Genomic DNA, 132,824 nt, shown 5'->3' on the forward strand with positions numbered 1-132,824 from the left:
CTATCAAAAAGCAGAGTCCCTTTTTGCTGAAACAATACTGCCACCAACTGGATTGTTTTGGTAACTTCACTTCAATCCAACGTCTGTTCCACGTTGGTTCATTTTCATTTTATTGAAGTGACATGGAAACAACTTTGATTTAACCTGTGCGTGCCCAGTGGGATATTCCGTATTGATGAAAATATTGTAATATGGAGTTGGGTTAAGGTGGATTATGTTAATCGTTTATGGTGGATTATGTTATTTTGTCTTTATCATTCATCTAGATATTATTACTCTGAACATACATTTACATAAGTATTCACACCCCTGAGTCAATTCTTTGTAGAATCACTTTTAGCAATTACAGCTTTATGGGTAAGTCTCTAAGAGCTTTCTGCACCTGGATTGTGCAACATTTGCCAATTATTCTTTTCAAAATTCTTCAAGCTCTATCAAATTGGTTCTGATCATTGCTAGACAACCATTTTCAGGTTTTGCCATAGATTGTCAAGTAGATTAAGGTCAATAATCTAAAACACAAGGCCACTCAGGAACATTCATTGTCTTCATGGTAAGCAACTCCAGTGTAGATTTGGCCTTGTGTTTTAGGTTGTTGTCCTGCTGAAAGGTGAATTCATCTCCTAGTGTCTGGTGGAAAGCAGATTGAACCAGGTTTCCCTCTAGGATTTTGCCTGTTCTAAGCTCTATTCTGTTTCTGTTATCCTCCCAAAATTGCTGATGACAAGCATACCCTTAACGCGATGCAGGCACCACCATGCTTGAAGATATGAAGAGTGGTACTTAGTGATGTTTTGTGTTGGACTTGCCCCAAATATAACGTTTTGTATTCAGGACATAAAGTTAATTTCTTTGCCACATTTTTTGTAATTTTACTTTATTGCGTTATTGCAAACAGGATGCGTGTTTTGGAATATTTTTATTCTGGACAGGCTTCCTTCTTTTCACTCTGTCAATAAGGTTAGTATTGTGGAGATACTACAATGTTGTTGATCCATCCTCAGTTTTCTCCAATCACAGACATTAAACTCTGTAACTGTTTTAAAGTCACCATTGGCCTCATGGTGAAATCCCTGAGCGGTTTCCTTCCTCTTCGGCAACTGAGTTAGGAAGGACGCCTGTATCTTTGTACTGACTGGGTGTATTGATCAAATCAAATCAAATTGTATTGGTCACATACACATGTTTAGCAGATGTTAATGCGAGTGTAGCGAAATTGTTGTGCTTCTAGATCCGACAGTGCAGTAATATCTAACAAGTAATCTAACAATTCCACAACAACTACCTAGTACACACAAATCTAAAGGCATGGAATAAGAATATGTACATATAAATATATGGATGAGCGATGACCGAGTAGCATAAGCAAGATGCAATAGATGGTATAAATTACAGTATATACATATGAGATGAGTAATGTAAGATATGTAAACATTATGAAAGTGGCATTATTTAAAGTGACTAGTTATCCATTTATTAAAGTGGCCATTGATTTGAGTCTGTATGTAGGCAGTCTGATGGCCTTGAGATAGAAGCTATTTTTCAGTCTCTCAGTCCCAGCTTTGATGCACCTGTACTGACCTCGCCTTCTGGATGGTAGTGAGGTGAACAGGCAGTAGCTTGGGTGGTTGATGTCTGTGATGATCTTTTGGCCTTCCTGTGATATTGGGTGCTGTAAGTGTCCTGGAGGGCAGGTAGTTTGACCCTGGTGATGCGTTGTGCAGACCACACCACCCTCTGGAGAGCCTTGTGGTTGAGGTAGATGCCTACTGGACAACTTTTATATTTATTGCTTTTAAATCTTTTTAATTCATTTTTATCTTATTAACACTTTGTTCTAGCTAGCTATTTGTGTAGGTAGCTATAAAGTAAACACAATGATAGCCCACCCATTTGGGAGCCAGGCGGACCCACTGAGGAGCCAGGCCAGGCCCAGCCCATCATAAAGAGGTTTTCTCCACAAAAGCACTTTATTACAGACAGAAACACTCCTCAGCACCCAAAACCCCCCACCACCACCCCCCCACCCCTACGTGGTCTGCGGTTGTGAGGCAGGACAGGACGTACTGCCAAATTCTCTAAAATGACGTTGGAGGCGGCTTGTGGTAGAGAAATTAACATTAAATTCTGTGGACATTCCTGCAGTCAGCATGCCAATTGCATGCTCCCTCAAAACTTGAGTCATCTGTGGCATTGTGTTGATTGACAAAACTGCACATTTTAGAGTGGCCTTTTACTTTCCCCAGCTCAAGGTGCACCTGTGTAATGATCATGCTGTTTAATCAGCTTCTTGATATGCCACACCTGTCAGGTGGATGGATTATGTTGACAAAGGACGAAATGCTCACTAACAGGGATGTAAAAAAAAATCTGCACAAAATTTGAGATAAATAACATTTGTATCCGTATGGAATATTTCTTTGATTTCAGCTCATGAAAAAAGGGACTAGCACTTTACATGTTGTGTTTATATTTTTGTTCAGTGTAGTTTTGCTTGCTGAAATTGAAGTAATTATTTATTTTAGTCAAATGAAAAAGATAGGGTTTAATGAACAACACTGAAATGGGATACAAGGTTGTCGACTACACCTGTTGTTTACGAAGCATTTGACAAATACAATTTGATTTCATTTGAGATGGTTAGGGAAGACATACTTTGTTTGTGAGATATTCCATAACGTTCAGAAGAGCAGTATGAACACCATATCTGTTTTGTTTCTTGATTTAACAAACACAGGTGTGACAATGTTTATATGTTTCACAAGACCATTGATGTAGTCATAATGTTCTCACACAGTACGTGCGCACAATGTCAAGGCTTTGGCCAATATGGTAATATGATCTACATAATTTTGTTTGAAGTTATTTTTATCAACAGGAGAAGGCAGTATCACCTCCAATAGCAACCCCTAAAAAAAATTCCATTAATTATAATCCACATAACAATGAATATTTCCTGTTTCTGCAGGATTATTTCCCTGCTGTAGCAGACTGGCTAACATTTTGATCCTATACCTGTACTGTAGAGTAATGGCAGGAAATGCTGGATGTTTTCTGGGAGATATGGTAGTGTCTGAAAAAGCCACAAGAGGGGGAAAAGCTCCTTCTGTTTGAGTTCACTGCCTGTGTCTGTTGTATCTGAAATGTATCTCAAACAGTGGAGGCTGCTGAGGGGAGGATGGCTCATAATAATGGCCAGAATGGAGTGGATGGAATGTTATCAAACACGTCATGTGTTTGATACCATTCCATTCCAGCCATTACACGCCATTCCAGACATTATTATGAGTTGTCCTCCCCTTAGCAGCCTCCACTGATCTCAAGCCAACATGTCGGCAGCCAGCCTAGCGGTTAAGAGCATTGGGCCAGTAACCGAAAGGTCACTGGTTAGAATCCCAGAGTTGACTAGGTGAAAAATCTGCTGATGTACCCTTGAGTAAGGCACTTAACCCTAATTGCTCATGTAAATTGCTCTGGATTAGAGTGTCTGCTAAATGACAAAAATATATTGGCATAATTTATTCAATAAGAATGATTCATCTAACACTGTTGTGGTCTTCTTATACACATAATAGTACAAGGCCACACATCACCACAATACATGTCTACTTGGAAATAATAGACTGTTCCTCCTTACACTAAATGAGTCATGTAATTAGTCATGTAATTACGCAGTCAGGAAGGCAGGCAGTGTAGCACGCTGTGCACATTGTGCCCTTTTTGTACAATACTCCCAAAATAGACATTTAGTTTAAATTTTACACCCCAAATGACTACGCATCAGACTTTCTGTGCCCTTTGCTACTGCCTATGTTTAACACAATGCAGCTTTTTATATTGTGGTAGTACTTGTGTTTTCAACATATCTAGCATTGCATTCAATAATAGCTAGGTCATTAACAATGTACATTATGTCATGTAAAAGATGCTCAGACTACATTCTGTGAGAATTTGTACTGTAGCAGGCTCCTTGGTTTCTCAACAGGCCTAACTGGGGTGGTAATATAGTATCAATAAACATCAAAACATGCTATGTTTGTGTGTTAATTACTACATGGTTACAGCTGGATTAGTTAGGGAAAAAATGATTTTCTAGGAAAGTACAATCCTTTACTAGGACCTGTAGTAACTGCGGGTGGTGCTGGATTGAAACCGCAGAGTGGAGCAAGGGAAGTGAGCTTCTTTCTCTTAAAGCAATCAGTCCCTAACCTGCGATAACTTGGAAAGTGCCAGAAAGGAACTGAAAGTGAAAGAGGGTAATCTAAGCAGTTAGCAGTTAGAATTATAACATTATAAGCTCTATACAGTATCTCTATGCAGGCAGCTGTGTGGGTACACAGATGGCTGCCTCTAACTAAGATCATTTCAGAGTGATTTGGCTGATGTGCTCAATTAATTGTCTCTAGCTGACTGGGACTATTTCAACACAGCAGAACACCATCCCAAAGTTTTCCTCCCCTGAAATGATCTTCCCTCAGCTGTTGATCGTATCCCCTCATGGATTGGAGAACCTGGTTGATCCTGGTCTAATTTGAGAGCAGATATTTATGTCCGGATCAAGTTGTCCCACTACATTCCTGTTTTATTGTCATTGTTTTCGAGTCATATCCTCATCTTGAGTTATGACCAACATAGAGTGAAGCTTCTGGGATAAAGTAGGACAAGTATTTTCACCCAACTCACAACTTCAATATCTCTTTGTGAAGTAGATTACAGTTGTGTCAGAGAGTCACTGTTAGACAACTTATCTGAGTTCAATCTGTTTTGAAGGGCCTGCCATTGTGAAGTGTTCAGTCTGCTGGCATAGCGTTACAGTAAATGAGTCTTCTTGACCTGTCCATCAGGCACCGACATGAACAGACATCTATTCCTGGCTTTACCCCCACCAACCTGCGGGGGAGGCAGGGAAAACGGCTCCAACATCTTCCTTGCTCAAGTTTCCAAGTGTTATGAGCTCTCTTGAATGCAAAATCGTGGCCCTGTGAGACGGCGATGCCATGTCACAGGGCCACAAAGTGTGTGTGGGTGTCATCATCAAACACACAAAGGGTAGATTTGTACGCTAGGTCTTATTAACATGACTCAGGATAAGACACAGATGCAGACACAGGAGGCAGACAGTTTGAATCTCAGATGTTTATTACAAAACAGGGGGCATGCAAATGGCCGGTCTAGGGCAGGCAGAGGTCGGTATTCCAAGACAGCGCCAATAAGGGATAAAACGGCAGGTAGACTCAGGGTCAGGGCAGGCAGAATGGTCAGAACCCGGAGGACTAGAAAACAGAAAATAGAGATGCTGCTGAAAATGGGAGAACGCTGGTAAGACTTGATAAGATAAGACGAACTAGCAGCAGATCAACAGAAAACGCAGATATAGTAAGTACACAGGGGAAAATGAGGGGAAATGGGAGACACCCGGTGTGGGGGTGGAGAAAGCCTTATGTTTTTTAATTGCTTATAAAAGGTTTATTTAGTTTTGCTGTCTTTACAGTTATAGTAATGACTCATCCTCATGGGTCAAGTTACAAAATAGTTCTGAATATCTGCATCTATGCTGCTGCCACATATCATACTTTGTTCCATGATCATGGTTTATAAGTTCCGACAGTAAAACTCAACCTTTAAAAGGTACAGTGTGACTTAAAGTTATACAACAACCTGACTGTGCCACGTCAGTGGCTCACTGTGTTTATCATTGCTTAAAGAGCCTCGAATACAAAGTTGTTTCCGCTGTCACTGTCAAAAATACGTACAGGACTGCCTTACAATTTCCTCCCACATGAGCTGACCCAATTGTCAAACAGTAACTCAGCTCAGTTAATGTCATACTTTAGGTCATTTGTTTCTGGAAGACCAACAGGACAAGGAGGATATTGTCACCATGTTGTAACTTGTAATAATGCTGTTCACACAATAATGATTATATACAGTACATTCAATGACCTTTTGTTGAAACACTGGTGGAAATTTAACATGGACTTTGACATTGAGAATTGAGAAGATGCAGCTTTTTCAGTAATGCGGTTCAGTTGTAACACCATTAGGGATGGGAGTGTTGGGGTTTATTTTCAGTGTGTATAATTTACACAATGTCCTAAATTAGGCATCAAGCTGGTCAGGGGCAATAAAGGGCATTAAGCTGGTCAGGGGCAGTAAAGGGCATCAAGCTGATCAGGGGCAATACAGGGCATCAAGCTGGTCAGGGGCAATAAAGGGCATTAAGCTGGTCAGGGGCAATACAGGGCATTAAGCTGGTCAGGGGCAATAAAGGGCATTAAGCTGGTCAGGGGCAGTAAAGGGCATCAAGCTGATCAGGGGCAATACAGGGCATCAAGCTGGTCAGGGGCAATAAAGGGCATTAAGCTGGTCAGGGGCAATACAGGGCATTAAGCTGGTCAGGGGCAATAAAGGGCATCAAGCTGATCAGGGGCAATACAGGGCATCAAGCTGGTCAGGGGCAATAAAGGGCCAAGGACTTGGAAACTCTTTGAAGCCTTTGAGGCCTCTTCTCATGTCAACCCTGGCTTTAATGTCTGGCTTTAATGTCTGGCTTTAATGAAGGTTGCAGAGCTCCCTGGGGCGTCAGGTAGCCTGGTGGTTAGAGCGTTAGACTTGTAAACGAAAGGTTGCGAAATCGAATCCCTGAGCTGACAAGGTAAAAATCTGTAGTTGTGCCCCTGAACAAGGCAGTTAACCCACTGTTCCTAGGCCCTCATTGAAAATAAGAATTTGTTCTTAACTGACTTGCCAAGTTGAATAAAGGTAAAATAAAAAATACATAAAAATGGTTCTTCAGCTATTACATTACCAGGTGTTGGTTCCTGGGAGACAAGACAGGTTGTGAGTGGAATACATAAGTGGCAGTACTTGCAGTCGTTATCTTGTCAAGTATGACTCATTCCTTTTAGAACAATGTCCAATTTCAACACTGTGCTTAAAAAAAAGAAGATTTTTCACACAGTGGAGATTGGATCCCTCAAACCCACTTGTTCAACGACTTCAACCATCAAGCATGCTCACATAACTTTCCCATTTTTTCTCTGATAATCGTGATGGGTATTGACACATGGAGTCTGGGGTGCAGAGATCATCTAAAAATGTAGGTGAATAGCAGCAATGGAATTAGTCTGGCTTTAATGAAGGTTGCAGAGCTCCCTCCCACCCTCCCCCTTTCTCTCTCCTTCCCTCTATATTTCTCTCTTCCCGTGGCCTCAGGCTGCAGCTAAAAGCCCCAGTGGACAGGAAGGTTCCAGACTGGCTCAATCAGGCCCTACTAATGGAGGTAATGGTTGTTGTGTCATCCCCCTGTGCTCCCTGGGCTGCTTCATGGTCAGGTCCACTGCAGAGAGGCAGGCAGCGAGGAACACTGATGAATGTCAGAGAGCTAGCTCCCTGCACAAGAGAGAGAGAGAGAGAGAGCCATCTCCCTGAGAGAGAGAGAGAGAGAGAGAGAGAGAGAGAGAGCCATCTCCCTGCACGAGAAAAGAGAGAGAGAGAGAGAGAGAGAGCCATCTCCCTGCACGAGAGAGAGAGAGAGAGAGAGAGAGAGAGAGAGAGAGAGAGACATCTCCCTGCACGAGAGAGAGAGAGAGAGAGAGAGACGAGGAAAAGAAAGGATCTGCTTACAAGGGTGATCGCTTTCTCCTCTTCCAGTCATGGAACATGCTCGTGAGTGCCCTTTACTCTGTCTCTGTGTGTGTGTCTATGTTATTGTGTCTATTTGAGTGTGTCTGTGGGTGTGAGAGAGTTTCTTGTCTTTGTGCTTGTTGTCAAAGTTACTGTGTGTGTGTACTGTACAGTAGTTGATAGTAGGAGCTCTCTAATGTTCTCTGTTGGCAAAATTGCCCCTGGACTGTGCATGAAGAGGGTCACCTAGAGCCAGCTGTGATTGCTAAGTACCCTACTTTGCAAGCCTATTGAAAAGGACCTTATGAGTTTCCCTCTGTGTATTCAGATCAGCTGTTCAGGGAACACCGCCAGGCAAATAGACCCTTGCTTGTAATGTGATGGTTGTTGGTTTACAGTTGTTTAAATTACTTCGTTTTTGCCTAAATTGTTTCAAAACCTGGTTTGTGTTGTAGTTATTTGATTAAATAACGACAAAACACATAGCCTTATCACTTTGAGAGATTACATTTAATAATATTACATGCATCATCATCACATAACTTATCGTATAGTCATATCTAGTGACAGGGTATGATGACTTATTCTTTGGTAGTGCATTACGGTCAGTCTATATTTAGTTGATGTCATTTTATATGTTTAATTACGTTTGCCACACTGTGAATGTCATAACATTTAGCCGAGTCTATTAACTCATGCCATAACTCCTGTTCAAATGCAACTTGTATTGGAGAAAGTGGACTGACAAGGAGAACTAAGTACATAGATTGCCCACACAGAAATATATCAACTGCCACTATGATAATACTACAGTAGTAACAAACAATGATGTAATGTATACAAAGATGCCATACAAAGCCATTCTGCATGACTTTGTGTGTGTCTGTTATAGCTTTGTATATTTCTTTACCCATGATTTCATATGGTCCAGGTTGTACTCTTCAATATTTGTTTTACAATGCAAAACATAATTTGTATTCTGTATCATACGAGGCAGGTTGTCCACATTTGCATCGCCTCAGACCACAGTGAATCAGCAGTGTCATATTGATGTAGAAAACCCCAATGCTTGACAAGGATAAAGTCATTTAAAGTGATTGATAGGATCTGCTTACTCCTTTGTTTATTTCACAAAACTCAACAAAGAGTGAAAACTAACTTCTCAACTTCCCTGTGGCATTACTAATGCTGAACGTTTGTTTATTCTGTTTATTCAACCATACCGCAAAATAGATGTACTCCATGGTGGGAAATGTTGTACTATTCCCATTGGTTAATGATTGAATGCATTCTGACAAATGTTTGATTATTTTGTCTAGTTTTATGTTGTACTTTCAATCGAACTTTTAATTGAAAGAACTTTAGTACAGTACGACAGCGTATACCCTTGAAGCAGCAGACCAGTCTTGGTACAAACAACAGGACTCATTGTGGCAGTGTAATGGTTCAGTCTTGGAAAGGGACCAAAGTAGCTGTAATAATGGTAAAAATCAATGACACTAAGCATCAATAACCTTAGCTGCATGAAACGTCTGAACAAAGACAATTGGATTCTAATTGAGGAAGATCAGATTTCTCATTTGCTGCAGGTAGTGGTGGTGATTTTTCAAGAAACAAACAGTCCTACATTGTTTATGTTTTTGTGAATGAGTAATGGGTGTGTAGACCTCTGTCTCTGGCTGAGTCTGTTGTTGTCTCCTCTCTCTCATAGTGAACCTGTACTTGATCATTAAGCCCCAATTTCTCTGCACTGTGAAATATAATGCTCTCAATTCTCTCTGCAATGGGCTATTATTAAGCAGCCTAGATTTCAAAATAAGAGCCATCCAGACCAGGGAAAATAATCTACTTACTGACAGGATGCCATGTATTGATTTGTATATCTACAACATTTAGGTGTAGGAAGTGAAGTGGTCCCGTAATGATAGATTCACACCATCCAAACAAAGTAACAAAGTAACTGGTATCAGTTTCAATAATAGTTTGCTTGTGGAGAAGATCAAATCTAATCATGCTGTGTATAAAGTAGATCATTCTGATATGTCAATGTTATTTTTTTTCTTAATATACCATACAGGTATATATAGTATTTGTATGTAATCCACTAATGATTTGTGTATGTGATGAAAGGTTGAGGTTGCAGCTTACAGAATCAAACTCTGGTGCAAATTGCACATGCAAAACATAGTTACCATCCTGTCTCTACCATTGGAAGTATGAGTACGTGCTTGTACCTCTCTAGCTCACATTATGCCATTTTGTCTTTTAACTGTTGCTAGCTATGGAATGGAATGCCGAAATGGTATAACTTAATTCCTTTCTTAAAAACCTCTATAACAGCCAATATTAGCTGGGTCCATCACATAAATTCACTTCAATGTGTATTGTACTGCCGCCTGTAATCTGAATGCACTCACTGACACTTAGCTCTGTGTGATTAGACTATAAGCAACTTGACAAACTCAACGACCATCCAATTATTTCCCAGTGCTTGATAGCGAAACTAGGCCTTTGCTTTTTGGATCTAATAGCAATTACCTGTATGGGCAAACGGTCCTGTCTGCTCCACTCAATCCTTCATGCAGAACAGGTCATATAAAATGGGACATAAGTCGATTCAGAGCACTGAATGTATCAAATTTGTTATGACACAGTTAGAAATGTTCATCATGGTTTTGCTGTCATTTTAGACAGATAGAAACTAGGTTATATAAAAGATTGTTTACCAACACTTTGGAACACATTCCCTTTGGTTCCACATTTGAGGTTAATAAATAAATAATCTAAAGGAGGAAGAACTAAAAAGCACCACTTAAACAATAATTACCGTGTATTTCTTTCTGAAATTGCTGCTTAATAATGTATGACTCTTTCTCTTTCTCTTTTTCCTCCACATGTCGATGAGCTGTGTGCCCATCCAGCTATTTTCTCAGACATCCTGTTACAGTGCAGTTCCTTTTTCATCCTTGGCCATTAGTCAATGAGTGAGGTATACTGTAACAATACAAAGACACACAGTCAGTATCCATTACGCTATTTCACTTCCTACTACTGGGCCTTCTTCATAATTAATAATTAGGATAATGCTGAGCGGAAATTGTACTAGAATAGCAAAGTAATTAGGCCATACATAATTACTTGTCAAGTATTGAAACAATATAAATGTTGTACTATTTTTAACTTAGTATTTACCCAGTGATTTGTAAAAGTAGGCTGTCCCAACATACCCATCAATACATTCAGGAACTGAATAAGTTGTAGGGCTAGCTGGGGAATAAGTGTATTAGCACTGATAGATTCATGGGGCTGTATTTGGGTTCTTGTGGAGAGGTTGATAAGTAAAGAATATACTCTTGGCCAATCAAAAATCAATTCCCTTCCATATCCACTTAGACTGCACATTGGTTATAGTCCTCATGGATTTCCTTCCTATGCCACTGCAGGCTTTCATCTCTAGAGCAATGTTTTGTAACACTTTACTTAAAGCTGACTAGTAATGCTTTAGTACAAATGTTGGATCTTAATTTGACCAGTATTGTCACAGCAAAATAATTCTGCAGCAACAGGATTTGAACGTTTAGTCCATAACGTTACTTGATCGGTGGTTTGGCTATTAGCTGGACAAAATTAGGCTACATGAAAAGTGCAATACTGTTAATATAACCGGGTGTTAGTATTTGTGCGAGTTTTCAGAGAATGTATGTAAATCACAAAGCTCATCTGAATTTCCTGCGGTGTAGAAATATTCTCAGCAACAAGAGTGATCAAATGAAGATCCTACACCTGTAATTATTATAAGCATATATATATTTATTTTATTTATTTAACCTTTATTTAACTAGGCAAGCCAGTTAAGAACAAATTCTTATTTTTCAATGACTGCCAAACCCTCCCCTAACCCAGACGACGCTGGGCCAATTGAGCGTCCCCTATGGGTTCTTAACAGTAAATTGTCTTCATTCTGTGTTTTACAATGCAAAACATAATTTGTATGCTGTATCATCCGAGGCAGGTTGTCCACATTTGCATAGCGTCAGACCACAGTGAATCAGCAGTGTTATAGTGATGTAGAAATATATGAGCCGTGATTGTGTTCAATATTATAAGGCTAATGTTATGTTTCTCCATGTACTGTGGAACATTTTGGTAACACTTTTCTTAGGTCTGATTTTGATTTATGGTATAGTTTCAATAAATCCTTGTATACAGAACATTGTTTATTAAACAGTAGATGGCAGCCCTGCACCTAAACCAAACAGTCTCTGCAAAGGCCAATTAATTTGTACAGCCTCTTTTCATTAGGCTACTCTGTATATCAACTCACCATAGACCCTATTATGTATATACATTCTGGCCATTAATCATGATTCAAATTTTCCTACATGTCAACACTACCTGGTCCTTTAATTGAGCTTCTATATATAGTAGTTTGCACATTTCACTTTATCTACACTCACAGTTTCCCTATTTGTACAATGCCAATGCTCTTACTTAAGGTATAAGTTGTAGTCAGTGTGTGTGTCAGTGCTGGACTGTTTAGTATAACCATGTTTTGGTATGTGAAGGTATTTTATCTCCTGCTAACACACGTCATGCAGCCAAGGTGTCAGCTGAGCCCCCGCAGAGCACTCTATGACATAAGAATCGCATTGCCCACGGGCTGTCGAAAGCTGGAGTTCACTCCAACACACGGGTTGAGCCTCTTGCCTCGAAAAGAAATAGAGTCAGCCATCTTTGGTGTATTTTTCAATGGTGTGAGTGTGCTCAGGGCTGGTGATCTCATAGCATTTAGGGCCAAAGTAACAGCATATGCTTATTGTACAGCGCTGGCTTTGCCAATTCCAAATGATCGTGCTGTAACATTAGGAGATACACTATGGAATAGGAGGGAGGTGGGAGAACGTGGAGATAGATTATGGTGATAAATTCACCATGTAGCTGCCTATGAGCCAATGCTCAGAGAAGGTCTGGAGGCAGGAGAGGGCTGGTTTCCGTCAGCTCTTGGCAGGAATTGGAGAGCCTTCCTGAGTGGTCCCCACCCACTGGCAATACAGCTCACTCAGGGCTTTTTTCTCCTTCTCAGCAAACCATAGCCTACAGCTAAAGAGGAACTGTTTGGATGGCTGTTACACTCTAAGAAAGTTGTGGGAAAAAAGAAAAGACAAAATAATATATATAATAAAGTTGTGCAGGTAGTAGCATAGGCAGCCGACAGTGGCCGCTAGATCTCTAAGATTGATGTTCATTCCCGGTAATACACTCTTGTCCCCTGTGGACCGGCTAGTACATAAAGCATCCTCCATTCAGGCTGAAAAGGCATAATTTTCCTCCTCAACTAGCTAATGGTGGACCGTCTGAAAAAAAACTGGGAAAATATGTGTACTGTCTTAATAAAACATAATTTTCCACCACAATTTTCAGATTTTCCGACAATTTGAGATGATTTATGCAGATCTAAGCTTTCCATTGGCCAAATATATTATTAAACAAACTTTCTATTCCGTTTTCAAAGACCTATTTTAAAATTTGTGCTGAGTTCATATTTATTTTAAACTAGCTAACTAAAAAAAACACTAAAAAACAATACCATGATTATAGTGATTTGAAAGATTTAAAAAAATAAAAGTTATATTGTCACATACGACAAATACAACAGGTGTAGACTTTACTGAGGAATGCTTACTTACCTAAGAAAAGATTAGCATAAAAAGGAAATCTTAACACAATAAAATAACAATAACGAGGCTACAGTATATACAAGGAGTAACGGTACCGAGTCAATGTGCAGGGGTACGAAGTAGTTGAGGTAATTGATGTAATGTGTACATGTAGGTAGGGGTAAAAGTCACTAGGCAATGAGGATAGGTAATAAACAGAGTAGCAGTGTATGTGAAGAGTGTGAAAGTGTGTGAATGGTGTCGATATAAATGTGTATGTGTGTGTATTGTGTGTGTGAGTGTATGTAGTTTGTGAGTGTGTGTGTGTGTGTGTGTGTGTGTGTGTGTGTGTGTGTGTGTGTGTGTGTGTGTGTGTGTGTGTGTGTGTGTGTGTGTGTGTGTGTGTGTGTGTGTGTGTGTGTGTGTGTGTGTGTGTGTGTTGAAGTGTCAGTGTAGTATATGTGAGTGTGCATAGAGCCAGTGCAAGAATATCAGTGCAAAACAAATCAAATATGAAAGGGGTCAATGCAAATAGTCCGGGTAGCCATTTGATTAAATGTTTAGCAGTCTTATGGCTTGGTGGTAGAAGCTGTTTAGGAGCCTTTTGGTCCCAGATGTGGTGCTCCGTTACCACTTGCCGTCTGGTAGCAGAGAGAACAGTCTATGACGGGTGGCTGGAGTCATTGAAATTATTTTTAGGGCATTCCTCTGACACCGCCTGGTATAGAGGTCCTGGATGGCATGGAGCTCAGCCCCAGTGATGTACTTGGCCATATGCATTACCCTCTGTAGCGCCTTGCGGGCGGATGCCAAGCAGTTGCCATACCAAGCGATGATGTCGCCAGTCAAGATGCTCTCAATGTTGCAGCTGTATAACTTTTTGAGGATCTGAGGGCCTATGCCAAACCTTTTCAGCCTCCAGGGAGGGAAGAGGCATTGTCGTCCTCTCTTCACGACTGTATTGGTGTGTTTGGAACATGATAGGTCTGTAGTAATGTGGACACTGAGGAACTTGACCCGCTCTCGACCCGCTCTACTACAGCGCTCCACTACCACCCTGTCGATGTGAATGGGGGTGTGCTCGACCCTCTGTTCCCTGTAGTCCACAATCAGATCCTTTGTCTTTCTGACGTTGAAGGAGAGGCTGTTGTCCTGACACCACACTGCCAGGTCTCTGACCTCCTCCCTGTAGACTGTCTCATCGTCGTCAGTATTTTTGGTTGAAGTTGAATTGAACAGTATAAAACAATCAGAATGGAGAAAGACCCATTGAAATCACTTAGAATGCATGTGTTGCCACCCTAGGGCCACACACTACCCAAAGAAAATGTAGAATGTGTATTATTCAAAAACATCAAATAACATCAAATACCACCATACCTTAAAAAGAAAATGTAATACTGTGATTTTATATTTTGGCCATATCTCCAGTCTGTGCTAGCTAAACAGTCCTGTATCTTAGATTGTTTGCTTGTTATGCAATCCTCAAACTGCCATCAGTTTGAAGATCTGAACACTGGAATTATATTATGGTGTCACTGTGTGGTTGAAAAATATCTATACTGTGTTGATTAAATGACATCCAAATATTTACATCTGTTATAGGCACCGAGGTGGTTGTAGGCTATTGGGGCGGTATACCAGAGATTGTGGCTATAATGACGAGATGCTCGTGTCTCCACCCTAACAACGGGAGTCGTTGTTCACAAAGGCGGAAGACAGGCAGGAGGACGCCAGATCAGGTGGGAACATTATAGCCAATGAGAGGACAGACACAACTCTGATATCAAATATGTGTTCAAAGTTGCTGGAATGACACGTGCGTCCACTTATATCAGTACACTTGTAACAACCTAAGCATTACGAAAGTTATATTCGATCAAATAAATCTCACGTAGCAAATTTGCAATATATATATTTTTTAACCAAATTCGACACTCTCATTGGCCCTCCATACACAAATTCCTCACTTCGTGGACAGATTTTGGGCGGAGTAAACCCTCTCGCTTCGCCTCTTCCTCTCTGGTAGTAGAGAATTCCTCCCCTCGACCTCTGACGGGTAGTATCCTAATCTGCATAAAGAAATGACAGGCATTCTTGAGCTGAATCGGAGGGAGGTTAAACAGAGGTTCTCAGACCAAGCGAAGTTTCTTTCTCAATAGTTTTAACCCAACAATTGGCCTGAAGTAGGTCAAATTAACTTTAGGATTTGGCGATGACTTTATTGTGAAAGTTCATCGGGGACCGCGTGATTGTTGGTTTGGCGGTCCATTGAAGACAGAATGGGCCAGACTTCTGTCTCCTCCTTGTCTCAAAATGCGAGTGGTGAGTCTGCTTTCCTCATTCACGCGCATATAGATATATCTTATTGTTCAGGAAGTCGATAATGTCTGACAATTTTAACTCGTCTTACTTTTCTAACTTTACTCTTTTGAAATGCACATATTCAACAAGTTTGAGTTGGTTTGCTTGAAAATATCGGTCTTATTTTCCTTTTACTCCAATGTGATCGTACATATGCATCTACATCATTGCAACTGATTTTGAATGCATAAAGAAAGCTTTTAGAATAATTGTCTTGCATTAGGAGATGGTAACATTCACTTTGACAAGAATCGGATACTTTGTACCACTAACGGTTACGTTATGCTCATCAGTCATGGAACTAATGAGTCAACAATGACTCATCTTCGAAACCAGTTTTCAATACCCAAACTAAATCGCAATGCAAACTGGAAGACATGCAAAACAGATCATTTGTGCAATAGTGAACGGTTATTCCATAATAAAGAATCCAGTACCAAACTGCTCTGACTCTCCTTTTGACCGGTTTGAGTACTATGAGCTACATACTCAATGGGAGAGAGATACTGATCAGCACATCTGTTGTCTTTTCAAAAGAGAGCAGGGGCATGTAGGTTTGGTGAATTATCATACACACAATGAGTAACGAAACCTCGACAATGACCAGTGGTGTAAAGTACTTAAGTAAAAATACTTTAAAGTAAGTTGTTTTCTGTAGTTTACTATTTCTTTGCCTGCTTTTACTTCACTACATTCCTAAGGAAAATAATGTACTTTTTTAGTCCATACATTTTCCCTGGCACCCTAAAGTACTTGTTACATTTTGACAAAAAAAATTGTCAAATTCACACACTTATCAAAAAGTCATCCCTACTGCCTCTGATCTGGCAGACTCACTAAACACAAATGCTTTGTTTGTAAATTATGTCTGAGTGTTGTGACCCTGGCTATCCATCAATAAAAAAATAACAAATATTGTGCCATCTGGTTTGCTTAATATAAGGAATTTGAAATGGTTTATACTTTTACTTTTGATACTTTAAATACATTTTAGCAATTCTATTTACTTTTGATACTTAAGTATATTTAAAAAAATATATACTTTTAGACTTTTATTCAAGTAGTATTTTACTGGGTGACTTTCACTTGTATTTGAGTCATTTTCTATTAAGGTATCTTTACTTTTAATCAAGAATGACATTTTAGTACTTTTTCCACAACTGACTGAGACCAGTGGGATAACACAGTAGTCTTGCAGACGACATGTGTTCAATACCCGGTTGGTCACACATGCTCGAGCAAATTGACATTACGGTATTGATGTCAAAGTTACAGTAATATGTGGGTGGTTTAGAAATTTGCATGGTCGCTGTCGGCATGCCACCTTTGGCGAAGCAAAAAAATTGCGGTCCTCCTTTTATCCCTCAGCAGAATAGTAGCCTAGGCTATGCAGTGTCAACCGAAAATGCACTTTAATTAATGCCTATCCATGTGGTCGCCTCTGTTTATAAAACAGGCAGTTGGAATGGCTTTATAGTCCTGATACCTGACAAAGATTTAAGACAGCATTTTGGTTATTCAAGCTCTAAATATCAGCTACCGTAGGTGGCGGTTCCTAAAGTAAATCGGAAAACATTTTCCAAATTTATATACAGTGGATTCGCAAAGTATTCAGGCCCCTTTTCTTTTTCCTCATTTGTTTTACGTTACAGCCTTATTCTAAAATTGATTAAATACATATTTTTCCTCCTCAATCTACACACAATATCCCATAATGACAAAGCAAAAACAGGTTTTTAGATTTTTTAACGAAATGTATTAAACATAAACAGATACCTTATTTACACAAGTATTCAGACCCTTTTTTTTGAGACTTTCGAAATTGAGCTCAGGTGCATCCTGTTTCCATTGATCATCCTTGAGATGTTTTTTCAACTTGATTGGAGTCCACCTGTGGTAAATTCAATTGATTGGACATGATTTGGAAAGGCACACACCTGTCTATATAAGGTCCCACAATTGACAGTGCATGTCAGAGCAAAAACCAAGCCATGAGGTCAACGGAATTGTCCGTAGAGTTCTGAGAAAGTATTGTGTCAAGGCACAGATCTGGGGAAGGGCACCAAAAAATGTCTGCTGCATTGAAGGTCCCAAAGAACACAGTAGCCTCCCTCCTTCTTAAATGGAAGAAGTTTGGAACAACCAAGACTCTTCCTAGAGCTGGCCGCCCGACCAAACTGAGCAATCGGGGGAGAAGGGCCTTGGTCAGGGAGGTGACCAAGAACCTGATGGTCACTCTGAAGGAGCTCCAGAGTTCCTCTGTGGAAATGGGAGAATCTTCCAGAAGGACAACCATCTCTGCAGTACTCCACCAATCAGGCCTTTATGGTAGAGTGGCCAGACGGAAGCCACTCCTCAGTAAAAGGCACATGACTGCCTGCTTGGAGTTTGCCAAAAGGCACCTAAAGGACGCTCAGATCCTGAGAAACAAGATTCTCTGGTCTGATGAAACCAAGATTGAACTCTTTGGCCTGAATGCCAAGTTTCACGTCTGGAGGAAACCTGTTGTGGGGATGTTTTTCAGCGGCAGGGACTGGGAGACTAGTCAGAATCGAGGGAAAGATGAACGGAACAAAGTACAGAGAGCTCCTTGGATGAAAACCTGCTCCAGAGCGCTCAAGACCTCAGACCTGGGCCAAGGTTCACCTTCCAACAGGACAACCCAGGAGTGGCTTCAGGGCAAGTCTCTGAATGTCCTTGGGTGGCCCAGCCAGAGCCCGGAACTGAACCCAATAGAACCTCTCTGGAGAGACCTGAAAATAGCTGTGCAACGCTCCCCATCCAACCTGACGGAGCTTGAGAGGATGTGCAGAGAAGAATAGGTGAAACTCCCCAAATACAGGTGTGCCAAGCTCGTAGCATCATATCCAGGAGGACTTGCGGCTGTAATCACTGCCAAAGGTGCTTCAACAAAGTACTGAGTAAAGGGTCTGAATACTTATGTAAATGTGATATTTCAGCTTTTTATTATTAATACATTTGCAAAGATGATTAAAAACCTGTTTTTGTTTTGTCATTATGGGGTATTATGTGTAGATTGAGGAACACAAATTAATGTAATCCTTTTTAAAATAAGGCTGTAATGTAACAAAATGTGGAAAACGTGACAGGGTCTGAATACTTTCCAAATGCCTCAGAGGATCATTAACTTCTCAATTGTTTTGCTGTGGATTGTTTCAAATCACAGGCGAGTAGGCTTTGCATTGTTGGGTTGTCCTCAGTTTTGGCAGCACTCATGGCAATAGACTTAGCTGATTATTGAGTTGTGCCTGTCAGTGGAAAGCATCAAAAATATGTGTGAAGATGATGTGTCTTGAGTATAATTTGAAATGTTAAGACAAAAGAAGGGGAGGTTTTGGTGGCGAAGATATAGGCTCATCGCTCTCCAGAATGCACTCAGCTCTCCAGAATGTGCTCAGCTGTCTCCTGCCAATTCATGCACATTAATTGTTTCATTGTGTGAATTGTTTGCCCTTTGTTTATTTGTATCAATTCCTCATTACATATATCACCGGTAGTAGGCTGTATCACATCTGGCCATGATTGGGAGTCCCATAGGGCGGCGCACAATTGTCCCACCGTCGTCCAGGTTTGGCCGGGGTAGGCCATCATTGAATAATAAAGGTAAAATAAAATGTCAAAAAATAAAATAATAATAAATATATAAAAAACTGTAAATGTACTATTTATATATAATCTCTGTCATTTGGTTACATTAATATCTCTTAATGCATGGATTAATTACAGTCATTATCTGAATGGAAACATTGTTTGCAGAGTTCAAAAGTTTTGGTTTATTTCATACCATGATTTATGAGGTTTGTCAATCATTTTATTGTCTTGTTTGGAGCGGTCCATATGAGCATGTGTCTGGTTGTTTCTCTATCCTGTTAATGTTGATGGAGTGCGCGAGCCTGATCAGCATAAAGTAGGCTACCTGGCCTGCAGCGTGCACATGTAGGAAAGTACATTTGGGGATCAGACATTTGGGGATGTCTGATTTCTGACCACCACTAATAATACACTAAGGTTCTGTCATTTTTATAACCATGTGACAATGATTTTGAGAAATTAAATGTGAGTATGAAAATCATAACTGGCTCGTAGAAATGGTAGGATACATTCTTAGCTTACCCAAAAGTGAAACTCACGTGCTGCCTGTCAGCTACCCAAGTTTATCATGCGTTGCGTTATCTTGAAAAATGCAGTTTGTATTTTCTTCTTTGCCATGATCATATCAGAAATTGAAGAACAGGCCTACAAATTTGAAATCGCTAATTATCATGACAATTTAGCCCACTTTGTGAAACTCCCGGACAGCAGTAGTGAGTAGCCTAATTTCATTCCATAGGCTATTGTCCATTTGACCTGTCCTGTTTTTAAAATATGGTGTGTTTGCTAACATGATAACAACATATTCACATTGAAGCAAATGTTTTATTTGATAGGACGCCATTTAGGCTATTTGATTGGAAGCATACATGATATAAAAAGTGTCTCTCATGACATTTTAATACATTTGGTTGCCCTGCAGGCTACAGAAAAGGCCACAGAGGCTATATACTCTATCTACCCTATAGGCTACATGATTTGATGGAGTATTGGTGAAGCACCACAGCACTGCGTCTCCAACAGCACCATGGAGAGGCGTGCTGTGCATGGACAAGATACATATTTTGCACCCCTGCCTTTGGCAAAGTGCACTGCTTATCATGGGGAGGCATCGGCGTTCAATTTAATAGCCCAAATGCCACTGGGTGAGAGAAGTTTTCATTGTTTTGAGGCTGAGTTATGTGAGGTGTTATGTGTTGGAGGTGCGTCTTGATCAGTTTAGCTCGGAAAATGCCGCCCTCGTCAATCTGCAGCTCTAGGCGTCCGCCTAATCCTGTCTGAAGGGCGGGCCTGCCCCGCTGTCGGCACAGGGTGGAGCAGGGGTGCATCTTCTGTAGCATACTAACCACAATGCTTACTTAACAATAACATTACTCACAAGTAAATGCATGCCTGACATTTCAACTCTTCAAGGCCTAAATAACCTAGTGCAGCAACATAACCCAAGGTGTTATGGTTGAGTTTACCTTTCAAGGTATGTATACACTTTAACAACATTGTTCTCTCCATGTTCTTTTTTCTCCTATAAGTAATCATAGCCCATCATTTTCCCTGTTCATAATAAAACATATCAGCTTTTTACATGTTTGGTTGGTTACACTAAATTTGAAAAAAATATTGAATGTCAAATAGCTTGGGATCTTAAAATACCATGATGTTTAAGTGCATAAACCCTCCCCGGTGGCTTCAGCTAAAGAAACCTCTCCCTATTTCCCCTTGACCAAATATTTTTCTGGTTTGCCGGTGGCATATAAAGCAAGACAATGGGAAAAACATCTGGTGAGCAAACAGCATGTCTGATTGAATTTAAAGTACACAGATGGATGTGAAGCATTTAAATGCTTTTTGATTTGGTGTGTAGTTCCATCGTATGTCATTTGGCTACTCAAAGTTCTATTTGAGGCACAAACGGTATTGATGTTTTTGGTTATGACATGCCTTTCCAATGATGTCATCATCCGTTCAGTACGAGTCACACAGCTTCAAATAAAACTTCAGGCTAATTGATAAATTGCCAAATCCGTCAGGTTATTAAATGTCTGCATAGGTTACAGTTTCTCCGAACTGAAGACCATCAGGCCAATATTAGGCTATCCCTAGACATTTGAAATATTCACGGCTAGAAGAGCCTCCAGGTTTCCGTCATAGCTGGAAAAAAATATAATTACAGGGGCAGTTTGGTGAAACTAATCCCGTCCGGACATGACGTTCTATAGTAATACTAGTCCTGTGTGAATATGGCTTATATACACATTTCTGACTGGGACTGTACAGAAGTGGCATTTTCTGTGTCCTTCATTTTGTTATGGCTCCAAGTCATTCTCCTTGACTCTGAAGGGAGGCATTGTTAGAGCTGAGGACTAACTTTGTGTCCCTAAACCATTTTCTCCCTTGTCAAGCAGCTGTTTGAATTATTATTGTCATGCAGTACTTTGTTTGATACTGTCTGTGAGTTATACCTCCACCCAAACATGAAAGCTGCTGCCTGGACTATACCAGAGATCAACACTAATCTAATTTTAGGCTTTGTATACTGTATGTGTTAGGAGATCCACATTGACAACAAATCCTGAATGTTTTTTTCCCCTAGCAGATTGGCATTCTTCTGTATGTGGCTTAGATGTTTCTGCTGTCAGTGCAATCTCAATCATTGTCTGTTTGTTTGGTTTGACAGTCAATTAATTCACAAGATAATCAAACACATTTGAGAAGGACTACTGTTCCCTCTGTCAATGAAATTTGCTTGTCTAAGAACAGACTAAAGTTGTCAGTAGCCCCATTTTAAAAGTTGGTACTGTAAATTTCAATGTCTCTCAATTGATTTGAAATATAGAGCTATGTCCCAAATTAGTTCTCCCAAATAGTCAACCTCTCTAACTCTCTCCACTGAGCAGTAACAAGTGAAGCCATTGTCCATTCGCTCCCAGGCAGTTCTAGTCTTTTTATTGAAGTCTAATGGTGATAATTGTGAGCTTTACAGATTTTTCTGTCATTAACCACACAAAGAACCTACTGTAACAGTCCCATTGTTCCTATTTGATATCAATCTGGGAATGAAACCATGGGATTGGACGTTTGGAATGCAGCTGGCCCCACCTCTTTCATATTTGTTTGTAAGCTTAGCTTGATTAATTGAGACTAAATGTGATTATTGTAGAAAATAAATATAATGTGTCCTTCAATAGGCTTACCCCAAAATGCCCCAAACAGTTTGTGGTTGTTTGTGTTCTTTTTTTTGTAGTTATCTATATCCCAAACAGCTATCTATAAATCCCCCTACTGGGGAGCCAGGCCCAGCCAATCAGAATGAGCTTTTCCCCCAAAAAGAGCTTTATTACAGACAGAAGTTCACTTCTGGTGTGGTTGCACGTGGTCTGTGGTTATGAGGCCGGTTGAACGTACTGCCAAATTCTCTAAACGATGTTGGAAGCAGTTTATGGTAGAGATTAACATGAAATTATCTGGCAACAACTCTGGCAACAATTCCTGCAGTCCACATGCCAATTGCACGTTCCCTCAACTTGAGACATCTGTGGCATTGTGTTGTGTGACAAAACTGCACATTTTAAGTGGCTTTTTATTGTCCCCAGCAGAAGGTATCTTGATATGCCACACCTGTCAGGTGGATGGATTATCTTGGCAAAGGAGAAATGCTCACTAAAAGGGATATAAACAGATTTGTGCACAACATTTGAGAGAAATAAACTTTCTATGCACAAGAAACATTTCTGTGAATATGACATTCACTGTAAATTCCTTGTCAGAATTGAGGAGCAAAGTCTGAAGGGAAGGTATTTACTGATCTGCTGTAGTTGTGTATGACATGTTCTTGCAGTATTCAATGCTGGTCACCTCAGGCCTTTTCAAAATTCAATGTCAGGCCTCAGGTAAGACATTATCCCTGACGGTCTGGTCATTCATGTTAATAATCACGAGTCATCATGGTTGTAAAAAAATATAATAATTGCACCAATGTTTGGTAACTGCCATTTGCAATGTGAGAGAGTTATCAGTTTTTATATGGCTAATCAGTTTTATATGGGTAGAATGTTTGAACTTGGAACTGGCACTCTGCTGAAAGGATGAATGGTCAATACATATTGGAAATGATATGTCGACCGTGTAAACACAATTCGGGCTATAAACCTGCCTGATGGCTTGAAAAAGTACTTTTTCATTGCAATTGCATAAGATATGAATCGCCTTAGAATGATGGACAATTGCCATTCTCTAATCAAAACCCAACCCTCGAACAGTGTCACATAAGCTAGCTAGACAAAAACAAGATTAGCTGAAATGGAGGTGTTCGCTCAAGTTGCTAGAAATCACACTTGCCTCATACTGTGCTTCTCTTCACACTGGAGCACTTGCAATATACACTGAATGTACAAAACATTAGGAACAGACTCAATTCGTTGGGGCATGGATTCTACAAGGTGTCAAGCATTCCACAGGGATGCTGGCCCATGTGGACTCCAATGCTTCCCACAGTTGTGTCAAGTTGGCTGGATGTAGTGGACCATTCTTGATACACACGGGAAAGTTGAACGTGAGAAACCCAGCCGTGTTGCATTTCTTGACATACTCAAACCGGTACGCCTGGCACCTAATACCATACCCTGTTCGAAGGCTCTTAAATCTTTTGTCTTTCCCATTCACCCTCTGAATGACAAATACACAATCAATGTCTAAAGGCTTAAAATCCTCCTTTAACCTGTCTCCTCCCCTTAATTTACACTGAAGTGGATTTAACAGGTGACATCAATAAGGGATCATGGCTTTGACCTCTTCACCTGATCAGTCTGTCATGGAAAGAGCAGGTATTCCTAATGTTTTCTACACTCCGTGTATAAACACTGGCTGTGACACATTTGATTATTCTCTAGGACCGGTGCCTGGGGTAAAACTCTCACAGTTAAAGCGCCGCATTAGCTTATTACCTGTTATTCGTTTACTCAAAATGTTGTGCAGACATGATACCTTTCAGACCAATCAAATACATCAGACCAATCAAATACATTCAGACCAATCAAATACATCTGTCTTTGATTCTACTGGGTTCTACTCTATAGATGTGTGTAAATATAGGTTGTGTGTGACAGTCAATAGTGATTTGACGTAGGCTAGGTAACTTTCTTCGAATCAGAATTCAGTTGAGTGACAGAGAGAACAAGGATGGTGTGATTAACTCAAATTCCATTATCTTTTTGCTTTTCCTTGTGACAGTTCCCTACCTCCTTTCCTTTTTTCAATTTAGGTCAAGCTAAAGTCAGAAAGAATACACAAGGTCACATTTTACAGCCTAGGAATCCAAAAACAACCAAGGACTCAAGATCACTGGATCTTGGGGGAGTGTCCTTGGCAGGGAATGTGGGTGTGCTCCTTTGACTGGTGTGTAGGAGTGCATACTGCGTGGTCTCCATGTCTGACTCCTCATATAACAGAATTGCTAATGAAATCCATCATTTTTTTTATTTTTTTTAATTTTTTTTATTTAACCAGGCAAGTCAGTTAAGAACACATTCTTATTTTCAATGACAGCCTGGGAACAGTGGGTTAACTGCCTGTTCAGGGGCAGAACGACAGATTTGTACCATGTCAGCTCGGGGGTTTTGAACTCGCAACCTTCCGGTTACTAGTCCAACACTCTAACCACTAGGCTACTCTGCCGCCCCATAAGGTGTAGGACACACGGTTCCTGGTTGTTAGTGATACGATACCTCTTGTCTGTCGTAATCTTATGGTCTTTGTAGAGCCACACCTCCTAAGGTAGGTAATGTTAACCTATATGGCCTTTTTGACGCTTCCAGCAATTAACCTTTGAACTACCTTCCAGCTTCTGCTTTTGAATCCTTGAGAAAAATATACATATAGGCTCATCCTTGTGCACTGCAGTGAACAGCAAATCTAAAAAGGAAGTGTTGAGTATACTGGAGATGTTGGTGTGCTTTTGTACTACGTGCTATTACTCAAAGGGAACATCTGTAGTTGCTACATATACTACCGTTCAAATGTTTGGGGTCACTCAGAAATGTCCTTGTTTTCCATGAAAACATACATGAAATGAGTTGCAAAATGAATAGGAAATATAGTCAAGATGTTGAGAAGGTTATAAATAATGATTTTTAATTGAAATAATAATTGTGTTCTTCAAACTTTGCTTTCGTCAAAGAATCCTAAATTTGCAGCAATTACAGCCTTGCAGACCTTTGACATTCTAGTTGTCAATTTGTTGAGGTAATCTGAAGAGATTTCACTCCATGCTTTCTGAAGCACCTCCCACAAGTTGGATTGGCTTGATGGGCACTTGTTACGTACCATATGGTCAAGCTGCTCCCACAACAGCTCAATAGGGTTGAGATCTGGTGACTGAGCTGGCCACTCCATTATAGACAGGATACCAGCTGACTGCTTCTTCCCTAAATAGTTATTGCATAGTTTGGAGCTGTGCTTTGGGTCATTGTCCTGTTGTAGGAGGAAATTGGCTCCAATTAAGTGCCGTCCACAGGGTATGGCATGGCGTTGCAAAATGGAGTGATAGCCTTCCTTCTTCAAGATCCCTTTTACCCTGTACAAATCTCCCACTCCTCCAGCATCTTTACATTTTTCTGCATCTCACGAATGTTCTTCTTTGTGATCCGAACACCTCAAACTTAGATTTGTCTGTCCATAACACTTTTTTCCTCTGTCCAGTGTCTGTGTTCTTTTTCCCCATCTGAATCTTTTCTTTTTATTGGCCAGTCTGAGAGATGGCTTTTTCTTTGCAACTCTGTCTAGAAGGCCAGCATCCCGGAGTTGCCTCTTCACTATTGACGTTGAGGCTGGTGTTTTGCAGGTACTATTTAATGAGGCTGCCAGTTGAGGACTTGTGCGGGATCTGTTTCTCACACTAGACACTCTAATGTACTTGTCCACTTGCTCAGTTGTGCACCGGGAACTCCCACTCCTCTTTCTATTCTTGTTAGAGACAGTTTGTGCTGTTCTGTGAAGGGAGTAGTACACCACGTTGTACGAGATCTTCAGTTTCATGGAAATCTCAGAACAAGAATAGATTGACGAGTTTCAGAAGAAAGATCTTTGTTTCTGGCCATTTTGAGCCTGTTATTGGGCCCACAAATGCTGGTGCTCCAGATACTCAGCTAGTCTAAAGAAGGCCAGTTGTATCGCTGCTTTAATCAGCACAACAGTTTTCAGCTGTGCTAACATAATTGCAAAATTATTTTCTAATGATCAATTAAGCCTTTTAACATGATAAACTTGGATTAGCTAACACAATATGCCATTGGTTTGCTTGCTGATAATGGGCCTCTGTACGCCTATGTAGATATTCCATTAAAAAGCAGCCATTTCCAGCTACAATAGTCATTTATAACATTAACAATGTCTACACTGTATTTCTGATCAATTTTGTTATTTTAACGGAGAGAAAATGTGCTTTTATTTTAAAAACAAGGACATTTCTAAGTGACCCCAAACTTTTGAATGGTAATGTACATTTTTGGAGTTCTAAGTTAATGATATGTACCCATTTGATTCTAGAAGAATATAACTTATAAATGTCTCATGAGCTTAGTTCAACTGTCATACCCCATCAGAACCCAACATATAACCTTGTTTTAATCCCATGTTTGTAAGCAAAGTACACTGAACAAAAATATAAACGCAACATGTCAAGTGTTAGTGAGCTGAAATTTTAAAAAATCCCAGAAATGTTCCATATGCACAAAAACCTTATTTAGATATGCCAACCCTGTCAGGTGGATGGATTATTAAGAATCCGATTAAACAACATGATCATTACCAGTAGTGTAAGTACTTAAGTAAAAATACATTTTCCCTGACACAAAAAGTACTCATAACATTTTGAATGCAATTCACGCACTTATCAAGAGAACATCCCTCTACTGCCTCTGATCTGACGGACTCACTAAACACACATGCTTCGTATGTAAATTATATCTGAGTGTTGGAGTGTGCCCTAGCTATCAGTAAATGAAAACTAAATTGTGCTGTCTGGTTTGCTTAATGTGAAGATTTTTATACTTTTACTTTTTGATACTTAAGTATATTTATAATCAAATACTTTGACTTACTCAAGTAGTATTTTACTGGATGACTTCCACTTTTACTTAAGTCCGTTTCTATAATTTTACTCAGGTATGTCAATTGGGTACTTTTTTCACTACTGTTCATTACACAGGTGCACCTTGTGCAGGGGGACTATAAAAAGCTACTTTAAAATATGCTATTTTGTCACACAACACAATGCCACAGATGTCCCAAGTTTTGAGGGAGCGTGCAATTGGCATGCTGACTGCAGGAATGTCCACCGGAGCTATTGCTAGAAAATTGAATGTTAATTTCTCTACCATAAGCTGCCTCCAACATCGTTTTAGAGAATTTGGCAGTATGTCCAACCGGGCTCACAACTGCAGACCATGTGTAACCACGCCACCCCAGGACCGCCACATTAGGCTTCTTCACCTGTGGAATCATCTGAGGGGGGGTGCTGAGAAGTATTTCTGTCTGTAATGAAGCCCTTTTGTGGGAAATACACATTCTGATTGGTTGGGCCTGGCTCCTCAGTCGGTGGGCCTGGCTGCCAAGTGGGTGGGTCTATGCCCTCCCATGGCTGCACCACAGCCCAGTCTTGTGAAATCCATAGATTAGGGTCTAATTTATTTATTTAAATTGACTGATTTCCTTTTATGAACCGTAACTCAGTAATATCTTTGAAATGGTTGCATTTATAGTTTTGTACAGTATGAATGTAAACAAACACTATATAGCCTCAAAACATGGATAAAACTATAGTTTTGATATCATGGATGGTCAGTCCTTGCATCCATAGCTGTATTAATTTTAGTGGTTACATTTCGCCAGCCCCATCTTTTAGCCTTTTACTGAAATGGGCGGGGAGTTGGAGTTGTTATTGCTTCAACTAAGGATCGCTGCTTTTAAGAGGGTCTTCACATTTACTAGACTTTTTGCAAAAATACCCTCGGCTACACATATATATGTGTGTATATATACACATATATATACATATACACACATATATATACATATACACATATATATACATATACACACATATATATACATATACACACATATATATACATATACACATATATATATACACATACATATATATATATATACACATATATATATATATACACATATATATACATATACACATATATATATATATATATATATATATATATACATATACATATATATATATATATATACACATATATATATATATGTGTATATGTATATATATGTGTATATGTATATATATGTGTATATATATGTGTATATGTATATATATGTGTATATATATGTGTATATGTATATATATGTGTATATATGTGTATATATGTGTGTATATGTATATATGTGTGTGTATATGTATATATATGTGTATATGTATATATATGTGTATATGTGTATATATATATATATATATGTATGTATGTATATATGTATGTATGTATATATGTATATGTATATATATGTATATGTATGTGTGTATATATATATATATGTATATGTGTATGTGTATATATATATGTATATGTATATATATATGTATATGTATGTGTGTATATATATGTATATGTATATATATATGTATATGTATGTGTGTATATATATATATATATATGTGTATATGTGTGTGTGTGTGTGTGTGTGTGTGTGTGTGTGTGTGTGTGTGTGTGTGTGTGTGTGTGTATATATAGGTCCAGTCAAAAGTTTGGACACACCTACTCATTCCAGGGTTTTACTTTATTTTTTACTATTTTCTACATTGTAGAATAATAGTGAAGACATCAAAACTATGAAATAACACATATGGAATCATGTAGTAACCAAAAAAGTGTTTAAACAAATATAGGGCCTCCCGAGTGGCGCAGTGGTCTAAGGCACTGCATCGCAGTGCTAGCTGTGCCACTAGAGATTCTGGGTTCGAGTCCAGGCTCTGTCACAGCCGGCTGCGACAGGGAGACCCATGGGGCAGCGGCGCACAATTTGCCCAGCATTGTCCAGGTTAGGGGAGGGTTTTACCCGGCATGGATGTCCTTGTCCCATTGCACAGTGGGTGCAGTGCACGCTGACACGATCGCCAGGTGTACAGTGTTTCCTCCGTCACATTGGTGCGGCTGGCTTCCGGGTTAAGTGGGCATTGTCAAGAAGCAGTGCGGCTTGGCTTGGTTGGGTTGTGTTTCGGAGGACGCACGGCTCTCGACCTTCGCCTCTTCCAAGTCCGTACGAGAGTTGCAGCGATGAGACTAGACTGCCACTACCAATTTGGATACCATGAAAAAGAAAAAAATACAAATGTAAATGTTATATTTGAGATTCTTCAAAATAGCCATTGGCATTCACTCAAACAGCCTCATGAGGTAGTTACCTGGAATGCATTTCAATTAACAGGTGTGCTTCTTCTTAAAAGTTCATTTGTGAAATTTCTTTCCTTCTTAATGCGTTTGAGCCAATGTTGTGACAAGGTAACGGTGGTATACAGAAGATAGCCCTATTTGGTAAATATTATAGCAAGAACAGTTCAAATGAGCAAAGAGAAATGACAATAAAGGTCAGTCGATCTGGAAAATGTCAACAACTTTTAGTTTCTTCAAGTGCAGTCGCAAAAACCGTCAAGTGCTACTGGCTGTCATGAGGACCGCCACAGGAATAGATAGTCTTTTACCAAATAAGGCTAAGTCCATATTGTGGCAAGAACAGCCTTGCCAGCCCAATTTTGAATAAAAACCAAATTTGATCACATTCACATTTTCTCCTGACACACAAATGGACTATAAATACATAACGTTACCAATTAGTTACCCTGACCAAATGGACAGCGCACATCGGCTGTATGCAGCTGCTCTTATTAGTAGCCTACAGTTGATCAGACTGAAAGATTTTCCCGTTTTTATCCCATACAGAATGTCAGATCTCTAATGTTTAGGTGTAGCCTAGGCTGCTGTAACATTTATGTAATGAGGTTTTGCTTGTCTGTCCGGAGTGATTATGTGTTCTCATCTTTGCTAAATAAATGCCGGAGGAAAGTGGAAAGCCCCCAAAAATGCGCTGTGTCAACCTCTCTTTAATCTAACTTTTAATGGATGATGCGATGGAAGCTATCAAATCGTTCTGAATTGATTTTGACATCCCAGAAAAGACAGTAGAAAGCATCATAATGTGCAATTACCGCTGCAAGCTCCGTGTAGTTGCACTTCTTAGCGGAACTATCCCTCTTGTCGTGTTCTCTAAAAGCCCATTCTTGCATGCCCAAAAACGCAGTGGTGTTGATAAGCCACTTGAGAACATCATCCCTGTTTATTCTTACTTTCTCATTGTGTTGCGCAGTTTGAATACGCAGACCTTTGTCATGATCGATGCAGTTTTTTCCCTGAAGCTTGAATCTGATGTTGGCATTTATATGCTCCCTGCTTTTGTTTTGCCGTTTAGCTGAACGATCAATGTTCTTCGGGTCACTATACCTCCCCCTTTCGCCCAAGACTCACTTTCCAAAAAGCAGACAAGGCCAGCAATACAGGCGGCTTGATGAAAGGCTCCTTGTTAACCAGCTATACTTTTGATGCCAATTTATATTGAATGCCCTCACCTTTTCATCCTTCTTCATGAAACTGATCTCAGGCAGAGGTCGACCCTCAGTTTTAATTTGCACCTTTTCCGTGTACCCCAGAGAATGAAAGGGGTTCTTAAACAAAAAGTAAACAAAATTTGCAGTGAACTGCACACTCAAGCTGGTAGCTAGCAAGCTACTGAAGTTTGATATAAATTGCAGTAACTAGACACAAAAATAAAGTTCTAAAATCAAGAAAACTATTTATAATCTACCTCCGTCTCCTGTAATTTGAAGAAATTTGAATTGAATAATATTTTAAAAAATGCTCAACTATCACTTTTCAATCTCTATCTAATAATGTCACCAACTCACCAAGCCTCTCAACACATGGAACACCCCCCATAATGGTCTGCGGCACAACCCCAATACAACACACTAGGTTAATTGTCTGATCCTAACCCTATGATTGGATGGACAACATGGACAACATCTCAGTTCCTACTGCAAAAGTTTTGATTGGTTGGAGGCCGTCCTCCAGAGGTGGTCAAAATTACCATGTTGGACTATGGAAGGGAGTGAGGACAACGAGCCTCCTAGGTTTTGTATTGAAGTCAATGTACCTAGAAGAGGGCAGAAGCTAGCTGTCCTCTGGCTACACCAGAGTGCTGTTGAAGTTACTATGTACCTTCATTGCAAAACAGTGTGTTTTAATACATTATTTGGTGACGTATGAATATATTTAGTATAGTTTTATCTAAAAAGGAGAACTTTAGTGTTTCACTATTTTTATGAAATTTCACTGAGGAGGATGGTCCACCCCTTACTCCTCTGAGGAGCCTCCACTCCAAATATTTTCCATATTTTCCTGTTTTATAGTTTTTTTTACATGAAATTGTAGTAACAGCCTGTTTTATTCTGAATTTGTCGCCCTAGATTTACATATCAGTAGTGTTTTTTGCTTGTTTTTTGGGCCTCCACCGAGAGAAGCAGCTCCCAAGGGAATGATCAATGTTTTCAGTCGTGATTTTGCTTGTACCTCATATTATGACTTCCATGATATTTATAAAATTAAGCCTGGCGTGTTCTAAGGTAACTTTAATACGGGAGCTTTTAGGCTTACACGAGCTACTATCTAGCTATGGTTCAGCTAAACGTCAGCATTCATCTATAGCCAGCATGTTTATGTGAGGATGCAGAAATTATTTTGTTGAGATAGCTAGCGTTACATAGCTGTGTAGCCTATACTATAATATGAATGACATTGTATGATAACGGTACGGTACTTTTATATTCGTATGGGAGGGGTATACGTTCATTATTATATGCTAACATTACTTGATTATGACGAATGTTGTTAATGTTAGTTAGCTAGAGGGCAGGAATTGTTTTTTTTGTCAGCTAATTTAAAGTTGCAATAACTTTTTGGGCGACCCAACCAAATTCACATTGAAATGTGAGTTATAGATCTGTCATTCTCATTAAAAGCATGTCTAAGAAGTGGTCGATTTTGTTCTACAGTTGGAAGTCTGATGTTTACATACACTTAGGTTGGAGTCATTAAAACTTGTTTTCCAACCACTCCACAAATTTCTTGTTAACAAACTATAGTTTTGGCAAGTCGGTTAGGACATCTACTTTGTGCATGACACAAGTAATTGTGCCTTTAAACAGCTTGGAAAATTCCAGAAAATGACATCATGGCTTTAGAAGCCTTCTGGATAGGCTAATTGACATCATTTGAGTCAATTGGAGGTGTACCTGTGGATGTATTTCAATCCCTACCTTCAAACTCAGTGCCTCTTTGCTTGACATCATGGGAAAATTAAAATAAATCAGCCAAGATCTCAGAAGAAAATTGTAGACCACCACAAGTCTGGTTCATCCTTGGGAGCAATTTCCAAATGCCTGAAGGTACCACGTTCATCTGTACAAACAATAGCACGCAAATATTAACACCGAGATGAACATACTTTGGTGTGAAAAGTGCAAATCAATCCCAGAACTACAGCAAAGGACCTTGTGAAGATGCTGGAGGTAACGGGTACAAAAGTATCTATATCCACAGTGAAACGAGTCCTATATCGACATAACCTGAAAGGCCGCTCAGCGTGGAAGAAGCCACTTCTCCAAAACTGCCATAAAAAAGCCAGACCTTTTGCAACTGCACATAAAGACAAATATCGTACTTTTTGGAGAAATGTCCTCTGTTCTGCAGAAACAAAAATAGAACTGTTTGGCCATAATGACCATCGTTATGTTTGGAGGAAAATGGGGGAGGCTTGCAAGCCGAAGAATCCCATCCCAACCGTGAAGCACAGGGGTGGCAGCATCATGTTGTGGGGGTGCTTTGCTGCAGGAGGGACTGGTGCACTTCACAAAGTAGATGGCATCATGAGGACGGAAAATTATGTGGATATATTGAAGCAACATCTCAAGACATCAGTCAGGAAGTTAGGGCTTGGTCGCAAATGGGTCTTCCAAATGGACGTCGACCCCAAGCATACATCCAAAGTTGTGGGGGAAAATGGCTTAAGGACAACAAAGTCAAGGTATTGGAGTGGCCATCACAAAGCCCTGACCTCAGTCCTATAGAAAATTTGTGGGCAGAACTGAAAAGGCGTGTACGAGCAAGGAGGCCTATGAACCTCACTCAGTTACACCAGCTCTGTCAGGAGGAATGGGCCAAAATTCACCCAACTTATTGTGGGAAGCTTGTGGAAGGCTACCCGAAGGCTACCCAAAACGTTTGACCCAAGTTAAACAATTTAAAGGCATTGCTACCAAATACTAATTGAGTGTATGTGAACATCTGACCCACTGGGAATGTGATGAAAGAAATTAAAGCTGAAATAAATCATTCTCTCTACTATTATTATGACATTTCACATTCTTAAAATAGCTGGTGATCCCAACTGACCTAAAACAGGGAATTTGTACTCGGATTAAATGTCAGGAATTGTGAAACTGAGTTTAAATGTATTTGTCTAAGGTGTATGTAAACTTCCGACTTCAACTGTATGTGCGTTATTTCTATGCTTCCCGTTAAGTTTTGCTTTTGTGTCTTTTAATTTCAGAGTTGTACACCAGCTGAAAATATGGAAAAGATTTTTCACACCGGTTTAGATGGTACAATGATTCTCTATACTATATTTGCTTGCTTTGTCACAAACTGAAATTAGGTGAACTATTAGAATATTAGCAACCAGGAAATGGTGTAGCGGATGTTAAAATAAACCCTTTAATTGTCTGCACATGCTTGTGGATTGTCGCTTTATTCAAGAGTGTAATATGGTTTGGTTTAACATATTATCATATGTTTTAGAAGAAAAGTTACTTGGATTGTTAAATAGTTTGCTTACTAGCTAGTGGCCACTGTGATATGTACGGTGAAGTTGAGCTGCGGACCAAGAATGTCATGTTGCAAGCCACAACGAAAGGTAAGGCAATTATGTAATGTGAATTGAAAAGTGGAAATCTATTTGGCCTCTGCTCCTTAGACTCTCCTCCATCTCTCGTAGTTGGAATAGGTCCTAAATCTTTGACACTTCCTATGTTTCTCAAGCACATTATTTTTACACTGTCTTGGGAACCTCCCATGTGTTGCTCTTGTGTTCCCCTTTTGTTTGGACAGGCCTCACTTCACTTCCCCTCCATCAGACAGAGACCCATGATTTCATATACAGTTGTGCTGCTTATTTACAGCTACCTGGACATTAAATGAAACAGAGCTTCAGTTGTTCTTGAGATGGTTAGGGTTTCTGTCCCACCATTTTTTTTAAACACCTTTCTTTAATTAAATTTTAATAAATCATCCTTGGGTATTAAGTGTTTTTTTTCCTGAACAAGGATGTGCTCCTTCAGCAATCAAAACAAACATCAAACATACTATAATAATTGCATTTGTAGAGTGCTTTTCAGACATAAATCACAAAGCTCCTTAAATTGAGAGCTACCATTAAATGGAGAAAAAATTGAAGTAAAGAGCTAAAAAAACTTAAAGCAAGAAATTAAAAGATCGCAAGCAGCCTCGTATTATACAAGATACATACATTTAATAAAGGAGGCGACATGGACAAAATAATAACTTGAAACTAATGTATAAGGCTGACAACAGATACCACAACAATTACATTAAGCGAAATCCAGTTTGAAGAAGTGTTTCTTTAGCTCAGACTTCAAGGCAGTGGTGGTCTGGGGCATGCGGAGGTGGGGGGGGCTCGTTCCAGAGCCGGGGGTCGAGACAGCAGAATGCTCAGTGACCCATTGTTTTTAGGTGCGTCTTTTTAACTGCAAGGAGTCATTGAAAATTTGACCGGCGTGAACGTGAAGACTGTTTGGGGCTGAAGAGTTCACTGAGGTATTGGGGACCAGAGGAATTGGGAGTTATGAAGAAGAGGGAGTCTGGGGTTGTGTTTATGTTCTTGTGGAATTGGATGTTGCGTTTCCTGATTAGGAAAGGAATGGGGCCTAAGACGGAGCTTTGGGGGACGCCACAGTTAATCGTTGAGGCGATGATTCCACTTCTTAATCTTTTCAAATAAGTAGGTGGATAATCTTCCACTGTCCTCTGTGGTAGCAATGTTTTATGTATGTATGGATGGATGGAAGGATGGATGGATGGTGCGGAGAAAACAACATTCAGCAGCCATGAGCCATGGAACCTCCCTATTCCTGAGAAGTGAGGCATGAGGAAACGCCACACCTCTTTTTTCCCCCCTCCAGCCTTAGCATTCCAGCCTGTTCCCATTCCCCTGGTTTCTTACTTTCAAACAGGAATGGAAAGGATTAGGGAAGGACATGAATCTGGTTGCTAAGGCCAAGTACAGCAACAAATGAATCACTGTGAAACAGGGCTGCACGTCGGTTATCAAAAGGTTTTATCTGCTCTTTTGCTTTGCTATGGAGATTATGATTTGTTTAGCAAAGAAGATATATTATTAAATGCAACAAGGTTGGGTTAATTGTTGACAAAATGATTGACCTAGAAAATCTAATTTAAAGTCATGTGAAAGTACATGTTTATTTCTGACGCATACTGAAGTGAATTCACCATTGTGCAACATCCACTTTCTCATGTTGTGTTTAGTAATTCTTAAAGCATAGTGTTGCAAATGGAGGGTCGATTACTGGTAACTTTCAAAGTTTACCAGTAAACCACAGGAAATTCGAAAACATACAGGATTTTATGGAATTTTCATAACATATCAAGTATATTTATTTATTTTACTATGTCAATATGTTTTTGTAAATGTTTTGATGCCAAACTGGTGGCAGTTGTGAAAAAAAGTGTGTTGTGAAAAGTGTATTAGTTGGAAGAGTTGCAGAGTTAATAGAAAATTATGCCATTGTTGATTTAAATGTTTTTTCATTTATTAGGCTCTTTTCCTTTGAACCTTTGGTCTATTTACTAGAAACCCATGGACAATATGTACACAGATATAAGGATGAATAAATATGTATTTGTAATTCAAATATATTACCAAAGTTACCATAGATTACCTGTTAATTACCACAATTATAGAAAGTTCAGATAACTTGGTAAATTACCGGTAGTTTTGCAACCCTATGTTCCACGTAGGAATGAACAGGGCTAAGTAAGTATGTTTTCTGATCAGGTGTGTCCTTGTGTGATTTCCCCACAGTTGATGGACTGGAAAAAGCATCTCTGTCCAACTGTGATGTTGTGGTGGGCAGCACCCAGACTCCTCCACTGAAGCAGAAGGGGAAGCTCTCCACTATAGGGAAGATCTTCAAACCCTGGAAATGGCGCAAGAAGAAACCCAGTGACAAGTTTCAGGACCTATCCAAAGGTACGTCTGAAGTAGCCTGGTCACATACTGTTTTATTATGCTGTAGCCAACTATTCCTTTGTTGCCATGCCATATGTTTTCATGCTAACATGAAACTTGTTCTATTCACTATCCCCTGAAATTACCCCCCCCACACACACACACACACACACAAAGCCATTTGTTTGTATCTTGCATGACGCTGAAATGCCTGGCAAGCTACATAGTGTGAATACCTTAACTAATGTAAATCTTGTGATATTGACAATTTACATTTATGTAAAGATCTCAAGCGATAGAATATAGGCTGGCTATGGGCAGGTTTGAAATGAATTCGGTGCTGCCAAAGAATAGAAGTGTGATCATGGGTTTAATTTCTCAAGCATCCTCCACTGTCTGTACTATGTAACAGAACTAAATGAAGTGATATTTGATCATCATATGCAGTCATGTTGAGCTCTTCATGTCATTCTAGACCTGGCTTCAAATCATTTTTGTTTTCTTTCAAATACTTTCACCATTTGATGGAGCCTGTCTGGGTGGGGTTTACATCGTTGGTTCTAACCCATTTGTTCCATTGTGCCAGGCAAGCTCAATCAAGTGCAGCTGTTTGAAAGAAAAGCAATACTATTTAAACCCAGGTCTGTTGGCTGGTAGTGGAAAGGACTTCTCAGGTTTAACTCTTGGTGTGATAATTGTTTTTAGAACACAAATGCTCTCCATTAGCTGTGTTACAGTGGAAGTGATTGTCTGGCAGCATCTCATTTGAACAAAATTAGCTTTTTGTGCTCTTGCATGGCTAAAGTGTTGGATGGCTGTATCTGGGCCGCCAATAGTCAGCAGTGTATCCCCAGTCTATGCCAGCCTATCGAAATATCTGTCACATGCAAGGTGGTATAAAATCCAACCTTCTCGTGTAACTAGTATGAGTGAAACTTTATGCTTAAAGTCAGTTACTATTTCTATGGAAAACTAGAAGAACTAGGACTAAATTAAAGTTGTAAGCAGATTACATTATCTAAAGGCTTCAGAAGGCTTGAGAATACTCCTCTGGTGTGGACTGAAGAATGGTCATACCTAGGACTGTTGCGGTGACCGTATTACCGCCACACCGGCAGTCATGAGTCATGACCGCAGTAAAATTCCACTTGACCGTTGAGTCACTGTAATCTCCTTTTATGCACTCTGGACATGCTTTGGTAGTACCCAACTCACGAATGACCGTCAGGTCGCTAATGGCCTGGTACTCAGCACTCTATTGTCCCTCAAACCACTCTGACATCAATGCAAATGCCATTAAAAATCACATCAAACACTTATCATCAAAACATTATCATGCTTTTAAAACTCACTTCACTGTGATCGATCAATTTGAAGAAAGAAGTTCAACAACAGGTTGAAACTGAGTGGAAAACACGGTCGTTGTGAATCTCATTTCAAAGCCTTATACAACTAAATGGACAGCACTTTCTAAGGGGATGATTAATTCAAAACACCCAAAATAGCCTAGTAATAGGGCATTTTAAAAAATATTTTCATAATTAATAGACTGACATTACCCCTAGCTACAGAATATCTCACCACTGTGCGTTTCCCTCTCTCTCCTTTCTCGAGCGTGCAGAGGGGGGCTGTCAATAGTTTAATGAAATGTTTTCTTGCAAAAAAAAGTTACTATCAATATTCCCTAACTGATTTGACTTTGTTTCCCAAATGAAGCTGCAGGAACAGGGTTGGACATCCCATGGCATACAGAGTTTGGGCGGAAAAAACCTGTCGCACAGCGAGAGGCTGCATGCTCCTCAAACAGTGGAGTGAAATAGGTGTTCCTATGAGCCCAGTGTGAAAGCAGAGTTTTGATGGTTGCCACTAAAAAGAGGAGGATCCCATCTGCTACTATATTTAGTTTTGAGCTGCTCATATTAAGCACATGCTCCACTATAATACCAGAGTAGCCTACCCTGCATGATTGAAAAACAAGCTACGGGAAAGCGGCCTCCATTCTCCATTCGAGTGCATGTGGATGACATCTCTTTTTCCCTCTACACCTGTTCTTGCCCATTTTATAATGGGCCATTCTAAATCGAAACAACTTTGACATGTTAGTGAAGACAAGATTACATTTAGAATAGTCTGATGGGTGAAATATGGTCACTAGTGGTTAGAGCGTTGGACTAGTAACCGGAAGGTTGCAAGTTCAAACCCCCAAGCTGATAAGATACAAATCTGTCGTTCTGTCCCTGAACAGGCTAACCCACTGTTCCTAGGCCGTCATTGAAAATAAGAATTTGTTCTTAACTGACTTGCCTAGTTAAATAAAGGTGAAAAAAAGAAGAGTGAGTGCAGCCTGAGGCAAGGAACAGAGAGCCACAAAAAAAGCTTGCATTCTCAAGTCTTCAATAGCCTATAGACGCACCAAGCAGTCCCATATACATTCTAAGGTTTGTATAATTCACAACTAAAGTGGCCAAATAACTCTAAATCTAGCATAAGGACCTGTTTCAAATGATCACTTTTACGCTCAACATAGCCACTCCATATGCTCACTCACTCCAGAATGGGAAAATATATATTTTCTATTTTATCCAGCTAAGGTCAATTATATTCTTCTTACTATAAAATCAGATAATATAAAATAATGGCACAGGATTTGTAAGCAATATCTTGTCTGCTAAATGAACAAGCCTACAGCCTATGGTATGGCACATATCCAGATAACATACAGTAGGACAACTCATATTCTTTTCTTCTGAAATACATTTTATTCCTATCATAATGTTTCTTTAGACCTGCCTAAAATAATGGATTTATTGTGATGTATAGTAAATGGATTCATTCTACTCTTTAAAATGTAAATGTTCCAAAGACGCGCATCAGTGGCTTGTAGGCCTATGTGTGGAGGCCTGGAGATACTAAACGTGTTTTTATGTTAATTAAAAGGTCAATTACTGTGAGACTGGGAGTCATTTGCATGACAATAACCGCCTGATAAAATGTCAAGACCTCCACAGCCCTAGTCATACCAGGTATTGTATTAGTCCTATGCAGTTTACTCCTTTTATCTCACCTTGGACAGCCTCTAGTTAGTACTAATCCATTCTCTTGAACACAAACACAATCTCACCTAAAGGCTCATGTAACACTTCACTGTGAGATTGTCATGCAAGTACTATTAATGATGTTAGGTGCTGTCGTGCTGTTAGGTGACCTTAACTTAAACTGGGACGTGCTTAACACCCTGGCCATCCTACAATCTAAGCTTGATGCCCTCAATCTCACACAAATTATCAATGAACCTACCAGGTACAACCCCAAATCCGTAAAAACGGGCACCCTCATAGATATCATCCTAACCAACCTGCCCTCCAAATACACCTCTGCTGTCTTCAACCAGGATCTCAGCGATCACTGCCTCATTGCCTGTGTCTGTAATGGGTCTACGGTCAAACAACCACCCCTCACCCAGCTGCCCACTGCACTGAGGCTAGGAAACACTGTCACCACCGATAAATCCATGATAATTGAGAATTTCAATAACCATTTTTTTTTTACGGCTGGCCATGCTTTCCACCTGGCTACCCCTACCCTGGTCAACAGCCCTGCACCCCCCACAGCAACTTGACAAAGCCTGCCCCATTTTTCTTTCACTCAAATCAGATTTGATTTTCTGATTTTCTGAAAGATCTGCAAAATCTGGACCCCTACAAATCAGCTGGGCTAGACAATCTGGACCTTCTCTTTCTAAAATGTATCTGCAGAAATTGTTGCAACCCCTATTACTAGCCTTTTCAACCTCTTTCATATCGTCCGAGATCCCCAAAGATTGGAAAGCTGCCGTGGTCATCCCCCTCTTCAAAGGGGGAGACACTCTAGACCAAAACTGCTACAGACCTATATCTATCCTACCCTGCCTTTTCTAAGGTCTTCGAAAGCCAAGTTAACAAACAGATCACTGACCATTTCGAATCCCACCTTACCTTCTCCGCTATGCAATCTGGTTTCCCGAGCTGGTCATGGGTGTACCTCAGCCATGCTCAAGGTCCTAAACGATATCACAACCGCCATCGATAAAAGCCAATACTGTGCAGCTGTATTCATCGACCTGGCCAAGGCTTTCGACTCTGTCAATCACCACATTCATATCGGCAGACTCAACAGCCTTGGTTTCTCAAATGACGCCTCGCCTGGTTCACCAACGACTTCTCAGACAGAGTTCAGTGTGTCAAATCGGAGGGCCTGTTGTCCGGACCTCTGGCAGTCTCTATGGGGGTGCCACAGGGTTCAATTCTCGGGCTGACTTTGTTCTCTGTATACATCAATGATGTCGCTCTTGCTGCTGGTGATTCTCTGATCCACGTCTACGCAGAAGACACAATACTTCTGGCCCTTCTTTGGACACTGTGTTAACTTCATTGGGATAGAGGGCAGCATTTTCATTTTGGATGAAAAGCGTGCCCAGAGTAAATTGCCTGCTACTCTGTCCCAGATGCTAATATATGCATATTATTAGTAGTACACTCTGAAGTTTCTAAAACGGTTTGAATGATGTCTGTGAGTATAACAGAACTCATATGCCAGGCAAAAACCTGAGAAAAAAATCAAGCCAGGAAGTGGGAATTCTGAGGTTTGATGTTTTTCAACTCAGCCCCTATTGAAGATACAGTGGGATATTGGTCATCTTGCACTTCCTAAAGCTTCCACTAGATGTCAACCAATTGTTTCAGGCTTCTACTGTGAAGGGGGGCTGAATGAGAGGGGAATGAGTTAGATGTCTGGCAGAGAGCCACGGGCTCGTGACGCGCGGTCATGTGAGAGTTAGCTCGCGTTCCATTGCTTTTCTACAGACAAAGGAATTCTCCGGTTGGGACATCATTAAAGATTTATGTTAAAAACATCCTAAAGATTGATTCTATGCATCGTTTGACATGTTTCTATGGACTGTAATGGAACTTTTTGGATGTTTTGTCCGACCTTTCCGCTGGACTTGCACGTGCGTTTGGATTTGTTTACCAAACGCCCTAACAAAAGGAGGTATAGGGACATAAATTATTAACTTTATCGAACAAATCAAACATTTATTGTGGAACTGGGATTACTGGGAGTGCATTCTGATGAAGATCATCAAAGGTAAGTGAATATTTAGAATGCTATTTCTGACTTCTGTTGACTCCACAACATGGCGGATATTTCTTTGGCTGGTTTGGGCTCTGAGCACCGTACTCAGATTATTGCATGGTATGCTTTTTCCGTAAAGTTTAAAAAAAATCTGACACAGCGGTTGCATCAAGGATAAGTTTATCTAAAGTTCCATGTATAATAGGTGTATCTATTATCAATGTTTATTATGAGTATTTCTGTAAATTGATGTGGCTCTCTGCAAAATCACTGCATGTTTTGGAACTACTGAACATAACACGCCAATGTAAAATGAGATTTTTGGATGTAAATATGTACTTTATCAAACAAAACATACATGTATTGTGTAATATGAAGTCCTATGAGTGTCATCTGATGAAGATCATCAAAGATTAGTGATGAATTTTTATCTATATTTTTGTAACTCCTCTCTTTGGCTGGAAAAATGTGTTTTTCTGTGACTTGGTGGTGACCTAACATAATCGTTTGTGGAGCTTTCGCTGTAAACACCTTTCTGAAATCCGACACTGTGGCTGGATTAACGAGAATTTTATCTTTAAAATGGTGTCTAATACTTGTATATTTGAGAAATGTGATTTATGAGATTTCTGTTGTTTGAATTTGGCTCCCTGCAATTTCACTGGCTGTTGGCGAGGGGTTCCATGGAACCCCGTTCCCAGACAGGTTAACTAACCTCCATACGAGCTTCAATGCCATACAACTCTCCTTCCGTGGCCTACAACTGCTCTTAAATGCAGGTAAAACTAAATGCATGCTCTTCAACCGATCGCTGCCCACACCTGCCCGCCCACCCAGCATCACTACTCTGGACGGTTCTGACTTAGAATATGTGAACAACTACAAATACCTAGGTGTTTGGTTAGACTGTAAACTCTCCTTCCAGACTCAAATTAAGCATCTCCAATCCAAAATTAAATCTAGAATCGGCTTCCTATTTCTCAACAAAGCATCCTTCACTCATGCTGCCAAATACACCCTCGTAAAACTGACTATCCTACCGATCCTTGACTTAAGACTTTGTAAATGACATCGCCGATCTCAGTGCCATCCGTTTTGTCACCAAAGCACCAAATACTACCAACCACTGCAAACTTTATGCTCTCGTTGGCTGGCCCTCGCTTCATATTCGTCGCCAAATCCACTGGATCCAGGTCATCTATAAGTCTTTGCTAGGTAAAGCCCCGCCTTATCTCAGCTCACTGGTCACCATAGCAGCACCCACCCGTAGCACGCGCTCCAGCAGGTATATCTCACTGTTCACCCCCAAAGCCAATTCCTTCTTTGGCTGCCTTTCCTTCCAGTTCTCTGCTGCCAATGACTAGAACGAACTGCAAATATCACTGAAGCTGGAGACTCATATCTCCCTCACTAGCTTTAAGCACCAGCTGTCAGAGCAGCTCACAGATCACTGCACCTGTATATCCCATCTGTAAATAGCCCATCCAACTACCTCATCCCCCATACTGTTATTTATTTTGCTCTTTTGCACCCCAGTATCTCTACTTGCACACACACCTTCTGCACATCTATCACTCCAGTGTTTAATTGCTATATTGTAATTATATTGCCACCGTGGCCTATTTATTGCTTTACCTCCCTTATCCTACGTCATTTGCACACACTGTATATAGACTTTTTATATTGTATATTTGACTGCGTGTTTGTTTATTCCATGTGTAACTCTGTGTTGTTGCTTGTGTCGCACTGCTTTGATTTATCTTGGCTAGGTCGCAGTTGTAAATGAGAACTTGTTCTCAACTATCCTACCTGGTTAAATAAATAAATAAATAAAACATGATAGAGAATCGGAGTTCCATAAAGCCTTCGAGGGATCATAATTTACATATTTAATGGGCTTACTTTCCCGACTGCATCATGGAACCATTTCCCTAAGCTGTTCATCTTTCACATGGCCTGTTGTAATTGATTCCTCTGTGTAATTGTTCCTGTACTTTTATTTAGTGTGTGTGTGGGGGGTGGGGGGGGGGGGGGTAATATGGAGTATGCAGTGGGTAATATCCTCCCCTGTCATTGCAAAAGGCATAGAATTAATGACTGCATCTGGTCAATGATTAACAACTCTGCCATGCTCATCTCCATAGTTCTGGAGAGGAAAATCTCCACGAGGCAAAGTCGAGAGGAGCTGATAAGAAGAGGCGTTCTCATTCCCGATCAAGGTGAGTTATGGCGGGAAAATTTATGAAATCTAACGGTGTGCTAAGTGTTCCATTTGTTTATTTTATTAATGAGTAGAAGTCCCGCCCCAAACCCCCGTTTTCCTCTACGTCATCAGGAAGTGGAATAGCTGTTGCTACGATGGGGAAGAAACCCAAACTGCAGTTCCATCTAAGTTATTTGTGTCCTCCTGGTACACTGTACTGTAGTCCCCTCCCACGCATTGTTTAACACCAATGTAACATTACCTCAAATCTGCATCAAGAAAGACAAATGTAATTTTGTTCTTAGGGGAGCTAATCTAATGGTAAATGTCTCGAGACGGAAGCCTCCTTTCTTCTTACATTCCTTGTGTGTACTGTATAATTAATGGATGTAGTAAAATAGCTGTCAGTTAAATGTCAGGTAATGTCAGCTAAAATGTACCCCATTCTCACCCCTTGCTAACTCTTAAATGTTTCATTTGCACCAGAGGAGCCAGTGAACTCTGAGAATCTAAATGGCCATGCAACGCCTAGTGTGGGGTCAGATGAGGTCAAAGTTGACATGGAGTCTCCGCAAACACCTTTGGAGGAGAAGACAAAAGGGTCGGAGAATGCTGAGGACAAAGCAGGTATACTGGAATGCTTTTAACATATTTGTCTGCAAGCAGGCCAAAGCTAAATGAAATGGCATGGTCTAAATCCATTCGGTGAGCTCCAATTGAATAATGTGTCCACTAGCGCTTCCTATTTTGGCTTTGACCTCCAAGCAGGAGTCTGAACAGAGCAATAACCCATCCACTAATGGTCAATATCACCCTTTTAGACCTGCAGGAGTATTGCCATCTGAAGCTTTTTAAGTGTTGTGGGGGTTCCTCAATTCAATTTTTCCATCCCATATCTATTAACACGTCTCCATTGATGTTGATCTTTTAGCAGTAGCCCCTGACTGATAGGCATAATGCTGCACACTCCAGCAGAATGTATCCAGATACACCTATGTTAAATCCCCTTGACAGTCAGATAGGGAAACGAAAGAGCAGAAATCCCCTATTCTTAAGCCCTGCAGACAAAAGGAGGCTGTCACTTCTGCAATGATCAAAGGCGCCAGTACTCTACTGACCATAACAATTATGGGCCTCTGGAGCCAGAGCTCTGGCCTCTTCAGATCAATAGTAAGCCAATCTACTGCTGGGGCGGCAGGTAGCCTAGTGGTTAGAGCGTTGGGCCAGTAACCAAAAGGTTGCTAGATCAAATCCCCAAGCTGACAAGGTAAAAATCTGTCATTCTGAACAAGGCAGTTAACCCACTGTTCCTAGGCCATCATTGTAAATAAGAATTTGTTCTTAACTGACTTGCCTAGTTAAATAAAGGTTAAATAAAAAATAATACTGCTGCCCACTTAATACTGCTGACCAAAGACAAACTGGGATGACCTGCTAGAGCTGCTGCTCTCTCCAACAACACATTCAGAGTGGTTCAGCTGGTCAGTGCGGTTCAGGAAGACTGATTCAAATGAGGCCTCAGTTCATTATGGTGCCCTGTCAGGGCAGATACCCGGACAATGTCTCATCTAAAGTGCCCGGTCACTGAGGGCAATAATCTGTTGCTTTATTGAAGGCAGCAGGAGCTTGGTTGTGATGAGAAGAATGTAAAGAGAAATGATCCTACTCTATAAGGTATACTTTATTAGTCCATACTAGATGGACATTCGTCTTCTGCTTTTTTCCCCAACCCTTCCAAAATAGGTACATATATTTTGTGTACCAGTACCATACAAAAGTTTGGACATACCCACTCATTCAAGGATTTTTCTTTATTTTTTACTATCTTCTACATTGTAGAATAATAGTGAAGACATCAAAACTATGAAATAACACATATGGAATCATGTAATAACCAAAAAAGGTTTAAACAAATCAAAATATATTTTATATTTGAGATTCTTCAAAGTAGCCACCCTTTGCCTTGATGACAGATTTGCACACTCTTGGCATTCTCTTAACCAGCTTAAGCTGGAATTCTTTCCCAACAGTCTTGAAGGAATTACCACATATGAGCACTTGTTGGTTGTTTTTCCTTCACTCTGCGGTCCAACTCATCCCAAACCATCTCAATTGGGTTGAGGTCGGGTGATTGTGGAGGCCAGGTCATCTGATGCAGCATCATCACTCTCCTTCTTGGTCAAATAGCCCTTACACAGCCTGTAAGTGTGTTGGGTCATTGTCCTGTTGAAAAACAAATTATCGTCCCACAAAGCTCAAACCAGACAGGATGGTGTATTGCTGCAGAATGCTGTGGTTGCCATGCTGGTTAAGTGTAGATGCAGTCACCAAAGCCCCATATACCACCCACCACTGCGAACTGTATGCTCTCGTTGGCTGGCACTTGCTTCATATTAGTTTCCAAACCCACTGGCTCCAGGTCATCTATAAGTCTTTGCTAGGTAAAGCCCTGCCTTATCTCAGCTCACTGGTTACCATAGCAGCATCCACCCGTAGCACGTGCTCCAGCAGGTATATTTCACTGGTCACCCCCAAAGCCAATTCCCCCTTTGGCCGCCTTTCCTTCCAGTTCTCTGCTGCCAATGACTGGAACGAACTGCAAAAATCACTGAAGCTGGAGACTCATATCTCCCTCACTAGCTTTAAGCACCAGCTGTCAGAGCAGCTCACAGATCACTGCACCTGGACATAGCCCATCTGTAAATAGCCTATCAAACTACCTCATCCCCATACTGTTATCTATTTCATTTATTTTTGCTCCTGTGCACCCCAGTATCTCTACTTGTACACTCATCTTCTGCACATTTATCACTCCAGTGTTTAATTGCTATATTGTAATTATTTCGCCACTATGGCCTATTTATTGCCTTACCTCTGGTATCCTACCTCATTTGCACACACTGTATGTAGACTTTTTTTTCTACTGTATTGACTGTATATTGTGTTTATTCCATGTGTAACTGTGTTGTTGTTTGTGTCGCACTGCTTTGCTTTATCTTGGCCAGGTCGCAGTTGTAAATGGGAACTTGTTCTCAACTATCCTACCTGGTTAAATAAAGGTGAAATAAAATAAATAAAAATACATACATACATACATACATTGTATCATACAGGGCGCAACGAGTTTTGATCAGTCATGGAAATAAAAGTGATGAAAAAAGTGTGCTAAAAAGAAGATGGAGAACAAGATACTGGAGTTTTGGTGCTGGTGCAGCCAACTAGTGCTATATTGTCAAAACAATATGATATATCATCTAAAATAATATCCCGATATGTAAATGTATCCATTTTTTTTTCTCCCAACATCATAATGCACATTAGGTTGGAGGTCAGGTCATGTCTGTTAGACATCGCTTCCTACCTTATATATGCACATGATGGAGCCACTTTACGTTTCCGACTTTTACAAGTATTAGCTAGACAAATTTTTCTACATGGTCCCACCCTTGTGTTTGTCTCTCCCTGACTCCCTCCCTCTGGGTTTGGTAAATTACAGGAGAGGTTGCTCTGCTCCCCCCTCCTCTACCTCCCTTAGTAAGGACTGAAATCAAAGCTACTCCAAAAGGAAACCAGGCCAGAACGCGGGAGGCTAAAAAACATCCCACCACCGCTCCTCCCAAATCAGCTGGTGGGGCTACAGCAGGGCGCAGGGACGGGACCGCTGGTGTTAAAAAGCTGCCCAAAAGCACAGGCAAGCAAGCTTCCGCTCTGCCGCCCAAACAAAACCCTCGAAACAATTACATTGGGAACGGTGAGTATCAGTGGCACTGGTTGGTTGGGAGAGAGCCCTGTTGGCATGGAGAATGTACCCGTCTTCGCATGTGGAAGGCCTCCCACTGCCCATCAGTGCATCCCTCCTTGTTCCCCTTTAGGATTGAATGGTAGTGTCCATGCTAGAAGGCTAGGGATTTACAGTAGTTGAACGTTTAATTGTTCTTGTTGTGAAACAGGAAGTGAGGAGAGTGTGTACAAAGAGTTGCGTGCAGAGACTTCTCCATTTTCAGACAGCATAGCACTACAATAAGATACGCTGTATACTGTGTGTCCCATCTTTGTTCCCCTGCCTGCCTGCCTGCCAGCCTCCAAGGGTTTCTGAAAACCCTTGCTTTTTTTGTCTTTGGTGCATGACTATCTGGTTCATGGATCGTTTGGTTTCCCAGGGCAATGTGGCCATGTCTCGTGTCTGTGTGTGCGCCAGCGTCCATGCATGTGACTTGTTTGACCCCACTGGAGTAAACTGCACTACCCAGGGACAATTGTGTTGATTGTAATGGGCATGCCTAACTTGATATTTTATGAGTTTCTTAGAAGAAATGCCAGAATTTGGGCTGTTTCTGTTTAATATCCATTGTTATCATCTTCCTCTAATAATTTTGAGTGCACATTGTTCTCTTGTTGAGTGTCAGTAGTTTATTTGGTTTTGAATAGCTTTTGTATATCTGCCAAATGGCTTATCCACATTACGATCTCTTTCATAGCCACTAATAATATTTGACTTAGACCCTGGCCATGACCCCACTCTATGAAGGTGTCTCAGGGAGAGTTGGGATATGCAAAAAATGCTTATAATACACACTTGTACATGTGTAAAATAGGACAAATATAAGCACCAACCAAATTATTATTATTATTTTACTCTTCTTATTCCGTCACATGACCCCCAACGTTCTATAGAAGTAATATATGTTTTTTGTCAGGGACAATGCATCATTAACTGTTAATGTGTCAGACTTAGACAAAAGGCTCATGTTCATCTGTAGTGCCTGGGCAGGTCATTTGACATGAAGGCACTAACAAAAGCGCATAAAATGCTACAGGACATCAGACAGTTTTTGCCGTTGTGTTTAATATAAATCTAATGAAGTTTCCTTTCCTCTCAGCCAAATCCTCTCATCCTAAGAAAACTGGAGGCACATCCAAGAGCACGACCCAGTCCTCATCCTCCTCATCGTCCACACCGCGTACCACAAAGACCTCCAAGGACAGGCCTGCCAACCCAACTGGGACAGAGAAGACAAACAAGCGCGTCCTCCAACTAGTAACTGACCCTTCCAGCTTCTCTGGAGCTCCCAAGGCCTCCCCAGAGACAGTCAGCCTTTCTGGGGAGAGACGGGTCCCGGGCACTGGGCATGGGAACCAGGGGTGCAAGGAGGAGCCCTCTTCTGGCCCAGAAGGCAGGCCTGCTGCTCAGGATGACTCTTCTCTGACTGGAATGGGTAAAGACAATGCCTCAGGAGCCAGTCCTCAGGACCCAGGGGAGAAGGCCCCTCTGGTCAACAATGCCACTGAGGATACTTTCTTCACCGAGTCTCATAGCGAGAGCTCCATGGAGGAAGCCCTGGGGACTGGGGAAGATGGAGGTGTTGACCGTGGGCAACAGTCGGGGGACGCAGACCATGAGTTAGAGAAACGTCAGTGGTATGTATCGATACTGCAACACTGATCTATAGGCTTCTAGTGCAGAAAAACCCTATGGGAAGACCTGGGTCAAACACACTTTCAAGTATTTAAGATATGTGAGGTACACTTGATGTAGCTTGAATTCTGCACTTTTGGGACTGTTCCATTGAACCAGACCAATTAAATTAAATAAGTATTTGAAAATAATTGAGTTATATATTTGACCCAGGTTGGAATTAAACGTCTCCTCCAAACTGAAGAAAATAAAATGTTGTCTTACATCATAATTGCGGTCATGAAACTTTAGAATGAAATCTGGTGGCATTGGAGGGAAAGCTCTTTACCGCAATCATGATTCCCAAAATAGTACAGTATACTTTAGAAAACTCCATTGAATACCTGGTGTAATTCTTGCTGCATGTGTAGTGTAAATCAATATGAAAAGTTTCAAGTGTATTACATGATGTGGCAATGTTCGTCATTCTCAGTGTTTTGCAGCTTGAGATGGTTAGTGTTGGGAGTCACACAGTACTGCAGAAAATGGCACAGCAGTGTGAAAAGCTATCCTGTGTGGAAACATAATTATGATAGGTTTTGCTTTACTAGATTCTTTCCCACTGGTATTGCACTTGGTCATGTGTTTAACAGTAAGGTCATCACAAAGGTCAAAGTCTATAAATGTACAATACTCTACCTTATAGCCACTACCACCTCACAGTATGCATTCTAAAAGCTGTTGTGCTTAGTTTTCAACCTTCACATTTTACTATGTGCTGTATTCTTAGATGGCTCCTCATTGCCGAAGTACTGTTCTGATGATGAACGGCACCACAGCTTGAGTTCAAAGCCCAGAAAATGCTGTTAATATTTTAGCAGCATTAGCAGCCTAGTTTACCATTTACCACTACCTGGATTCAGTATTGTCATAATTCATAATGGCTGCTGTGTAATAGGGAGTAACCTATTTAGCCCTCTATTTAAACATTTGGTGGTGTGGCAAATGGTTGTCTCTCTCACACACACACGTCTGAGTCAGCATAGATGTCATAAATGACTTTCATAGCCCTGAGCTGAACTGGTTTAACTTGAATTGGGACAGTAAGTCACAGAGCTCTGTCTGTGTTATAGGCCTTAAACCATTTCGAATGATGATAGTTCACCTGACTTGCATGATACCAGATTCATGAGGAAAAGACTGTTGGGAAAGAAAAGGCCCGTTTTCACCAATGTTTTTGGTCTATATACCCTTCATTAGAGTTTGTATATTGACATTTTCCATTATGCAACAAGGAAAACAATGGACATGATAAATAAATCAGAAGACAAGATAAATCAATCGGGTAAGAATGGTTTATCAGGGTTTTGGTGATGTGACTCCAGGCCTACCAATGGGATTGGAGAGAAGAAGCTCCACAGTGTTAACCTGGAGAGCCCAGAGGTTACAGTCATCCCAGACAGCACTACGGAGTCTGACTACCAGTCCACAGTCAGCGACTCTGACTCAGATGGGCCCATCCTCTACCGAGACGAAGACGAGGATGAGGAAGACGAGTATACCACAAGTAAGGAATCCGTCGCAGATATAGAAGCTTAAAGCTCATTGTATTCTAGCCTTTTTAGTCAGTCAGCATGTGTTAAATGTCTTTCTGTCCAGCCTTTGCAACAAATTAGTCCGTAGCTACTCGTGCACTAGAAACAAGGACTAGAAACAAGAACAAAAAAAGGACTAGAAACAATGAGAACAACCTTGATAACAATCTCATTAATTGTGTTTCCACACTCTTTATTGGGGGTTTTATATGTACTTTTTAACTTATATTTTATATTTACTGCACAGCACACATTCCTATAAAGCCATACTCTTGTCCTCTGACTCAGCCCATTTTAAGACTCTCTGGGGGCAGCCTGCATGGCATTGGCTGGGGGAAGGGGCTAGCTAGATTTTCATGTTTATTATTGTTTATTTAGGCTCCCTAGCCAGTAAGATCCGCCGCAGGGACACCCTGGCCATCAAACTGGGCAACCGGCCCAGCAAGAGAGAGCTGGAGGAGAAGAACATCCTGCCTCGCACCTCTGAGACTGAGAGGCAGGAACTCCGGCAACAGATTCACTCCAAGCTAGTGAGGTACAGAGTACACCCATGGAGACACACACACACCACACACACACACACGCACGCCTACACATGCATTGTGTGTATTTAAGATTGTATTTAATCTGAAATAACTGTTCTGGTGTGAGATTTCCGAAAACTTGGTAGCACTAAAATCCTCTTTCATCAAAGGGACTTAAGATGATCTTAGTGCTACAAAGCTTTTGGGGAACTCACCCCTGTTCCCAAATCACTGAGGTATTGTCTCGTTTCATTCTCCCTCTGTCCCTCACAGACGACTTAGTCAGAGGCCCAGCACTGAGGAACTGGAGCAGAGGAACATTCTGAAACGTGAGTGACGACAGACAGATGCCACCACAGACAGACAGCACCACATTGGCCCCAGTCAGACAATCCCTTAGGACTGTACAAGACATTTCCCCCACACACGGTCTGTTTGTCTTCTGGCTTTGGTCATGTGTGTTTTTCAGATTATATACTGAACAAAAATATAAACGCAACAGTCAAATCTTTGAAATTGTTACTTGAGTTACAGTTCATATAAGAAAATCAGTCAATTTAAATTTTAAAAATTAAGCCCTAATCTATGGATTTCACATGACTTGGAATACAGGTATACATCGGTTGGTCACCGATACCTTTAAAAAAACAGATAGGGGCGTGGATCAGAAAACTAGTCAGTATCTGGTGTGAGCATAATTTGCCTCATGCAGCGCGACAGATCTCCTTTGCATAGTTGATCAGGCTGTTGATTGTGGGCTGTGGAATGTTGTCCCACTCCTCTTCAATGGCTGTGCGAAGTTTCTGGATATTGGCAGGAGCTTGAATACGCTGTTGTACACGTCGATTCAGAGCATCCCAAACATGCTCAATGGGTGACATGTCTGGTGAGTATGCATGCCATGGAAGAACTGGGACATTTTCAGCTTCCAGTAATTGTGTACAGATCCTTGTGACATGGGGCCGTGGATTATAATGCTGAAACATGAGGTGATGGTGGCGGATGAATGGCACGATAATGGACCTACAGGATCTCGTCACGGTATCTCTGTGCATTCAAATTTCCATCGATTTAAAATGTAATTGTATTTGTTGTCTGTAGTTTATGCCTACCCATACCATAACCCCACCGCCACCATGGGCCATTTTTTCAAAACGTTGACATTAGCAAACCACTCATCTACAAGATGCCATACGTGGTCTGGGATTCTCTAAAACAATGTTGGAGGCAGCTTATGGTAGAGAAATTAACATTCAATTATCTGGCAACAGCTCTGGTGGACATTCCTGCAGTCAGCATGCCAATTGCACACTCCTTCAAAACTTGAGACATCTGTGGCATTGTGTAGTGCATATTTGCATATTTTAGAGTGGCCTTTTATTGTCCCCAGCACAAGGTGTACCGGTGTCATGATCATGCTGTTTAATCAGATTCTTGGATTATCTTGGCAGAGACCAACACTTTATATGTTGTGTTTATTTTTGTTCAGTGTAGATAGTTCAGTTCTACATGACCTAAACAGCTGATGACTTTATCCCATTCAGTCAAAGGTTGATTCTAGACCAGTTACGTTTTCATAAGGAGACGGTGTATGTGAATAAATTAGCCCCGCTGGAATCCAAGACAAAGGTGAAGTTGTTCTCCTGGCTTGGACAGCTGTGCATCAAGGTCTAATGGTGCATTGATGTGGGGGGAGGCCAGTTATCGACTGATTGCTCATCTACTTGCCCAGTTTATTGGTTAGTAAATCAATTTTGTGAAACACATTACACCAGATTGAGCATGACCAGTGAACATTAACATTTTTAAGAGAATAACATCTTGAGCTCTTATCGTGCCAGACAATGTTTTACATTTTTGGGTCAGAGAAGGTCAGGATAAAAGTCAATAAAAATGTGTTATTTATGTTTACCTGGTCATTCTCTAGAAGCTCATCTCCTAGAAGCTAACTTTGTTCTAAGCAAATCAAACTTAATCTAAAGTGCATCGGAACACACTTTACAGAAAAATCTAAGGGCTACCATTTGATCAACAGGCTTAAAACATGTTCCTGAAATACAGTCAATGCTCACGTGGAGACTTCCTGTCTATTAAACAGGAAGCAGTGAAAGAAGGGGCCATTTTGTTGTTGTAATCTTGCTGGGGTGTTTACTGCATTATTTATGAGATCTTTGTGGTGGAATCATAATGCATGAGGCTAAGAGGGAGAGGGCAGTTAACTGACTGTTGCCTTATTGAAAGCAGATGGCAAAGGTTGCATGCCTCCCAGGGACTCTATGCACATCTGTCACACACTCAACAACTACCTGTTGAAGAATATAAACACAGGTCTACACTGTGCTCTGGTTTAAAGAGTTGACTCTATGTATGGTTAAGAAAATACGACACCAAATCAAAGTTTGTCAGATGTTTTCAGACCTAAAAAGCAGACTGTTGAGATAAATCCATGTTCCAGGCCATCTGTTTTTGTAGATGCAGCCATATGGCACGTTCCAAAATCAATGGGAAAGATAAGCACTGTATCATTTCCAGACTTTCCATTAACCAGATTGCTTAATTAATAATCACTATATTGTGCGGTGAAGTACCACCTTAGCCTACTTACAACTTCTTTTTAATTTCACTGCAGAGACGAATGAAGCTGATAAACATGAAGCCATACAAGAGATTAAAAGGAGACTCTCCCGAAAGGTACTGTCATTTATACTTTATTTAGGCACGCCAATACTAGGCTTGCTAAATGTCTGCATCTCATTAGACATAAAATTCATGTAATGACTCGTGTTGATACAGTGCATTCGGAAAGTATTCAGGCCCCTTGATTTTTTTCCCCTCATTTTGTTACGTTACAACCTTATTCTAAAATGTATTAAATTATTATTTTTTTGCTCCTCATCAATCTACAAACAATAACCCATAATGACAAAGACAACAATGTTTGACATTTTTGCACATTAATAAATAAATAAAATAATAATAATGAAATATCACATTTACAAAAGTATTCAGACCCTTTACTCAGTACTTTTTTGAAGCACCTTTGGCAGTGATTACAGCCTCGAGTCTGCATGGGTATGACGCTACAAGCTTGGCACACCTGTATTTGGGGAGTTTCTCCCATTCTTCACTGCAGATCCTCTCAAGCTCTGTCAGGTTGGATGGGGAGTGGCGCTGCACAGCTATTTTCAGGTCTCTCCAGAGATGTTCGGGCTCTGGCTGAGCCACTCAAGGACATTCAGAGACTTGTCCCGAAGCCACTCCTGCGTTGTCTTGGCTGTGTGCTTAGGGTCGTTGTCCTGTTGGAAGGTGAACCTTGGCCCATGTCTGAGGTCCTGAGCGCTCTGGAGCAGGTTTTCATCAAGGGTCTCTCTGTACTTTGCTCTGTTAATCTTTCCATCTATCCTGACTAGTCTCCTAGTCCCTGCCGCTGAAAAACATCCCCACAGCATGATGCTGCCACCACCATGCTTCACCGTAGGGATGGTGCCAGGTCTCCTCCAGGCATGACACTTGGCATTCAGGCCAAAGAGTTCAATCTTGGTTTCATCAAACCAGAGAATCTTGTTTATCATGGTCTGAGAGTCTTTAGGTGACTTTTGGCAAACTCCAAGCGGGCAGTCATGCACTTTTTACTGTGGAGTGGCTTCCGCCTGGCCACACTACCATAAAGGCCTGATTGGTAGAGTGCTGCAGAGATGGTTGTCCTTCTGGAAGATTCTCTAATCTTCACAGAGGAACTCTGAAGCCATGTCAGAGTGACCATTGGGTTCAGAGTGACCCAAGGCTATTCTCCTCCGATTGCTCAGTTTGGCCGGGCGGCCAGCTCTAGGAAGAGTCTTGGTGGTGGCAAACTTCTTCCATTTACGAATTATGGACGCCATTGTGTTCTTGGGGACCCAATTGTTTTGGTACCCTTCCCCAGATCTGTGCTTCGACACAATCCTGTCTCGGAGCTCTACAGACAATTCCTTCGACCTCATGGCTTGGTTTTTGCTCTGACATGAACTGCCAACTGTGGGACCTTTTATACACAGTTGAAGTCGGAAGTTTACATGCACCTGAACCAAATACATTTAAACTCAGTTTTTCACAATTCCTGACATTTAATCCTAGTAAAAATTCCCTGTCTTAGGTCAGTTAGGATCACCACTTTATTTTAGGAATGTGACATGTCAGAATAATAGTAGAGAGAATGATTTATGTCAGCTTTTATTTATTTCATCACATTCCCAGTGGGTCAGAAGTTTACACACACTCAATTAGTATTTGGTAGCATTGCCTTTAACTTGAGTCAAACTTTTCAGGTAGCCTTCCACAAGCTTCCCACAATAAGTTGGGTGAATTTTGTCCCATTCCTCCTGACAGAGCTGGTGTAACTGAGTCAGGTTTGTAGGCCTTCTTGCTCGCACATGCTTTTTCAGTTCTGCTCACAAATTGTCTATAGGCTTTGTGATGGCCACTCCAATACCTTGACTTTGTTGTCCTTAAGCCATTTTGCCTTTGGAAGTATGCTTGGGGTCATTGTCCATTTGGAAGACCCATTTGCTACCAAGCTTTAACTTCCTGACTGATGTCTTGAGATGTTGCTTCAATATATCCACATAATTTTCCGTCCTCATGATGCCATCTATTTTGTAAAGTGCACCAGTCCCTCCTGCAGCAAAGCACCCCCACAACATGATGCTGCCACCCCTGTGCTTCACGGTTGAGATGGTGTTCTTCGGCTTGCAAGCCCCCCCCTTTTTCCTCCAAACATAACGATGGTAATTAAGGCCAAATAGTTATATTTTTGTTTCATCAGACAGGAGGACATTTTTCCGAAAAGTACCATCTTTGTCCCCATGTGCAGTTGCAAACCGTAGTCTGGCTTTTTTATGTCGGTTTTGGAGCAGTGGCTTCTTCCTTGCTGAGCGGCCTTTCAGGTTATGTCGATACAGGACTCTTTCACTGTGGATATAGATACTGTTGTACCTGTTTCCTCCAGCATCTTCACAAGGTCCGTTGCTGCTGTTCTGGGATTGATTTGCACTTTTCACACCAAAGTACGTTCATCTCTTGGAGACAGAACGCGTCTCCTTCCTGAGCTGTATGATGGCTGCGTGGTCCCATGGTGTTTATACTTGTGTACTGTTGTTTGTACAGATGAACGTGGTAACTTCAGGCGTTTGTAAATTGCTCCCAAAGATGAACCCGACTTGTGGAGGTCTTAGCTGATTTTTTTGATTTCCCCATGATGTCAAGCAGAGGCACTGAGTTTGAAGGTAGGCCTTGAAATACATCCACAAGTACACCTCCAATTCACTCAAATGATGCCAATTAGCCTATCAGAAGCTTCTCAAATGATGCCAATTAGCCTATCAGAAGCTTCTAAAGCCATGACATCATTTTCTTGAATTTACCAAGCTGTTTTAAAGGCACAGTCAACTTAGTGTATGTTACCTTCTGACCCACTGGAATTGTGATACAGTGAAATAATCTGTCTATAAACAATTGTTGGAAAAACTACTTGTCATACACAAAGTAGATGTCCTAACCGACTTGCCAAAACTATAGTTTGTTAACAAGAAATTTGTGGAGTGGTTGAAAAACGAGTTTTAATGACTCCAACCTAAGTGTATGGAAACTTCCAACTTCAACTGTTGACAGGTGTGTGCCTTTACAAATTATGTCCAATCAATTGAATTTACCCCATCTCAAGGATGATCAATAGAAACAGGATGTAGCTGAGCTCAATTTCGAGTCGCAGAGCAAAGGGTCTGAATATTTTTGTAAGTAAGGTATTTCTGTTTATTAGTTTTTATAAATGTGCAAACATTTCTAAAAACATGTTTTCACTTTGTCATTATAAGGTATTGTGTGTAGATTGGTGGGGGAATGATTTAATCAATTGTAGAACAATGCTGTAATGTAACAAAATGTGGAAAAAGTCAATGAGTCTGAGTACTTTCTGAATGCACTGTATATTTGATACACAGTTCCATCTGGTGGACACAGCTGGAACTGAAATAACTGGAACCAAACACATGTCAAACTCATGTAGACAGAATATATGGACTGAACTCAATATAATGAATTACCAAACAATGTCTTGATTTCTGAATTACCAAACACATTTCTAACTCATTTGTTCCTTGTCAGTTAGTTTACTTTTTTTTTTAACAAAAAATTGTACAAATGTGTAAAAATTGTAAAATTCAGCCATCGTATGACTCAGTTGCCACAGTGCATACTGTAGGGCATTCCAACTCCGTGTGAAAAGCAGGCCTCAAAGTGTAGCATCAGGCTTGAAATTCCCCAGATTGCTCGCCCCCAGTGGTGGTAGGGAGGGAAGAGGGGATTGGCCAGTGTTAGGCCAACGAGGCTTGACCTCAGCTATATTGAGAACCGGAGTCTAGTTCCAACACTGTGCTCCCGTATGGCACTGTTGAAGGAGTTCAACTTTTCCCATAACTCTCTACCCATCTTCTCCCGGGCCCCAAATGTTTTATCTACAAGTCCCAATTTACAGTTGTCAATCACTGGTTACTTGTGCGTGTGTGTAGCTGAGTGTGAGGCCCACAGTAGCAGAGCTGGTGGCTCGGCGGATTCTGCGCTTCAATGAGTATGTGGAGTGCACAGATGCTAAGGACTATGACCGCCGTGCAGACAAACCCTGGACCAGGCTCACTCCAGCTGACAAAGTGGGTCCCAGACTCCTACTGTATGATTTTATTGCAAGAGAACCTAAAATACATGACATTCATAATGTGATTAAATACTTGGAATAAGACAGGTTATAAAAAGGTGTAATTAAAAAACGTTTTGTTAGAATTGTATTCCTCATGCATACCACATACTGGCCAGCAACTGAACCATACAGTAAATACATTACTCACAAACAATAATAAAGATTTATCATTGTAAGCGGCAATATGTAACTTTTTGGGACACCTGACCAAATTCACATAGAACATCACTTTCAATGAGAATGGCATATCTATAACTCACATTTCTATGTGCACTATTTCTATGTTTCCCATTCTTAAGTTTTGATTTTGCACCTTTAACTTTCAGTTTTGTACACTAGCTTCAAACAGCTGAAAATATTTTGGGTTATTGAAAATATATTTCACAGTGGTTTAGATTGTACAATGATTCTCTACACTATGCATTTCTTGTTTTGTCACAAGCTGAAGTTAGGCAAATTATTCTAATTTTAGCAACCAGGAAATGGTGGAGCGATTTCTGCATATTGCATCTTTAATCTTCAGTTATATGAAACATGTTTACCTGTCTGAAAGTATTGAAGTTCTGACAGTTTTTTTTAAAGTTTTTTTTTGTAGTTCTTCTTTGTAAATTAAGACTTTGATCTTGAATGTTTATATTCCATCAGGCTGCTATCCGTAAAGAACTGAATGAGTTCAAAAGTAAAGAGATGGAAGTTCATGAAGAGAGCAAGCAATTCACCAGGTAATGACAACTTTGACCTTATTGACCCCCAGCCATTATACTACATTATGTTATGAGTCATACAAGATAATGAACTGCTGATTGATTTAGTCCTAGTATGCAGTGTACTATAATAGGTAGACTGCCGTTCTGAACCAACAGCATCTGTTTTCCCTGTGCCTTCTTGGCAGGTTCCATCGACCCTGAGGTGTCTATTTCTCCAATGGGGGTCCTGGTCAGCTGCCGGCCCTGCCTGAGGGCTCTTTCTTCCAGTTGCCCTGTGTCCCGCTGTGGGCTTCACCGAAGCCTGGAGCCTAGATGCCCCTAGGCACGGACACATGGACAATGTCCCCTGGGGCAAACTTGTCTCCAGCCTTAGAGATCAATGACATTGGGCCACACCTGGTTACACAGACCAGACTGAGCTTTAGTGTTGTGTGGAAAGATACAGAGAGAGAGAGAGAGAGAGACCAATATCCATCCAAAGAATGTGAATGGGCCGAGCCCATGCCCATTCACCGTCTTTGCACACCATGAAGAAACAAAACTGTTGCACTTTGTAACACAGCGCTGATTGAATTACCCACATACTGTACCTGTTGGCTTCCCCTAACGCCCCCTTACAAACTTTGACCAAGTCCCTGTGGAAGGGAAATGGTTTTGCAACTATGGCGATGTTGTAGGTTAGGCAAGTCCAGCCAAGGGTAACGGTAATCAAATCAATTCAGCTTAAACGGTGCAATTAAACGCTTACTTGCGAGCTTCCTCAACAGTGCAATGAAAAATATAAAAAATGAAACACATATTCATAAGCGTAAGGTAATGTAAGTGCATGGAAAGGAGTGTTGAAGGAAGAAGGGTCACTTTAACTGCCATGTGGTTTTGATGGTGGAAATAAAGGTGTTTTAGGTCTTGTTTTAAGGGGTGATTGTTCATGCTGATCTTAAAGTGGCTGGGACTACATGAATTGTGCCTAGAAACTAAGCATTATGTATCATTACTATATGTGTCATGCTTTTTGGAACTGTAAGTTACCATTATTGAGCATATCTTTATGGGGACAGAGCAGAGTGGACCCTTTTGATTGGTGTAGGCGATTCTTTGCAAATACCCCTCTATCTGCAAGTCATCCAGTGAGTTTCCAAATTTAGAACAAGTTCAGACAAAATTGGTCTGCTTTTGATTGGTTGAGCTGTTCGTAATGGATGGTCTGTGTAGTTTGAAAGGATGTGGTAAATGTTTGCATTTTACAGACCGAGATAAATCCATCAGGAGCTTTTTTCCTAATGATAAAATGTCCAAAATGTCTTTTGTAAAGCATTTCTTTGACATTTCTGTGATCAGGTACACCAATCCATCAGAATGTATATTAATTTCAGACTGCTAAGAGCAGGTGTAGAATATTGGAGGAGAACCACAGTATTCATGTCCATTTCTTTCTCATTCTATAGATTTTCTGTAAGAAAATGTATATCTGATGCATGATCACAACTTTACTGCCAATAACCTGATAGATTTTTACATTGATGTGATGAAGAGGACAATTTTCGTAGTTTATTTTTAAACCCACCCCAATCTCGATTGATGGCGCTATGTGCTGTTCATATGTGAGTACTGTATCTTTGAATTATGTCATGTACATAATAGTAATGTATATGCAGTTATTGTCACTCCCATATTTATCATGCATATAGGTCTATACGTGCATCATATGCCTCTAAATGTCTTTATTTTTCAGTTGTTGATCACATAACTAGACATTTCTGCGAAACATCAACGGTGTATGCTCAGGAGGAAGATGCCATAACCCTTCAGTATTAGCTACATAGACTGAACGTGACACCATGGCCACTGAATTGGTGTCACATGCTGACTTAGACATCCATTAGGATGTCATGTATATTGATGAAAATACACACTGAATGTCTCACCGTCATTGTGTATTGGTTTGTATGAGATTCCTTTTTTTCGTACTGCTTCTGTGATCATTGTGCACAATGGCTTTAAAGTGGCCAGGATCCAAATGTTTTCGAAGTGTGTTTGTGTTGAAAATCATCTGTGCAGTGGAAAGTAATGTGTCTGCCTGGCCTGAGCCCACCGTGCAGTCAACTGTGAAGCCATTGAGTGGGTCAATTAAAAGCTGAGCAGGAGGGGGTGCACTCGTTCTCAGTGGCATATTGTCTGTCTATCTGGTCCTTGGCCATTGATTCCAGTTGAGAAGGGATAGTCCAAAGCACCTCTGTGGATCTAGGCAGCATCAAGTGCCAAAAGTAAAAAGTTCAGTCTCTTAGAAGGGTCAAACTTACAGGCAGGACTGCACACTTGACCAAAGACCACACGTCTCTCAAGTAGTATTCTTTGTCATATTTTGAAGCAGTGTATCTCTGTGCTGGAAATATATGTAGCTAATACGTGTGTGGAAGATACTTTATGTGAATGTCTATTGGAGTGGAATGGGTTACTTTTGAGCCGTTTGTTTGACACCTGCTAAACTCACATTTTATGCAAACACACAGATGGTTTAAAAGTTGCTTAAGACATTTAACATTTTACTAGAAGTAAGACAGATACAGCATGTCAAATTGTATTACTTTCCATTGGGTTACATCAACACAACTCACATGGATGGGGTTTCAGTTTGTAGGTTAATGTAGGAGTTGCAGTCAAACCGACATTGCTTGTCAGTGGAGGCTGCTGAGGGGAGAACGGCTCATAATAATGGCAGGAACGGAGGGAATGGAATGGCATCAAACACCTAAAAACCATGTGTTTGATATACTTGATACCATTCCTGATTCCGCTCCCATCATTACCTTGTGGTGCCACCAACCTCCTACTTACATTTGTGCACATATTTGTGATATTGGCCATTGGTTTCACAGGCTCAGCAATATGACATGACATCGTCATACGGTATACAGCGAGGTGACTTCATGTTTACAGCCATGATCAATAACGGAGTGTGTGAGCTTGTTTTGCACAGCCGGGGGACACCGAACCATGTAACCAAAGGCAGAGTTTGCTGTTGCAATCAATTGCTGTAGAGTCGGGGGCGGCAAATGTGGGTCACTAACTAAAACACGACAGATAAGGACTAATTGTCAGACAGATCAAAAAAGCAAGACTTATTTCACAGACAGAACCATGACACTTCCATTTGTCTCTGATTCAAATGGCTATTAACGTTTGTTAATCTGAAGTGCTAACTCCGCCCACCCGGGCAACAGCCAAGGGACCGGGCCTTGCAAAACAAGCTCGCTCGATTTCAAATCTGCCAACATTGCTTCTATTGGCTGTTTCCAAATTGTGCCCTCCTTTGCGGCATGCCTACAATGGGAAGAGCCAATAGTAGTAATAATAATACATGGGACTTATATAGCTCTTTACAATTGTAGAAACTTAAACAATGCCAGACTAACAACAGGAAGAAACATGAAACAAAAAGAAGGGGGTAGGGCTTGAAGGTAGGAAAATAATGGGGCGGCTAAAGTAGATTGATCAGTTACTAGCCCTGTTTATACCTGGTGCTAACATGTGTCCTTTGTCCTAATCTTGTCTACATTATGATTGTGCCCGTATATTTAGACAGGTGTAGACAATTTAAAAGACTTATTGTGATCAGATCTTATAGGTGTAAACTGACATGATCAGCACAATATCTGGATGAAGGACACATGTAAGAACTAGGTATAAACAGGGCTAGTGATGAGTACATTTTGGGTATCTCCTCCTTTGAAAAAGAAGTGGCAGACTTGGCAGATTAGTTATTGACATCTTTAAGCATCAAGTTGCCTATTTATTAAAGGTAAAAAAATATATATATATAGAAAGTTGCCCCTTTGTGTGGGGCAACTACTGTATCTTGCCTATGCCGCTCTGTACCATCACTTATTCATATATCTTTATGTACATATTCTTTATCACCTTACACTTGTGTCTATAAGGTAGTAGTTTTGGAATTGTTAGCTAGATTACTTGTTGGTTATTACTGCATTGTCGGAACTAGAAGCACAAGCATTTCGCTACACTCGCATTAACATCTGCTAACCATGTGTATGTGACAAATAAAATTTGATTTGATTTGATGTCATACTGATGAGTAAGTATGCTGTAATCAATGGAGCAGTCTAGCCAGTAAGGGACAGAACATTCATATTGTACACCCTCACCTTGAAAGAGAAACTCTTTCTAATAACTCTCCCATCAAATATTTTTTGATCAAAACCACTTAATAGCCTTTATTGTCCGAGGCGCCACTTCCACATTGTACTCCCTCACCTTGAAATATTTAAACTCTTTTCTACTAAGTCTCCTATCAAATCTGTTTTGATCAAAACAGCGTAGCTGCTATCATCAGAGGCGCCAGGCCTGTAATAGAAGATTTAAACGATATTTACAGTGTTTTTCTCGCGTCTTGTTTACTCCCCTGCTCCTGAAATGTCCACCATTTGTTCAGGTAGAGATCAAGTGAAATGAAATACTTTTAAAAATGGTGTCCTGGCTTGATAATTTGATGTATTGTAAGAATTATTTCACAACTATAGAAAGTTTTAATTGACCTCCTAGACCTAGACTATGCATTGACCTTGACGTTGTTTAGTGTTTCGTGGTCATTTAACGCTCTTCTAATCATATGGAACACAGTGTAGCTACTATTATAACTCATAATTATATATCACAGACCTAGGGTTGCAAAATTCTGGTAACTTTCCAAAAATCTCAGGTTTTATAGAAATCCTGGTTGGAGTTTTCTGGATTTTCTGGTATACAGTCCACATACGTTGACTAATAGTTATACAAATGCAATGCGGCCCACTCTAATTGAAGTTGATGAAGCCAGGCTTTACATCCATGTTTCAATTCTCTCAAGGGTTAAAAATCCTTTAACCTGTCTCCTCCCCTTCATCTACACTGATTGAATTGGATTTAACAAGTTACATCAATAAGGGATTATAGCTTTCACCTGGTCAGTCTATGTCATGGAAAGAGCAGGTCTTCCTAATGTTTTGGACAATCAGTGTACACACCAACGTATGACAAATCCCTCAGGACTGAATCATTTCTGTGCTTTCCAATTGACCTTTTACTTTAGTGAACGACTGCAATGAAGTGAAATGAATCAAATGGAAAAATACATATTTTAAGGAGAAATTAAAATCAATCGATACAAATCCAACTTGAATATTAATAGATGTTGTTGGTAGCAATGTCATTTCAGACTAGGATAGCTGAACCTATTATAAGGGTTGTGATATACTGCTCTGAACAGGTTGCAAATGGCTTTCACGATAAATCAAGTATTGTTCCCCTACTAAATACCACTATACAAGTTTAAGTTACTGTATTGTGGCAGGTAAATGCTTTTTAAAGGTTGCTAAATGAACCACATGTCCTCTTTGTGCTCCTCGCAGACTGCATGTAACTTTAATTGGTCACAGACTGCTACCAAAGTACAGGATAAATTGATAACCCAATTTTTCACAGCTCATCTGCCATACCAGCCTGCCAGCTATCTGCAGAGGCTTCGGCGGCATGTGTGTAATGAAAGTGCCTCTGTGAACGGGTTAAGGGAAGCGGCACATCCTAGCTAAGGCTCTGACTAAATGATGACACGTTTGCTCAATCTGCCCTCAGTCTGTCTTGTAGATGTCATGCACCTGGAAAATGTGATTTCACTAGCAGGATGTTTTTCCCCATCTGGTACACTGCCTAGGTTTGTATTCCATCTTGATCTATAAATATTTCACAAAAGGCAGTGTTCAATCTGTTTTTCTCCCAGATGGATTCCTCTTTGTGAACCTGGGATTTATCCATTTGAATGTTTTCTATTACTTCCTAATGAGTTTAGAGAACAGAGAGATACAGTGAGATTAAAGTGCTTCTTGTGTCGCTCTGAATCCACGATGTGGCAGAGGTTGAAAAGCCTTAACGCATACGTTTTCTCAACAACAGGTCAATAATATCAAAGGCTGCACTGAAATCAAACAGTACAGCTCCCTACATCTTCTTATCAATTTATTTCAAGCAATCATCGGTCATGTATGTCATTGAGGAATATAAGCATGCTGAAAGTCTGTTAATTTATTGACAGAGAAATAGCATTGAATTTGTTCAAGAGGAAAAAAATGTCAACAGTTTGCTAAGAGCTGGTAGCATGCTGATAGGTCTGCTGTTAGAACCAGTAAAGGCCGCTTCATGGGTAGCGGAATGACTTTGGCTTCTCTCCAGCCCTGAGGACAAAGACTTTCCTCTAGGCTCAGATTAAAGATAATTACGACAGATAGGAGTGGCTATAGTGTCAGCTACCATCCACAGTAGCTTTCCATCTAAGTGATCAATACATCTTACATCTTGTTCCTGTAATGTTTGTAAACACCCTGGTAGGTTGATTATTAACCTTGTCACGCACTTGATTACAGGCAGGTTGATGAAAACCAGTCAATATTCAGGTCCCCAAAAAAGTAGACCTCTGGGTTTACATCACATACACTATCAAGCATTTCACACATATTATTTAGATACTGACTTATCACTTGGTGCCTATAGCAACACCCCAAAAGAAAAGGCTTTAGATGTGCCTAGTGAACCTGCAACCACAACACTTCAATAACACTTGACATAAGATATTCTTTAAGCATTATAGGGATATGGCTCTGAATATATACAGCCACACCTCCCCCATACAGATTCCCGTTTATTCTATACATTTTATAACCTTGTATTGCTACTGGTTTATCATCAAATGAAAAAAAAATGCTAATATATGAATGTTATCTGATGTTAGCAAATTATAGATTTCATTAATCTTATTTCTAAGGCTAAATATATTAATATGGACTATTTTCAGGCCTTTCCTGGGTAGCTTATCAGAGATAGACATGGAAAAGGGCAAACAAAGCAAGAAAAAAATATATACATTCAGCAGTCCATAACCAGTGTGTGTGTGTGTGTGTGTGTGTGTGTGTGTGTGTGTGTGTGTGTGTGTGTGTGTGTGTGTGTGTGTGTGCGTGCTGCGGGGTTGAACCAACGAACCCATAGGCTTGGTTCTCATCCCGTCCAGGCTTTTGGGAGGGAGGGTGGAAAATTTGCCTGTCATAGCGGATGTAAGCAATGTCCCAACTCGTTCACCCAATGTGGATGAAAATACCTTCACATTAAAGCTGACAGTCTACACTTTAACCTCATAGTCATTGTATCTTTTCCAAACCAAAGTGCTGGAGTACAGAGCCAAAACAACAAAACATGTCACGGTCCCAATAGTTTTGGAGCTCACTGTATCTAAAGAAATATGTGAAAGTAAATATCTGAGCAAATACTAACCACAGATGTAGTTTGAATGGTTAAATAAATGAATAAATTGCACAGAAGTTCATGACACAATGCATTCAATCCATTTAAACAGACAATTAATTGACAATGTCAACATTAGACCCAGCAGTATAATTACAGACAGCATGATGTTACATTTGTGACCTGGAGACAAGACACAGGCAAATCACTCAGGGTTATATCTGAGTCATCACTGTGAATTAGTGTAAATGAATGCTTCCATTCTGTGGGCGTTTAACTACAGATTAATATGTAGAAGAATACACATACATCTTTACTCAATTGAAAAGTATATTTCCTGTTACATCTATGAACATCCACTCTGTGCATCACTATGAGTCCAGGTCCACTACTCATAAATTAAATAAGGTTATATTAATATATTATTATTATTATACACTCCCCTCCATACATATTTGGACAGTGAAGATGTATTTTTATTTTTATTTGTATTTTATATAATATATATATATATATATATATATATATATATACAGTGGGGAGAACAAGTATTTGATACACTGCCGATTTTGCAGGTTTTTCCACTTACAAAGCATGTAGAGGGCTGTAATTTTTATCATAGGTACACTTCAACTATGAGCAAAAAATCCCCAAAATCACATTGTATGATTTTTAAGTAATTCATTTGCATTTTATTGCATGACATAAGTATTTGATCACCTACCAACCAGTAAGAATTCCAGCTCTCACAGACCTGTTAGTTTTTCTTTAAGAAGCCCTCCTGTTCTCCACTCATTACCTGTATTAACTGCACCTGTTTGAACTCGTTACCTGTATAAAAGACACCTGTCCACACACTCAATCAAACAGACTCCAACCTCTCCACAATGGCCAAGACCAGAGAGCTGTGTAAGGACATCAGGGATAAAATTGTAGACCTGCACAAGGCTGGAATGGGCTACAGGACAATAGGCAAGCAGCTTGGTGAGAAGGCAACAACTGTTGGTGCAATTATTAGAAAATGGAAGAAGGTCAAGATGACGGTCAATCACCCTCGGTCTGGGGCTCCATGCAAGATCTCACCTTGTGGGGCATCAATGATCATGAGGAAGGTGAGGGATCAGCCCAACTACACAGCAGGACCTGGTCAATGACCTGAAGAGAGCTGGGACCACAGTCTCAAAGAAAACCATTAGTAACACACTAATTCGTCATGGATTAAAGCACACGCAAGGTCCCCCTGCTCAAGCCAGCGCATGTCCAGGCCCATCCGAAGTTTGCCAATGACCATCTGGATGATCCAGAGGAGGAATGGGAGAAGGTCATGTGGTCTGATGAGACAAAAATAGAGCCTTTTGATCTAAACTCCACTCGCTGTGTTTGGAGGAAGAAGAAGGATGAGTACAACCCCAAGAACACCATCCCAACCGTGAAGCAAGGAGGTGGAAACATCATTCTTTGGGGATGCTTTTTTGCAAAGGGGACAGGACGACTGCACCGTATTGAGGGGAGGATGGATGAGGCCATGTATCGTGAGTTCTTGGCCAACAACCTCCTTCCCTCAGTAAGAGCATTGAAGAAGGGTCGTGGCTGGGTCTTCCAGCATGACAATGACCTGAAACACACAGCCAGGGCAACTAAGGAGTGGCTCCGTAAGAAGCATTTCAAGGTCCTGGAGTGGCCTAGCCAGTCTCCAGACCTGAACCCAATAGAAAATCTTTGGAGGGAGCTGAAAGTCGTCCGTATTGCCCAGCGACAGCCCCGAAACCTGAAGGATCTGGAGAAGGTCTGTATGGAGGAGTGGGCCAAAATCCCTGCTGCAGTGTGTGCAAACCTGGTCAAGAACTACAGGTAACGTATGATCTCTGCAATTGCAAACAAAGGTTTCTGTACCAAATATTAAGTTCTGCTTTTCTGATGTATCAAATACTTATGTCATGCAATAAAATGCAAATAAATTACTTAAAAATCATACAATGTGATTTTCTGGGTTTTTGTTTTAGATTCCGTCTCACAGTTGAAGTGTACCTATGATAAAATTACAGACCTCTACATGCTTTGTAAGTAGGAAAACTGCAAAATTGGCAGTGTATCAAATACTTGTTCTCCCCACTGTGTGTGTGTATATATATGTGTGTGGCTCTATGCAGTACTCCATTTTAGATTTGATAGATTTCATATTAGGCAACAGTACAGAATGTCAGCATTTATTTGAGGGTATTATGTTTTTTTGTATTTGTATTTAATTCTGGATCCCCATTAGCTGCCACAAGGCACCAGCTACTTTTCCTTGGGTCTATAAACAATTAATTACACTAAAACAATACATAACACAACACATTATTACACTACTATATTACTACTCTACCATAACATATCTACAATATAAAATCAATAATACAGCAAAATAACTTTTTTGTGTGTGTAGATTGCATGTGTTTGCAAAGCTGTGTGTGTGCATGTCTCTTCACAGTCTACGCTGTTCCATAACGTGTAGTTGTATCTTTTTTTAAATTTGATTTTACTGTTTGACTGAGTTACTTGATGTGGAATAGAGCTCCATCTAGTCATCATTTAGAAATGAAAGCACTTTATGTATCTAGTCCCACACTTTAAAGAACTTAAGTATTTGGACAAATTCACTTAGTGTATTAAAGTAGTCAAAAGTTTAGTCCCACATTCCTTGCACACAATGACTACAGGCTTGTAGGGTCACACAAGCTTGATATAGTCATTGTGTATAAGGAATATGGGACCAAATACAAAAAAATGTGTCAATACTTATGACTTCTTCAACTGGGGCGGACAAATAGATACATAAAGTGCTTTCATTTCTAAACGGTATTAAAATACCCTTAAAGCTGACATCCTGTACTGTCACCTCATATGAAACAGATCTCAAATCCAAAATACTGGAGTATAGAGCCACATTTTGAATTTTAGCATCACTGTCTAAATACATATGGGGGTGATGTATTTGCATTCCATTACTTGATATAGTACATTCGGAAAGTATTCAGACCCATTGACTTTTTCCACATTTGGTGACATTACAGCCTTATTCTAAAATGTTTTATAGTTTTTTCCCCCCTCATTAATCTACACACAATAACCCATAATGACAAAGATAAAACTGTTTAGGATTTTTGCAAAACAAATATTTAAAAAATTTACTGAAATATGACATTAACATAAATGTTCAGACCCTTTACTCAGTACTTTGTTGAAGCACCTTTGGCTGTGATTACAGCCTTGAGTTTGCTTTGGTAAACGCTACAGGCTTGGCACACCTGTATTTGGGGAGTTTCTCCCATTCCTTTCTGCAGATCCCCTCAAGCTCTGTTAGGTTGGAGGGGAGCATAGCAGCACAGCTATTTTCAGTTCCCTCCAGAGATGTCCAGGCTCTGGCTGGGCCACTCAAGCACATTCAGAGACTTGTCCCGAAGCCACTCCTGCGTTGTCTTGGCTATGTGCTTAGGGTTGTTGTCCTGTTGGAAGGTGTTTGAGGTCCTGAGCAGGTTTTAATCAATGATCTCTCTGAAATTTGCTCAAGCCTGACTAGTCTCCTAGTCCCTGCCATTGAAAAACATCCCCACAGCATGATGCTGGCACCACCATGCTTCATCATAGGGATGGTGCCAGGTTTCCTCCAGACATGACGCTTGGCATTGGCTTCGGGACAAGTAATTTGTAAATAAGAATTTGTTCTTATCTGACTTGCCTCGTTAAATAAAGGTTAAATAAAAAATATAAATAAAAAAGCACCAACAGCCCAAGTGCTGAAAAAAAGGTGTTTGCGAGGAATGTCCAGAATATTTGTGTCTCATTCGTTAAACCGGTGAAGACAGTTGTGACTGGATTGATGTCTCTAATATCCCTAGCAAATTGATGTTGATCATCTGTGGTAGTCTGCTTGATTTACAGCAGGGAGTCGTTAGATTTAACAGAGGAAGCATCAAGGTAATGAGTTCATGTCTTCGTATGCTTTGAGCAGAGCCCCACCTGTTTTGCATGTTATTTTGACATTAATGTGTCACATATCAGTTTGCAAACAATGTAAAAAATTTTTTTTTAAAAACAGTTAATAAAGCTGCATACAAACATGGTTTCTTTTGCCTTCTTGAGTAAGGCAGCTCCAAAATACAGGCATGTCAGCCTAGTTCAGTGCTTACTGTGGTGGTGGGGTAGCCGGTGGAAAATATGGAGTGTAGGGGTTGGTAATGTTCTCTAGTTGCGCCGTGATTGGCTCAGTGTTCTGTCACTCATGGGGAGACTACGTCACTGCAAAATCTACAGGTAGAGTTTGAAAATTCTTTGGGTGCTGTCAGAGAGTTAGTACATTACAAGTGCCCATCCAAGAAGGCTCAAGGTCATTGTCCACAGATAAAATGACGTCAAATCACGTTATATCTACCATAGCTTTGATTGGACTGATCATGTCAACATCATACTTTCAAAATCTTAGCTAGCAATCTAGACAAGCAGTCATAATGAATCACATCGACAATCTACTGGCAAATCCTTTTCAATAATATGAAGAGAAATTATAGATAAAAAAGTATTGGTGCTCATCGGCCATTGGACATAAACTTTACACAAGTTGGAAATCGCAAATTCAACAATGAGTGGCTAACTGCAAGCATTGCAAAGCAAATCACTAGCCTGTTATTCAGTGGAGTGGGTGTGTGGTCTAAGTCTGGGTTTAAGGGTCTCTTATCTAAGCTTAAAAGGATAAACATTCAACACCATGAGCAATAGTCATGCTGTCAATCTAGCATAACTTCTGCCGCGTTCAATACAACTGGAAACTCCGAACTGGGAAATCGCAGACCTCAGTGAGTTCAAGACAACTGGGAACTCTGGGGGGAAAAAACGAGCTCCGACTGGTAAAATGTGTTTTGAACGGTCATGCAACTCGGAAACTCTGCCTCTTTCTAGAGCTCCAACCGGAAGATAACGGACGTTATGATCAACCTTGTTTTTTTGCCCGAGTTCCCAGTTGTCTTGAATGCACCATAAATTCAGAGAACACCAGACTTTTATGACAAAATGTGCCTACAAGGAGGACTGCCGCGCAACCTTCCTGTTCAAGTGAGCACAGCACAACAAAGTGAGTCCAAAAATGTATTGTATATTGCTGTATAAATGACGTAATATGCCAGGGAGATATGTATACTATAATTTGGTCCCTTTCCCCGTCATAATTTAGCCTACGGTTCTGACTTGGTGTACAGGGAAAAAACTGTAAGAACGGCCCATGTTCCGAATTCTGTCGCTGTATATTTCAAAAGTGCTGAACAAATAGTTAGATTGACTACATCTGTCCTAGATCGCTCATTAATGTCTTAATCGAAATAACAGATTGTCTCATCCCCTCGTCATCCACTAATGCCATAGTTTGTTAATCTCAATTGTCAGTAGAAACCACATACAATGGTCTCCAAAATTACTGGCAATGCACAAACAATTCTTAAACAAATATAAACAATATAATTATAGAGATAAATACAAAATACCAACATGTGAGAAATACTGTACTTTATTAATGTTTCAATGGAACCAGCCAAAATAATTTATTGATTTAATTAAAAATCATTGTCCTCCAAATCAAGGTTTCACAATTAATGGCACCCTTAAATATTATTGTAAATAACATCTACCAAAATTAAACCACAAATTAAATTCCACTTATTTAAGTTGATCTAAGTCTTAAGGAACTATATTGAGCCATTACATCACTTCCTGTTTCACTAGGGTATAGAAATGAGGTAACACACATGCAATATCCCGCTGTCATCCAACACCATGAAGAAAACAAAAGAACTAACAGTTCAAAAGAGACAGACGGTTGTAGACCTTCATAAACCTGGTAATGGCTACAAACGATTGAATATACCACTGAGCACTGTCAGGGCAATTATTAGAAAATTCAAAAGATATGGAACAGTTGAAAACCTCATGGGTAGAGGAGGCAAATGCATTTTGCCCCCCAGGATAGGGAGAAGGATGGTGAGAGAAGCAACAAAATCCCCAAGAACCACTGTGAAAGAATTGCAGGCCTTTGTGGCGTCTTGGGGTCACCAGGTTTCAAAATGCACCATCAGACGCCACCTCCACATCCACAGGCTCTTTGGAAGGGTTGCCAGAAGAAAGCCCTTTCTGACCCCAAGACACAGACGCAAGCGCTTGGAGTTTGCCAAACATCATTTAAATTATGACTGGAAGAAGGTGCTCTGGTCAGATGAGACCAAATTGAACGTTTTGGTCAGATACAGCATCGGCATGTTTGGCGTCGAAACAGAGATGCATACAAGGAGAAGCACCTCATACCCACAGTGAAATATGGAGGGGGGTTAGTGATGTTTTGGGGCTGTTTTAATTCCAGAGGTCCAGGGGCACTGGTTAAGATTGATGGCATAATGAATTCTACCAAGTATCAGGCAATTTTGGCTGACAATCTGGTTGCCTCTGCCAGAAGGCTGGGACTTGGCCGTAGGTGGTCTTTCCAACAAGACAATGACCCAAAACATACCTCAAGATCCACACAGAAATGGTTCTGTGACAACAAAATCAATGCTCTGCCATGGCCATCTCTGTCGCCAGGCCTCAATCCAATCGAAAACCTGTGGGCTGAGTGGAAGAGGGCAGTTGATAAGCGCAAACCCAAGAATGTGAAGGATCTTGAAAGGATCTGCATAGAGGAATGGTCCAAAATCTCTCCAAATGTGTTCCTTAACCTTGTCAAACATTACAGGAAAAGACACCATGCTGTTATCCTTGCCAGAGGTGGTTGCACTAAGTACTAAATGAGGAGTGCCAATAATTATGAAACCTTGATTTTGATTAAATTGATTTTGTATTAAATAATTTAATGATTTTGGTTGGTTCCATTGAAACATTAATAAAGTACAGTATTTCTCACATGTTGGTATTTTGAGTTTATCTCTATAATTATATTGTTTATATTTTTTAAAGTATTGTTTGTGCATTGCCAGTCAGGGGTGCCAGTAATTTTGGAGCCCACTGTATGTTTAAGCAAGTCAGCCATGTTTTTTAAAGGCAGTAAATGAGGTTGAATTAACTGTTTAGCTCCCAGACAAGGCTCCGCTGATAGCCAGGTGTAGCAGTAGTAAGGATTTACTCCATGGTGCTGGAAAGAAATCTTTGCTGTTGGGACAGCTTTATGTAGGCCCTAACAGTTTGTGGGCACCGTTTGTCAGCATATAGTGCAATTAATGTATTGTTTAATGTTGTGGCTTTGGTGGCATGCATAAAGAAAATGTGGGGGAGTTTGCCTCACCAAGATTTACATGCTAAAATCACCACTGTTCTGGATATAATGACATAGCCTAGTGGGCTTCTTCATAATATGATCTGGTAATAAAACATGATAAATACATTTCGGTTTCCATGTTACACTGCAAAGGGGTTTGTAGTAGCCAAATTTAATTTGATGTTCAGAAATTCAAGTACTGGAATAGGCCTACCTTGAAATTCAGACATTTCCTCAATTTGGTGCTTGAAAAGTCCTTGTAATTATTCTAGCCGATGTCTAAGTTCTCCTGCTCCCTTATAATTATCCGTAATTTCATTTTTGATCCGTTTTTGTGAGATGTGGCCACTCGCTTGTTTCCCACCACTTCAATTGACTTGTCTTGTTGCGCTAATCTGTTGTGGTCAAACCACGTGCGGTTATAACGCTGAACGACAGTCAGATCAGACCCTGGTGAGGACAACGAGCACACAGAGGAGCTTCTCTTACATGGTTTCTGACAGTTCTGAAAGTTAGTATAGTCCTGTGTTGCTGTAAGTGGAGTTACAGGCCAATTTGCATTTTCCTCTAAGTACACGTGGAACTGCATAAAAATATTTTTTAAATGTATTTTTAAATATCACATCCACAATGTCACACATTGGCCCCACTATTTATAGGAAGACCCATACAGTATGTATATACCTTAGAGACATAGATATTACAAGTAACAATGACTTTCAAAACAGGACTAAGATTGAATCGTGCTACACCGGCTCCGATGCTTTCAAACTATTACAGGCTACAAAGGGAAGCACAGCCGCAAGCTTCCCAGTGACACGAGCTAAATAAATTCTATGCTTGCTTCGAGGCAAGCAACACTGAAGCATGCGTAAGAGCATCAGCTGTTCCGGACGACTGTGTATCACGCTCTCCGTAGCAGATGTCAGTAAGACCTTTAAACAGGTCAACATTCACAAGGCTACAGGGCCAAACGGATTACCAGGATGTGCCGACCAACTGGCAAGGGTCTTTACTGACATTTTCAACCTGTCCCTGATTGAGTCTGTAATACCAACATGTTTCAAGCAGACCACCACAGTCCCTGTTCCCAAGAACACTAAGGTAGGCTGCCTAAATGACTACCCGACCCGTAGCACTCATGTCTGTAGCCATGAAGTGCTTTGAAAGGCTGGTCATGGCTCACATCAACACCATTATCCCAGAATCCCTAGACCCACTCCAATTTAAATACCGCCTCATCATCCACAGATGATGCAATCTCTATTGCACTCCACACTGCCCTTTCCCACCTGGACAAAAGGAACACCTATGTGAGAATGCTATTAATTGATAACAGCTCAGCGTTCAACACCATAGTGCCCTCAAAGCTCATCACTAAGCTAAGGACCCTGTGACACAACTCCCTCTGCAACTGGATCCTGGACTTCCTGGTGATAAGGGTAGGTAACAACATCTGATCATCAACACAGTCACCTCCTGTACTCCCTGTTCACTCATGTCTGCATGGCCTGGCACAACTCCATCACTCCACCTACCACAAGAGTGGTAGGCATGATCACCGACAACAAAGAGACAGCCTATAGGGGAAGTCGTCAAAGACCTGGCCGTGTGGTGCCAGGTTAACAACCTCTCCCTCAACATGATCAAGACAGAGATGATGATTGTGGACAACAAGAAAAGGAGGATAGAGCATGCCCCCATTCTCATCGATGGGGCTGTAGTGGAGCAGGTTGAGAGCTGCAAGTTCCTTGGTGGCCACATCACCAAACTTTCATGGTCCAAACAAACCAAGACAGTTGTGAAGATGGCATGACAAAGCCTATTCCCCCTCAGGAGACTGAAAAGATTTGGCATGGGTCCTCAGATCCTCAAAATGTTCTACAGCTGCACCATCGAGAGCATCCTGACTGGTTGCATCACTGCCTGGTATGACAACTGCTCGGCCTCCGACCGCAAGGCACTACAGAGAGTAGTGCGTACAGCCCAGTACATCACTGGGGCCAAGCATCCTGCCATTCAGGACCTCTATACCAGGCGGTGTCAGAGGAAGGCCCTAAGCCACCCTAGTCATAGACTGTTCTCTCTGCTAACCCACAGCAACCTGTACCGGAGGCTACAAGTCTAGGTCCAAAAAGCTTTTTAACGGCTTCTACCACCAAGCCATAAGACTCCTGAACAGCTAATCAAATGGCTACCAAGACTATTTGCATTGTCCCCCCCACACCTTTACGCTGCTGCCACTGTGTTTATTATCTATGAATTGCCACTTTAACTCTACCTAGAGTACATATTAACTCAATTACCTCGACTAACCAGTACCCACTGTATATAGCCTCGCTACTGTTATTTTACTGCTGATCTTTTATTTTTTTACTTCTTAAAACTGCTTTGTTGGTTAAGGGCTTGTAAGTAAGCATTTCACTAAGTTTTACACCTGTTGTATTTGGCGCATGTGACAAATACAATTTGATTTTATTCATTGAAGAATAGTTTATAGTGATATCGCATGATCTTGCTCCCACTATTTACTTTGCTTTATTGTATACATCTTTCCAAGCTTGGAAAAATGGAAAACATTAACAATAATCAAATCTGGCCATGGGAGCCCAGTGGGAGAGAAAATTCTGCAGCCTCCCAATGTCCTCAGCCCTGACACAGCAGAAATAGCATCGCCACAGCCATGATTCAAACTGTGGGGACAGCCGGTGAGGACTTACCCCGGCTAGGTGATGTTCCTGCCAATTAATTAATTAATTAACTGACTGACTGACTGACACACACACACACACACACGCACGCACGCACGCACGCACGCACGCACACGCACACGACTTCCCCAGCAGCGTGGGCACAATGACGTAATCTCTCGCTCGCTCTATTCAACGTTGAATCATCATGTCCTCTCTTCCGCTCACATAATGAAATGTCTTTCTACTTCTGTCATAGGCACAAGTAGTCAAAGTCATGGTTCTGTATGGGCGTTTTAATGAAAAGGCTTATTGTGTGTGGGTGGACAAGATAATGGGGTGCATCTTTTCAATCAGAACCAAGGCCAACATAACCATTACAGGCCCAGTTCAGTGGACAATATCTGAAATGGAATAGCCAAGAATAAACAGGGTGAATTTTCTACATTGTGACCACGGCCTACATAAAGAAACTAAGACAAATTGTCTCCCATGTAGGCCTACACAATTCTGAAGCCAAACCACTGGCATCTTGTGTGTAACTAGGACTGTATACATCTGGGCCATGTACCTCCATATGTTCCCTCAAACTGAGAGCACAGTAAACAGGGAGTATTTAAAAAAAATAATGTATACATGTTTTGTTTTTGCTCAATCTTATTGGGTGGGCTTGTGTCCACCCATGCCTACGTCTCTGGAGGAAATGGTTGTACAAATTCAACTGGGTCTGGTCCACAGAATTACTGACTCCACCCCCAGATACCTACCTATCTAATTATTATATTAGAGATGTACACCTGTCTAATACCAGTGCCAGACTCTGATATTGTTTCAAACTCCTTCCTGTATACCCGCTCAGTGGAGGGGAACACAACCACAACTCAAAGCAATAAAGCATTATTTTAAAAAGAATATGGCTGGCTGATGACTGAACCATAGGCTCATGGGAGCTCAGTAGCGAGTCTGACTTTTGTAGGACCACTTTTGTCAGTGATTATATAATTATTCAACCACGCCCTTTAAGACACCTGCCTTAATCTTGCCAAAAGGAACACAATGGAAGTAGCTCATGGACTTTTTTTATGCATGTCCTGTCTGTATATGTACTTTTCAAATTGCAAATAAACTCAAATAATCCCAAACTCCTCATGCCAGGCAAGATAAATAATGCCACCTCAAGTATTGACTTATTCCACCCAGGTCTGCACTCATTACTATCCAGTTTTGGGAATTCATTTAATCAAAATCATTGAGTACATGTTTAGATAACTGTTGAAGTGATTGACAACAAGCTCTTATAAGGGTGCAAAATTCAGAACATTTTACAATGATCATTCTCAATGCTCACTGGCATTTGTAACGACAAGATGGCGGTCGGGCAAGTGGACAATTCTTTAAAGACAAATAACACGTGACCACAACCAGTTCTTTTCAATGTTTATTTTCAATGCAAATTCTTAAGGCAAATATAAAATGGGTGGGGGAAAAAGGAAAACTGATGCATTGTTTTATCAACATTGTTTCCATTTCATGCATCTCAAACATGACTTCTAATCAACATGATGGATAGCCAAACAGTAAAACTACATTTTCTAATTCCTGCCAGTTGAACTCCTTAGACTAAGCATCGTCAGGTTTGTCCGAAGGTGGGCCACAGGGCTGCAGCATCTTCTCCATGAGATTGAAGCGCACACGGGCTTTGCTCTCATTCTCAGCAACAGAGAAGTAATTCAGCAGGTCAAAGTGACCCATATATGAACAGTATGAGTCCCGATGTTGGTTCACCAACCATTCCCACTTGCTGGTGTCCGCATGGCCTGTTCCAATGTATTTAGATTGAAGATGCTCCAACTGGCTGTGAATGTTGTAGCGGTCTGTCATCTTCAGGCAAATGTCTACACAAGGAAGGAAAATAATGTCAGTGCATGTAGCTATTAGTTGGCCAATGTTACCTGGCAATTGCTGGTGTCCTGACCTTTTAGCAATAGCTTGCTGATTAGTTCAGGAAATATTTGTAATGTGCATTGTATGGCCAGAATGTTGAATAAACTGTCATTTGAACATACTCCGCCGGTTGTCCATCTGGCATTATGTCTTTGGAAATGTAAGAAAATATTCACAGGAAAGTATTGTTAAACTTTTACTGCCATTGTGATTTATATCACCTGACATGCAAGAAGAAAAAACAAACATGTAAACCCCTGCATGAGCTCTACTAGTACGCATACATTACATGCATTTCGCCTACATTGTGGGTTAGAGTAGAGTACCGCTTCCTCCTGAGTTGGCTCACGTCAAGCTCGGACCCAGGACCTCTGCCTTGCTAGCATAAGTGACCGCCCTCCTGAATCGTCATACTAGTCGCGGCACGCGAAAAACTATCGGACGCAACTGGGGACACTTTATGGGTTTCACACATCCCCATGTGCTAAATGCACATGTGATCAACAAACCGTCAGAGCCACGCACAGACACACGTTTTGAAGTCGATGTAATAACTTTCCTGTGGATATTGTCTGAAATTTCCAATTACATAATAATGACAACCAACAACCAGGCAAGATAGTTACGAATATTTCAATGGAAGAGGCAAACCTAATCACCAAGCTATTGCTATTAGCTAGGTCACGAAGCCGGCAAACCTGGAAATAGGTTTGAAGACCAAAGCAGGATTAATGAGGCTGAACAACTACAAATAACTAACGTTAACTATTAATTTTCTGGTACATTACGAAATATCAACTTATGTCTTTTTGGTTGTTTAGTCAATGAGAATGCCCATTTCAAGATTAGTTAACGTTATATTCCAAAAATATATACGTTATTTCTGAACATTTAGGAAAGTTAGTTAGCTTGTTAAGTCATTGAGACTGCTTTGGCATTAACATTAGGCTGGACAATAGAACGAGACTAAATGTACCCAAGGCGGCAAAAGAACGTTGGCTAACATGGAACACTAGCGCGAGCCCATAGCAGATGAATGGTAACGAACGTTCACAGAGTCTGTTTTGACTGGAGTGATGCTTAGAATTTCATTTCGCCTAAATGGCACAAATGTATCCCTTTTTATTTTACCACTACAATATATTCGTCGGACGAAACAGGGGGGAAAAAAACTCGAAAGTAGGGGGAAAATGATTTACATAATTATAAAAGAGGAGATTCTCGAGATTAAAATGGCGTCTGATTTAAACAATCCAAATATACACATTGCGAGATAGTTGGAGAATTAGACAGACATGCCGAGTTCGAGTCATTTTGTTGTTTACATTTTAACTATAAACAACGTGAGCGGTCTCATTGTCAACAATAGCGAATCAGGCATTGTGGAGTAGAACACTAAACTGGGAATATAACGTTCGGAAGGCGAGTTGGTGCTCAATGTAACTAATAGAGGATGAAAATGCCATAAAATAAGGCCTGCTTTTTCGTGATTACTTCAAAACGACGGCAAACAGATGGGAAATATGGTCATATTATAAAACTGGGCTCCACGGCGGATGCAATGATATAGTTATCAGAAAAAAAGCGTTGTTAGAAATGTAATGTCCAGCCTAGTAACATACCCCTAGAAATCCTGGTTGTTTACTAGCTGCTAGTAGTGCTAGCAAGCTAGGCCTAGAACCGATAGGATCACATTGCCACATGATTTCACGGTGTGCCGTTTAAACACGGGCGACTTTTTAATCACACCAATTAGTGAGTAACAAGTAGTTAACTCTAACAAGTTAAAGTATTATTTGAAATTAAACTGACTATTGTTTAAGCTCCGGCGAGTGAAGCTAGCTAATGTTAGCTAAGCATTATTCCAAGTTAGCAATCGTTTTCGAAAATAACCAAATATCTTTAGCTTCTGTATTCAGTTTGATTAGAATCTGCTATAAGGTTTCTTACTCAGAACCAAGACCTTTGTTCAAATGTGTACGACGACGTTGATTATTTCAGGTCGGAGTCATTCGCCGAGGAAACGGAAAGGTATCGGAACGTCCTGTACGTGTAACATAGAATAATGTCTGGTGGGAAACAAAGCCTGCCTCATAGAGTTCATCTATTCGTATGTAATTCATGACCACCATTTATTTTTACTAACGTGATCATTATTGTTTCGATGCACGCATTAATTTGTTCAATTGAACATTGATTGAAATCAATCCAATTGCGTGTATTGCATAACAATCATACGTATTGTAATGGTGTAAAAATGATACAGTTGTAATATAGAATGTAATATAATATCTAATCACATACAGGTCTAGATATTACAAAAACAATTTTTAAAACGTCCTTGTGAATGTGAACCAATATCGTATTTCATTGAACAGGGAGTATCCATAAGTAGTATTGATTTGTGCTGGTCTGTATTTAATCCTAATTCATATTTCATCACGTGCAAAGTTCTCCCTTTTCTGGTCCATCTAATTGTCCACTGTCCGTAAAGTCTCTGATACCTAACTGTTACAAGCCAATAGAGGAAGGTCAATTGGGCATTAATCTCCTGTAAACTGTGGGAACAGTTTACATCTATATGTAATGAATATTGATGCAAAAAGCTCCAACGTTGATATTTATGAGGATAACTCATCTGACAGAGGGAACTGTTTCTTCAATAGTTATCACAGTAACATAAGGTTTACCTTTCAGAAGGCCGGTGTGATTCAATTATATAATTGTTTATGGGGGGGGGAGGGGGGGTGGGTAGATCAGCTTTAATATTGCAGATAGATTGCAGCTTCTGTCAATGTAATTGTCTGCATCATTTCCAATCATCCATATATATTTTAAAATACATGTTTTCCTTTATTATTTTCCCCTAACCCTACCATCCCTCCCCTAATTGCAGTAACTAATGGACAACAACACTTATGCTTCTACTTCCAGCTTAGACATACTATATGCATTTTACCTGACACAGTATATTTTACAATATTTATATTTTGTTTGTTTTTAGTCACATCCTTCAGCTCCACTCAACCCCTCCCATCTATCTCTGAACCCCTTCCAGTTTTGATTTATATTTCCCATATATTTTTTAAACTGTGCTGTTTCACAAAAGTTCTGAACCTTTCTATTCTCATAGATTCTACATATTGTAAATAAAAAATAAACATGTTTGCTAAGAGTATAATTATATTATTGATTGATTGACTATGACGTTTTAAATCACCCAGCAGTGCTATTTGCAGAGCGGGACATAACTGGGCAGGTGGTCTGGGGGTCATCACATTTTTGTGGGCATCTAAAGCAGATTTCCTGCATAAGAGATTATTAAATATGTTTAAGTGATTGATAAGACTGAACTAGATCCATGATAATTCAATAATCAATATTGTGTTGCACCTTTAACCAATAGCCTAATAAATGAACAACTCTTACAAATAAAATACAAAGACAACTTTTGATTGTCTCTAAGACATTCTCTATATCAAATTTCAGCCAGACCACCCAGCCAACCTGAGCCGCCTACACGCCTGATCCCCCCACCAGTCTAGTCAATAACTCAACTCTCTCGCTAAAACAATGTCCTTTTTTTATGTCTCAATGGAAAGGTTTGGAAAACAAAAGTTGAATGAAAACACACACACACCAACACATTAACACACAGAAACAGTACACCCTCCAAATACTGTAATTCATATCATAGGCATAATAGTACTGTCAATCTTTTTTTACTTGCACACAAAATAGCTGGGTCACCCTGTCCTGCCCCTAGGGGTCCACGGCCCCCCAGCACCCCAACCCAACACACCCCACTCAGCTTTAGGATCTTAGTGAAACATTAATGATTGCTTTTAGGTGTGTTAGGCCAAGGCCAGAGTGACAACAGTACAGCAGACCCCCAGGGCCAGGGCTGAGCAGCCCAGCAGATAGGGATTGCCTAAATCTCTCCTACTGTGGGCATGTTTTCAATATAGACTCCCTTTGTCATTCACTATTCCATATAAGGCCTCCAGACCTTATGAAAGTTGCACAGTATACCCTTAATCTTAAAACAAATCTAGTGATTCTGTACATAACTTGACATTTCTTCCATACATTGTGGGAGGATAACCAACCTTCCAATTAATGGCAATGCATTTATTAGCCACTAGAAATGCTAGGTTACACAGTTTCTTCTGATAACAGTCTCCAGTATCAACTGGATCATCAATTTCCAAGGAAACAAAAACAGGGAGAAGGAAGAATCTGTAGATATGCTGAGATAAAAGAACATACTCTGCCAGAATTCAGCCAACCTTCACAAGAGCACAACATATGCAAATATGTCCCCTTTTGTGCTTTAAACATCCAGCAGAATAATAACATTTAATAACACATCATCAATAGCATCTCCCAGGTCTTCCTCACATTTTTGTTTTACAATTTGTAATTGAGAAAAGCCTCTATCAACTCTTGATAACATTTAGAAATCAACTTTGGGAAGTTTGTCAGACTGCCTTAATAAAATAGCATTGTCCAGTGTTTGCTGGATAGAGAGAAAAAGTGTTGTCTCTGCAAAAATTCAACTCACCTCTGTCACGGACTGGTCTTCCCTGGCTGCCTGACTCTGCTGAGACCCCGGTTACCCTGCTCACCTAAAATGAGGCATGACAAATAATTACCTTGGTGTACGTTTATACATTATTTTATCAAATAATATAATCAATGGTTTAATCATTTAAATGACCATTACTCCCAGGTCCCAGACTATAGCTTTAAGCTACTTTCCTGTAGCTACTATAGGTCTACCCATCAATTCAAGATGGAACTTTGTATCATTCACTGAATACACTTCAAAATTCACTCTGTAGACTGGTCTTCCCTGGCTGTCTGACCCTACTCGGACCCCTGTCACCATCTGATCCTGCTAAGAAACAGTGAGCATAGTGTTGTGTACTGACTGCACTAGAGGGCTGCATTCCTGTAGGATGCCTGCGGGTCCGACAGAGATCATTGTGGCGCGGTCTGCATTTTTCATGCTGCAGGTGGGAGTGGGTGGTCAGAGAGACGACTTTGGGATGAAAATATTTTTGTTGTCTCACACGTTATTTTGAAAGGGTCCTCTTTCTGCGTTAGCCTACCTATTGTATTAAAAACACACGTTTTTCTGCATTTTTCACACACTACTTCAATTTACTACTTCAACTTCAGTAGCCTACCTCTCCTAGTTGGGTGTGAGAGTTCAAGTGTTGACTGATATAGCCCCGTAATACAATGTAAGGGCAATGTGAGAATCGCTGGTAATTTAACCTATTAAGTTATTTTTTCACATTTGATATTGCCTATAAGGCACAAAATTGCTAAGACCATGGCTCGCAAGTGAGCTGCGTCACATATGCCTAAAATAACATTGCGGGACTGCGGTTGGGTTTGGCACCAGTTCTTGCGGTGGCAGGTGGGAATGAAGAAATAGGTCCCACAGACCTCTACTGTGCACCATGACAGGGAAGCTGTTTATCACTGCAAGTGGGGTGGCAGGTAGTCTAGTGGTTAGAGTGTTGGGCCAGTAACCAAAAGGTTGGTGGATCGAATCCTCAAGCGGACAAAATCTGTTGTTCTGCCCCTGAACAAGGCAGTTAAGCCACTGTTCCTAGGCCATCATTGTAAATAAGAATTTGTTCTTAACTGACTTGCCTAGTTAAATAAAATGAAATGTAGAGAAATAGCTAGGTAAGCTGACAGCTCAATAACACTACGCTGACTAATACAACTCACATTGCACGGATAAAATATAAATCTTGAATTGTTTGGCCGATGGTTTAATTGAGGCAAAAATGAAAGCCAACTTTTAGCCAGCTCTCTCTCCAACGGTACATCAACTGGCGAAAGCTTGCAAATTTCATTTACTTCTGAAACGTGACAGAACAAAGGTTACAAAACATTTTCATACAAACAACTACTGTTAGATAGTAATATTAGCCACCTCATATCGCCATCCGACAGATAACTAGAGGCTAGAGCTAACCTGGCTGTGGTAGCTACTCACTAGCATAACTTATTCACCTCAGTCGATAGAAGATGAAACATTAGCTAACGTTACATGTCAGTTACAATACTAGCTCAGCACTGCGAATAAACATTAGTTTAGTTTTTTTTCTATTAAGTTAAACAGAAGTTACCTTGCCAGCTACATCAGTCAACTAAAGAGTAGCCAGTTTTTGTTCTGTTTCCTTTTCCAACTCGGTGAAAGAGTGCAACACAAACACACTGAACTATGCTCAACTCTCCCATGCTGGTCCAGCCAGCCTTCCAGCAGCTTTGCCTTCACACAGCCTGTGAGCCTGCTCTGTGGTGTCCGTGTGGTCCTAAATAAATAAACACTCCAAACAGCCTATCCGACCGCTCGGGGTGTCCGCATGGTCCTAAAACACACCATTGCCTCGTTTTGTATCATATTCCAATGATAAAACTGGGGGCGACAAAAATGCAATGTCCCCCCCCGTCCGTCCTCAGTGAAAGTTGCACCCCTGGTTTAGAGCACAGTTACATGATCAATTACTGTAGTCACACAGGTTGTACAACCTTAGCACAATTATATAAACATCACATAAATGTATTGAATGCCATGAAAGTCCTTCATATTCACTTTGCTTATCTGAAAATAGACTATCCAATTAAAATGAGAGAGAGGGGCTTGTGTTGCTCATTCAATGTGTTTTTTTCCCAAGTGCTTATGTTTTCTGCAGTGTCTAAGTGTGCAGTTTTGAGATGGACTGTGTTGCCATAGTAATGAAATATAGGAGGCTTAGAGCAAGACAATGCTAGGTTGAAAATAACCTTGTTATTTTCAACCTAGAAATAATTACAGAACTGTTACCTACATTTTCTCAGATTGGTTGAGCGATGTTCCTCAAACAAGGTGGTTGCTTCAGCTTTAAAATTTTGTAACTATCAAATTGACGTAATGGACTGTCAGTCAATCCATCCATAGGATCCATCGAATTTGGAACTGGTTACATTTCTTTATCCTCATCCTTCAGCTTTATAACAAGCCAGGTGGCTATACTGAATGGCTTGAGGTTTACCATTAACGAAATCCAACAAAGAACAGAATAGGTTGATGTGAGCCAAATCCTGGATGGTTACTTCCAGCCTCCAGACATCAATGGACAGACAAACAAACTGAAGCCTGTCATCTGACACATTCTTTGAGGAACCAAAAGGGATTATTACCCTTTTCACAGATCTTCAGGATAAACACTTAATTCATAAAGACTGAGAAAATCGTATTTCAACCACATGCAACCATTTTTATTTTCTTCTATTTTCTTTGAGCCACTACAACAGCTTGATAGTCAACTGAATTGATCACTCATATCACCTACCACACAGCTCTCAACTCCACAGAGTCTATCTTCTCTCTGTCACACAGGTATTGGCATCCTAATGAAATAAGAGGTTATCAATAGAGCCCACCTCTTCTATTCTGTTAAAATCTGACAGAGTTGGTACTCTGGGATAAGGTCTGAAGCAGACCATGTCATATTAATGGAAGAGCAAGCGTAACAACCTTCATTATCATTCAACTCAACGAAGCTAATCACACTGACAAGTGACAATCAATCCAATCCAAAACGTCCAACCTTAGAAAAATCTATCTAGGCCTAATTCATCATCTTCCTCTAGTCTGAGTTACACTCTGTGTGTGAATGTATTCTTCATGTAAACTGTCATCATGGTGTAAATTGTGAATAAATGTACCTCTTATAAATAGTCATAACCAGAGCCATACATAGCCCTGGTCATAACCATGCATTTATTTCCCTAATGATGGATCTGAATATTTTCTTAATCCAAACACAAAAGCTGACTCCTATTTAATTTCCCTTAGGTATACACTGTAGAACAGCATGTCAGAAACAACAGAGGGACTAAAACGAGAGAGGGACTGGTGAACAGTGTACACGGGGCATGAAATATTTGATTTCAAAGTATCAAATTATAGCTCCTCTAAAGACGGTGGAGGTTCCCTGTCTGGTGATAAAAAGCCTGGCAATAACTGAAAACAGCTGCTGCTTTCTGGGCATCATTTTGTTTCCAGGCTAGCTCTTCTGTAAGGAAGGGAAGAGGAGAGACTGACATCAGACACTGTTCTAGGCTATCTAGAACCTAAAAGCTTTCTTTGGCTGTCCCCATAAGAGAACCCTTATTGGTTCCCGGTTGAACCCTTTTGTGCTCCATGTAGAACCCTTTTGTGCTCCATGTAGAACCCTTTTGTGTTCCATGTAGAACCCATTCCACAGAGGGTTCTACCTGGAACCAAAAAGCGTTCTCCTATGGGGACAGCCGTACTCTGTATTGTTCATTCTTACAAAACTCTGTCTCAAATTGTGCACTTTACATTTTAGTAGATGCTCTTATCCAGAGCAACTTACAGTAGTGAGTGCACACATTTCCATACTAGTACACACCATACAATGTTCACTGTGGCAACATTAAAAGCATCCTCTGTTTTAAGACAAATCTGGAATTTTGTCAAAACGCTTGTGATTACAGAATTGTTCATACAGAAAAATAATGCAACTCTTACAACACAAAGTTAAATATTACACCAGGGATCATCAACTAGATTCATCCATGGGCCTGTTTCTTGTTGAGCGGATGGTCAGGGGCCGGAACATAATTACAAATAATTTGTCAACTGCAAATTGACCGCAAGAAACCCAAACAGATATCATATTTAACTAAATAAAATAATTTAAAACTTTGCTTACATTTGTGACTCACCACCTGGATTCGGTCTTTTGTAACAACATTTTAAATCGTTTTTTTTTACATTACTAAAAGTAGAGACTCAGAGCTACAAAATGGTATATCATACACAGAATTTTTGAGGAACAATGGGAAAGTAATTCTGCTTTGAAAGTTGATACACTTGTAAACTCACTTTTGAGAAAAGGGCCTTTGAAAGTTCTGGTACCTACTGGAGAACTCTGCTTTGTCTACACCTATTAAGCGTTGTTCAGACCCTCTTAAGCCAGCCTCGCCCATCTCTTTAAGGATTCACATGTGAGGTCATATGCTAAACAGTGAGTAGTGTAGTAAAAATTAAGGCTAAAAGTGGTAGCAGCCTACAATAAGGAACATTTTCAGGTTAACAGAAAGTGTCCAGATAAAAATATTTGATAAATATTAGATAACGCTTACCCAGACAGACTTGTCTAGATTGATGGGTCATGTGAAAGAAATGCTATAGCCCCCAGCCACATCCAGTGTACTAAATTGTCATACTTGAGTAAAGCATGAATCATTTCAAATTCCTTATATTAAACCAGACGGCACTATTTTTTTCTCTTATTTTTTTTTATTGACGGATAGCCAGGGGCACACTCCAACACTCAGACATAATTTACAAACCGAGCATTTGTGTTTAGTGAGTCTGCCAGATCAGATGCAGTAGGGATGTTCTCTTGATAAGTGTGTGAATTTGACAATTTTCCTGTCAAAATGTAACAAGTACTTTTGGGTGTCAGGGAAAATGTATGGAGTAAAAAGTACATGATTTTATTTCGAATGTAGTAAAGTAAAAGTAAAAGTTGGCAAAAATATAAGTACTAAAGTAATGTACAGATAGCCCCCAAAAAATACAGTAGTTAGGTAGTACTTTAAAGTATTTTTACATAAGTACTTTTGACCACTGACCAAATGTCTTCACACCAGTACATTAGCATACTTTATATACTATTACACACACACTTATCACATAGTATTCCATACATAAATTAAGGCCATGCAACCTGAGTTGAAACCTGAGTGAGGTGCACATGTACAGTACATAAACAGATGCATGCATTGGACTAGTAACTGGAAGGTTGCAAGTTCAAACCCCTGTGCTGACAAGGTACAAATCTGTTGTTCTGCCCCACTGTTCCTAGGCCATCATTGAAAATAAGAATTTGTTCTTAACTGACTTGCCTGTTAAAATAATAATATATTTATGTGGTGGACACTTGATACGGTCACATGATATTGTTGTGATATGTTACAACCACACATATCAATATTAAGTTTATATATCAATATTTTGCTAAGTCTTACTAAGTGGATGGGTCTCTACAAAAGGTGTAAACAGAACAGCCAAATGGCTACTTGCATAGTAGCAATATCAGAAATAGATAGTGTCAAAAGAAAATAATATACACTATGTACAAGAACAATATCAATAAAAATATCAGTGATATATGAGATAGTTATATTCATAGAATCAGGGGTAAAGTGTTTTTTTTTTTGAGCAGCAACGTATGGCGTGTGTGTTAGGAGAGAGTCATGTGAATAGAGGGGCTGCAGATAGTGCTGATGACTGGTCCGTCAAAACCACGCATGAACAAGGGAATCTATATTCGGAGAGCCTGTTTCTGTCCTGCCCTTGACTTTGGTGCAGGGCATGTGATGTCCATAGCCTCTTCGTCACAAAACTCCCTGATCTTCTCAAAAAGATACATTTGTCTAGCTGTGTCCAGTCCAGGTGGTGCTTGTACAGGTAGACCATCTATCGGAGGAAGGATGTCAGCGTTGCTCAGCAAATGAAACCTGGTCCCCACAGTCCGACTGCTCCTTGGCGACAACAACACCAGGCTCCAGAGCATCGAAGCTGTAAAACAGGGAATAACAACAACAAAAATCAGAAGACATTACAACCCTGCACAACACCTATTCACCTCCCAAATTTAGATAAGAAGAATAACCTCATGCAATACAATGAAAATGATTTTCACCTGAAGTGCTGGTACTGCTTGATCTGTGGCAGCGGCCTGAAGTACGGAGTCAGATGTTGTTACCAGCCATAGCTTCCTACCAGCACCGTACCATCATCCAGTCCAACCAGATGCAGGATGTTGACCCCTGTCACAGTGGTGTCCTTCACAACACCAGCAATCTCAGACAAAGTGTTCACTCTGGTCTGAAGCGCTGCTTGATGAGGCCGAAGCACCATTCGGGGGTAAACTTGGTGTGGCCTGTGATCAGGAAGTGTGTCGGATGTGTGAGAAAAACTCAGAGGTGTCAGAGCTTGGACTGTTGTTCCTGCGTCTACGCAATTTAAACCCATCTTAACTCTTAGGATAGTAAATAAAGTATTGTTATTGAACTTCATTCCCATGATAATGCCCAGAAATAAAGATGGGCATTTTCAACCGATAGAAAGGATTGTGTAATTGACTATATAAATATAAACTTCATTATATGAGAACCCCATGCATAAACATTACGAAATGCAGTCCATTACCCACTGAAATGTGTTGAATTTTCATTCCGTAAGTCATTTGAGCTTGAGAGTAGCAAATACAATCCCATTATTATCATCCACATCATTCAGATTGTTTTTCCATGAGAAAATGTTTAATTCATTTCAAGTACCACATCAGCAGTCTTCACCTGGGATTTGAAATTGTCTCACTTCTTCTCATTTCCAACACTCTTTATTCTCTTCTAATTAGGTTTTCAGAATAGATAACAGCAAATTATATTTCAGTCAGGGTTCTTTGGAAAAATCAAGCTGATTACACTGTTTAGATCATTACTAAACGGTGGCCCTGATTAGGAAAATGGACTGTGTCATATATTATGGAACACACACTATTCACAAATCCACATCATTATGCATATATATAAATGTATTAATTTCCTTAAATAGAATCAAATATAAAGAGGCGATAAGCAAGTTCATGTGAAATCCCAAGTGGGGGTCCAAAGGATGCAGGGTAAACTAGTTGGCACTTATAATTGGTGGTTGTTTTGATATTTAATGGGTATGATTTTCAGGATTGTAATTGTTCAGCACTGTCTGGAACGCCAATCACAAAGGAACATGCAAATCCTATTTATCTTTTACTCTAAAGACACAAAATCAAATGTGTGCTCTGTGAATTGTGACATGTTTGATCCAATAATAAGATAAGTGTCAATTGTAACATATCAAGGCAGTGTTTAACAATTGCAACAGTTATTTAGCCAAGACTTGTTCAATGGGAACCACAAAGACACAAAGTCAATAAAATGAGCCGTCAAATTTAATTTAATGTAATTTTCATAAAAGCTGTAATTTTTAAATTTGCCACTTCCTTTTGGGATAATACAACAAGAAAGAAAAAACACGGTTTTGTCCCTCTGACATCATTGCACGCACGACAGAAAATCAGAATATGTACTACAATTATTTTTACCACACTGCAGGAAGCTCCTCTTATACGTACGTTTCACCTCCATTTCAACACATCCCTTCATTTGTCTCAAAGTCAGCACAATGTAGACCAAACTCATTCGGGAAATGCATAATAGACACCTATTTAACATAAATGAAGAATTAGTGGAGGAAGTCATCAAATTCGTCCACTTATCGGCAACAAGGTCACAAATTTGTGATAGCGCCGACAGAGATGGTCGCCTCGCTTCAAGTCCTTAGGAAACTATGTAGTATTTTGTTTTTTTATGTACTATTTCTTACATTGTTATCCCAAAAAATCTGGAGTCTTATTACATGCAGCCGGGAAGAACTATTGGATATAAGAGCGATGTCAACTTAACAACAGTACGAGCAGGAATACGACTTTCCCAAAGCGGATCCTCTGCTTGGACCACTACCGAGGACAATGGATCTAATCCTAGAAGCCGACCCAAAACATAATCTACCTTGACAACAAGGTAGATGAAATTCGAGCAAGGGTTGCCTTCCAGAGAGACATCAGAGATTGTAACATTCTCTGTTTCACAGAAACATGGCTCTCTCGGGATTTGTTGTTGGAATCGGTTCAGCCACCGGGCTTCTCCATGCATCGCGCTGACAGAGATTAACACCTCTCTGGGAAGAGAAAGGGCAGGGGTGTATGCTTCATGATTAATGACTCATGGTGTAATCATAACAACATACAAGAACTCAAGTCCTTCTGACATAAAATTCCTTGCAATCAAATGCCAGCTATATTACCTCCGAAGAGAATTCTCGTCAGTTATCGTCAGAGCTGTGTACATACCCCCACGAGCAGACACCAAGACAGCCCTCAAGCAAGTTCCCTGGACTCTATGTAAACTATGTAAACTGGAAACCATACATCCTGAGGCTACATTTATTGTAGCCGGGGATTTTAACAAAGCAAATTTGAGAACAAGGTTACCTAAATTCTATCAGCATTTTGATTGCACTATGCGCAGGAGTAATACACTCGATCACTGCTACTCTAACTTCCGCGATGCATACAAAGCCCTCCCCGCTCTCCCTTCGGCAAATCCAACCACAAAGCCATCTTGCTCCTACCGTCTTATAGGCAGAAACCTAAACAGGCTGTACCAGTGACTCAAACCATTCAACTCTGGTCTGAACAATTGGAATCCACGCTTCAAGATTGTTTTGATCACACGGACTGGGATATGTTCCGGTCAGCCTCAGAGAACAATATCGATCTATACGCTGACTCGGTGTGTGAGTTCATAAAGAAGTGCATTGGAGATGTTGTACCCACTGTGACTATTAAAACCTGCCCTAACCAGAAACCGTGGATGTATGGTGGCATTTGCGCAAAACTGAAAGCGCGAACCACCACATTTATCCATGGAAATAGGTCTGGGAATATGGCTGAATATAAACAGTGTAGTTGTTCCCCCCGAAAGGCAATCAAACAAGCGAAGTGCCAGTGCAGGGACAAAGTGGAGTTGCAATTCAATGGCTCAGACACTAGACGTATGTGGCAGGGTCTACAGGAAATCACGGACTATAAAAAGAAAACTAGCCACGTCATGGAAACCAACCCTATGCTTCCAGACAAACTAAACACCTTTTTTGCCCGCTTTGAGGATAATACAGTGCCACCGTCACGGCCCGCTAACAAGGACTGTGCCCCCCATCTTCTTCTCCGTGGCCGACGTGAGTAAAACATTTAAAAGTGTTAACCCTCGCAACGCTGCTGGCCCATTCCTAGCCGCGTCCTCAGAGCATGCGCAGACCAGCTTGCTGGTGTGTTTACGAACATATTCAATCGCTCCATATCCCAATCTGCTGTCCCCACATGCTTCAAGATGGCCATCATTTTTCCTGTACCCAAGAAGGCAAAGATAAGTGAACTAAATGACTACCGCCCCGTAGCACTCACTTCTGTCATCATGAAGTGCTTTGAGACTAGTCAAGGATCATATCACCTCCACCTTACTGGCCACCCTAGACCCACTTCAGTTTGCATACCGCCCTTACAGGTCCACTGACGATGCAATCGCCATCACACTGCACACTGCCCTATCCCATCTTGACAAGAGGAATACCTATGTAAGAATGCTGTTCATTGACTACAGCTCAGCATTCAACACCATAGAACACTCCAAGCTCATTATCAAGCTGGAGGACTGGGTCTCAACCCCACCCTGTGCAATTGGGTTCTGGACTTTCTGAAGGGCAGCCTCCAAGTGGTGAAGGTAGGAAACAACATCTCACTTCGCTGACCCATAACACTGAGGCCACACAAGTGTGCGTGCTCAGCCTCCTCCTGTATTCCAGGTACACACACGACTGCGTGGCCATGCTCGCTTCCAACTCAATCAAGTTTGCAGACAGGCTAACAGTAGTGGGCTTGATTACCAACAACGACGAGACAGCCTACAGGGAGAAGGTGAAGGTACTTGGAGTGTGGTGTCAGGCTCAATGTCAGGGCAGGCAGAAGGGTCTGGCAGGCTGGTACAGAGTCCGGAAAAAAACAGGCAAGGATCAAAACCGGGAAGACTAGAAAAAGAGAATAGAAAACAGGAGCATGGCAAAACCCGCTGGTTGACTTGAAAACATACAAGTCGAACTGGCACAGAGAGACATGAAACACTGGGATAAATACAGTGCCTTGCGAAAGTATTCGGCTCCCTTGAACTTTGCGTCCTTTTGCCACATTTCAGGCTTCAAATATAAAGATATAAAACTGTATTTTTTTGTGAAGAATCAACAACAAGTGGGACACAATCATGAAGTGGAACGACATTTATTGGATATTTCAAACTTTTTTAACAAATCAAAAACTGAAAAATTGGGCGTGCAAAATTATTCAGCCCCCTTAAGTTAATACTTTGTAGCGCCACCTTTTGCTGCGATTACAGCTGTAAGTCGCTTGGGGTATGTCTCTATCAGTTTTGCACATCGAGAGACTGAAATTTTTTCCCATTCCTCCTTGCAAAACAGCTCGAGCTCAGTGAGGTTGGATGGAGAGCATTTGTGAACAGCAGTTTTCAGTTCTTTCCACAGATTCTCAATTGGATTCAGGTCTGGACTTTGACTTGGCCATTCTAACACCTGGATATGTTTATTTTTGAACCATTCCATTGTAGATTTTGCTTTATGTTTTGGATCATTGTCTTGTTGGAAGACAAATCTCTGTCCCAGTCTCAGGTCTTTTGCAGACTCCATCAGGTTTTCTTCCAGAATGGTCCTGTATTTGGCTCCATCCATCTTCCCATCCATTTTAACCATCTTCCCTGTCCCTGCTGAAGAAAAGCAGGCCCAAACCATGATGCTGCCACCACCATGTTTGACAGTGGGGATGGTGTGTTCAGGGTGATGAGCTGTGTTGCTTTTACGCCAAACAACGTTATGTTTTGCATTGTTGCCAAAAAGTTCAATTTTGGGTTCATCTGACCAGAGCACCTTCTTCCACATGTTTGGTGTGTATCCCAGGTGGCTTGTGGCAAACTTTAAACAACACTTTTTATGGATATCTTTAAGAAATGGCTTTCTTCTTGCCACTCTTCCATAAAGGCCAGATTTGTGCAATATACGACTGATTGTTGTCCTATGGACAGAGTCTCCCACCTCAGCTGTAGATCTCTGCAGTTCATCCAGAGTGATCATGGGCCTCTTGGCTGCATCTCTGATCAGTCTTCTCCTTGTATGAGCTGAAAGTTTAGAGGGACGGCCAGGTCTTGGTAGATTTGCAGTGGTCTGATACTCCTTCCATTTCAATATTATCGCTTGCACAGTGCTCCTTGGGATGTTTAAAGCTTGGGAAATCTTTTTGTATCCAAATCCGGCTTTAAACTTCTTCACAACAGTATCTCGGACCTGCCTGGTGTGTTCCTTGTTCTTCATGATGCTCTCTGCGCTTTTAACGGACCTCTGAGACTATCACAGTGCAGGTGCATTTATACGGAGACTTGATTACACACAGGTGGATTGTATTTATCATCATTAGTCATTTAGGTCAACATTGGATCATTCAGAGATCCTCACTGAACTTCTGGAGAGAGTTTGCTGCACTGAAAGTAAAGGGGCTGAATAATTTTGCACGCCCAATTTTTAAGTTTTTGATTGTTAAAAAAGTTTGAAATATCCAATAAATGTCGTTCCACTTCATGATTGTGTCCCACTTGTTGTTGATTCTTCACAAAAAAATACGGTTTTATATCTTTATGTTTGAAACCTGAAATGTGGCAAAAGGTCGCAAAGTTCAAGGGGGCCGAATACTTTCGCAAGGCACTGTACACTTGGGAAAATAAGCGACATGAGGAGGTGGAGACAATCACAAGAACAGGTGAAACAGATCAGGGCGTGAAACCAACATCCCCAGCATTTACCATGAATGTAATCTCTAAGAATGTCAGGGAAATTGCCTTGTTGATAGTGCATTGCACTTGGATTGAATCCTGGCCGAATATTGAACTAGCTGGGGGCATGCATGCCAAAATAAATTTTAATATTTGAAGATAATAAATTTTTTGTCTGCTATGTTTGCCGTTTGAGCATGGAGTTGTGCATTGTACATAAGCTATGGATGTAAACACGGAACTGGATGTCTTGCGCTTTAAACATAACAGTGTCTGATAATGCACAGTCTGTGTCTGATGGATGTTTCTGTGGCGTTTAGGTTGATGTCATCAGTGGAAAAGCACAGGAAGAGCCAGGAGCAGGGTGTTTTGTATTGCATTCTGGAACACAAAATCACTGTCTATGTCACGTCCTGACCTGTAACAGAAGAAAACCGTTACAGAACTACCCACCACCAAAGGACCAAGCAGCGTGGTAACAAGGAGCAGAGGGTTCTGGACTCCTGGACTTGGGAGGAGATATTGGACGGCAAGGGACCCTGGGCACTGGCTGGGGAATATTGCCGCCCCAAGGAAGAACTGGAGGCAGCGAAAGCTGAGCGGCGGCGATATGATGTAAGGCAGCGCAACAGGCACGAGAGGCAGCCCCCAATTCTTTTGGGGAGGCACACGGGGAGATTGGCGGAGTCAGTCGATAGACCTGAGCCAACTCCCCGTGCTTACCGGAAGAAGCTTAGTACTGGTCAGGCACCGTGTTATGCGGTCAAGCGCACGGTGTTGCCAGTACACACTCATAGCCCGGTGCGCTATAGGCCAGCCCCCCGCAAGTGCCATGCGAGAGTGGGCATCCAGCCAGGGCGTATTGTGCCGGCTCAGCGTGTTTGGTCTCCGGTACGCCGTTTCGGCCCAGGGTATCCTGCACCGGCTCTGCGTGCTGTGTCTCCGGGGCACTGGGAGGGTGCAGTGCGCCCTATGCCTGCTCTCCGCCCATGCCGGGCGAATGTGGGCATTGAGCCTAAGGGAGAGGTGCGAGTGGTATGTACCAGATCTCCAGTGCTCACCCACAGCCCGGTTCAACCTGTGCCTGCACTCTGGAGGGTCCGGGCTAAAGTGGTCATCCAGCCTGGAGGAGTGGTACCAAGGCTGCACACCAGAGCTCCAGTGCTCCACCACAGCCCGGTCCATCCGGTGCCTCCTCCACGCACCAGGTCTCCTGTAGGTCTCCCCAGCCTGGTGGGTCCTGTGGCAGCCCCACGCACCAGGCTGTCTCTCCGTCTTCTCCCTCCAGAGTCTCCCTCCTGTCCGGAGCTGCCAGAGCCGCCCGTCAGTCAGGAGCTGCCAGAGCTGCCCTTCACTCCGGAGCAGCCAGAGTCTCCCGCCTGTCCGGCGCTGCCAGAGTCTCCCGCCTATTCGGGGCCCGCTGTAAGGGGGTCTCGCCGCTCCAAAGGCGCCACTTAAGTGGGCCAAGACTATGGTGGAGTGGGGTCCTCGCCCCGCGCCAGAGCCTCCACCGCGGACAGATGCCCACCCAGACCCTCCCCTATGGGTTTAGGTTTTGCGGCCGGAGTCCATCCTTTGGGGTGGGGTACTGTCACGTTCTGACCTTTATTTCCTTTCTGGTTTTGGCCTGGTATGGTTCCCAATCAGAGGCAGCTGTCAATCGTTGTCTCTGATTGAGAACCATACTTAGGCAGCTTGTTTCCCACTATGGGTTGTGGGTAGTTGTTTTCTGTTTTGTGTTGCTGCACCTTACAGGACTGTTTCATTTTCGTTTCACTCTCTTTGTTATTTTGTTTAGTGTTTCTGTTCCAATAAATAACATGAACACTTACCACGCTGCGCATTGGTCCGGTCCGTCATACTCCTCATCAGAAGAGGAAGAAAACCATTACAGTCTATAACAAGACCATAAAACACAGCTGGGGTGAATTGTTGATCATGTCTACCTCCGGTGTGAAGGGTAGGTCGCTCAGACAAAAAAGTATGATTACCTACTAGTTTGAAGGAGAGAAACTGAAAAGATAGCTCCTACTGTAATGAAAAACAATACAGGGGGCACCTATATGAATCTCCCAAATTATACAAAAAGCCATTCCAATATGCTCTCAACTGTTTTCATTACTCCCATATATGAACTTGAATGGAAACTGAAGGGAAGTTCAGAAGCACTATCAGTAATCAGGAGTGGGTGACAGTGACAGCAATGGTTGGAGTTCACTTCTTCATACTGTATCTGTCACAGACAGGCCACTGACTGAATATTGAATGAAACTCAAGACCACGTATCACGTGAAAAGTAAAGGGAAATGTAACATGGCTTGTTACTTGGCCCTTAGGCTGAAAATAAGAAACAGATCATGGTACGGGTAGGCAATGCAAAATGGATTCTCACGGAGACATCCTCTCACATGTTCTCCCAGAACCCAGGCCCCACCCCAAATGCACCACCTCAAATGCCCTTCCCCTCTGCCACCTGTGATCAGAGATAGAGGGAGGAGAGAGAGGGAACAAAGAAAACAAAATGATAGTACAACAAAATAACATCACATACAACTACTTAAGAACAATGGATCAAGGTGTAATGATGAAAGTATGCATATAACTAAGTTGAGGAAGTATGGATTATGACACTGGCCAGTATAATAAAGGATAAACACATAAACATTCATGCATCCACTCAGGCACCCCTTCAAGGCCTCCCTTCACGTTTCCCACCCCATCAGCCATTTCAGAGCCTGGGTGACAAGATAAATATTCGGACACTATGTCCTGACTCTCCATGGGCTAGCACAGCTCGTAGTCCCACTTTGGATGTATCAGTCTATTCTGCACCACAAAAGGCTTCAAGAAGTCTGGACTGACCAGAACTGGATGGCTACATACCACCCGTTTGAGTCTCTGAAATGCCTCTTCACAGGCTGTGGTCCGCAGGAATGGTTTCTGCTCCTTGGTTTTGGCCTGCTCATTCAAGTCACATCTGAGAAGTCTGGAACAAAATGGTGGTCCTAGCCAATGAGCCCCAGGAAGGACTTCACAGCAGCCCGTGTGCCAGGAGTATAACTGTTTTGCATAGCTGCTACTTGGCCACTTGAGGGCACATTTCCTCTGGGCCAATGCGGAAGCCCAAGACCAGGACATCTTCCCTGGTAACAACATACTTGGTTCCATTCACAGTGAGCCCCTCCTTCTTCTCCCCTGACAGATGGTTGATGTCTGGCTTAGTCTCCTGGCGTTCCTCACAAGGAAAACACCCTTCAGCAGCCTCCACGTCCTCCACTTTCCTTACCAAAGCCATTGTCTTCTTCCTCTCCTTCCTCTTCTTTAGAAGGTTCACATGAAAGATCTTCCCTGCTGACCACTTCAACCGGCCCCTGCCACTTGGCCAACAGTTTGTGCTCTGAGGAGGGCAGCAGCAGTAGCACCTTCTGGCCACGTATGTACTCCCTCTGTACTCCCTCTGCTTTGGTGGTCATACCCGTACTTTAGAGCCTTCTGAGCCTCAGTTATGTTCTCTTTACCCAGCATAGTGTTGTGGGAGAGCCTGTCCCTCACCTGCAGAACATGAGAAACAGAGGGTCTGTACATTTCTGTCATACAAGAGTTCAAATGTGGAGAATCCTGAGGATGCATGTGGTACACAAACAGCAGGTAGGGGAGCCACGTGTCCCAGTCCTTCATAGACTCATTGACAAATCTCTGGAGCATCCCCTTGAGGGTCTGGTTAAAGCGTACCACTAACCCATCTGTTTCTGGATGATAAGGAGTACTGCGTATGGACTTCATGCCTAAAACCTTGTATAGCAAAGTAGCCACAAAATTGCTGCCCTGATATGTAATTATTTCTCTAGGTAGGCCTACACGTGTGATGAAATTACCTAGAGCCTTCGCTACCTGCTTAGCTTTGATGTTCCTCAGAGAAAAAGCTTCAAGGTAAAGTGTGAAATAATCACATATGACTAGCATGTACTTGTTCATTGAGCTGCTTGTTACTAAAGTCCCCACAATATCTATGGCAATGTGTGAAAATGGCTCCTCATATACTGGCAGCGGACACAAAGGCCCTCTCTCTAAAACCCTGAGAAGAGTTGTAGCCTAAACTGGACATGACTGGCAAATATCCGCAACATCCTGTGTTATCCGGGGCCAATAAAACTCTTCTCTCTACCTAGATGATCAGCCATAAGCCCATAACACTGGCCCTGCATTGCACTGGCAACACCAACTGGTTGCCCTCCTCAACTACTCTGTACAACTTCTCATCAACAACTTTAAACGAAGGGCAGCCAGTTGATGTGGCCAGTGCAATGCAGGGATAGTGTTATGGAATTGATTTCAATTGAAATCAATTTCCCTAATACCTATAAAGTATAATGGTAGGGGAAACACTGTGCTGAGTTCCATTGGTAGAGTTAGAGTTAGAAAGAGGTATTTAATTGTCAGTCCACAATAATACAATAATACAAAATAAAGATACAAAAATCAAACTCAATTTGAATGGTCCACAATGGGTTTTGAGACCCTAAAAACAATAAAACATGGTACAGGTGTCATCTATAATACATGACATAATCTATACACTTCTGCATCATTTAAATACATTTTTTTAAGGACAATTAACCACTCAACTTAAACTTCTGAAGAATATTAAAATGGAAAGTGGGCAATTTAGACTGACATCTTTATTTTTCCAGCGTTTTAAAACTGACGAGTTTTGTCAAAGGGACAATACGTTATTCAGTTGGAAATGTCAAACTGTCAAAGACATGTTCTGACAAAAATCATCATCACAAAAGCCACTGTTAATGAGAAAGCAGTAATGGGTTTGATTAAAAACAAGGTTTTATTCTGTAGCTGAATTTCTTTTGCCCCAAACAAAGCTAAGTACAGGTGTAGGATCTTAATTGGATCACCATGTTGTTGCAGGAAATGTCCTATACTTGTAGTATATTAAAGGTTTAAAAAGGTTTCTGAAGTTTTAATTTCCACTTTTAAATGTCAGACTTGATTAACCCTAACTAAAAATGTATAACAAAATTATTATCCATTAATTAGAATTCACACAATAATTTACATTTTCCGTTGCTGCAGGATTATTTCTCTGCTGTGAGAAACAGGTCAAATAAGGACCCACATCTTTACAATTTTTTGTACATATGTGAGTCCTGAATTAATTGACAAAGCTACTTTCAATCAAACTGTGAATAAATATTACTCTTCAGGAGCAGGACTATTCTTTTCTTCATTTTACAGTACCTTCAGGAAAGACGATCCTCCGGGAAGGAGGCAATGGTGGAAATTAAATTGTTCATCGCTGATGACCTTTCAAGACCAATATTATTAATCTCCCTTAATAAAGAGCAGGTTGACATTTATTGGGATGAGTCTTGTCCTTAATTAAGGCAGAATTGATCGATTTCCTCTATGTGGGCCAGCTGCAAAGTTAAATTTGGCTATATTTAAAAAATGTATGAAAACCAAAATGATATTTTTGGTCTTAATTTAATGTTAGGGTTAGGCATTAGGGTTAGCAGTGTGGTTAAGGTTAGGGTTAGGTTTAAAATCAGATTTTATGACTTGTGGCTGAGCAAGCTAGTGACCACTTTGCAGAGCTGCCTGCAAAACAAAATTCATGACGAGAAACACTAATCTTCTAAGATGGAAGGTCATTGAGGGGCATTGCCCTGGAAACCAAATGTGTAAGGAATCACACAGCCTGCTACATCCTGTCAATAGACTTCAGGAGTTAATCATAAGGAGAGCCAACATATTAAGCATAACACAGTGTGACATAAACTGCCTGTTGGGGATCCATAGGTTGCTGAGTTACAATGGACATCAATTCTGTGCATGTTATTTCCTGACTACAAGATGTGTACCTCCTGGAGTTTGAGAGGATTGAACTACTAGTATTAACAACAAAAAAATCTGCCCATTTAACCGATTCTGTTTGGCTTAGAGTACTGTGTTGAACCTATTCAAACACATTTCTAAAACCGTAGTTATCCCCACAGGACCTCCAGCACATGGCAAGTCATCTTTGAAATGACTTATGAAACCTACTAACATGAAAAAAGGAAGGAGAGATTTTATTACAAAAGGGTTGGTGAATGATGTTGATCAGGGAACACTTAGAGAAAAATAAACCTAATGTTTATATTGATTTATTATGTATCCCTTAGCTCAGAACCCTCCTTTATATGATAAATGAATTGGACCTGCTGTATTAGGCAGCTTGTGATAAGAGGACAATTTAAATTATACATCTTTATTAATCAATATCATTTTGTTTGTTCATAGAGGGAAATTGCAGCCTGAATTGATTTACCTATCTCGTCATGCATTTCACACTGTACAAAATGATGATAAAAACTAGCATTAGCCTGACGACAATAGCCCACCTTCTTGTTAATCAATGAACATATGGCTATGAAGGGTATATGACCATCTTGAATGCATTGTTTGTGACCCAAAAATGTAAGTGTTAACAGCAATTAAGGGCATAGATCAGACATGATGTTTTATTGTACTGTAAGATAGGAAACAGCTCTGCTCTTGCTGGTAGGCTGACTGGGGGAAGGGATGGTCGGAGAGAACGCCTGAGTGTCTCCATGACAACAAAAAGCACTGCACTATTTTCTCTGTGGTTTCCTGCATATCTTCTGCCAACTATTTTCCACATGAGTGTGCAGATATCATTCTGTGGGTGACACAACTTGTCATTTGTTTGTGCTTGTGAGAGTTCCTGGATGTAAGCACTGATCTAGTGGAACTTGTGGGAGGGTCAGGTGTCGTTGCTAATGGCATGAACGTTATCCACCATGTAGGTGCTGACACTCAGCAAAGACCAACAAAGGTTAAAAAGGTCTTTACGGTTACGAATTATTATTTTAAGTTGGTCTGCATTTTGGGAAGGAATCCTAATTTGAGATAATTGTTAACTTGATTTCACATATATCATGCATTCATGTCAATGCAAGATTTGCACAAGTTACGCATGCCAATCTCAAGCTACTTGTCTTAAAAACATACATTTTAATCATAATGCCAATCAGTTAACTCACTGGGGTAAATGGATGACTTTGTGATTGTATTCTGAATTTCCCAAGGGAGTTGACTCTCTTGAGGTTGTGCTTACAGTAGCTGACATGTCTCACGGTCATAGTGAAGCGTGGCAATGTGCTTTTCAGCGTTGGTGGTATGATCCAAGCTTTCATAAACATGGCCGGATTACCGACTGGTTTGGGTTCCTCTACTCTTTTGTCTGCTTGCTACAATAACATTGATTTTCCTGGGGAAGCTGTGAAGCGCCGGGGAAGCTGTGAAGCAAGCTGTAGCCTATTGCATGATTGTGTTTATGAGTCTTTTATTAAAGAATGAAACAATGTGTATGTTTACTGCTTTTCATTAAATCACGCATGGCTCTAATATAGTATGGCTCTAATAGAGTGCCTTCAAAGTATTCATACCCCCTGACTTATTTCACATTTTGTTTATGTTGTGTTATAGGCTGAATTCAAAAAGGATTACATATATTTTTCTATCACCTGTCTATGCACAATGCCCCATAATAACAAAGAGAAAACGTGTTTTTAGATTATTTCGTAAATGTATTGAAAATGAAATACAGAATTATCTCATTTACATACAGTACATGACCAAAAGTATGTGGATAACTGCTCGTCGAACATCTCATTCCAAAATCATGAGCATTAACATGGAGTTGTTCCCCACATTGCTGCTATAACAGCCTCCACTCTTCTGGGAAGTCTGTCCATTAGCTGTTGGAACATTGCAGTGGGGACTTGCTTCCATTCAGCCACAAGACCATTAGTGAGGTTGGGAACAGATGTTGGGTGATTAGGCCTGGTTTGCAATCGGCGTTCCAATTCATCCCAAACGTGTTCGATTGGGTTGAGGTCCGGCCTCTGTGCAGGCCAGTCAAGTTCTTCTACACCGATCTCGACAACTATTTCTGTGTGGACCTCGCTTTGTGCACAGGACATTGTCATGCTGAAACAGAAAAGGGTCTTCTACAAACTGTCTCCACAAAATTGGAAGCATAGAATCATCTAGAATGTTATTGCATGCTGTAGTGTTAAGATTTCCCTACACTGGAACTAATGGGCATAGCCCGAATCATGAAAAACACCCCCAGACCATTATTCCTCCTCCACCAAACTTTGCAGTTGGCACTATGCATTGAGGCAGGTACCATTCTCCTGGCATCTTCCAAACCCAGATTCCTCAGTTGGACTGCCAGATGGTGAAACATGATTCATCAATCCAGAGAATGTGTTTCCACTGCTCCAGAGTCCAATGGCGGCGAGCTTAAGATTCTCAAACCGATTTAAGTAAAAACTGTAACTTCGCTACTCAGGATCATTCATTGGTAAGTAACTCCAATGTAGATTTCACCTTGTGTTTTAGGTTATTGTCCTGCTGAAAGGTGACTTTGTCTCCCAGTGTCTGTTGGAAAGCAGGTTTTCCAGTAGGATTTAGCATTTCCTGTGCTTATAGCTGTATTCTGTTTATTTTAATCCTTAAAACCTCCCTAGTCCTTGCCAATGACAAGCATACCCATAACATGATGCAGCCACCACCATGCTTTAAAATATGGTACTAACTGATGTGTTGTGTTGGATTTTCCCAAAATATAACACTTTGTATAAAAAGTTAAGCCATTTGTTATTACTTTAGTGCCTTTTTTCAAACAGGATTCATGTTTTGCAATATTTGTATTCTGTATAGTCTTCCTTCTTTTCACTCTGTCAGTTAGGTTAGTATTGTGGAGTAACAACAATGTTGTTGATCCATCCTCAGTTTTCTCCTATCACAGCCATTAATAAACTCTAACAGTTATAAAGTCAGCATTGGCCTCATGGTGTAATACTTGAGCAGTTCCCTTCCTCTCCGGCAACTGAGTTAGGAAGGACACCTGTATCTTTATAGTGACTGGGTGTATTGTTACACCATCCAAAGTGTAATAATACCTTCACTATACTCAAAGGGATATTCATTGTCTGCTATTTTTACCTGTCTACCAATAAGTGTCCTTCTTTGCGGTGCATTGAAAACCTCCCTAGTCTTTGTGGTTGAATCTGTGTTTGAAATTCACTGCTCGACTGAGGGACCTTACAGATAATTGTATGTGTGGTGTACAGAGATGAGGTAGTCATTAAAAAATCATATTAAACACAATGATTGCACACAGAGTGAGTCCATGCAAATTATGTCACGGCTGTCAAAAGAAGTGGACCAAAGCGCAGCGTGGTGAGCTTACATTTCCTCTTTATTTTGGAATGACGCCAACAAAACAAGAAACAAAATGAACAACCGTGAAGCTTACAGGTCTTTAGTGCCACAAACAAAGTTACCTACCCACAACGAAAGGAGGGAAAAAGGTCTACCTAAGTATGGTTCCCAATCAGAGACAACGATAGACAGCTGTCCCTGATTGAGAACCATACCCGGCCAAAACATAGAAACACAAAATCATAGAAAACAAAACATAAAATGCCCACCCCAAATCACACCCTGACCAAACCAAATAGAGACATAAAAAGGCTCTCTAAGGTCAGGGCGTGATAGCAAACCCCCCCCCCCAAAGGTGCGGACTCCGGCCTCAAAACCTGAACCTATAGGGGAGGGTCTGGGTGGGCATCTATCCACGGTGGCGGCTCAGGTGCGGGACACAGACCCCGCTCCACCACTGGCTCACCCCACTTTGGTGGCACCTCTGGTGCGGGGACCCTCGAGGCCGACCCCGGACTGGGGACCCTCGCTGCGGGCCCCGGACTGGGAACCCTCGCTGCAGGCCCCGGACGGGCACCCTCGCTGGAGGCTCCGAACTGGAGACCGTCGCTGGAGGCTCCGGACTGGAGACCGTCGCTGGAGGCTCCAGACTGGGAACCGTCGCTGGAGGCTCCGGACTGGAGGCCGTCGCTGGAGGCTCCGAACTGGAAGCCGTCGCTGGAGGCTCCGAACTGGAGGCCGTCGTTGGAGGCTTCGTGCCATGACTCCTCACTGGAGGCTTCGTGCCCTGGATCATCACTGGAGGCTTCGTGCCATGGATCATCACTGGAGGCTCCGGACTGGAGACCGTCGCTGGAGGCTCCGGACTGGAGACCGTTGCTGGAGGCTCCGGACTGGAGACCGTCGTTGGAGGCTTCGTGCCATGACTCCTCACTGGAGGCTTCGTGCCCTGGATCATCACTGGAGGCTCCAGACTGGAGACCGTCGCTGGAGGCTCCAGACTGGAGACCATCGCTGGAGGCTCCGGACTGGGAACCGTCGCTGGAGACTCCGGACTGGAGGCTGTCGCTGAAGGCTCCAAACTGGAGGCCGTCGTTGGAGGCTTCGTGCCATGGATCATCACTGGAGGCTTCTTCCTGGGCGCTGGAAGAGGCTGGGGAGACACACAGGAGGCCTGGTCCTTGAAGCAGGCACAGGACTCACCGGGCTGGAGAGACACACAGGAGGCCTTGTGCGTGGGGCGGGCATCGGATACACTGGTCCGTGAAGGTGCACTGGCAGTTTCGAGCGCAGAGCTGGCACAACCCATTCTGGCTGGATGCCCACTTCCACTCGGCAAATGCGGGAAGCTGGCACAGAGCACACCGGCCTGTAAATGCTCACTCGAGACACTGTGCACATCACCCCATAACACGGTGCCTGACCCGTCACATGCTCCCCATGGGAAGCACGGGTAGTTGGCTCAGGTCTAACCTCCAATCTCCCCGTGTGTCCCCCAATTTTTTTTTTTTTGGGGGGGGCTGCCTCTCGTGCCTGCTTCGCTGACTTGCCTCCTCATATCGCTGCCGCTCCGCCTTAGCTGCCTCCATCTCCTCCCTCGGACGGTGATACTCCCCGGCCTGCGTCCAGGGTCCCTTTCCGTCCAGGATCTCTCCCATGTCCACTTTACCATGCTGCTTGGTCCTTTGGTGGTGGGTAGTTCTGTCACGGCCGTTGCTGGAAGAAGACCAAGGTGCAGCGCAGTGAGTGTACATTTTCCTTTTTATTTCAAAATGTCGCCAATAAACAAAAAAACTACCGAAGCTTACAGGGCATTAGTGCCACAAACAAAGTTACCTACCCACAACGAAAGGAGGGAAAAAGAGCTACCTAAGTATGGTTCCCAATCAGAGACAACGATAGACAGCTGTCCCTGATTGAGAACCATACCTGGCCAAAACACAAAATCATAGAAAACAAAACATAGAATGCTCACCCCAAATCACACCCTGACCAAACCAAATAGAGACATAAAAAGCCTCTCTAAGGTCAGGGCGTGACAACTTATGTGACTTGTTAAGCCCGTTTTTACTTATTTAGGCATGCCATAACAAAGGGGTTGAAAAGGGTTGAAAGGGGTTGAATGGTTATTAACACATTTCAGCTTTTCATTTTTTATCAATTTGTAAACATTTCTAAAACCATAATTCCACTTTGACATTATGGGATATTGTGTGTAGGCCAGTGACACAAAATCTATATGTAATAAATATTATATTCAGGCTGGAACACAACAAAATGTGAAAAAAGTCAAGGGGTGTGAATATTTTCTTAAGGCACTATAAAATTGTTCATATGGTTATATAAAGGCTGAAGGCTAAAAACAGCCTATACTATATATAGGCACATATTTAGTTTATACAATGTATTTTTTCTCCAAATAGAGACAGGCAAGTCATGGTCCACACATTGGTCAGTTTCTTCCTGGATCTCCAGGCTTCTCTCCTTCAAGCCATTCATCATCACCTTTTGGATCCGAATCCGATCATTGTCCAAGATATGGTTGTGTTTTCCAGATAAATTGGATACCCTTACAAAAAAGTGTAAAGGAATTGTGCATGTGTCCCTGATGCTCCTGCAGGACCCATGCAGGAGTATGACTTGTCCTGCAGAAATGTTGAAAATCCTGCACCAAACCCTGCAGGATTTTGATATTCCTGCAGAATATTGCAATTCCTGCAGGACCAAGTACATTCCTGCAGGGATCATGCAGGACTGAAACCTACAGGATTTTGATATTCGTACAGGATTATTTGCAATTTCAAGTTAACTACAGGATTTGTGATATAGTATGTTGTGACAACAGAGAAAATAGACTTTTGAAATATGGTATCAGACATTTATCAGACATTTCAACTCAGCAGATGAGAAGTGTAATAAATTACAATGTCCACATGCAATAAATATACTGTAGGCTATTTTTATTTGTTAGATACCAACACAATTGATAATGATTTCAGTAGGCCCACAGTCAATGTAATAATGCATTTATATATCATGCTGCCAGTTTAAGAAACACCTTCATTCATACATACTCTAAATATATACAAAATAAAAATAAAACGTTGTATACAATTCAGTTAAGTGGTTCAACCCTTTCTCAGTCTACTTCCCATTTGTTGGGCTGTAAAACAGATGCAGTTTCCTTGTACACCTGGGATGTCTGTCAGGTAAACACAGGGGGTACGGATGTCTGTGCCTTTGATTAATTGAACCTAATTTGAAATGCTATTCTTTTTAAGAATCGCAGAAGTAGTGCCTCCTGTCTCAAGGTCTCTTACTGTGCATCTTGTTGTCATCACTGGGTCTACTAATAGTGAGTAGTCTCGGAATGTCTTGGTAGATGGTGAACATTTCCACTATTTATCCTGGTACCAGTTGTACCCATGTTCACCTTGAGTGCCATGGAAGAGTTTACCTAGTCTCCCATTACTACTTTCAAAGATGAATGCACTTTGATCCCATAAAGGTCCCCAGTTTTGGACAGATGTAGGTACATGCAAATGTATGTGGACATTGGAGCTGATATGACAATTCCCATACAATTGTTCAAACCTAATAACACATTCTCGAAAGAACATCTCAGCCATGGCAATGTTATGATAGGTAACTGTGTCTTTCAGTAGACAATAGGTACCCTGCACCAGTAGCAGTAAATGGTGCAAGTACTGCCTCTCTGTTTAAAATCCCATTTAAACAGAGAAGCTATAGAGCAGCAAGATGTGTCAGAACTCTGTGGCTTTCCAATATTTGAGTAAATGAATTGAGCGTGGGGGTCTTGTCACATTTACAGGTGGTTTCAAGCAATATTTTGTTTTTGTGCTCTATTTCTCTTCCAATGTACCAGGACTCAAACCACAGTGTAGTCATTTGCCGACATATGCCAAGCAATATGCTGTGCATGTAATCAAAAGCAAACCCTGCAATCATGTTTAAAATAGTAAGGAACATTAAAGGAGATGGGCCCTTAACACCATGTATAATGTTCCCTGACTCCACCACCAAGGCAACCTCTCTGCGGTGTTTAGTGTCTGTGCGTGGCTCTGGCTCACTCTCAAGCAGATTCACTCTAGTGAACCCATTATCCTTTTCTACCACTTCTCTTTTGTGATAGCACCAGTTGTACCCATGTTCACCATTGAATTGTTTTATATTCTATTGAATTGTTTTATATTTTATATTCAGCGAGCAGGGGAATCACAAATACATAGTCAACTGTACACACACACATTTGTGGGTGTCCCTCTCAACTGGCATGTCAAGCCCTCACCCTCAAGTGAAACAAAGTCATCCACAAAGGGCTGAAGGAAATAAGTCATTTCTGGACTCTTGCCCGAACCACAGCCCCACAAGAATGATGTGCTTCGCTCTTAGGTTCGGAAGAAGTTCGTTAACTGTGACTTGTAGGGGCCAGAGCGAAAGGGGGAGGACTTGAATATTGTAACTCCATCCACATTCTATGAGTGAAAGGTTAATTAAATCAGTGCCATTAAGGGCATCTATTGACTTGCATAGTGCACCATCATAGATGTCATCTATACTATCTGGGCTGCTCTTGGACCTACAATACTTATATTCTAATGCGTCACAGAATTTGCCTCTAGTTGCTTTTTGACTGACAATTTCATGAACACTGATCCACTCGTGACAAGAGATGGCACATCCCCAGGGAGGCAACCACATGATGAGCAATGATCTGGCACTTCACTGCCAAATATAAATACTGGCATGTTGGACAAATATACTGCATTTCAAAAGTGTCATTACAGTCAAAATACTTAATAAACCTGTAGAGACTGTTGGAAACGCTGTGTGTCCTCTCTGGACAATGGAGATTTGTAATGTCCAATAAATCACTAAGACCTATCTTCGTGGTTGTATGTCTTAGAGCATAGCAGAGTATTGAGAGCAGAGACTCATCTTCAGTTTTTTTTTGCATTTGGATAGATTTGGCCTTTTCTCCCCCCTCCTTGTCCTCCAACTTGATTTATGATGTCCCTGCCTTGTCCATCTGTGTTGTCTCCACCTGCGTTGTCTCCTTGTAAGCACAACAGATACCCTGTTCAGAAGGAGGCTTATAGCCGTAGTGTTAAAATGAAGTAAGGCAGATCACTAAGAAACCGACAGTGGAACAGAAAGTAGACAAATGCAGGAGGACAATAATGAAACAGAGGAGAAGACAGCCAACAAAAACTGTTGACTACCTGAACCTCTCAGTCATCAACCTGTACTTTGGTATTGTTCCAATGTATTGAGTCTACCCTGTAGTCTTGTGGTAAGAGTTTCTGTTTTGAAATCAAAAGGTTGGGTGTTTGATCCTGGCCAAGACATACCAAGTTTTTTTTAAATGTGACCGTATGAGTCTCTGTTAGGCACTCAGTATTAAATATATTGCGCAGTGGATATTTTAAACACTATCCCCAAATATCTGACCTGTTGAGGAACTACATTCCCATTTTACCTAAGTGATCATTGCAGTTACTTTTCACCACAAAGTTTGAGAGTTCAAGTCCCTTCTGTAACCAATTCCCTACTGTTTAATAGTGTCAGTCTACATTCTAAGTTCATGCACTTTCAATTGCTATGTTGTTTTACCTGAATGGACGGATGCTGGCGGTCTGGGGTCCCGTGGCGATCGACGTCGTTCTTGGACGTGTTGTCCTATGGGGAGTAGCCATGTATGTCAGGTGACTGTTGCAACTGTCAGTAACATTTCAGAAAGAAGTGAGTGTGTAACACTGCTATGCTGTTTTACCTGAGTGGAATACTTGCAGCCACGGCTTATGAGCCATTTTCCTCTTCCAATCTAAGGAGGGTATATGTTGATGAGATGATAAAGGATATAACACAGACAAAATACAACCAATCGTCATTATCAGTAGACAGTTTTAGTGTAGACTGTTTTAATTCCATATAGGTACGTTATAAAATCATACAGTAGCTACCTTTTTTGTTGTTGACCTGTGGTCATCTCCTTTTCATCTGTCTTGGGACTGGCGTAGGTTCTTGGAGGTAGGCCTTCAATTCCATAACTAGGCCTATAGGCTAGATTAAATGAATGGGCAGAATAGGTGAGAGGACATTTATCTGTTTTAAAGCAATTTCCTGAAATTCTACACATTTTGCCAGGGGGAGGATAACATTTTACAGTTTTAAATCTAGTTTCCTGCAATTCTACATATATTATCATGGTGCTGAGAGAGAAACTACAGTTTTAAAACTAATTTCCTGCAATTCTACACATTTTCCCATGGCATATGTCGTGTTCTTATGCTATTTACATTTTTTTGTCATTTTGCAGACATTTTGCAGACTCCTTTGCTTCGCTTCCCCTCCTCAGCTTTTTAACTTTTTCTTCTGTAACAGAGGCTTGTGTGGGGAGCTCCACAAGACCTGAGCTTTTTAGTGTTCTAACTTCAATGAGCCCTTTGCATGGTTAGGACCAATGAGATACACTTTTTTTTATTTCAGCTTAGAGAGAAAATAACATCAATATTTAATAAAAGGAAAAGGGAAGTTATGCCTTCAACATTTTTTTTAACATGTTTAATAGTATATCATTACATAGACGAATCATTACCCACATGACTGAGTTGACAGCCTATTAGTAATAATGCATATATGGGCTTAATAATGATGTTTAACAACAATCAAGTATTTTTCTGTTCCTAGTACGACCCCCTTCATTGAGTTGTATTTATGATAGTAAGTACTATTCTGGTAAGTACGACCTAACTGTTAGTTGTTAAGTAACACACACACACACACACACACACACACACACACACACACACACACACACACACACACACACACACACACACACACACACACACACACACACACACACACACACACACACACACACAGTTTCTGCTGTTATATCCTGTGAACTCTGCCCCTCTCATCTATTTTCTCTCCTCCCCAGTTAGAACAACAGTGAGACTGACTAACACAGGCAGCAGCACTGGAGAGCCATGCAGGCAAAGGTAACACAACACACAGTTTCAGCTGTTACAGTATATACTACAACCTCTGTCCCTCTCATTTCTCCCCTTTCCTAACTAGTTCAAACTCAGCCACGCACACACACACACACACACACACTGAACTCTTCCCCTCTCATCTCTCTCCTGTCCTCCCCAGTTAAGACAGGGCCTGTGAACAACAGTGAGACTGACTACCAAAGAAGGCAGCACTGGACAGCTATTCAGGCGAAGGTAACACCACACACAGTTTCAGCCTCTTATTTCTCCCTTTAAAACGGAGCCTACAACACACGCATAAACATATGTTTTTGGTGTACCAGCCATATTAAAACCAACTATCACCAAGTTTTGTCACGTCTGCACCCGCTCCCCCTCTCTGGCGCTCGAGGTCGCCTGGCTGCTTATCATTACGCACACCTGTCACCATCGTTACGCGCATCAGCGCTTCATTGGACTCACCTGGACTCATCACATTATTAATTACTTCCCCTATATCTGTCACTTACTCAGTTTCTTTCCCGAGTCAGCATTAATGTCGTTATGTGTCCCTACACCTCCTGATGTTACAGGAAGGCCATAAAGATCATCAAGGACAACAACCACCCGAGCCACTGCCTGTTCACCCCGCTATCATCCAGAAGGCGAGCTCAGTACAGGTGCATCAAAGCTGGGACCGAGAGACTGAAAAACAGCTTCTATCTCACGGCCATCAGACTGTTAAACAGCCACCACTAACATTGAGTGGCTGCTGCCAACACACTGACTCAACTCCAGCCACTTTAATAATGGGAATTGATGGGAAATGATGTCAAATATATCACTAGCCACTTTAAACAATGCTACCTAATATAATGTTTACATACTCTACATTATTCATCTCACATGTATACGTATATACTGTACTCTATATCATCTACTGCATCTTTATGTAATACATGTATCACTAGCCACTTTAACTATGCCACTTTGTTTACATACTCATCTCATATGTATATACTGTACTCGATACCATCTACTGCATCTTGCCTATGCTGCTCTGTACCATCACTCATTCATATATCTTTATGTACATATTCTTTATCCCCTTACACTTGTGTGTATAAGACAGTAGTTTTGGAATTGTTAGTTAGATTACTTGTTGGTTATTACTGCATTGTCGGAACTAGAAGCACAAGCATTTCGCTACACTCGCATTAACATCTGCTAACCATGTGTATGTGACAAATAAAATTTGATTTGATTTGATTTGTCCAGACGCTGTTCGTATTTTGTTTCTTGTCTGTTTATTCCTTAAATATTCACTCCCTTTAATTGCTTCTTGTCTCCCAGCGTCTGTCATTACAAGTTTACCATTGCAGACATCCGGTTCCCTTCACACCAATACACATAAGCTGTTAATGTGATGTGACCACTCTCACTCTTGTTACAAAATATGCTTTTACCATATTTATTCAATTTCATTTTTTTATCTCCTAGGAATCCTCTTTTATGCAGTGCTGGTGAAATGGGCAATCTCACATGTCAGCCGTTGCTTCATTGGATAACAACATTTCCATGCAATCTTATATCTTGTGCAATCTGTCCATATTTTTGAAAGAATGTGGATTGTTCTACATGAAATTCTCTGAAGGATGGGGAAGGAATCTAGCAGGTTGTGCTTCAGGAAAATGGCCCTTGAATATGGAATATCCTGCAGGATATAAATTCTGCAGGATTCCTGCAGGATTGTTTTCCTACAGGACCCTGCAGGAATTGTCCTACAGGAAAGTTGCCCCGGAAATCTTGTTGGGATATCCTGCAGTTCTTCCTATTTCCTATACGGACACAACAGACCGCAAATAAGGGAAAGGGAAAGGGGGGATACTTAGTCAGTTGTACAACTGCATGCCTTCAACTGAAATTGAACTGAAATTGAACTGAAATGCCTTTAACTGAATTTTTTTGTGCAGGATTCCTGTAGGACATTTTTTGTAAAGGGATAACCCCATCAGTGAGGGCTTTGCGACCTCTGCATTTGAAAGCCTCATATTCGGTGCACTTCCAGAAGGACTTATTTGCGGTCTGTTGTTCCTGTCTGTAAGTGTAGCCTTCATGCGGCAGGACATTTTTTTTATGCACAGAGAGGATAAATTAGGGTTCCATTGCAGCTTGTTGCGACCTCCTCTATGAATAATGAATGCGGAGGGTAGCAGTGCAAGATCTTTTTAAGCAGAATATTTAGATTATTACATATGAACGACTTGCAATTTGATTGCTGGACAATCAAAGCCACCCATCCAACCCATTTATTCAGATCCGGCAGTTCAAAGAGGATAGTTTCAAAAGTAATGAATTGGACCTAGTTATTGTCCATTAGCAGCATACATTTGCATTCATTCTCTTAAATACTGTATCTTAAAACAGCATATACTCTCCTTGTGCGATGTTTAGCCTACTGTACTGTTTGTCTGTCTGGACTGTGTGCCTGTCTTGGTGACAATCTTAAGTTAATGAAAAACAAAAAAATATTTATTTAGTTTCTGTGGCTATTATTATTTTACATCTAAATATGTATTCCTAAAACTAGAACTGTCTTTTGGGCATCATGGGAATGTAACATTTTAAAACATTATAATAACATTTTACATGTCCAAAATCATGTGACATAAAACACTTCCTTGTATTAATGGCAGCGTTGTTTGTCTTCCAATATAATAAGCATGTATCTGTGAAATTAGACATTGATCTTGAACCCTGCATCAACAATCATCAGCTGATTCAGAAAATAATTTGGAATCGAAAATCATTTTTATAACATTTTAAATGCTGGTTCAAAAGCTAAAAATCTGTATTTTCTTGTCATTTATTCTATTCTGTCCTTGCCAGGCAGGTTCGGGTAGCACTTTACAACGTTTCAATGTTATATTTTTATTGAAAATGGAAACAATGGGAAGAGAGAGACAAATACGGATTTCAAAACAAAATGGACTACATTCTCATTCATATTATCAAGACGACGTGAGTATCAAAATGGTTTAAAAAGATGCCCTTGCCTTAGAAACCGTTTACTGCAGTGGGCTAAATCAGGATCACACAGAGTGATTCTTGGTCTTGAACAAATCTATTTTTAAACAAAAGTATACACCTCACACACATGATTATGGGCTTTAAAAAAAGAAGACACCTGTTCCATGTCAGATATAGAGTTGAAATGATTTCAATACTGAGTTTGCATTCCCAATATTACATTTTATATACATCACAGAAGACTGAAAATAACAAAACTGTTTGACACACCTGATTTTCATTAAGGTAATAAATCATCTTTATTAATGAGGAAATTAAGAAAAATATTGATAACAGTCCCCCCCTTGAGGCCAAAGGGGGTGCTTTTGGACATTGACTGCAGGAAAGGGCTACAGTTGAAGCTAGATCTCAAATATAATAGCTTATACAGTCAACTCAAATATGGTACTCTGTTCTTTGGAAATAGCCAACAATTTCTGGATCATAACGATTCCAAATGAAATAACATAGGCCAAATTTACATAGTCCTATTTTAAATTGACTTATTACACGTTTTATATAATTCCTCCAGCATCTTCACAAGGTCCTTTGCTGTTGTTCTGGGATTGATTTGCACTTTTCGCATCAAAAGACGTTCATCTCTATGAGACAGAATGTGTCTCCTTCCTGAGCAGTATGACGGCTGCGTGGTCCCATGGTGTTTATAGTTGCGTACTATTGTTTGTACAGATGAACGTGGTACCTTCAGGCGTTTGGAAATTGCTCCCAAGGATGACTTGTGGAGGTCTACAATTATATTTTCTGAGGTCTTGGCTGATTTCTTTAGATTTTCCCATGATGTATTCTGTGGTACAAATGTCAAAATCCTTTTAGATTTTCAGGTGTTTTCTGTTGGTAGGCCTACCCATGTCTCTCCTCACTTGGAAAGCCTGTTCATTGATGTCAATGTGAAGGCTGATAATTGTGACTTCATTGAATTGGAATGATTGGAATGATGTGAATAATGATAATGATGATGATGGTTACTTTGTGCCTCTAAAATCTCAAATCACAATGTTTCCATTTTATAGTCATGTGACAGAGTATTTTTTAATTGAAACGTCGAAATGTCGGCCTTTTTCCGCATGATAATAATATTCTGCCCATACGAACACGTACATACAGTATGAACACATTTATTTCAGGCCATATAAAGAACAGCTATGCATAATTTAATGAAAAGCAGAAAACAGACAACATTGTTTCACATTCTTTAATAAACGATTCAAGGAAAATCGACGTATCTCGACGACGTTGAGTGCGCGAGGGGGTCTGTGAACTGCGTAGTACCTTCCACAAAACGTTTCTTGACAAAAAGAGACATACGCCTGGGGCCCAGAAGCCAGGCATACAAACATTTTGCTGCACCTGTAACATCTGCTATACTGTGTATGCGACTAATAAACTTTGATTTGAGGAAAACAGTTGGACTTTGAACTGAAGAATACCTAAGGTGCAATTTCGAAAATCTGTATTTTAATTTCAAATTTAGTTGTGCAAACATTCTGTGGTCAGAGATAATAAAATAATAAAAAATTAGAAAGCTCAGCAGCTGACTGTTCACTGACAGTTTGTTTCATGAACAGTGCCTTGACATTATTTTGGCAGCAAGAGAAGAGGCCCCCAACAAATCTTGCTTAGGACCCCCAAAAGGCTAGACATGGCATAAACATGGCATAAACCATAGAAACATTAAGCTTTTTGCTTCTCCGCCGCCATGAGGGGGCCCCAAAATGTTTTTGCCCAGGGCCCATGATGTGGTTAGTCCGGCCATGTTCATAAGTGAATTACAAACTCCACTGAAGTGTACTTGCCTTGGGGTCAATGCAACCTGGATCTCTCATGCTAAAGACATTTCTGTGTGAAAGATGCAATTTTATTTTCCAGCGTTGTCTCTGTCGTTTACTGTAATGTGGTCCTTTCTTAAAAAACAGGGCTTGCAAACAAGTGAGAGAAAAGAATCTGATGGAGTGGAGTATGTGAAGGTTGTGTTTAAAGACAATGGAAAAGCATCATCATTGGCTGTCAGAGGATGGTTGGGGTCATGTCAGTGGGGAACACCTTACCAAAAGTTGTGCTGTGGATAAGAACATCTGTATTCTTACTGAAAAAGTTCAGGGGGTAGTATGTCTGAATTAGACTGAACTCGACCCAGGACTCTTAGACTACTCTATGTCATCAGCAGAGTCATCATCTCCTCTTACTGATCAAAGAATAAATGAAACGGGTGAATACTGATGTCCTACTAATCCTACTAAAAACACCCCTGGCTGAGGAAGACATTTCTGAGTAACAGCATTGATTTACTGTTGACTTTGAGCATCTTTCAATCCCAGCGTGGAATTTTGGCTGGTGAATCGAGATGCTCCAATAATTCAAGACTTTAGGCTCTCAACTGCTTCGATATAATATCAAGGACATTAGTGAAGCTGTTTAATAAAAAATAAATACAAAAGGTAACATGTTACCATGTAAAGCTATCAGCAGTCTCATGGCCAATCCATCCTCTCAATGTTTCCATGCAGGCCAGTGTGCTGCTCAGTTTCACTAGGGCAGATCACAGGCTCCTCTTGCAATACATTTATCTTGAGCCATTACCCTAGTGAATTATTCTTCTGTGAAAGGGTAAAGACCAGGGTATGGCCTACACCAAGGTGAGGTCTGACTGTAACATCAGTGACCCTAATACCTACAGTTGAAGTCGGAAGTTTACATACACCTTAGCCACAATTCCTGACATTTAATCCTAGTAAAGATTCCCGTAATGACTATACCAATAATGACAAATGATGTCAAACTTTTATGTAGCCAATTGCTTCCTACTGTGCCACATCAATGGTTTATTTGACAGGTAATGTTATGATGGTGACTCCACAGGGGTCTGGAAATCCGTTGCATTATGATCGAATCCAAATCCGTTTGTGTCGGGTCGTCCGTCTTAAGTTTTTCTTGGAATTTTGATGGCACGTTATTGTCTGACTGACATGTGATTGCAGTAAAATGCTCTATTTTGCAGCAGTCCGTTGTGACTAGGCTAAATTAAATTACACATGGCTGCAATGCTCTGATAGCCTATATAAAAAAATATATATATAATATTGTAATTTTTAAGAATGGCCTTCCGCACATAGTTGTAATATATTCCCTAATGAGTTACACAGGCTGAATAATGTAGCCATTTAAAGATCAATATCATGATTTACGTGCTCCTAACTCCCGGTGCCATTCCTTCACATGCTCTCTTTAGAATAATTATTAAAAGTGTTGCAATATTAGTCTGTCAACAACCTGTTTCTTTACATTTACAGCATAATGTTCAACATTATCTAAAAGGCAACAGGTTCCTCTTGGTATCCCCTTTTATGGCGGGTTACTGTCAATTGATTTTCCTATTAGCCTACCATGGAATTTACAAAGACTAACCATCAGGCTAGCCCACTAACCATCAGGACCATCAGGACACTTGTCTGGGAGCTGTAGGCTATAACAACCTGGGACTTGTTCTCAACTGGCCTACCTGGTTAAATAAAGGTGAAATATATATATTTTTTAAACATGCTTGTTCCCTTGCAAATTCAACATGGCTTAGTGATTCTGTCTTTCATAATTTACAGAACTATTGTCTGTATGCCACTGGGACCAACTCGTAAGACCGAAGAATAACAGTTTTAACAGTGTCATATTCTGACCTCTGGTCAAGAGATAAAAGCAGGATACACTTTCAGAGCTTTTCCCACAAGAACAGAGTGACCAAATGTCTCGCGGACATTTTAGGGATGTGGCAATCTGCTCAACCAGAGTGAAATATACAGTACATCCACCACCTTTTCATTTAAAAGGCGGTATAAGCCGGCTGTTCCAACCAAGATCAAACTCTTTTGAGGGTGCAGGATGGTCTGACTTGATTCAGAGTACTTCCGGATCTATCTCCCTTTGTCGCGCTTCCAGCTCCGTCTCTTTTCATTGAATGGCATGTGCACATTCTTCTTGTTCTTGTTTTAGTCTAGCTGTTATCTTTCTTATTATTGTTGTTTGGCTGCACGCTCAACTTGTCTTTCCCTGTGCTCCAATCTAATTTCTGTTGCTCCCATTTTGCCTTTAGGACTACCCTACGCAGTTGCTCCTCTATGGGGTGTACTCAACCACCCGTAGGACCCTTTTCATCATCCTCCTTCTCCGGAAGGATTTCCTCCACCTAGGCAGTATAAACTAACTCTTTGACTACTGCTTTTGAATCAGCATGTGCATCTTTGATGTCATAATGCTTTGCAATGACGAGCAGAATTGCCTTCATACATTTATCTAGCATCTGCCATGTAGGCTTTTCCACAAATGCTTTCACCTTAAAGTCCATGGCTTTTTTTATTAGCCTGTGTTTTTATGCAACTTTCTAAATTACTTAAAAATCTCTTGAGACTAGGGGGCAGTATTTGGATGTTTGGATGAAAAACGTACCCAAATGAAACTGCCTATTTCTCAGGCCCAGAATCTAGAATATGCATATAATAGTCAGATAGTCAGGATAGAAAACACTCTAAAGTTTCCAAAACTGTCAAAAATATTGTCTGTGAGTATAACAGAAAATCCAACCCATAAATGCTGTTTTTCCTGAAAGCTCTCTGTTCCATTGCCCGTCTTCGCTCCATTTAAAGGGATATCAACCAGATTTATTTTCCTATGGCTTCCCTATGGTGTAAACAGTCTTTAGACATAGTTTCAGGTTTTTATTTTGAAAAATGACCGAGAAAGATCACATCGCGTCATTGTATGGCTGGGTGCCATCAGCGTTTTGCATGCGCAACAGCTTGGAGCATTTTCTCTCTCTCTCCTATTGAAGAAGCTACAGACCCGGTTGAAATATTACCGATTATATATTGTAAAAACAACCTGAGGATTGATTATAAAAAACGTTTGACATGTTTCTACGAACTTTACGGATACTATTTGGAATTTTCGTCTGCCTGGTCGTGACTGCTCGAGCCTGTGGATTTCTGAACATAACGTGCCAACCAAATGGAGGTATTTTGGATATAAAAATAATCTTTATGGAAAAAAAGGAACATAAATTGTGTAACTGGGAGTCTCGTGAGTGCACACACCCAAAGATCATCAAAGGTAAGCGATTCATTTGATTGGTCACGAAAGTCAGAAAAGCAATCTACTTGGCTGCTAGCTGTTTGTAATGTTTTGTCTACTGAGAGAGATGTCCTTACATAAACGCTTGGTATGCCTTTGCCAAAAAGCTTTTTTGAAATCTGACACACCAGGTGGATTAACAACAAGCTAAGCTGTGTTTTGCTATATTGCACTTGTGATTTCATGAAAATTAAATATTTTTAGTAATTTGCTCTGCAATTCAGAGGATCTTGACGAAAATTATCCCTCGCCCTCCATTTGGCAAATCTGACCATAATTCTATCTTCCTGATTCCTGCTTACAAGTAAAAACTAAAGCAGGAAGTACCGGTGACTCGCTCGATAGGGAAGGGGTCAGATTAATTGGATTCTACGCTACAGGACTGTTTTGCTAGCACAGACTGGAATATGTCCAATCCCCAAGGATTGGAAAGCTGCCGCAGTCATCCCCCTCTTCAAAGGGGGAGACACCCTGGACCCAAACTGTTACAGACCTATATCCATCCTGCCCTGCCTATCTAAGGTCTTCGAAAGCCAAGTCAACAAACAGGTCACTGACCATCTCGAATCCCACCGTACCTTCTCCGCTGTGCAATCTGGCTTCCGAGCCGGTCACGGGTGCACCTCAGCCACACTCAAGGTACTAAACGATATCATAACCGCCATCGATAAAAGACAGTACTGTGCAGCCGTCTTCATCGACCTTGCCAAGGCTTTCGACTCTGTCAATCACCATATTCTCATTGGCAGACTCAGTAGCCTCGGTTTTTCGGATGACTGCCTTGCCTGGTTCACCAATTACTTTGCAGACAGAGTTCAGTGTGTCAAATCGGAGGGCATGCTGTCCGGTCCTCTGGCAGTCTCTATGGGGGTACCACAGGGTTCAATTCTCGGGCCGACTCTTTTCTCTGTGTATATCAATGATGTTGCTCTTGCTGCGGGCGATTCCCTGATCCACCTCTACGCAGACGACACCATTCTATATACTTTCGGCCCGTCATTGGACACTGTGCTATCTAACCTCCAAACAAGCTTCAATGCCATACAACACTCCTTCCGTGACCTCCAACTCCTCTTAAACGCTAGTAAAACCAAATGCATGCTTTTCAACCGATCGCTGCCTGCACCCGCATGCCCGACTAGCATCACCACCCTGGATGGTTCCGACCTTGAATATGTGGACATCTATAAGTACCTAGGTGTCTGGCTAGACTGCAAACTCTCCTTCCAGACTCATATCAAACACCTCCAATCAAAAATCAAATCAAGAGTCGGCTTTCTATTCCGCAACAAAGCCTCCTTCACTCACGCCGCCAAGCTTACCCTAGTAAAACTGACTATCCTACCAATCCTCGACTTCGGCGATGTCATCTACAAAATGGCTTCCAACACTCTACTCAGCAAACTGGATGCAGTATATCACAGTGCCATCCGTTTTGTCACTAAAGCACCTTATACCACCCACCACTGCGACTTGTATGCTCTAGTCGGCTGGCCCTCGCTACATATTCGTCGCCAGACCCACTGGCTCCAGGTCATCTACAAGTCCATGCTAGGTAAAGCTCCGCCTTATCTCAGTTCACTGGTCACGATGGCAACACCCATCCGTAGCACGCGCTCCAGCAGGTGTATCTCACTGATCATCCCTAAAGCCAACACCTCATTTGGCCGCCTTTCGTTCCAGTACTCTGCTGCCTGTGACTGGAACGAATTGCAAAAATCGCTGAAGTTGGAGACTTTTATCTCCCTCACCAACTTCAAACATCAGCTATCTGAGCAGCTAACCGATCGCTGCAGTTGTACATAGTCTATTGGTAAATAGCCCACCCATTTTCACCTACCTCATCCCCATACTGTTTTTATTTATTTACTTTTCTGCTCTTTTGCACACCAATATCTCTACCTGGATACATGACCATCTGATTGTTTATCACTCCAGTGTTAATCTGCAAAATTGTAACTATTCGTCTACCTCCTCATGCCTTTTGCACACTTTGTACATTGTATATAGACTCCCCCTTTGTTTTTCTACTGTGTTATTGACTTGTTAATTTGTTTATTCCATGTGTAACTCTGTGTTGTCTGCTCACACTGCTATGCTTTATCTTGGCCAGGTCGCAGTTGTAAATGAGAACTTGTTCTCAACTAGCCTACCTGGTTAAATAAAGGTGAAATAAAAATAAATAAAAAAATGTTGTGGGATTCATCCAATGTCATTGAGGAGTATACCACCTCAGTCACTGGCTTGATCAATAAGTGCATTGATGACGTCGTCCACACAGTGACCGTACGTACAGTACCAGTCAAAAGTTTGTTATCACCTACTCATTCCAGGGTTTTTCTATATTCTTAAAATTTTCTACATTGTATAATAATAATGAAGACATCAAACTATGAAATAACACATATGGAATCATGTAGTAACCAAAAAAGTGTTTAACAAATCAAAATATATAGCCACCCTTTGCCTTGATGACAGCTTTGCACAGTCTTGACATTCTCTCAACCAATTTTATGAGGTAGTCACCTGGAATGCATTTCAATGAACAGTGCCTGTTAAAAGTTCATTTGTGGAATTTCTTTCCTTATTAATGCGTTTCAGCCAATCAGTTGTGTAAAAGAAGATAGCCCTATTTGGTAAAATACCAAGTCCATGTTATGAAAAGAACAGCTCAAATAATCAAAGAGAAATGACAGTCCATCATTACTTTAAGACATGAAGGTCAGTCAATCTGGAAAATGTCAATAACTTTTAAAGTTTCTTCAAGTGCAGTCACAAAAACCATCAAGCTCTATGATGAAACTGGCTTTCATGAGGACCGCCACAGGAAAGGTGGACCCAGAGTTACCTCTGCTGCAGAGGATAAATTCATTATAGTTAACAGCCTCAGATTACAGCCCAAATAAATGCTTCACAGAGTTCAAGTAACAGACACATCTCAAGATGAACTGCTCAGAGGAGACAGCGTGAATCAGGCCTCCATGGTTGAATTGCTGCAAAGAAACCACTACTAAAGGACACCAATAATAAGAAGAGACTTGCTTGAGCCAAGAAACATGAGCAATGGACATTAGACCAGTGGAAATCTGTCCTTTGGTATGATGAGTCCAAATTTGATATTTTTGGTTCCAACCACAGTGTCTTTGTGAGATGCAGAGTAGGTGAACGGTTGATCTCCGCATGTGTGGTTCCCACCGTGAAGCATGGAGGAGGTGTGGGCACACTTTACTGGTGACAATGTCAGTGCTTTATTTGGAATTAAAGGCACACTTAACCAGCATGGCTACCACAGCATTCTGCAGCGATACACCATCCCATCTGGTTGGGCATAGTGGGAATATCATTTGTTTTCAACAGGACAATGACCCAACAACCTCCAGGCTGTGTAAGGAAAGAGAGTGATGAGTGCTGCATCAGATGACCTGGCCTCCAGTCCCCCAGCCTCAACCAAATTGAGATGGTTTGGGATGAGTCGGACTGCAGAGTGAAGGAAAAGCAACCAACAAGTGCTCAGCATATGTAGGAACTCCTTCAAGACTGTTGGAAAAGCATTCCAGAAGAAGCTGGTTGAGAGAATGCCAAGAGTGTGCAAAGCTGTCATCAAAGTAAAGAGAGGCTATTTGAAGAATCTCAAATATAAAATATATTTTTGTTTGTTTAAAACTTCTTCAGGATCGGTGTCCCTTCCACGGGACGGTTGAGCTAACGTAGGCGAATGCGATTAGCATAAGGTTGTAAGTAACAAGAACATTTCCCAGGACATAGACATAGCTGATATTGGCAGAAAGCTTAAATTCTTGTAAATCTAAACTGCACTGTCCAATTTACAGTAGCTATTACAGTGAAATGATATCATGCTATTGTTTGAGGAGAGTGCACAGTTTTGAACATGAAAAGTTATTAATTTATCAAATGAAGCACATTTGGGCAGTCTTGATACAACATTTTTAACAGAAATACAATGTTTCATTGGATCAGTCTAAAACTTTGCACATACACTGCCGCCATCTTGGGGCCAAAATCTACATTGCAGCTGGGCTGGAATAATACATTATGGCCTTTCACTTACATTTCAAAGATGACGGTAATTTTTTTTACAAAAGAACGGTTGTTTTTTTCTTTGTATTATCTATTACCAGATCCATTGTGTTATATTCTCCTACAATCCTTTCACATTGCCACAAACTTCAAAGTGTTTCCTTTCAAATGGTACCAATAACATGCAGAGCCTTACTTCAGGGCCTGAGTTACAGGCAGTTAGATTTGGGTATGTCATTTTAGGTGAAAATTGAAAAAAAAGGGGCAGATCCTTAACACTTCTTTGGTTACGACATGATTCCATATGTGTTATTTCATAGTTTTGATGTCTTCACTGTTATTCTACAATATAGAAAATAGTAAAAATAAAGAAAAACCTTGAATGAGTAGGTGTTTATATACAGTAACAGTCAAAAGTTTGGACACACCTTGTCACGACTTTCTTCCTGTGAAGGAGAGGCGGACCAAAACGCAGCGTGGTAAGTGTCCATGGTTTTAATAGGAAAACTCAACATGAACACAACTACAAAACAAGAAAAGTGAAAACCGAAAACAGTCCCGTGTGGCACAAACACTGACACAGGAAACATTCACCCAGAAAATACCCAAAGAATATGGCTGCCTAAATATGGCTCCCAATCAGAGACAACGATAAACACCTGCCTCTGATTGAGAACCAATCCAGGCAACCATAGACTTACCTAGACACCTAAAAGAACACAACCCCATAAATCTACAAAAAACCCTAGACAAGACAAAACACATAAATCACCCATGCCACACCTTGGCCTAACTAAAATAATAAAGAAAACAAAGATAACTAAGGCCAGGGCGTGACACACCTACTCATTCAAGGGTTTTTCTGTATTGAGAAGAATGGGAGCAACTCCCCAAATACAGGTGTGCCAAGCTTGTAGTGTCATACCCAAGAAGGCTGTAGTCACTACCAAAGGTGCTTCAACAAAGTACTGAGTAAAGGGTCTGAAAATGTATGTAAATGTTGTATTTCAGTTTTTGTTTTATTTAAATCAGCAAACATTTCTAAAAACCTGTTTATGCTTTGACATTATGGGGTATTGTGTGTTTCTTGATGATGGAAAAAACAATTTAATCAATTTTAGAATAAGGCTGTAACATAGCAAAATGTGGAAAAAGTCAAGGGGTCTGAATACTTTCCAAATGCACTGTTTATATGCTTTAAAAATATATATATATTGGTATATATATATTGGTAGACGCTCAGGGATATTGGTATCCACAGTACTTCACCAATGATACATGTTTAAACTTTTTTTTAAACATAAATGCATTGTCATTGAAGTATTTAAACTGCATCGTTTTTTCTCTGCCTCATAGAAACATTTGTAGAATTGCAGGATATTAGCTGTAAATCTGCACCAACAAAAAATATATCTGCCACATGACAACATCTATAGAATAGCACGAAATTTGATTGGAGTCCACCTGTGGTAAATTCAATTGATTGGTCATGAATTGGAAAGGCACACACCTGTCTATATATGGTCCCACAGTTGTCAGAGCAAAAAACAAAAATGACATTTTCCGTAGAGCTCCGAGACAGGATTGTGTCATGGTACAGATCTGGGGAAGGGTACCAACAAATTTCTGCAGCATTGAAGGTCCCCAAGAACACAGTGGCCTCCATCATTCTTAAATGGAAGAAGTTTGGAACCACCAAGACTCTTCCTAGACCTGGCTGCCCGGCCAAACGGAGCAATCGGGGGAGAAGGGCCTTGGTCAGGGAGGTGACCAAGAACCCGATGGTCACTCTGACAGAGCTCTAGAGTTCCATTGTGGAGATGGGAGAACATTCCAGAAAGACAACCATCTCTGCAGCACTCCGCCGATCAGGCCTTTATGGTAGAGTGGCCAGATTGAATCCATTCCTCAGTAAAAGGCACATGACAGCCCGCTTGGGGTTTGGCAAAAGGCACCTAAAGACTCTCAGACCATGAGAAACAAGATTCTCTGGTCTGATGAAACCAAGATTGAACTCTTTGGGCAGAATGCCAAGAGTCACATCTGGCGTAAGTCTGGCACCATTCCTACGGCGAAGCATGGTGCTGGCACCATTTTCAGCGGCAGGGACTGGGAGACTAGTCAGGATCGAGGGAAAAATTAAAGGAGCAAAGTACAAAGAGATCCTTGATGAAAACCTGCTCCAGAGCGCTCAGGACCTCAGACTGGTGGTGATAGTTCCCCTTCCAACAGGACAACAACCCTAAGCAAGATGGCGCCAGAAGAAATGGCAGCCGTTTTACGGGTGACTAACCAATTGTGCTATTATGTCTCACGTTATTTGTAACTTATTTTGTACATAATGTTTCTGCCACTGTATCTTACGGTAAAAAATAGCTTCTGGATATCAGGACAGCTATCACTCATCTCGGATTAGACAAAGATTTTTTCCTCAACAAGCAGGACGCACATGATGTACTTCAGACACCTGACAAGGCCAAAATCCCTGTCACTGGCAAGAAAAAAAAGGTATACAGGACACAGGGCAGGGTTCCTTGTAAGGATCCGCTGTCAGCGAGTGGGAAAGCTGCCCTTACCATCAATATTACTTGCCAAGATACAATCATTGGACTATAAATTAGACGAGGCACGATCACGAATATCCTATGTAATTCACCAAATCGTAGGTGAATTACGAGATGGATAACATTCAGCTGGTGGGATATACGCTACACTGGCTAGAAAGAACAGCATACGGGGGGGGTCGAGGGGTGGTGGTCTGTGTATATTTGTAAACAACAGCTGGTGCACGAAATCTAAGGAAGTCTCTAGATTTTGCTCGCCTGAAGTAGAGTATCTCATGATAAGTTGTAGACCACACAATTTGCCAAAAGAGTTATCATTCATTTTTTTTGTGGCTGTTTATTTACCACCACAGACGGATGCTCATCCAGAGGCGGCGCTCCTAGTGGCCGGGGACTTTAATGCATTGAAACTTAAATTAGTTTTATCTAATTTCTATCAGCATGTTAAATGTGCAACCAGAGGTAAAAAATCTAGATCACCTTTACTCCACACACAGAGATGCCTACAAAGGGGTAACCTTGTGGTTAGAGCATTGGACTAGCAACCAGAAGGTTGCAAGTTCAAATCCCTGAGCTGACAAGGTACAACTCTGTCGTTCTGCCCCTGAACAGGCAGTTAACCCACTGTTCCTAGGCCATTGAAAATAAGAATTTGTTCTTAACGGACTTACCTAGTTAAATAAAATTTAAAATTGGCAAATCTGAACATAATTCTATCCTCCTGATTCCTGCTTACAAGCGAAAATTAGCAGGAAGCACCAGTGACTCGGCCTATAAAAAAGTGGTCAAATGACGCTAAACTACAGGACTGTTTTGCTAGCACAGACTGGAATATGTTCCGGGATTCTTGGCATTGGCATTGAGGAGTACACCACATCAGTCACTGGCTTTATCAATAATTGCATCAATGACGTCGTTCCCACAGTGACTGTACGTACATACCCCAACCAGAAGCCATGTATTACAGGCATCACTTGCACTGAGCTAAAGGGTAGAGGTGCCGCTTTCAAGGTGCGGGACTCTTATAAGCTTATAAGAAATCCTGCTATGCCCTACGAAAATCCATCAAACCGGCAAAGTACCAAAACAGGACTAAGATTGAATCGCACTACACCGGCTCCGACGCTCGTTGGATGTGGCAGGGCCTGCAAACTATTACAGACTACAAAGGGAAGCACAGCCGCAAGCTGCCAAATGACACGAGCCTATCAGATGAGCTAAATTACTTCTATGCTCGTTTCGAGATAAGCAACACTGAGGCATGCATGAGAGCATCAGCTGTTCCGGACGACTGTGTGATCACGCTCTCCGTAGCCGACGTGAGTAAGACTTTCAAACAGGTCAACGTTCAGAAAGCTGCTGGGCCAGACGGATTACCAGGAGGTGTGCTCCGGGCATGTGCTGACCAACTGGCAGGCGTCTTCACTGACATTTTCAGCATGCCCCTGATTGAGTCTGTAATACCAACATGTTTCAAGCAGACCACCATAGTCCCTGTGCCTAAGAACACTAAGGTAACCTGCCTAAATGACTACAGACCCGTAGCACTCACGTTTGTAGCCAAGAAGTGCTTTGAAAGGCTGGTCATGGCTCACATTAGCACCATTATCCCACAAACCCTAGACCCACTCCAATTTGCATACCGCTCAAACAGATCCACAGATGAAGCAATCTCTATTGCACTCCACACTGCCCTTTCACACCTGGACAAAAGGAACACCTACGTGAGAATGCTATTCGTTGGCTTCAGCTCAGGGTTCAACACCATAGTGCCCTCAAAGCTCATCACTAAGCTAAGGATCCTGGGACTAAACACCTCCCTCTGCATATGGATCCTGGACTTCCTGATGGGCCCCAGGTGGTGAGGGTAGGTAGCAACTAGGGCTGGGCGATAAATCAATATCAATAATTATCGAGGTAATTACTTCCTCAATAACGATAATAAAAACTTTTTGATTAATTTTCGATAATGTCGATATAGAATAATTAGGTCCAGCAGTCCATTTTACCTCTGTGACGCAGCAGGAACGTGCGGAGAAGTGACAATATGCACGCGGACAGGTATAAGCCCACTAAAAACCACTTAGCACCTCAAGTGATGGAGTAGCCACTATTAACAACGAAAAATGAGTGATGGAGGTGAAAACAGTGGCAGTGATAGCCATGGAGAAGGAGCAGCTTCCAATTAAGAAAGTATTGACAAAAAGGCTTAAACTGTTTCAGTAATTTGGAAGTGGTTTGGTGTTTTGAAGTCCGGCAAAGAGCAGAGCAATGTTCGGTACAAATTGTGGCTACGACAGGTGGCTACGAAGTCTGGTAATACCACAGACCTTTTTCAACATCTGAAGCAAAATCACTTCTTTGGAACATGCAGGAAGTTTGAGTTTGTGCCATGGTATTGATAAACGCCCCTTAAGCACCAGCCAATCTAGGGATGTTTGAGTTTGCTCCACGGTATTGATAAACGCCCCTCAAGCACCAGCCAATCTAGGGACGTTTGCCCGAAGCAGTCAACACTGACAGCGTTTATGCCCTACAAGCAAACATCGAAAAGACAAAGACATCACAAATACTATTATGCATTACATTGCTAAGGACATGCTACCAATTAGCACAGTCGAAAAGGAAGGTTTCAAGAGGCGTATCAATTTAATTGACCACAGGTCCCTGGCCGCAAACATGGAACAATTTTCCTTCAAGTATAATTTTATGTGTAGCTCACATAATTAAAGAAAATGTCAACTTTATTTAACTAGGCAAGTCAGTTAAGAACAACTTCTTATTTACAAATTGGGAAACAGTGGGTTAACTGCATTGTTCAGGGGTAGATTTTTACCTTGTTAGCTCGGGGATTCGATCTAGCAACCTTTCAGTTACTGGCCCAACGCTCTAACCACGGTTTGTTCAGGCATTCTTGAGTTGGAAGCAGATATGCACCCTTTAAACATTATTATTATTTTAATTTTATTTTAAATTTTACCCCTTTTTCTGCCCAATTTCGTGGTATCCAATTGTTTAGTAGCTACTATCTTGTCTCATCGCTACAACTCCCGTACGGGCTCGGGAGTGACGAAGGTTGGAAGTCATGCGTCCTCCGATACACAACCCAACCAAGCCGCATTGCTTCTTAACACAGCGCGCATCCAACCCGGAAGTCAGATGCACCAATGTGTGGGAGGAAACACTGTGCACCTGGCAACCTTGGTTGGCTGCGCCCGGCCTGCCACAGGAGTTGCTGGTGCGCGATGTGACAAGGATATCCCTACTGGCCAAACCCTCCCTAACCCGGACGACGCTAGGTCAATTGTGCGTCACCCCACGGGCCTCCCGGTTGCGGCCTGCTTCAACAGAGCCTGGGCACGAACCCAGAGTCTCTGGTGGCACAGCTGGCACTGCAGCACAACACCCTTAACCACTGCGCCACTGGGAGGCCCCTTTAAACATTATTTGATTAATATTGTGATAATTATTCGATAATTATGATAATAGTTCGCTACACCCGCAATAATGTCTGCTAAACAAGTGTATGTGACCAATAAAATGTGATTTGATTTGAAGCACACAGCCAAGACAACGCAGGAGTGGCTTCGGGACAAGTCTCTGCATGTCCTTGAGTGACCCAGCCAGAGCCCGGACTTGAACCCGATTGAACATCTCTGGAGAGACCTAAAAATAGCTGTGCAGCAATGCTCTCAATCCAACCTGACAGAGTTCTAGAGGATCTGCAGAGTAGAATGCGGGACACTCCCCAAATACTTGTGTACCAATCTTGTAGAGTCATACCCAATAAAACACAAGGCTGTAATCACTGCCAAAAGGTGCATCAACAAAGTACTGAGTAAAGGGTCTAAATACATATGTAAATGTTATATTTCAGTTTTTTTTTTCAATAAATTAGCAAAAATGTATTAAAAACTGTTTTTCCTTTTCATTATGGGGTATTGTGTGTAGATTGATGAGGGAAAAAACTATTTAATCACTTTTTTTTAAGGCTGTTATTCAAGGGGTCTGAATACTTTCCAAAGGCACTGTATATAAACATGACATGAATCTATTGAAAGCCACGAATGCTTATCTGAAAATAGACTTTCCAATTACAATGAGAGAGAGGGTCCTGTGTTGCTCATTCAATGTGTTTTTTGGATAAGTGCTCATGTTTTTGGGATTCTCACAGTGTGCAGTTTGTGATGGGGCTGTGTTGCCATAGTAATGAAATATATGAAGCTGAGAGCAAGACAAATAATGTCAGAACTCCCGCCCCATTACGTTTCACTCTGTAGTATTTGCATAGACTAAGAGTTTCTTCGTCTCCAAGGGCACATGGAAGCAAAGGATGCATGTGTTGATTTTTGGAGAAACCTGACAACTTGTATTCATATACAGTATGCTCACACACTTCCGAGAAGAGATTTCAAGCCATTTGGGTCAATATTAGCCTACCCTGGTTGTCAGAATAAAATATTCTTAACGTATTTCGCAGTTTTATAGCTTTGTTTTATGCAAATGTATTTTATACTTGCAATAAAGACTAAATGATGTATACTTAATTGATAGAAATTGATGCAATTGGCAAGAAACAGTCATGTGGCCTTCATCAGAGGCAAACAGGATCCTTGGCAACAACTAGAATGCTTAATATAGTGCATCTCTAACATAGTGCCGTTCTTCCAAGCTACTCCGTAACACAAGTATCTCTGGCTAAGTGCAGGACTAAGTGCTGGACTAAGTGTGTGTGTGTGTGTGTGTGTGTGTGTGTGTGTGTGTGTGTGTGTGTGTGTGTGTGTGTGTGTGTGTGTGTGTGTGTGTGTGCGTCCGTCCGTGTGTGTGTGCGAGCGTTGTGTGTGTGCATGAGTGAGTGTTGTGTCCCAAAACCACCGCCAAGCCTCCTAAAACTGCTGCTTCATCAGACAGAGAAAAGGCTTGATCTCTTACCATTCAGTTGCTTGTATTGTCCCAGAATCTTAAAAAAATAGTAATAATTTCTATCGTTGCCACCCATCATTGCCACCCACTGCCATGCTATCATGTCGTGTCTGCACTGCTGCAGTAGTTGAGCGATGTTCCTAAAAAAATGTGGTTTCTTCAGTCGGCAGGCATGGAGCCAGTAAGAGGGATATTATTGCAGTACCCTGCCTGCTATGACATACTGCTGCCTGTGACTTACTCCTTATTCAGCAGGTCCTCCATTTCAGCAGCAAAATGCAATTTTCCCCTCATTGAGATTGGGTGGTTAGGTAGCCATTTCTCAAAGTGTGAAATTTGTTAAGGTACCATTACCTTCTACAAGGATGGAGTGAGAAGTGAGTGCATAGACTGAGTGTTTTTTCACAGGAAGAAATGTTTGCTTATTTGATGAGATAGGTACATGTCTGGACAGTTTTTTTCCAGGAATAAATGTTCGTTATTTGATGTTATTTAACTGTTTTACCCATCTCATATGAATATACTGTATTCCAGTCAAAGCTCATCCTATATAACTACTGCTGTACACACCTTTTCTATTCATATACTGTCTATAATGTCGATACCAACCATGATATAAATATACATTTATATTCCTGACTCTGACATTGCTCGTTCTAATATTTCTATATAAAAAAAAAACATTGTGTGGGGGGGTGTGTGTGTGTGTATTGTTTCAAATTGTTAGGTATTACTGCACTGTTGGGGCTAGGAACATAAGCATTTTGCTACACACGCGATGACATCTGAAAAATATGTGTACATGACCAATAAAATTAAGATAAGGTAGGGATCTAGCACAGAATTCAATCCAGGACCTTGCTATTTTCAACCTAGAAATAATGCCGGAACTATTACCTACCTTTTCTCAGAGTGATTGAGCAATGTTGGTCAAACAAGAGGGTTTCTTCAGCCAGCTGGCACGCTGCCCCTTGGCTTCTTAAAAGGTACAATCTGCAATACTGCTGTTCAATGGTCATTGGAATTAGGCTAGTCGTACTGTATACCCATTGATCCTTGAAGAATTTAACAAAAAAATGCCTTAGAACATTTGTCTTACCCCATTATAACACAAAATAGAAAGCCACTTTTCTCAACAGTTTTTTGTTGTCTTTTGGGGATTTATTTAGAATACAGCTTTAAAAGTTTGTAACTATCAAATTGATGTCATGGACTGTAAGTCAATGCATCCATAGGATCCATCAAATTTGGAAGTGGTTACATTTCTTCATCCCCATCCTTCAGCTTTATAACAAGCCAGGTGGCTATACTGAATGGCTTGAGGTTTACCATGAACGAAATCCAACAAAGAACAGAATAGGTTGATGTGAGCCAAATCCTGGATGGTTACTTCCAGCCTCCAGACATCAATGGACAGACAAACAAACTGAAGCCTGTCATCTGACACATTCTTTGAGGAACCAAAGGGATTACACTACTCACAAATCTTCGGAAAAAACACTTAATTCATAAAGGCTGAGAAAATCCTATTTCAATCACTTGCAACCATTTTTAATTACTTCTCTTTTCTTTGAGCCACTACAACAGCTTGATAGTCTGAATTGAATTGATCACTCATATCACCTACCACACAGCTCCCAACTCCACAGAGTCTATCTTCTCCCCGTCACACAGGCATTGGCATCCTAATGAAATAGGAGCCCACCTCTTTGATTATGTTAAAACTTGACAGAGTTGGTACGCTGTGTTAAGAAGATAAGATCTGAAGCAGACCATGTCATATTAATGGAAGGGCAAGAGTAACAACCTTCATTATCATTCAACTCAACGAGGCTATTCAGACTGACAAGTGACAACTAATACAATCCAATATTTCGGCCTAATTCAGTCACTTCCTCTAGTCTGATGGCATTACACTCCTGTGTAATAATGTATTGGTAAACTGTCATGGTGGTGTATTTGTAAATTGTGAATACATATACCTCTCATAAATAGTCATAACCATGCATTATTCAGATTATCAGATTTAATTTGCTAACTTTTTATGGCCATTACAAAAGTCTGAGGAATGCATGGCAAATCAATTAGCACTGCAAATGACTGTAAAGAAATGCATTGATTTTACTTTAACGATGGATCTATATCTTCTCTTAATCCAAACACAAAAGCTGACTCAAATTTAATTTCCCTTA

At 41.0% G+C, this 132,824-nt stretch overlaps 2 protein-coding genes across 5 annotated transcripts; one reads left to right on the plus strand and one right to left on the minus strand.

The window, feature by feature from the left end:
• Window positions 1-15,338: 15,338 nt before the first annotated feature.
• phactr2 (phosphatase and actin regulator 2) lies at window positions 15,339-61,078 on the plus strand. Of its 3 annotated transcripts, none has more exons than XM_024388151.2 (13): window positions 15,339-15,608; window positions 36,510-36,677; window positions 43,913-43,987; window positions 44,458-44,598; window positions 47,468-47,722; window positions 48,852-49,389; window positions 50,752-50,933; window positions 51,340-51,496; window positions 51,759-51,814; window positions 54,115-54,176; window positions 58,028-58,165; window positions 58,858-58,934; window positions 59,105-61,078. In XM_024388151.2, the coding sequence occupies exons 1-13, from the start codon at window positions 15,566-15,568 to the stop codon at window positions 59,118-59,120; spliced, it is 1,908 nt and encodes a 635-aa protein (XP_024243919.1). In that variant the 5' UTR covers window positions 15,339-15,565; the 3' UTR covers window positions 59,121-61,078. The 3 variants fall into 3 exon arrangements, with proteins under 3 accessions (XP_024243919.1, XP_042162122.1, XP_042162123.1); XM_042306188.1 differs by having other exon boundaries at window positions 47,507-47,722; XM_042306189.1 differs by lacking the exon at window positions 47,468-47,722 and having other exon boundaries at window positions 15,341-15,608.
• Window positions 61,079-77,591: 16,513 nt separating this feature from the next.
• Window positions 77,592-84,380, minus strand: sf3b5 (splicing factor 3b, subunit 5). Of its 2 annotated transcripts, XM_024388152.2 has the most exons (3): window positions 84,263-84,380; window positions 82,675-82,738; window positions 77,592-78,061 (listed from the first exon to the last, which is right to left on the minus strand). In XM_024388152.2, exon 3 carries the CDS (start codon window positions 78,045-78,047, stop codon window positions 77,787-77,789), a length of 261 nt encoding a protein of 86 aa, XP_024243920.1. In that variant the 5' UTR covers window positions 78,048-78,061; window positions 82,675-82,738; window positions 84,263-84,380; the 3' UTR covers window positions 77,592-77,786. The 2 variants fall into 2 exon arrangements, with proteins under 2 accessions (XP_024243920.1, XP_024243921.1); XM_024388153.1 differs by lacking the exons at window positions 82,675-82,738; window positions 84,263-84,380 and adding an exon at window positions 80,061-80,186.
• Between the last annotated feature and the right edge of the window lie 48,444 nt (window positions 84,381-132,824).

This window comes from Oncorhynchus tshawytscha, linkage group LG25 (genome assembly GCF_018296145.1).
Source record: "Oncorhynchus tshawytscha isolate Ot180627B linkage group LG25, Otsh_v2.0, whole genome shotgun sequence".
NCBI classification, from domain to species: Eukaryota; Metazoa; Chordata; class Actinopteri; order Salmoniformes; family Salmonidae; genus Oncorhynchus; species Oncorhynchus tshawytscha.

Coding starts and splice junctions, on each gene's coding strand:
- phactr2 (XM_024388151.2), top strand. CDS start 15,566: ATGGGCCAGACTTCTGTCTCCTCCTTGTCTCAAAATGCGAGTG. Junction 50,934..51,339: donor GGAAGACGAGTATACCACAA/GTAAGGAATCCG, acceptor TTGTTTATTTAG/GCTCCCTAGCCAGTAAGATC. Junction 51,815..54,114: donor GCAGAGGAACATTCTGAAAC/GTGAGTGACGAC, acceptor ATTTCACTGCAG/AGACGAATGAAGCTGATAAA.
- sf3b5 (XM_024388152.2), bottom strand. CDS start 78,047: ATGACAGACCGCTACAACATTCACAGCCAGTTGGAGCATCTTCAATCT.